The following is a 144,179-nucleotide window of genomic DNA, read 5'->3' as shown; positions in this document are numbered from 1 at the left end:
CTGAATCTCCCCTCCTTTAGTTTAAAACCATTAACCCTTGTCCTATTGTAACAGGCCCTGCTATAATGCCTGTCCCCATGTTTCTTATAAGTTCATTTTAAGTACTGAAAGGTCACAATCCAGTCTCCCTGGAGTCTTGTCTTCTCCAGGCTGAACAACTCCAATCTTCTCAGCCTTTCTTCACAGGAGAGGTGTTCCATCCATTTAAGCATTTTCGTGGCACTTCCTCTGGACCTCCAACAGGTCTGTGTCTTTCCTGTACTGAGGGCTCCAGAGCTGGACACAGTACTCCAGGTGGGGTCTTACCAATGCAAAGTAGAGGGGCAGAATCACCTCCCTCCACCTGCTGGTCATGCTCCTTTTGATGCAGCCCAAGATACAATTGGCCTTCTGGGCTGCAAGTGTGCATTGCCAGCTCATGTTCAGTCTTACATCCACCAGTACCCCCAAGTCCTTCTCCACAGGGCTGCTCTCAGTCCCATCATTCTCCAGCCTGTATTGATATTGGGGGTTACCCTGACCCAGGTGCACGACCTTGTACTTGGCCTCATTGAACCTTATGAGGTTCACATGGGCTTAGTGTCATCTGCAAACTTGCTGAGGATGCACTCAGTCCCACTGTCTATGTCACTGATGAAGATGTTAAACAGTAGTCTCCAAGTACAAATCCCTGAGGGAAACCACTTGTTACTAGTGTTCATCCACACATTATGCCATTGACCACTACTCTCTGGGTGTGACCATCCAGCCAGTTCTTCATTCACCAAACAGTCGACCCTTCAAATTCACATCTCTCCCATGTAGAGAGAAGGATATTGTAGGGGACTGTGTCAAAGGCTTTGCAAAAGTCCAGATAGGCAACATCCATAGCCACTGATGTAATTACTCCATTGTAGAAGGCCACTAGTTTGGTCAGGCAGGACTTGCTCTCTGGTGAACGATGCTGACTGTCTCAAATCCCCTCGTTTTCCTCCATGTGCTTTAGCAGAGCTTCTAGGAGGATCTGTTCCATGATCTTCCAGTCACAGAGGTGAGGCTGAGAGGTCAGCAGTTCTCAGGATCCTCCTGTCTACCCTTGAATCCTCTTTTCTAGGAGTGTAGAAATGTAGTGAAATACATGAAGTTTAACATAAGTAATTTTTGTTCCTATCTGCTTGTAACTTTGCTTTCCTACCTACTTTTCTTGTAATACCTGCTTAATATAGGATCATTTGAATCATAATAATAGAGTGCTATAAGCTTCTCCATAACAATTTCTTAGTTCGGTCTGAAATGATTATGTAAAACACTTCCTCCCTAGAGAATTGCATTTCATTCTGTTCTACAATTACGTAGAATTTGATTACTTTGACAGTCAAAATATAATTGTTTTAGAGGCTTCCTGATTAAAATATTAGTTTTGTAACTTTAATTATTGTGAATTTTCAGTGTATTTCTATTAACTTGTTCTTTCCTGTAGCTTTCAAAAACTGATCATTTAACTGCATCTTTTCATACTTTTGTTATGCTATATTACAAAGCCTTATTCTGTGAGATAAATCTGTCAGAGACAAATTTTTTTCTAAATGTTTATATGTTTATCTGATCTTGAAAGTATTCTCTGAATTGTCGTATTTTCTCTTCTACTAATTTTTTAAATTGCTTCTCTTGGGCAGACTACCTGGCTGGTGGAAACTTAACAGCTCAGTTGGGATTTATTAAACCCATAAAACCTTTTATCACCATGCTGTTAACCAGCATACTGTTATATTATCCACAACAATATTTTAATCTTCTCTATTTCATTACAGTTTTGTGATTTTTTTTCCCCTTATTTTTGACATTTTTGCAGAGCTAATTTTGCTTACTCTTTATTTACTTCCTTTCTCTTAGCTCTTCTTGTGTGGCCTCCTTTATCTAAACTTCTGACTTCATTCAAGGGAAAACAGTCATAGTTGTTGTGATATTTAACACTATCATATAACAAAAAAGTTAATGGATCTTACTTGATTTTCTGTGGATTGAGAATGCTGCTAAGATGTGTTTGTTGTAGTCTTCTGTCATCAACTTCTTCATACTTTTCGAACTGTGTTATTTTTACTGATTTGTTCTCAACAAACTTCAACCTCTTCTAAGTTTGATTCCTTTTTATACTCTGATATCCCAAAGACCTGATCTAAGCGTCCCTTTCAGTACTTAGTTCAAATGTCTTTATGTGGAGAATTATAAGTTAATTTAGAAATCTTTCCCTGGGGGCAGTGTTAGCAGATTTTGTACTTTTTTGGTTGTCGGAAATACATCACATTGACTGTTGCTTTGTCTAACCTGATACTGACAGCCCCAGCCTCATTACTGACATCTTCTATGTAGGTAATGCTAGGAAATGTTTATGACTGAACTGAAAGTTAGAATTATAGTATTTTATTTATTTGATAGGAATTTATTTATAGGTGTTGCTGTGAAAGCAATATTTTACAATTGGCTTCCAGTTTTGTATCAGCTTTCTGTTTTACAGGTCTATAGTTCATATGAATTGTGGCTATGGTGAGAAAGTTTGGAGTTTTCTCTTTCATTTCAACTCTTTTGTAAAATTATTTATGATTAATTTTGACTAATACTAGAGACTTTAAGGTAGTGGCTATATCAGACGTCAAAGCGAGTGTTTGCATACTTACAAAATGTTCTTTTTTTCTGCAGAAGTGTCATAACTCTGCATCCACTATCTCTTGTGAGGGAAAGAGATGTTAGTAGAATAAAATTCTAAATAGAAACATAGAATGTGCTTTGGCTTTTTAATCCACTTTCTCAAATGTCTAACTGATGTTGAACTTTAAAAAATAATGTTTTGATCCTGCCATTACATATAATGAGTATCAAAAGAGGAAGAGTAGCTTCAGGTACTGGAAAAAAATACAACTATAGACAGATGTAATGCAAGAGAATCATTTAATTAGTTTGGAACCTCGAAACTGTGCTTTCTAATGAAATTTATTGCTATGAATTATCTACATCATCATAGAAACTGGATGAGTACGTGACAATGCAATCATGAAGAGTGAAATAACAGTTCTGGCTGCATAATAAATTTGTCTAAAGATATGCTGATGCATCTGTTGTGTTGTATATCAATTTTTGGAGGTTTTGAGAGGTATTTGCAGATGAAATGTTGGCAGTGGGTATGAAAGATAACAAAAATAACTAAAATCTGTGTACGGTATGTGATAAGACCTGAAATCTGTTTTCATGTGCAACTGCTTTATAAATTATACTTAGCCATATTTAAAGTAGCTCATACATCTCTTGCCAGGGTAGTCATAAGTCACTTGGAGTGTCAAAATTCTGAATTGAAATGTTTGTAGAAATAAGATATTCAGGCCTGAGGAAGATTTCAAATGTACAGTACATACTCACTTTGATAGAAACATTTTTATCTCCAAACAGAAGAGTTCATTTTTAAAACTTATTCTTGACTTTTTCCTCCTGAAGTCATGAAAACACTTCTATTTCTATTTATTTCTTTCTTTATTTCCAAAACATTTTACAGTGTTTAGATAAGAGTAATGCCACAGTGCAACTAACTATGAACTGTGAAGTGTACTTAACCTGCAACTCGGTACCGTAATATTTTGATCCCTGCTGAGGGCAAGATATTTTGGTTTCTGTCAATATATGTATATACATTATTAAGAGCTGCTGGCATGAGGACAACAGACATAATTTGAAACCCATTATTTTAACATATTCTTAAAAACAGTAAAACAGAGCCAGAAAGCTAAAGCATGTCCCCATTTTATAATATTCAAGCTAACAACTGTAACAAACCAAAACAAATAGTCCTTTAATACTGTATGGGGAACTATTACCTTTGATTCTTATCCAAATATCTGATTCTCATATAAATATCCATAATCTTAGAAAGAATTAGCAAATAAAAATACCCAAGGATATGTATCTGAAGCTTTTAAAGAATTTGAATATGCTAATTTAATGCTTTTGCTGTTCTATTAAGCTAAACAATTCTGTTAGTTACACAATTCTTTGTAGGCCAATTTTTTATATTAAATGCATTTAACCTGTTTGCAATAAAATACGAATTTTCTATGCTGTAGCTAGAATTCCAGAATTGTGTTATGAGATACATAAGTAAAAGCAATTATGTATATACTAAAAAAGCTCCGAATAAAACGGAAGTTCTACTGTGATGGAAGGAAACATAGGGGCTAATATGAGTGATCAGTTGTGGTAGATTGGGTAGCTGAATCATTGTTCTTTACAGAAATTAATCAAGTTCATACCTTGAATTTTCAGTCATATGCAGATAAAAAAGTTGCTATTCCAAAGCAGATATTTGCTTTGTCTATTGAAATAAGCCATGTACATGAATTTGATTCTTCTGCAGTCTTTATTTCTATCTCCAACCTGTCTTAATTCTTATTTCTGAAAAGAATTTATCTGTGGGAAACTGCAGCGGGTCTGTGGAATCCTTGACAGAAAATATGGGAGTAGAGATCAGCCTTGAGATATTAAGATTTACCCTTGAGAAGGATGGGAGTAAAGGATTATCCGGAGAGAGGAGAGATGTACCCGTGAGAGAGAAGGGGATAGAAGAATAACATGGATGATAGAAAAATTAACCAATGAGATGTTAGTGCTGTAACTTGGAATCAATAGTGAAAAGACACATAAACTGGTAGAATTGTATAAAAATGCACTTGTAGCAATAAATGGCATCTATTACTTTCATCTTGAAAGAATTTGGTCCATGTCGTTTGTCCGTCTCAACCATGACATTTATCCAATATTTTTAACCACATATCAGCATTGATTTAAATAGTAGTTTCGTTTCCGAGCTTGTAGAATTCTGTCACCAGTGTGTTTTTCATTTTATGGATGAGGACGTGTTCAAAATAAGTAGTCATAACTGGATGAAGGCAGGCAGTTTTGGGGAAAAAAAAAAAAAAAAAAAAAAAAAAAAAAAAAGAGCTCTTATGACAATGGATTTCCAGCTAGCCATCGAAATATTCCAACAAGGTAGTTTGTGTAGAATGTTGGCTGAATTACTTCTTGCTGGGTGGAAAGAGGAAAATATAGATCTCAAGTATGCTTAGTAAAGATCTGCAAAAAGTATAGAATGATAATAGAGTGGTGTCATCCAGAGGGATTTTGTCACTGTGTTAAGGATATCACTTGGTAATTGAAGGAGGGGAGAAAAAAAAAAAAAAGAGACCAAACAAATACATTGTTCCAAAAATGGCTTTCCATGGAGTAACATCAGTGTAACACTCCACTCATATGTAATCCTTAAAGAGGAAGCAACAATGATTCCATTAACCTCTGTGTAATAAAACCGCTTCTCTCTTCTCAGACTTCTAATAACAAAATAACAATTGCCTACTCACAGCAGTGAAGGCTCTGATATCGTCAGAGGCAATAAATGCTATTGCATATTATAAACCAAACTATTTTTTTGTGCATTACAAAGTTTATCCTGGTATCAGTGTAATGACAGAACATCACTAGAAAGAAAACTCATTATTGGGAATGTCACATTACATCTGTTTTACTAACAATATCTGGTTGCCCTTTGTATCCTGAGAACAAGATACTGTCTGTCTCAAAACAAAAACAAAAACAAAACAAAACAAAACAAAACAAACAAAAAAAGTGAGTTGATGTCCTACTCTTAAAAACACCATTCAGGAAGGATAAAAGATTGACATGGGGAAGCAGAATTCAAGCTATAGTACAAAGACAATGGAAAGATCAGAAGTAAGGTTAAGTATAAATTACTGTCACTGTGAAATTTAATCTATTTGTGATAGAAGCTCTATTGTGACAGTAGCAAAAATGCAGCAACTCTCAGTGTGAGGTCTTCTAGGAGAGGAAGGTGACCCATTTAAAACAAAACTAATCTTATTGTCTTAAAGTAACTTACCTACAAACTCATAAAACTTGTTACAGCAGTTTGTCCAGCGTTCAGGCACCAAAAGGCTTGTATCGAAGAGATCTGCCCAAGATTTCATTCAATGAGATTTTGGACAAAAAAATCAGCTGGTGAGACCACCTCATGCCTCCTGCATGGTTCTTATATTGGCCAGAGTGTTTGCTTTAGACAGAGGCTTTCTTAGTTCTCTCTTAGATCTGATGGTGATTACAGCCCTTCATCTCCATTTTTCTCACCTCTGATTATTAGGATTTACTCACTGACTTTTGTTTTCTTATCTAGATGTTTCAGGGTACCAAACCAGTGCTCTCTATCTCTTTCCCATAATTTCTTCACCCCTTAAGTCTCTATTTTATTGTGAATGTAGGCTATCCTCTGCTTTCCTTAGCTCAATGGAGATGTGCTTTGACTCTGATGACACGCTGTCCTCATAACTGGTCTTCTCATTTCTCCAGGGTTCCCACATTTGGGCAATCTTCATTCTCTCAAAAAACAAGTTTTACCATTTCTATTACGCATTTACTTACATGTAACAAATTTGTTAACATTATGCAGCAAAGAAGATGTAGCCCCAGTGTTTCATTCTGCGGACGCTTGATAAAATGGGTAACCATTTTGCTCTAAGTGTAGATTTGTCTTTCATCTCAGGTTGAATTATGATCCAGTTTAATTCATAATAGATTTCAAACAAAAGCTGGTTTTTCTTAGGCAGTATCTTTTTTCAAAGCATCTTGTTTTGGTATTTGGTTGTAATATGTATCTTCTCTGTATAATTTGGGTATTATTTTTCCAAGTTACATTTTCTGAGACTTGTAAGGGGGAGAAAGTAGTATATAATTCACCAGACAAAAAGGCAATCTGTGGTGTGTTCCTGGTTTAACATAAGGTTTGTGTAATCTTGGGTATGTTGGTTTACTTGATGCCTTAGTTCCCCATCTCCATGAGGTGAGTCACTAATTTTAGCCCCCAAATAATATGGTGGTAAGCTGTAGGCTTATACAGAGGTATTCCTAATAATATATATTTTTTTAACTCCTCCAAAAGAATAAATGCCTTTTAAAAATTTCTACTCTTAGCAAACTCTTCAATGTCATTTTGCTCTTATTTAGTTAAGTTGTGCTCTCAGTTACAATTCTTATGCAGATCAATTGAAAAAAAAAAAAAAAAAAGAATTATTCATTGCATGTTTCTCTGGTCAGATTATTTTTGTATTAAAGAGAAAGATTATTTTTACAGGTCAGATTTAATCAAAGAGCATTAAAATAAATCTTCATCTTAGTCAGAATTTGCCAAGTGTAAGAGGGAAGTAGAGACTCACTGATGGCAAACTAGACAAAAATGTGTTAGTATTTATAATGCATTCTCATTATATCAGGAAGCATCAGGGTTTAATAGACTTGGAGTGCAACTGAGTCCAAGCAGCTGCCTGGAAAATGTCTGTGTTGTGCATCTGTTCAAATACGATTGTTCTGCCTTTGTACTACCTCCACAATTTCTTTTTTTTCTTTCTATATCTTCACTTGAAAATACCTGAAAACATTTTATTTGACAAATAAAATCAGGAAAATTTATAGGAAGTACACAGAAAGAGAAAGGAAAGGGATAATCAGCTCCATCGAAGTGTTAAGACTTGGAACCATGTCAATTGTAATGGGCAAACTAATGGGTAGTGTGTTGTGGCAAACACGTACAGACAGCGGAAAGACCTATGTGAGTCCCTTATGTTTTCTTTATTATTAGTTACTATGAATATACTGACAACATTAGTAAAAAAATTGACTGAATGAAATAGGTCAAAATGTGGAGAAAACTGCATATTGGTGGGAGAAAGTAGTATATATCCTTAAAATACTTGTGTTCTTTTTATTAGCTCCTTACCAAAAGAGATACATAGATGAAATGTTTAAATTATATTTCAATAAGTTTCAATAAGAAAATAAATTTATTTCAAGATTTGGCTCAGCTAATGTGTCTAATTTCTTGTATTAGTGCTAAATTGCAATGATTATGTTGTAATTGATATATCTGCTAAGTTGAAAAGCCACTTCAGAAATTCATTTACGTGCTAGTTACCATTTATCTTTGATGATTTAACTGTTACTTCTTATTCTGACTAGAGCTACTGAAAGATACCCACATTATATTTCAAACCAAGAAGTCTGTGAACTGCTGAGAATTGTATTTGTTTTGAAGTATGTACTCTCAGAATAATTAAAACTGTTTACCCCGATTTGTTTTTGTGCAGTTGCACTTGTTATCTTTACTATAAATTTTCCCAGTTATATTTTCTATCCTGCAAAAGAACATTAGCACTATGATGCTGAAATAATATTTACCAGTTTGGTGTGGGGTTTTTTGTTTCTTTGGGTTTTTTTGTTTCTTTGTTGTTGTTTGTTTTTGGTTTTGGTTTGGATTATGTTGTTTGTTTGAGGGTTTTTTTAAATTTCTCTTTCTGTGGGGGTTTTTGTGTGTCTGTGTGGTGTGAGTTTTCTAATATTTTCATTCTCTGAGCATTTTAGAATCTTTCCAACTAAAATCCTAAGCAGATTCTTTAACCAGGATCTAAATTCTGCCTTATGTTACCATTTAAAAACCAACACATAATATGATAAAAACCAAACAAATAAACCCAACAAAACAAACAAAAACCCACAAAAACAAACAAACAAACAAAACACCTGACTTCTGGACTGCAGAACCCTGGAAAAAATCAAGGTATTTCAGCAGGCCTTTCAGGCAGAAAGGAGAAGATGCCTAAAAGCACTCAAAAATTCTAGTGAAATCAGTGGAGTCCTGATGACCTGTAATGCATCAGAGCCATTTTGCCCAGGTGCCTGGTTCCAGGGACTGGAATACTATGCTGCTGGAGTCCTGGGTCGATGAAAAATACAAGATCAAGCCACAAGGTTTGGAGCTGGGAGATATGCATGATGTTTTTCATCAGGAGTTTGGAAGCCTATTAGAACACCTGAAGCCTATAAAAGCCCTCTTCCAGGATATCTTGCCAACAGATCTACAAGTATCACTCAGCAGTAGCAGAAGCACGGTGTAATTTAGAATAATCAGTCCCAGGCTGCCTTTTTGAACTGAGGGAGAAGAAACTTTAAACAAAGTTTACCTGACACAGCTGGAAAGGGCCAAAGAAGCCCGCTTGAGAACGCTTGATGGAAAAATAAAAAGGGAGGAAAAGTCATTGTGCAGTACAAGGCTTGTATGTAAAATTTATTCAAAGTCTTATAAAACACTGTTTAATCAGATATTAAAAGAGAATTATCAGCATGCTCAGTTCTCAGAAAGGCTGGCTATGAAAAGTCATATACAATTCAGAGCATAACATGCTTAAAAGCCTTATGGTCTCAAATCATACTGGAAACATACCCATAATAATTGATTAATTGATTGAATAATTAATTTCTGAACACCACCCATTTTTACCTCCCAGATATATACTTATAATTAGGAAACTTTTCATAACTCTATAAAGAAAGTTTTGAAATAAGACCTCCTTTAAAATTCAGTAAGAACTAGAGTCTGAGGACTGAAGTCTCTGTTAGTTGCCTCACCTGCTGTGACACTGAGAACTCTTTATTCTGTAATACTGCTCAAACTGGCAGGGGAGTTACTGCTCTAAAGGACTTCACACAGCAAGAGTAACACTGAGGTTGGTGGCAAAATACCCAGGTGTGATGTGCTGCAATACTAGTTCAGTTGGCGAGTTCATCTGAGAGACCAATGTTGTTCTTAAAAAATAGCAGAGTTGGTACTTCATGAAAAAATGTCCAACAATAACATTGATGACTTAACTAGGATTTGCCTCTTCAAAATGTAAATGCTCATAACACAGGCCTCAGAACAAGTTTCTCAGATGTACTCAATGGAAAGAAATTACACTTTCAGAAGAAAAATAATAGTAATACTCCATTCTAAAATAGATAAGATGAAATATATAGTAGGTTCTTCATATTAAGAATAATTCTTTGTTCTCCTAATACTTAAATGTAAATTCTTGTATGGCAAAGAATAATTCTGTATTTATAATCCACTGGGAAGTAAAATGGTACAATGCCTAACAGCAGGTGTCTTTGCTTTAATACACAGTACAGCTAGAAGTCCAGATTTTTTTTTTTTTTTTTTTTTTCAATTAGAAAGCATCTTCCATTAAAGTGGAACCTCCCATGGTAATTCACCTAATCAAGCTATTTTATTTAAAAGGAAAAATGTCCAAATGTGTTAAGATTTCTTAAGACCTTTCCTTCTTCCAGATTATATCTGTTGTTTGATACAGAAATACAAATTATTTTATTATAGAAAGAGTAAGGAACTGGAATAGATTTTTAAGAGACATTGTAGTGTTCTGCTAATGGAGATTTTTAACAATAGGTGAGACACACCTGCCACAAATGGAGTTGATATACCTGATGTTTGGCTACTGGCATGGTGACAGAACAATCTCCTTATCCCTCTTATCTGCCTCATTTTCTAAGGTTTTGGTTTATCTAAACTACAAAAAACATCAAGCATGTGTGATATTTCATTTTGATCCTGAACAAGATAAAGGCTTAAATCATGGAACTTCTTATGGAGTTGAAATTCTGCTGCCCACACAGTGCTGGGTTGACCAGAAGCAACATACATGTTACTCTTAGTAATTTCTTCAGGCTCCTGGATCTGCCTGCCTGACTACTTCAGTGCAGTAAGTGACCTATCCAATTCTGCTCTTCTTTAAAGCCACACTAAAGATCACAGGATCCTGGGAGCCTAGTGGGTTGAAGGGGAGGATTTTGTCATCTGTTTTTCCCCTCATGATTAAGTCTAATTTCTGCTAAGAATAGTTTGTATATAGGGAAAAAAAAAAAAAAAAAAAAAAAAAAAAGAAAAAAAAAAAAGCTTCTTTAAAGGAACACCAGGAATCAACACAGCTACAGAAGAGTACCTTTGTAATGTACCTTTTAGGATAAGCTATAGATATTTTATATATATGTGCATATACTTTTATATATTTGCCCTTGTGATTTTGATAATACTCTTCAAGGAGAATTTATCCATATCACTAGATTGTGTTATATTCACATTTTTATTTGTTTGTGGTTTTATTGCATAAAGCGTCTTTCTTCAGTTTTGTATATTCTGTGCAACAGAATCACGGAATCACAGAATGTTAGGGATTGGAAGGGACCTCGAAAGATCATCTCATCCAGTCCCCCTGCCGCAGGACATAAAATGTAGATTTTTTTGAGTATGCATTTACAATTAAGCAAAAGTTCCATTTCTGAGGAAATTTTTCCTCCTGAATAGATATTTCATTGGTTATTTTTTTAACAGTTCTCTGAAATAAAATATTAATCACATAATTGTAAAATAGGATCTTAAAATCCTAAACCTGTTAACATTTATGACAATCCAGATAATATTACATACCATATCTCCCCCCAGCACACAGACGCAGCACACAGACGTTTCCACCCTTGTGCTTGTAACATGAGATTCACACTGAGGAGAGTTAATAGTATATTTCAACATGATTCTCACAGACATCAGAGCTGTATGAATCATTAGTTTATGCTTTATGTACTGCTATACCAGATAACACCAAGTACGAAAGTGTGTCAAAACATATGAGATTCAAAATATGGTGTCCTTGCCAAAGAGAACAAACCAGGCACGGTAATACAGTGAATCTCTTAAAAGTAATTAATTTATCTCTCTATGGAAATGTGGATTGCTCCCAATGCGTAGTTGTTAGGGCATCCTTTCACTGCTGCACAGGTGTTGCTATGAGTATGATTTTTTACACTGGGGGAAGGCAGAAAATTCACTAGCACATGGAGCATTATTTCAAACAACATGAGCTGCAATAAAAAACAGGTAGAAAATACTCCCTGGGTTGACTTATCCTCTGTGTTTTCCCTCCTGACCAGTTTTGCTGCTTTGTGCCTATGCCTTTTTCTATCTTTCTTTTTTTTCTTCTTTTTTTTTTTTTTTCTTTTTTTTTTTTTTTCAGTATTTGGTTTGGGTTTCTCTTTTTTGTTTGTTTTCTGTGGTTTTGGTTTGGTTTTAATAAATAACGTGTGTCTATAGCTACACTTTAACTAAAATAATCTTAAGAAAATGATGGAGGAGAACTATGTAACAGATTTTAGAACAGCTTATTAGTTAATAACTGTGAGATATATATATGACTTTGTACAAAGTTCAGAATACTTTTAAGCTGTTAGAATTATTTAGTGAACAAAATATCAGGATTTGAGGATGCTGAATACTGATGCTTTCAGGTACCCTGATATTCCTCAGAATGTCTTTAAACATGGCTGGTCCAGGCCCCCCAATATCTTTGTAAGTAACTCAGACAGCTAGTATTTAATCCCTTCAGAACAAACATAACTTGTGACATGTGGTACATGTGAATAAACAGGATGCATGCCAAATGCTGGTTGGTTCTTTTATACTTCGTTGACTTCTGTGCTCTGAAGGGACTGCTTGGCTTACCCGTGTATTGATCAATTTGCAATGGCCTGCAGTGTATCTGAAAATGGTTATTAGCATGTGATGAAATACCTGATTTTACTAAAACAGCTGCCATATTCCATGACTATGAGACAACTAGGATAAAGACCCAGTGATAATGTCGTAACTAAAAAGGTAATCCTACGAAACAAGTACAAGGTGACTGTTACGTATTTGTCTCACCAAAACCGATCAACAGAAATCCTCTTAAAGAACAATCTATACTATTACCTATTTTTCTTTTGTGGACCCTAATAAAGACATTTTGCTTTTGTGAGTGAACCAAATTATGGGAAGTTTGTTTTTAAATCCAGTCCTTTCACTAAGTGTAGCTCTGCTTGTGTGAGAATGTCTTTTGACTGTCTGTGTGTATAATTTCTCCACCTTCTGTGTTGGATCAGCCAGAGACATCACAATAGGTGAGCAGAGGTCTATTCTTTCATCAATCTGACCCTGGGGAGGAAGGAGAGAAAGACAAAAAGGACTAAGATTCTCTGCTCTTTGTACAAAGACTCTTCCTCAGAAAAGGTTTTTCTCTGGTTACCCACTGCACCATACCCATTTTAACTTGTAGATGCTTAGTTAAGTCTCAACTGTCATCACTGAAAAGCTGTAGGTACATGTCTACCAGCAGCAAAATAAAATTTGAAATTCAGTTTAACTGAAATTGCAATGTGCCAGTATTGTGGTGAGCTCGGATCATGAGCTTGATTATTCTCTAAATAAAATTTAAAAACATTCAAAATAAATCAATGTTTTCCATATTTAGCTTGTTTATATATGTTAAAATTAGTTCAATTTGTGAACTTTCACTTTGCCCAGGTTATAGGTTTTAGTCATTATAACTTGTTATTGCCACTTATTTGCTGGAGTTAAAAAATACGTATATAGAAGGGCAGATTCTTTAAGCAGAGGAATTACACCATTCTTCCTCTGATGATTTTTATAGCAAACAGCATTGTTTCACAACACCTGTCAAAGTAAACTAAGCAATTGAGGATGTATTTTAGGCAAAAGACTGAACTGCGAACATCATATAAAGTGGTCAATATTAGTCATTTACAGAGATACTTGCAGCAGTGCAGGGCATCTTGCTCCACGGCTCTTGTAGAAACTCAGCAGAAAATAGGGTTCCATGTCCTCATTAGAAACAGGGAGTTAAACTTGATGCTTAACAGCTATTCCCACCTCTGTTACTTAAAAAAATTATCCAATTCTGAAGACCTTCATACCTCCTCTCCATGCCTTTTGAACACTGCTGAATGCTTTTGCTGCTTTCTTTGGTGGCAGTTGTTGAGTAAGGGAAGAGCTGTAATTAACTCTTCAGTTGAGACCACAAAACACAGCCATTGTGGCATAAAATAGAAAATTAAAATGCATAGAGCATACGTGCTTTTGTGCTGCTTTATTTTTGAAGTTCTAATTGTATGCTGCCAAGTCACAGACATCTTTACAATATGTCTAAGCTCAATATGTCATTAGATTCTATTCCTTTCCAGAATTCAGGTTCTTGGTCATAGAACTGAAAATAAAAGAGTTGAGTGAGAATTTGCACATGGGGAATTCAAAATATGGTAACATGCCTTTTCAGACCTTCAGTGAAATATTGAATCAAATAATAACTTCCATTTCTATATATTCAGACTGAAATATTTCTCATGTTTATTATATATGTACCTTCCTACTGTTCACTTTATCTACGCAAGAACATTCCATGCAAGTTAATAGAGAAATAGTGGATCATAGCACTTGCGAAAGCATTTTAAAAATCCACAGACTTTCCATTGCTGGACTTCATTTACTCTGTGATGTCTTCCTGTCTATAGTTCTGGGTATCTTGCTGGAAGCCAGGGAACTTACAGCACAGACTCCCCTTGGAAGACTTTTTCTCTCTGGCAGGTAAAACTGAAACTTGGAAACAATTCATTGTACTGAATCTTACATACAAACTGTTACTTTTATTTTTCTTCAGTGTTCATAGCCAGTGAGATGTATGGATAATTATTTGTCGAGGGTTTTGATTGCAGGGTGACAATAAAACCATGGCAGATGTATTGTTAACCCTCTCTCCCCCCCACCTTCCCCTTTCAGCACCTCCCTCTTCCCCCTTCCCACTCAGGACAGGCGATCGGGAGGGAAAGAAGGACAGACAGAAGAGAGTTGGGAAAATTAAAAATGTTTTACTAATGCTACTGATAAGAATAGAGAAAATAATACAAAATATACAAAACCAATCTTGGAAGTCCCACCAACTGCAGAGCCAGCACCCAAAGTCCTAGATTGGACTCTGCAGCTAACTGGATCTGGATTCACTCTGTCACTAGGCCTCAGTTCGCAGGGATGACTAGCAAGGTCCTCTCCTAATGTCAACCATAAGGAAAAAGGGACAAGATCTTCACGATCTCCCACTTTTATATGAAGTATTCACGTGAATGGAATGTTGTACTCGGTCAGTTTCTTGGTCACCTGTTTTCTCGTTGCCCCTCTTGCGAGAGGTGTATCCATGCTTATCAATAACTTCGCATTCCATTGCTATGTTTACCAAAATGTGTATCTGGTATTCCAGGAAAATGCAGCTAATATGAAGGCTTTAGCTGACAGGCAAATTCACTAAAAGAGAAACATGTTTTTTAACAAAACAATGACATTACTGCTCTGAAGTAACTTCTTTTATTGGTTGTTTTTATTGGCTAGTTTTTGTACTACATTTTGTAAGACTAGCAATGAGTAAGAATGATGACATCAGGGAGTTACTGTGTTCTGCTAGGTTACTGTCATGTAGTGTGGAGTGAAAAAAATGTGGAAATAATACATGTGTTGATAACTAAATATGGACTTTGACACTTGGAAATTGTTTGTCACATTAATTTTGTTTAAAGATATGGCATAATATAGATTTACACATAAATGTGTTGTAGAAGTCTGACTCAAAGCACAGGCATTTTAACAAAAAAGTTTTTAATAAGGTTAGTAGATTCCATGATTTTTTTCATGTAGTGACTTTCAGCATTAAAGACAAAATACATTTTTTTTATTCTTTTCCTCCTCCTTGTCTTCCTCCCGCATCCTCCAACTGCTAGCTTTTCAAACAGCCTAATATATAAATGCTAAAACACATTCATTTTGCCCATTATGTCTTGACCTGTAGGAAGGATGAGTGTGATCAGAAGTTAGTGAGCAATCTTTCCAGTGGTGAAACAACGTCTTACTCTCTCTTTCATAGTTATTTGGACTGGTGGTCACAGAAACAAACTTGTAGGCAGTGTGGTGTTTTGTATTGTTCTGTTTTGTTCTGTTTTGTTTTTTCTTTCCATAAATTAAGTGGCTTCAACATAGTCTCAGCTTCATCCTGTTCCAGCTGAACTCCAGCTGTCTTCTGAACAAACCAGATGGGTAGTATAGATATACACACCCAGATTACATCTGCAAAAAACTTCAGAGTGGGGGACTATAATGCAAATTGTGGAAATAGTGGCAGAGGGGTTATGCACATTGGATGAAGGAAGGGCACAGTTAACTTCATTTCTCTAGTCTGTTTCCGTACATACGTTTTTCCCAAGAAATTACTTGGCCTGCTGTGTAATATCCTCTGGACATGCCTCTTCACACGGCCAGAATGCTCCAAACTCCAGTCCATGCAAGCTACTGTCAGCTCTGGTTTCAGAGCTTACGGGTGTATATGAAGCATTCCTTCAACCCTCAAGCACACCTGCTAGCTCTGACTGTAATCGAGGTAGAAACTGCTACCTTTAGAATTTCTTTCAAAACCACAGCCTAAATTGCTATTTTCATCCCTCAAGAAAATATGTACCAAATAACTTTTTACCAAATAAAACCTGTGTAATGTGCTTGGTCAAAATGGTGCTTTGTTTGAAAATATGGAAATATTTTGAAATTTATCATTGCTTTTAGGACATAAAATAGATTTTTTCTTATATATTTGCAAATATGTATTATCAACTTGTGATTCACATTCTAGAAGAGAGAATTTACTCAGTGCTTTATAAACTGATTAAATTCTATACTGACAAATTAGGTTGTATATAAGTGGTTCACAGACCTTCTATACTGAGGCAGAGATCTGTTTCCTAAACCACTAAGCCTATTTCAAACCTTCTGATGTTTTTTGTGTTCTTATTTTTTGAGAGTAGGTTTAAACTATGAGGGTTGCTGGGTTATATTTATTTATCCCACCATATCATCACAGCATCTCCATCAAAGTAATGATTTTTCATCATCAGGAAACTGCAGCAACTTCTAGAGCTTGGTTTTATTTTTTGAGGAGTTTGTAAGATTAATTTTATTGGCAAACATAATAATTTAAGTATTTCCGTGGGCTTATTGCTAAGATTGCTGACATTCTCAGTATAATAAAACTTAAATTATGCATCAAAATATAAATAATTTCCATTAGTGTGAGGATATATTGCTTACATTAAAAGTGATAGACCAAATTTTTCTGTCTAAAGCCATGGTCTCTCTTTGGCTGTTTGCTATGGTAGTGATGAACAACCTTGGCTTTCAAAGAGGATGCTTCTAGCTTTTCACTCTTATTTTGGCCTTACTCAGAACCTATTTTTTTTTTTCTGTTTTAATCTGGAAAAGTAATTGTGCCTCGTAAATTTTAGTCAAGTTTCAGTGTGTAATTTTCATTGTAATCAGTGTTGAGTTTACATTTTTTAAAAATCACCCTGGGCAGTTCTAAGGGAATAAAACTGTGCTAAATTTCCCATTAATATTTTATCACATAGCCTGCTGATATTTTTTTTCTTTCACATGAAATATATGATTGTAATATAGTATCAGAATGAAGCCCTTAAGAAAAGATCTGATTGGAGCTTCCTTTCTATGAAGGACTAAATATGTGATTGTGGTTCAGAATATCTGTAGAAATGCATAGAGTCCCCACTTAATTTTATTGAACGGGAAATAATTTTGCAGTAAAATGTATAAAGAAAGAAAGTCCAGACATAGTCAACCCTTTATCCTTGATGCATCTGTGTTCCCCCATTGCATAATAGAAGGGGGTTAGTGGCTTACCACAGCTGCATCTTTTTTTACCAACACATTGCAGAAGATGATAACAAGCCTGACTCTTTCTTCCTTGGTATGGATTTCTAGCCTTATTGGAATTTGAACATTATGCTCACAAAGACTAAGATAATTGATTTGCTTGCAAAAGAGATCATATGAGCAGCAGCACTGTAAGGTTTTCAGAATGTAAAAGTGCTTCTTCTTCGGTCTGCCAGACTACCTGGCGAGTTACCACATTAAGAATAAATAAATAAACGGGCAGTCACCACCACTGTCAAATTACTGTTCTATATGCAGAGCTAAAATCACAATAATGTTCGTAACTTAGATGGTAAATGGCACTAAAATGAGGCTAAGATGTGGAAATCAGTATTGATCTTCGGTCTCTAAGCAGACCTGGACTTTTATTGTCTGTTGAGATAGAGGTTATAGGCAGATCTTATTGTCTTTTCATTTCTATCTCAAGTTGCTCATTGCTCCTTATCAGCTGAAGATTACCGTTCCAATGTTTTTGTCTTAGTGAGCTGCATAAGTTGTCCCCACTCTGTTCCAGAAAAAATCAACCAAATTGACTCAGTCCACCTGAATGAACTAAAATGTAGCTTGTTTGTTTATTTCTCTGAATATTTGCATTGACTGTCTTAATTGAACAACTGAGGAAGAGTAGGTTTGTGAGGACTTGCAATAGAGGGATGGTAACAGGTGATGAGGGAGAAGGAAAAAATGGTTAATCAAAAAGCTGTTTTGCAAGTAGAATATTGACCCATAGCTTGTGTATAGGGGTGCTATTATGCTACCCCTATATATATGTGTGGTGCATTTGTGTTAAAGAAGAAACAGTTGTTAGAAAATGGACCAGAATCACCAGGTTCATTTAAACTACTGCTCATTAGTAACAATCTCTTATTTTTGCTCTTGAAAAGTAAAGTAGTTTTAACTCATAAATCAACTGTTGGTAAATTGGGTTATCGCAGCAGGGTGTTTTGTATTTTTTTTTTTTTAAACTTCTGTGTTTATTTCAGTAAATATACAACATATAATAAATGCATAAAAAGGTATATACTAAATATGTATTAAATTATATGACTTTTGTCTGCCTCTGGACATCCTATTGCTCAGATTTTCTGATTGTTGTTGTTTTAATGGAAGTAACAGAAATGCAACACTATAATGTGTGCTTAAGGAGGTTTACCTAGGTTTTTCTTTAAAATATGTATACTTCTTTCTTTACTACTTCGTCGGAAGCTTATATTCAGTTTGTTTTCACTTTATTATGTACTACAAATTATTATTGAACTAAAGGAGCTCTAGAGTTAGGAAACCAACATACTAAACCCTTAAAAAGTATAAGCACATTAAAAAAGGCAATAGAAATGAGTATAGAGAATCATAACTTCTCCACTGAAAGCTGATCTGCTGGTCATTTGGATTTTTTTTGGTTTTGGCTATAGGATGACTTCTTCAGTCTGGTGTGCCAACACAAGCGGACTACAGACATTTTCTTACTGTTAGCTCAAGAAGTCCTTTCTGTTATCTAATGATTTAGGATATGTCTTCTTATTGGGTTGTTCCAGTTTTACTGATGCTGTCACCATGTACAACTTGTAGTCTACTGAGAGCTGATTGTACGATCCTCTTACAAACCTTAACAGGTATCATCATCAAAGCACTTATTGCTGACATATTGCCACCCCCTCTGAATAAGAGGGTTTTTTAAAAGCTCACTCTAAATAATATTGTAATGCTAATGATATCTCTACTCCATAGCTGTAGCTGGCACTAGGGTTGAGCTCTGTGTAACTGAATGAAAGGTGACTGCAGAGCATTCCGCATTAAACAGCAGACTGTGCTACACAAAACTGTGACTAGTCTCAGATATTGCCATGTATTTGGCATTGACAGTTATGAAAATACTCCTACATTTATTGTTGATGTACCTGAGCACCTAAGAAACACTGCTAAAGCTGGAGATGTAATAATTTAAAAAAAAAAATGCAATCACCATTGACGAATGTTGATCTCGTGTACATGAATGAAGTTTCCCACCTGGGGCAGGAATAAGTAGAAACAGTGGTCTTCAGCCTCACTGCCATCTTTATTTCAGTGATTATAAAAAAGTTACATTTGTATGTCAATCTCATATTGGACCATGCTATTTTCAATAGCTTTAATTATAATACATAGTAATAATACTTGCCCTCACATTTGCTGGAAGTCTTATGGAGACTGGAAGACTAGAAGCTGATTCGTAGGAGAAAGAAGAACCCTGGCATCTAGTTTCAGGTGAAACCATTCACAAAAATGATGACCTGAAACCAAAACCAAAGAAACATCTCTTCTCATTTGATCAAAGAATGGACTTAAACAATGTCTTGGTACAGTGAAACAAGACACACTGAATGATTTAGAGTTTCTACAATACAATATTAACTGGAATAAGCAGGGGATCCATTACTTCTCTTCACTGATATTCTGTTGGAATGAAACAATTTTTCTTGAAATATTGAGCAAAAATGAATTTGTGTCAATGGTTCTTGCCATTCAGAATCTTCCATTGGCCTGTGTTGTTCTATGTTGTCTTCAAACAAACAGTGACACTAAAATTTAGCAGTGTAAAGTTTGTTGTGTGTATCTCAGGGGACTTGTCCTAATTTAATATGGGAACATGGTATAAATTATAAGTTGTCTATCAGGGTGAAATGAAACTGTAAGAAGAGGATGCTCTGTTCTAAATCTTTCAACTTTCGTGAAATAGTAATATTACATCTTCAAAGGAGAAACATAAAAAAGTAACTTTCTACAGCTTTTGTGTGCTGATAAACATTTATAGAAGTTTCTCATAAGAATGTCCTTATCCTGATTTGTTAAGTACAAAATAAGGAATGTCAGTGAGAATGCAAACAAAACCAAAATTCTGAGCCTTTGAAAATTTTAAAGTATTTTGTTGCATTTTGGCTTTAATCATAGACTGAGGTAATTGTATTCAAATGATGTTTATAACTTCTGTCATGTAGGTGTGAAAAAAATTCTAAAGCATTGCCAGACTTGCTTGTTTTAAGTTTACAGGTTAACTGGATTTTGAAATACAATTCTGTAAAATAGCTTGAACCGTAAGTGTCTCAGGTTGAACTACTCATTATAAACATGTTTACATATTTTAACCACTTGATTCAGTGGTTTTCAGTATGAACCTGCTCAAGAACAATGAAGACATTTTTATTTTTAGTTTTGTTAAGAAAAAAATTCTGTTACAGTTTAACAACCTTGGCTAAAAAACTAATAATAATAATAATAATAATAATAATAATTTAAAAAATATTCTCTTTGTGCAGTTTATGGAATGATCATAAAAGTATTTGTTCCGTGGCATAATTATCGTTCCTAACTTAATACTTTCTAAAATGTACATCGCCTAAAGAAATCATTAAATCCTTCAAGGACATGATACAAGGGCCCTGACATCTTCATCCTGAAGTCAAGGAAATATCACTATTTCATTCAGTGGAGTGGCATGTTTAAAATTCTGTCATGAGTAAGAGTATAATCTTGGGCTGGAATAAGCTGGTAAGTCCATTATTTCATAGCTGATTTGAAAGAAAGAATGGGATTAAGTGTGGACATTGTGTTATGCATGCTCAAGCTTTTGCTTGCCATCAGGAGTGTTGTTTCCTACCTGATCTTTAAAAAAACTGTAGATTTCTTGATGAACAAAGGGAAGAGGAATATAACACGTTTAGCAGCAGCTTAGCACAACATTCAGTTTTATCTGATCACTTTCATACTGAATGATTAAACATAAATTTTATACGCACGTTGTCTGATTTGTAAAAATTGTGGTATCTTATTTACTAATGAGAACTGAGTTGTGTGCTTCTTTCTTCCATAAATCAGTGGAATGATACCACAAGTCTATTGACTGACAAAGCCATATCACATGGCAATATATGCTTTTTGAAGCAATCCAAAAACTTAAAAAAATCTCGAGAAAGTGAATTTTTAGCTTTGACTATTAAAGACCAAGATCAAACCCTTTATAGATTAAAGACTTGAATAGCAGTGAAATGTGAATGCTAGCTTGAGAAATAATTTCAGTCCAACTTGTGACAGTGTTTTAAAGTTTGTGAGCTCCCCTGCCTTCCCTGCATCATCCCCTCCAATTTCTCATTTCCCCACTTTTAATTCTGATGGTTTCCATTGTGGAGCTGGTCAGAGAAAATATGTATAACCTAAATTCCTAGCTGAATGAAGCACACAGGGTCTCAGTTTCTGTTCATCTCATTAAATTTGGCAAACAGGCTTGGGGAGACTGACAGTATTTGCTGCGTTACCCTGGAGACATGGGGATTGACAGCACAGAGTGGGAGAATGGGATGGTGGTTCAAGTAAAACTCTTAGTACCTCTTCTCTGCTTTATAGCAATGCTTGCACCCCAGTAATTAGGTCTGGCATGATGACAGACCAATAAGGCTAGTGAAAGCAATAGTTGCACACTGCTACTGACCTGAAGTACCCCTTTGGCAAAGTTGTGATAGAACGGTTTCGACACAGTGATTGCAGTGGCAGTCATTAGCTGCTCACATGACTTGTTTTCAAAGAACTGAGAAAAGGAAATTTCCATAATGTTGCAGCTGTAAAGGGTGAATCTGGGTAATTTTGAATTTTATCCATCATGTGAAGGAAAATTCCTCTATTTCAGGTTGAGACCTCATTAGTGGCTTCCTAGAAAGTGTAATAGACTCTTCACTGACTATTAGTGGAGTCTAATTCATATTTGCACGAAACAGATATAGTTTTATTTGGAAGCTCCCACTACTATCATGCCATTTGTTTTCTGTTATCTTTGTGTCAAAGGCTTCTAAATCCTGCCATGGCAAAAGAGAAATGTCAAGTTTTCTTCTAGAATGACTGCATATTTTGAGCACATGTGGTGCTAAGAGTTTTATACATCAGTATCATGTTGCATTTGTTACCTTTTGGTGTCAGCATAGGTGATAAGCATACCACAGAATTCTGAAATACATTTTAGGGCATTTACACTAATAACGGATAGACAGCTCCTAGTCTGCAAATGTCCTGAAAGATGCTTAAGAATTCTATGACATGCTTGGGTATACATTTTTCTTATCACTATATTAGTAAAGGTTTGAAAGAGAAAGGTGTAAAAATTTATTAAAAAAAAAAAAAAAAAGAGAAAAAGGCGTGTTCCTAAACCACCACTTAGAAATGAAGCCCTAAGTGGTCCATTCATAAAATTCCTTTCTATTTTAGATGCATAAATAGGCAATTGAACAGCTCAAACTATCTCTTTTTTTTTTTTTTTTTTTTTTTTGAAGTAAGAGTAAACTGAGTTTACATAACAACATCCAGATCAGAAAAATGGCAATATGTGGTTACTGACAGCAAGACTGGTCTTGATTATAATTCACATCAAACATACAGTTTAACAGGCACACAAGAGGTAACACCTTGCATATCCAGTGGGGGTAAAAAAAAGAAAAACTTCTGTATGACAAAATAGAAAAGAAATATAAAATTATCAGTTACTGGCTCAGAGAGGTCTCAAAAATGTTCAAATCCATTTTCAATACACTCATTCTTGAGAAAGAAAAATCAACACTATTTTCCACACTTAAGCAGTAGGTATTTGAGTGTCAAAATAGTTTACATTATTTTTATATTGTGTTAAATTCAGAGTGACTAATTCACAGCTTCTTGACAGCATACTAAGAAACCTGAATCCTTTTCCAAATATCTCCCAGTAGCAAGTATCTACCCATGTATTGTGCATGTAATAGACACTGATACCAAAGGGAGACACAGTCTCTGATCATAGGGTAAAGTAAGATTGTACATTTGCAGTCATAGCTGTAGTCTGACAGTGTGCAGCTTGTTACGGCTTTGTTCATTTTATGTTGCTTACAAAACAGCTTATTTGTTGTCAGGACTGGTTTGTCCTGTTCACAGATGTATGCATACCCTATCTTATGAGCAGTGGTTCTATATTTCCTTATTGTTTTTCTTAATTGAAAAATGAGTCCTACAACCAAAACTACATTTAGCTGCTGTGTATTAAAAGATAGCAAAATTATAAAGTTCATCTGGAATGGTTTCTTCAGTCATAGTAGTCCATTAAGGTAGATCTGTGATGTAGGTATTTAATAACTTCCCAGAAAGTTTAAATCACTTGATTTTGTGCATATAGTCAATGCTACAGAAACACAAAATAAGGCACCTATTAAGTTGTCTTACTGTCATTTGTTAGTATTTTGAACATTAATAGGTTCATGATAATTCTTCAGTATATTTCCTGGGGAGGGGAAAGAAGGAAGTTCTATGTCAGGACATGCTTCAAAGCCCACATTATAGAATAGATCCTAATTATTTATTTGATACTAAGCCCAAATATTATTTCTGAAGTGGTACCAGAACTTGTCAAGCCCAGTTAAAGTAAGAATAGTCTGTCGCACGTGTTTGTAAGGAAATGGCTTTTTTTTTTTCCAATAAGTGATTTGATAGCACTCTTTCCTTTTTTCTTTTTTTTTTTTTTTCTTTTCCCCCAGATGTTTACTCTCTGTATCCATTCATTACACACTGAAAGGAGAGATTGCATTCTGACGTGCACACTTCACATTGGATGTTGCAGTCTCTCCTTCCAAAGAAAGCTGATAAAAATTCATTCATTACAGTGGCTGCAATAGAAATTTCTGTTTCAGCTAAGGTGTGTATATTTTGCTAGCTTACTTCAAATGGCTTTCCAGAAAACATAAGTTTAACCTATTCGGTTAGTTATCACTTCTTATTTTTTCTGTCAGTTAAGTCAACACTGGAATGACAAATGAAATCTTAGTTGGTTGTTTACAATATCTGAAAAGCAAGTGCTACATTTTCTGCCAGATGAAAAATGCTATGGGTTGCTGTTACACTGAAATATTTTTCTCATTTTAGAATAGGAATAAAATTTTAGTTTTTTAGTCTTCTCAAGTAACTAATACTGAGTAATATGCTTGCACACATACTAGGAATGTATATGTAAGTAAATTGTAACTTTCTTTTCCAACTGAGGTTTGGCTATGCTAGAACCTGCAGACTTTCAGAAATAATATACCTAATGGAACACCTGGAGAAGCTGTTGGACCCAAATGATCTTTGTGAATGCTAAAGAAAACCTTATTCTGTGTGTATGTGGTAGAATAAAAGAATAATTGAATGAAAACCATCAGCAATTCTAATTCATGCAGAAGATCTGGCCCATTGCCTTTCCTTCAAATATTGCTGAAGTCAGTTGATATCACATGGTGTTTGAGAATAGTGATGCTACTTGTGCTATCTGCTCCTTATCACAAAAGTCCTGGGGTTAAAGTTTTAATGACAAATGGTTACACTGAAAAGTTGTACTTGTTTATTCTATGTATTTTTCAAGCACTGAAGTACCACTGAAGTTGATGGTTGTCTTTAAAGGCTTTTTTTATTCACATTATCCCAAATGTATTCTGCCTCTACTCAGGGACAGTTTTCCCCAGTGTTGGTTGCCTTTGGATGAAAACATTTACCAAACCTTATGCACATACACACATTTTGGCATGAGTCATCCACTGCTTCATGAAGGGAGTAGGAGTTCTTTTTCAGCGAAAAGTGTAATCAGATATATTCCTATCTCTTTAATCTCTATTCTTTTGAGGTATTTATATTGTCTGTCCCCTTTTAAAACATAAACAAAGTTTAGTTTAGGCAGTTAATGACTGACAAAGAACAGACCTAATCATTGTTTTTAGAAGTACTGTGGCAATAAATACAGCAAAAATAACGATACTTAGAAGTCTGACGTTTAAAAACAATTATAAATAAGATCAGTTTCTTTGTTGCTGTAGAAGGTTTGCTGCTATTTTAGATTTCAGCACTTCTGGAAGAAAACAGCAGAAGGGAAGAAAAAACAGAGAAGAATGCCAAGCACCACTGCCTGTATTGAAAGTTTTAAGAAGTGAAAACAGCAAGCGACAACTACGGAGCTATACTCATGTGGTAAGCTAAGTTCTATGGGAAGTTGCACATTGTTGTAGTTGAAACTAGAAATAACCAAATTCAGCACTGAGCATTAGAAATTCAACTCTGCTTGTAACAAAATGGGATGTTTCCTGAGCTGTGGGACTGAATTTGGTATGAAATGTCACTAGATTGCAATACTATCAGCTGATTCTGGAGAGCACTTTACTTGGGTTTACAAATAGTGGTCCTGTTTCCAGATAGGATGTAATGCACTGACAGGAAGGAGCAGAACTCTGGGTGATTCAGCTCCCTGTCTGAGGGGAATGAAAGGGTGAAAAGCACAAAGCATCAAATGCACTTTTTTTGTCTGATACATGGGTAAATTTGATTCAGTGGAGAAAGTAGAAGACAAAAATATAGTCACAGCTTTAAGCATTGCCTTCATTTGTTTATTATATTTACTGTGTCTTTCCTTAATGAGTTTTTATGAAGTGTTCATTTAGAAAACTAGGAAAGTGCAAGTTGGAGGGTGTCAGACACATGACTCCCAAGAAACAGTAAAAAACTTTAAATTTTTTTTATTATTATTATTTTTTTTCAGCAAAACTAGCTACAATGGAAGTTGAAGAAAAGCTGCATTTTTTAAAGTCAGGCATAATTTCTATGGTGTATGTTCTCCTATATTCTTTTTGTGTGTCTGAAGGCTCTTTGTTACTTTAGTCCATCCATCACTAAAAATGGTGTTAACATCAGTACACCTAAAGAATTCACCACAGAATGAAAACCTGTCCTCTTAACTGTATAATAAAATTATAAGATGCGTAAGTAGAAAACACTCAGTAACTGATATTCTAGTAAATTTTTACTTGATATTTTTAAAGTAGAAATTTCTTCAAAAAGTGAAGGTGATAGAGAAGATGCAATAATACCTTCCGGTTTTAGTTATCCTAGATTACATCATTGATTTCTATGTCAGAATGTGCAGTGAAAGGGGAAAGTGAGACTTTAGAAAACACAGAAATTCAATCATTTGGTTGTTGGTGTTTTTTTCAGTTGTGAAGCATCTATATATATGTTGCAAAAAAGGGGTTTGCTGGAGAAGCAAATTCACTCATACAGGCTACCAGCTTCTCCAGGAGAATGCTGCAGGAATGAGTGTCAAAGGCTTTACTGAATTCTAGGTAAACAACATCCACAGACTTTCCCTTATCTACTGAGCAGGTCACCTTGTCATAGAAAGAGATCAGGTTGGTCAAACAGGACCTGCTTTTCATAAACCCACACTGACTGGGCCTGATTGCTTTGTTGTCTTGTATGTGCCATGTGACGGCACTCAAGATGATCTGCTCCATGACGTCCCCTGGCACCAAGGTCAGACTGACAGGCCTGTAATTCCCCAGATCCTCCTTCTGGTACTGCTTGTAGATGGGTGTCATGTTTGCTACCTTCCAGTCAACTGGGACCTCCCCGGTTAGCCAGGATTGCTGATAATGGAAAGTGGCTTGGTGATCACAAAGTGGCTTAGTGATCACGAAGTATCATAGATAGCATCGTGTACATTTGTATGAAAAAAGGCAGTTAAGGTTCCCTGCTCAGAAGCTGTCTGTGGAAAGATCACTTGCTTATTGCAACACCCAATTTACTCAAGACTAAGACAAAAAGGTGGGAAAATAAACAGCTGTCAAAATATAGAGTATACCCAGCGTAAGAAAGGATCTGCCCACCTTCCTGGCTGTCAAGTAACATTTTTCTGCTTTAGTGTCATAAATTATGTAATCCAGGGAAAACTGACAAAACTTGCCCCCCCACAATATAGTGAGGCTTATCTCTTTAATCATCGCTTCATGTATTTTCTCTTGCTTAATAGCTTGCAAGATTTTTCCAAAGTAGTGATGTCCTGGATTCTCGCCAAATTAATACTTTGAAGAAATGGGAAAAAAAAAAAAAAAAAAAAAAAAAGAAGAAAGCGGCATTTTTAGGAAATTAAATATCTGAATTATTTCACAATGAAGTAGACACAATATGAAATATGCCCTACACTCCACTGACTACTAAAAGTATTTAAAATAAAAGCCTGTGTTAACTGGCTTAGATGTTAAGATTTATTATCTAAAAGCTTATAACAAAGTTGATTTCTTCTAGTTTTTCTACTCCCACATATAGAAATGGCTTATGCCTTCACTGTTTCTCCCTACAGAGTCAGGCCTGTAGTTAGGCACTATGTGCTGTTTCTTAGGATGTTGCTTTGTTATCAGCTTTTATATATAAAGAAATGCATGTGCTTATGTTTACATATATGTATATACATGGTCTGTAAAGGAAAAATATTATGGCAAAATCAAGATGTGTGTATATAATGTGAGAATGTCAAGTTGGCAATAGTGAGTCAGATTAAACACTCGTTTAGCTTATGACCTCTCTGAGAATGGTAGGGTAGTGATGGAGTGCAAGAACTGTGTAACAGTATAATGAAACTGTCCCAGGATATCCTTCACTTTAAATCATTATGTGGCACGGGAGTCTGTTGTCCCATGGACAGTGTCTCTGTATATAATAGGAAGATTTCCTTTTGATTGGTTTGAACTTGCTACCTAGGGTGAACCTAAGGGACATCCAAATTCTTGTCTTGAAAGAGATAGTGAATAAGCAATCTTTTGTTACTCCCTTTGTCATTCATGTTTTTGTAGATCTCTGTTATAAATTCTAATCACCTTATTTTATGCTGAAGGGTTTTAGCTTTGTTGCCTTTGTGAAAACAGCTCCATAACTTTAATCATCCTTGGTGCCCTGCTCTGAACCTTTTCCAGTTCCACTGAGTTTTCTGGCAGAGCATTGTTTCTCAGTTCCCAAAAGGTAAAGCAAGTAATTAAATATGATTTTTCTCTCCTCCCCTGTTTTATTTCTGAAGTTTTATTCCTTTATTAGGAAAGTATCTAAGTACATAAACATGGATCTTCTGGGTGCCTTGTCAAAGTATTGAATTTCATAATTTCCTCTGGCAGTGTCGCAAGGTGACAGCATGAATCTATTAATAGTAGTGCTTATACATGTCCTTTAATACCAGTTGAAGTCAACATATAAAATTGAGGTCAAAGGGATATGAATCAGATTCATAATTGTGAATTAATGTATTTCCAAATATAGCTTTGAAATTTATGAATTGATTTTAGCTCTTCTGAAAATACTTAGTATGTCATTCTCATATTTTATTAATTGTTTTAGTTCTTTTAAATTTTGTCACACCAAATTGAATTCTCTTAGCTTGATAATCATAGGTTAAAAATATTTTATTCTGTCACTTGGAAAAAGTTCCTTTTTCTAGTTACTTGTGTGACCTATGTCATTAATATAAACATTTATACAAAACTCTCTTTTAATGACAGATCATTTAGGTTTCAGAAATTTAAGCAACAAAACCATAATAGATTAATTAGGAACTTTGGAGTGTTGATATGAACTATGAGCAAAAGGCTTAACTTCCTTCTTCGGTTAATAATTTGAAGTGCAACCATGTATAGGAAAAATATTGGAAAATATACATGACTGCCTGTGATTTGCTTATGTTCACACATTCCTTAATCACTTTGTATGAAGTGCAGACAGGAGAAAGAGGGAGACGTTTCTTATTTTCTTCCACTTACCACTCTGAAGTCCTGATTTCTGCCCTTATATGGAGCAGAAAACTATTTTAAATTTTCCAGCATGTTGAGGAAGTTACAAACAAACAAACAAGCAAGAAAACCTATTTCCTACAGAACTTTTCCTAAGCAGAAAGAAGACAAGTACAGGAATGTTCACTAATTCCTATATTTGCTTAGAAATTAATGCAAGTTTTAAAGAAGAAGATAACATGACATCATGGTGCTTTATGAGGAATAACACCCAAAGTTCACTCTTGATCATAAGTTATTTGAAAATTTTCATGAAGTTTGTGAAAAGGGAAAATACTAATTTTGACAAGGCAGAAATTTTTTTGTCTGAGATTGTTGAGGGAGGCGGGAAAGATGTTATGACCAAAAGGTCAAGACGCATTACTAACTGTTACCTCCGTGTTACAGGAGAGCAATAATTTACTTGGGCAAAAGTATACAGGAATATTTGGGGTTTTTTTCTATTTCTGCTCACATGGTTGAAAACATGACATAACTGTGGAAACACTTTTAATCTCACAGCATTTGACTCATCAGCTCAAGCACCAGTATTCAGATGCATTTACTAATTCTGTTTGTGGCAGGATTATGTTTCCACACTTACTTGAACAAAAGCATTTCATATTTAAGTCATCTTTCCATACATTTTCTGCTCAGAAGCAGAGTCAAAAGTCAGCAGAATTTTTTAACACTTAAAAATCTCATCCAACCATGAAATACAAAGACTGGAGTGTATCTTATGTGTTTTTAATACTTAACTTCTTATTTTAGCACGTCTCACTGTTTTTCTATAGTTACGCTTTGGGTATCTTTCAATTAAAAACAAACAAACAAACAAACAACACCCCCCCCCCCCAACAAAACAAAAACCAAACCAAACCAAACCAAAACTAAACTAAACTAAACTAAACACAAAACTAACTCTATCTTCATCAAAAACATTATTTTCTTCACATCTTCATCTTAATGAATAAGCATAAATTTGTAAATGCTCATATATTCATAACTGTATCACAGTTTAAATATGACTTTCAATTTTAACATCTATTGCAGTGTTTTTCCACTATGTATGTACTTTGTCAATGGATTATAGGTTTATATCATTCTTATGTCAGCAGAAGGACTCTTCCACATTTTTAAAAAAGTCTTGTAATTGCATAGAGCCAATAAAATATCATGTACACCATATCTCAGTTCTGTGATTGATACAGAGAACTTCACAATTCAGCTTATAAATATATCAAACACCATAATAGTCCCAACATTTTGTAAAAAACCTGCAGACTGAAATACATGTCCAGCATAGTAACCATGGAATAATGTGAAATGACTTTTTTTTTGAGATTGTAGGAATTTCAGAAAACAGAAACATAGAGCTAAATTTCTAGGTATTGTAAAATACGTGAGTGGCTTTACTATATCAGAATCATAGAATATCTCAAGTTGGAAGAGACCCAAAACAAACATCGAGTCCAACTCCCTGCAACTTGCAAGACTGACTAAACCTAGATCATATGACAAAGAGAATTGTTCAGATGCTCCTTGAACTCTGACAGGCTTAGTGCTGTGACCAGTTCTTTGGGGGACCTATTCCAGTGACTGATCATCCTCTCCATGAAGAACCATTTCCTAATGTCCAATCTGAACTTCTCCTGATGTGTTGGAACGATAAAGGACTCAGCATTCTGATTCAATGTGAATCATGCAAAGCCATTTATTACAGAAACAAGTTTCCTTATATATGTAACTATATTCTAATCACGCGTCCACGCTCCAAGCATGAATTCGCTAAATGAGTATCATGGGCTGTGCCTGTGCTGGAGTCTCACTGATGATACGTCCGATGATTCACGCCATGTTGGGACCCCGCTGATTGAGGAACGCCCCTCTTTCTCACAGCAGATTCTGTTCTCAGCTTCTGGAAGCGGCCTTGAGATTCCTTTGAGCCAGACTAAGTCAGCAGCAAATCTTTATCTATCAGAACCTCTCCACACTGATGTAGCTTCATTTCATTCACTTGTATCCTACTGATGGTCACCACAGAGAGATCAGCACCTCTGCTTCCCCTGCCCTTTTTGAGGAAGTTGTAGACAGCAACGAGGTCACCCCTTAGCCTCCTCTTCTCCAAGCTGAGCAAACCACGTGACCTCAACTACTTCTCCTAAGTCTTGCCCTTGAGACATTTCACCATCTTGGTTGGCCTCCTCTGGACACACTCTAATAGTTTGATGTCCTTCTTACACCAAGGCATCCAAAATTACACACAGTACTCAAGGTGGGGCTGCACCAGTGCAGAGTAGGACAATCACCTCCCTCAACCAGGTAGCGATGCCATGCTTGATGCACCCCAGGACAGGGTTGGTCCTTTTGACTGCCAGGGCATGCTGTTGGCTCATGTTTAACTTGCCATCAACTCACACCCCCAGGTCTCTCTCTGTGGTGCTGCTCTCCAGCCTCTCATTCCCCAATTTGTACCTAAGCAGGTTTACCCTATCCCCAGTGGAGAATTTGGCACTCGCTCTCATTAAATTTCATGCACTTGGTAATCGCCTAGCTCTCTAGTCTATCCAGCTCTCCCTGTACGGCCTCTCCACCCTTCAAAGAGCCTACAGCTCCTTCTAATTTAGTATCATTGGCAACTTACTTAATGTACATTCAATTCTTGTGTCCAGATCATTTATAAAAACATTAAAAAGCATTGGCCCTAAAACTGGACCCTGAGGACCAACACTGTCGACTGGGAGCCAGCCTGATATAAACCCATTTACTACAATTCTCTCAGCCTGACCTGTCAGCCAATTGTTCACCCAACGTATTATAGACTTGTCTAGCTGTATGTTGTTGCCAGTAATTTATTGGAGTCTCCATCACAGAAGAAATGGCTAATGTTTCTCAGTGTGAATATTTGCATTAGTTCAAGAGTGTTCACTACTTCCAAGTTTCAATAAGAATGTAGTGGGATCTGCAAAGAAACTCCCCTGTCTTTTATCAGGCATTAAAAAAAAAAGTAATTTTTAGTGTTTTTAGAACCTGTAAAATTTGTATGCAAATTACAAAATTAGTTACTTTTGTTAAATTTTAGAACCGCTGTTTTTCAAATGTTCTTGTTTTGGTGTTTTTTTTTTTTTTTAATTTTGGTTTTGTGGGTTTTTTTATTTGCCTGCTTGTTTTTTCATTTTAGAAGCTGAACACAGTTGTCTAGAAAACCATGTTTTGGCCTCTTGCTTTTCGATTTGTAAACCACCTTATGTTTTCTAGAGTTCTCTAGGTATATTAATACGCTGTACTATATCTGCTTTATCTGTTGACCACACCATAAGTTAATGGTATTTAACTATTGATCTACAATCACCTTATGGCTGTAAAATAGATCATTCAAAATTTAACTATTTAAGGTTAGCACTTTTGAACAGAAATACCTCTGAAGTTTTTAGGGTATGTTTTATTTTGTTTCAGTTGAGTCTGCGTCATGAATGAGGAGCACATTAGTACCTTCTCATTCAGGTTGCTTCCTTCAAGCAAGAAAAAAAATTGAAGAAAAAATTTTCATATTTTGAAGGACAACTTTTTCACTCTACTATTACTTATTTTATGAATAAGCAGGTTTGTATTTCCTTAAGCACTTAGCGTGTCCCCTGAAGGTTTTATTGAGAAAAGGATTAGAAAAAAGTAAATACTTTCACAAATGATTTGCTTGTATCATTGTAGACACAATTGCTAACCCATAATAAAGTAGAAAGAATTAAATTGGCAATGATTATTTGGAAATCATTATCACAGATATCAGTTATCCACTGTAAGTAAAACTCTGGATATTTTACATACTGCTGTGTGAAAACATTTGGCAAATAACCTTTTAATAGCAACCCACTGTATTTTGTGATTAGCGTTTCTCCCTTTCTGACCACTGTTGGCTGCTCTTATGTCTCGTTTTGTTTTTCTCCATACATGATACAGCATAAAGCAGAATTAAATTTGTTTCTCATTTCATATTCTCCCACCCCTATGTGGATATTGTCTGTGAGAAGAAGCTCTTCTCATCCCAATATAATAACTACTTTGGTGACTAGAGGAATAACACATAACATTGCTTTAGCATTGTCTTAGCATTGTTAGATTATCTCGAAGTTAAGTTGATGAGGTCCTGACAGATCTGCTGACTTTTCTCAATGCCATTTACAAGGATGATTCGATTACATCTATTGTATAAGTGTTTCCTCTGGAGAGAGTAGAAAAGAGATAAAAATAGCTTTCCAGGTTTCTGACCAGATCTTTCTAAATGAAGATTGTTCATCCTAGCATACAATCAAGCAACTGAATGTGAAGATTTTCGTAGCCTAGATGATGATTTTGTCTTTTAAACTTTTATTCACTAATTAATTTTGGGATTAAATCGATCAGCATTCAATTCATGATGCACCTTACAGGCACCTTGTTAATTTCTTTTTTTTTGCAGATAATGTCAATTCGTTGTTAGACTGATTGCAGATTTCCAAAGTATGCAAGCAGTTATTCAAGACAAAATTTAATTCATTTCAATATTGGAGAATGTAGTCCACTTTTTAAACCTAATGGCATTCAGAGGGATCTCAAGACATTGAAGAAATGGACTAACATGAATCTCATGAAGTTCAATGAAGGGAAATGCCAAGTCCTGAGCTGGGGAGGAATAACCCCACTAGTACATACTGGAGGCTGACTGACCAGGAAGCTGCAGGAAAGCAGCTTTATTGAGAAGGACCTTAGGGTACTGGTAGACAACAAGCTGAATCATCAGCCAGAGATGTGCCCTTGTGCCAAAGAAGGCCAATAGCATCCTGGACTGTGTTAGAAAGATGGTCATGAGTAGGTCAAGGGAAGTGATCTGTCCTCTCTGTTCAGCACTGGTGAAGCTGCATCTGGAGTTCATTGTCCATCTTTGGGCTCTTCAGTACAACAGAGACATGGATGTAGTGGAGCAAGTCCAGTACAAGGCCACAAAGATGTTTGAGGAACTGGACCATATTTCATATGTGTGAGTCTGAGAGACCTAGAATCATTTAGCTTGGAGAAGAGAAGGCTTGGGCAGATCTTATCAGAGTATATAAATATCTGTGTAAATATCAGACTCTTCTTGGTGTTATCCAGGGGCAGAACAACAGGCAATGGGCACAAAATAAAAGACAAGACATTCTATTTAAACACTTTTACTTTCAGAATGGCCAAATACTGAAATAGGTTGAGTAAGAGAGGTGGTGGAATCTCAGCCCTCGAAGATACTCAACACACAGCTGGACACAGCCCTAGCTGACCATCCTTTGAACTGGTGGGGGTAAAAGCAAGAAGAGAAGAACTGGACTATTTCCAGAGGTGCTTTCTTACTTCAACTGTTCTCTGATACTGTAGCTGAGTAACATCAAAGACCTCTACCTTTAGCTAGATGCTTTTGCTCTAAGGACAGAGTATATGAAAGGTAAACTGAAACCACAGAGGTACATTAATATAATTCATCTCTGTTCATCACCTGTTATCATCGGAGAGAAACAGAAACATCAGTGTGGATGGGGCCTTGTGAGATTAACAAATCTGAAGCATGAACAGAAAACTGTGTATGGAATTTGTAGATTTTAAGCATCTAGCAGATTTGTCAGTAGGGAGCTAAGGGAACTTAAGGGAAGAAAAAGGAAACTGTCAATGAAATTAAGGGTAGAAAAAGAAAACTGTCAATGAAATTTTCCACAACAAAAAAAAATAGAGGAGGGAAAGCAGTATCATAATGAAAAGACAAAAGTCGAATCCAAAAAGAACCATTAAAGGAGTGGCATCATCAAACTAATGGATCAGAAAGATGAATACAGTAGCTATATGTATCTCTATTGAAGAGAAAATAACTTCTAATAACCTTTTAAATCTTTCTCAGCAACTTTCTTTACCTATAATTCTATCTTTCTCCTTCCATCTCTTTTGCATTTGTTTCTTCTGTTTTCTTTTTATTTATTTATTTTTTTTTTAACCTAGGACTAATGACACTGCTGAATTCCTGCCTGCAGACATGTTACTTTTCTCCCTAATTTTCTCTTGCAGAATTGAGGTGGATATATGAAAATTTGTCTGAATTATTCCTGAAGTCTGCAGTTTTACATGAATTTTTAGCATTCTTAAGTTCTAATATTCACTATTTTTTTTAAACTTAGATTCTAGCTGTTGTTTTAGATTTAAAAGTTATTTTTGCACGCAACAAAAATGTGTTTCCGTATTCAGAGCTTCACTTGAATGTAAATCACTGGAAGTGTTAAAAAGTGTGTCTTCCCTGAATAAATAGGAAATTGTTAACAAAAGTCTTAGGAAGTCAAACAGTGATTATTCCCATAAAAGGAAAACAAGATTGGAGTAGAATTTTAAAATACATTTAGTTAGAGTTATAAATGGTAATGAGTAGAAGAATCTGGATGTACCTCTGTAGAGCTTCATTATTCTTCAGCTGTGCGCTTAATTTGAAATTCTTATGAAAAGCAAGTTAACGTTTATGTACCGTATATGTTTATAGACTATAAGTGTATGACCACTCAGTTCTAAATTTAGTCTTACTAAGACATTCTTGTGGGTGACAGAACAGGAAGTTGAACTTTTTTGAAATATTTCCCATTTTTCAACACCATTTTTGAAATCATAGATGTGGAAACAGGTAGGTTGGTCCAGTATTGGTCTTCCTGAATACCAGTGGAACAGAGATTATTTCTCTTCATGATATCACAGTATCACAGTATCACAGTATGTTTGGGATTGGAAGGGACCTCAAAAGATCATCTAGTCCAATCCCCCTGCCAGAGCAGGAACACCTAGGTGAGGTCGCACAGGAACATGTCCAGGCGGGTTTTGAATGTCTCCAGAGAAGGAGACTCCACCACTTCCCTGGGCAGCCTGTTCCAGTGCTCTGTCACCCTTACTGAGAAGAAGTTTCTTCTCAAATTTAAGTGGAACCTCTTGTGTTCCAGCTTGATCCCATTACCCCTTGTCCTATCATTGTTTGCCACCGAGAAGAGCCTGGCTCCATCCCCATGGCACTCACCCTTTATATATTTATAAACATTAATAAGGTCCCCCCTTAGTCTCCTCTTCTCCAAACTAAAGAGACCCAGCTCCCTCAGCCTTTCTTCATAAGGGAGGTGCTCCACTCCCTTAATCATCTTGGTTGCCCTACGCTGGACCCTCTCCAGCAGTTCCCTGTCCTTCTTGAACTGAGGGGCCCAGAACTGGACACAATATTCCAGATGGGGTCTCACCAGGGCGGAGTAGAGGGGAAGGAGGACCTCTCTCGATCTACTAACCACCCCCCTTCTAATACACCCCAGGATGCCATTGGCCTTCCTGGCCACAAGGGCACAGTGCTGGCTCATGGTCATCCTGTTGTCCACCAGGACCCCCAGGTCCCTTTCCCCTACACTGCTCTCTAATATGTAATCTCCCAACCTATACTGGAACCTGGGGTTGTTCCTGCCCAGGTGCAGGACTCTACACTTGCCCTTGTTAAATTTCATTAGGTTATTCCCCGCCCAACTCTCCAGCCTGTCCAGGTCCTGCTGGATGGCAGCACAGCCCTCCGGCGTGTCAGCCACTCCTCCCAGCTTGGTGTCATCAGCAAACTTGCTGATAGTACACTCAATTCCCTCGTCCATATCGTTAATGAATATATTGAATAATATTGGCCCCAGCACTGACCCCTGAGGCACTCCACTACATACTGGCCTCCAACTAGACTCCGCACCATTGACTACCACTCTCTGGCTTCTCTCCCTAAGCCAGTTTGCAACCCACCTCACTACTCTATTGTCTAGACCACACCTCCTCAACTTAGCTGTGAGGATGCTGTGGGAGACTGTATCAAAGGCTTTACTGAAGTCAAGGTAGACCACATCCACCGCTCTGCCATCATCCATCCACCTTGTTACATTCTCATAAAAGGCTATGAGGTTGGTCAAGCATGACCTACCCTTGGTAAAGCCATGCTGACTGCCCCTAATAACCCTCTTATCCTTGATACGCCTTGAGATGGCACCAAGGACAAGCTGTTCCATTACTTTCCCAGGGACAGAGGTGAGGCTGACCGGTCTATAATTACCCGGGTCCTCCTTCTTGCCCTTTTTGAAGACTGGAGTGACATTTGCTTTCCTCCAATCCTCGGGCACCTCTCCCGTTTCCCAAGACTTGGCAAAGATGATGGAGAGCGGTCCAGCAATGACTTCAGCCAGCTCCCTCAGCACCCGCGGATGCATCCCATCTGGACCCATGGATTTATGAATGTCCAGACTATTTAATTGCTCCCTAACCCAGTCCTCATCAACTAAAGCAAACTCCTCCATTGACCTGGCTTCATCCGGGGTCTCAGGGGTACGGGGCTCCCCAGGACAGCCTCCGGCAGAGTAGACAGAGACAAAGAAGGCATTCAGTAATTCTGCCTTCTCTGTATCTTCTGCCACCAGGGCACCCACCCCATTCATCAGTGGGCCTACATTGCCTCTGGTATTAGTTTTATCTGCTACGTATTTGAAAAAGTTCTTTTTGCTGTCCTTGACCCCTCTCGCCAGCTGTAATTCTAAGGAGGCCTTGGCTATCCTAGCTGCCTTCCTACATCCTCTAACAGCAGCCTTATATTCCTCCCAAGTGGCCAGCCCCTGCTTCCATGACCTGTAAACTCTCCTCTTCTGCTTGAGCATACCCAACAGATCCCTATTCAACCACGCAGGCCTCCTGGCTCCCTTCCTTGACTTCCTACGTGTGGGGATGCTCTGATCCTGAGCATGGAAGAAGCAATCTCTGAATGCCACCCAGCTATCTTGGGCCCCTTTTCCTTCAAGCAGTTTTGCCCATGGGATTTCCCCCAGCAATTGCTTGAAAAGGCCAAAGTTAGCCCTGCTGAAGTCCAGGGTTGCAATTCTACTTGCTATTCTGTTCCTGCCACACGAGATGCTGAACTCCACCATCTCGTGGTCACTGCAACCCAGGCAGCCCTCAACCTTTACTGCTTCGACCAGACCCTCCTTGTTAGTGAGGATGAGATCCAGCAGTGCACCTCTCCTAGTCGGCTCCTCCACCATCTGCATGAGGAAGTTATCATCAATGCACTGGAGGAACCTCCTGGACTGTGGCTGGCTGGCTGAATGGTCCTTCCAGCAAACATCAGGGAAGTTAAAATCACCCACAACAACCAGGGCCTGTGACTGTGAGGCCACTCTCAGCTGCCCATAGAAGGCCTCATCAACTTCCTCAGCCTGATCTGGTGGCCTGTAACAGACACCCACAACAGTGTCAGCCCTGCCAGCCTGCCCCTTGATCCTGACCCATACACTCTCAACTCGCTCGTCATCCGCTCCTGGGCAGAATTTAGTACATTGTAGTTGCTGTCTCACATAGAGAGCAACTCCACCACCACGCCTGGCTGGCCTGTCTTTCCTGAAAAGGGCATAGCCATCCATGACCACATTCCAGTCATGTGAACTGTCCCACCATGTTTCTGTAATTGCCACCAGATCATAATCTCCCGACCGAACATAGGATTCTAGCTCCTCCTGCTTATTCCCCATGCTGCGCGCATTGGTATACAGGCATTTCAGGGAGCGAGCAGAGCACACCAGTTTCTCCCTAGGGGCATAGGAGGCCACCCGGTCCTCATCAGTTTTAGAATGCAGCCCCACTGGGACAAGCCCAGCTACAACCCCATCCCCCTTCGAGCCTAGTTTAAAGCTCTCCAAATGAGCCCAGCTAATTCCTGCCCCAGCATCCTTTTGCCCCTGCGAGATAAACCTTTCCCACGTGACAGTGTCCGGACTGGTGTCTTATAAAACCAACCATTATCAAAAAATCCAAAGCCCTGCCTGTAGCACCAGTCTTGGAGCCAACCATTTAGAGAGTGAATTTTCCTATTCCATCCCACATCATCACTTGAAGATGGAAGGAGTGAAGAGAAGATCACTTGAGCCCCTGAGTCTTTCACCATCCTTCCCAAGACCTTGAAATCATTCTTCATCCCCCTCAGACTACGGGAAGCAGCTTCCTCCCCATCTGTCTGGAAGACCAGCAGCGGGTAGTAGTCCGTCGGGTGCACCAGTTTGGGGAGCTCTCTAGCGATATCCTTGATCCGGGCTCCAGGTAGACTACAAACTTCCCTAAGATGAGGGTCAACTCTGCATATTGGGCCCTCTGTTCCTTTCAGAAGGGAATTTCCTATTACAATCACCCTTCTTTCTTTCTTATCAGAGGCAGTCTTAAGTTGTGAAGTCGACTGCCTCTTCCTACGTGATCTTGTGGGCAGGCTTGGCAGCACCTCCTCACCTACCTCTTCTTCAAGATCCAGGGCCTCAAACCTATTACGGAGGGGCACCTGGGGAGACAAAGCAGGCAGGGAGGGGGGCTGCCCGCGACGCCGAACCGGAATACGCTTCCAACCCTCGTCGTCTTTTCGGTCCCCTAACTCTGCCTGAGAGCAACAAGGGTGGGGCCGTCTCAGGACTTCTGCCTCTGTCCGATATTTCAGGAATATTCCGTTGATGTTCTTCAGTTAGAGAATTATTGTGAAAGCTCTTATAGAACAGATGACTATGACTTCTCAGTGTCAGTGTTGCAAAATATAATCCTTACATTTGCAAGGTTACATTTTGAACACAAGATATACAAATCGTTCTAATGTTTATAACCCTGCATTTGGCTGTATTAAAATGTTAATTTAAAAGAGCTCACATTACTGAGTAGACAAGAAGATCTCTCTCTGAATGGTTCCTTTGCAATTTACTCATTCTTTTCACAACTTTTGCCAACATATTTATCGCCAATAGATATCGAATTTCTTACTTTAAATCCCTCAGATACTGAAGTCTCTTATAAAGCTTCAGTTAACAATTTACTTCATAATTTAAAAATATTGAGTCTGATATATGTAATATTTATTCATTTTTATTGTATGCAGAAATTTGTTTATGTACAACGTCTTATAAGAAATTTGTTATTCCAACATATTTTTATCTTTTTTTTTTTAAATCAAAACCAAAAAAAACTATTCTTATGGCATATTTTCTAATTAATTCTTTTACTTTTTATTAATTTCATTGCAATTGTTTAGCCTTTCCTGATTTTTCCCCATATCAGCTTTTTTTATGGACAGTACTCATATCAAAGTAACCAGTTCATCTATATCTGAATCTATCTGTCTAGTCTTTCTATTACATGTTTAGCTTTCCTCATTAGTCGAGTTATTTATTCTTAGCATCATACATCTTCCTATTTGCTGATAAAAATTCCTTGAAAATAAAGACTGTTACCAGATAAAGAGGGCTTTTTTCAGATGTTTCCAAGGTGAAAGCAATATCGCTTATAATCAGATCACTGGACTTTTTACACTTTAATCCCGTCATCAGAAAAGTTGTGCTTTTACTGGTACATTTTCTTTATGTAGAAAAACTGTCATCAGAAAATGTTGTAACATTTATCAGTGACCTTCAGACTTTGATCTTCTCATCTCTTCTGGATAGGTAAGGATGAACATTATCTCATTGGCTCCTTTTATGTCATTAAATTTACCTGTCATTGTATGTTCTTTCTTAGGAAAATGAATGAAAAGAACTGGTAATATACTCTATACATTTGATCACATACTTCAGCCTTTTGTCTAGTATTAATTTTGGTCATATCATGCTATTTTGTCTCCTTTCCACTTCCCATCATTACTTCAGTGTAGAATAGGAATTGGATGTTCACTCAGTCAAATCAAAACCTGCTAGGTCTTAATACATTATAGTGCATCTATGACTGTAACTGTGCTTTAAATAACATCATTCTCCTCCTACCATGTATTAGGAACTAAAATTTTCGAACCTCATACTTTTGACAAAGAAGATGGTGACATATCATAAAATTATATTTTAATAGGAATAGGCAATGTAATAAATGGCATGTTTTATCCTTGTATGTACTTTATATTTTCATGCTAAACTAGCAGTTCCACTAAAAACAGGAGGAATTCCCTGGAAGAAAAGTAATATTACAGGCACAGGTTCTTGCCTAATTGTTGAGAATGAAGGACAATTGTCCTGTTGTGTTCGTTTTACAAGATCTATATTAAGTACAGTATGGGACTCAAGGCTCTCTTAATGTAACAACCCTTTGAAGGGTGCAATTTCAAAAGTTCTCCAAATCTGAAATTTCACAGCTCAGTTAAATAGAAGATATGCATTAGGAAAATGTTTTATCAAATTGTTTCCTTCAGATTGTCTAGAGGGAAACAATATCTGATAGTTGGCTACAGACTATATTTGTCCATGGCTCCATAACGTATCTATAAATGTAGAACTCTTTTATTAGTCATTGTTTTGCCAATGTTTTTTTCTTTTTTTTTTTTTTTTGAGGGTTTCATCATATATCCAAAATTGTTTTTATTAGTACTGATAAAAAAATTTAAAACTGTTTAATTATAGATATATTTCCATATTCTGAGGATCACACATTGTGGTGTCATTATAGTATAATGTAATGTATCAAATGTTAAGTATCATTTTCTGAGGAACATTTCTCTTACACCTTGTCTTATTGGCAAATGCCACACTTTTTTCAGTAAGATTACACCTGAGAAAAATGTAAAATGCTTTTGTCTATTAAGATGTGAAACAAGGAGTGAAATAGTGAATTTTTCTCTTTGGTGATGCATGAGTTTATTACTGAAATGCATCAGTTTATGTTTAGTCATATAGCTAGCAAAATTATCAGACAGCATCAGCCATCAGATAGTTAAAAGAGACTGATGCTTGTGCTTGCTGTGAAGGAAGAGTAATAACAAAGGAACACATGGAATTTTGGATTTAACTGAGCTGTACTCAGAAGTTACTGCAAAAAAGGAAAAAACAAACAAACAAACGACGTGTCCCTGCTTACCAAGGTATGGAGAACATGTGATTGAGAGAACTAGTGGGTTGCAGGATGTTGGGTTAAATATGGTAAGTGTTGCCAGATGTAATATTTCTGCTATTAAAGAAACTTCTACCTTGGCACATGGGTTGTAGTCTGTTCTCTCTTGAACCTTAATGGTCATTACAGAATTCTTATTTTTTGATAACACAATCCTCCTTAGACAAATAAGGATACCCAAATATGAGTACTGTCTGGTTAGCTTAGGATCTGAGTTTGCAGGGAGGACTGGCCTCCCATACCATGGACACTAACCGTGTTAGCTCAGATGTGTAATAGGTGTGGAAAACACTAGTTTGAACTTCAGTTATTTCTTATGGTCTTACCCATTAGCATCCATAATAAGGATGAGGAAAATTAACTTAGTAGAACATACCTGGCCAAAACAGTATTGAAATAGGTAATGTGTTGTCTTCAATTTTCTCTACATCTCTTCAGTTTTATCCTAAATCTAAACCCTCACTTTTATATTTTTAAACTGTTTTTATCCTGATGCTGAAAGTCATTTTACTTCTCCTGTACAGAAAAGGAAAAGAACCACAATATCTGCTTGGTGAAAATTGTTCTATAAAATGTGTTTCAAATTAACACACTGTTTCATCTCTAGTCAACTGAGAGCAATAGATTTTTGGAGAATGACGTCTTACTGGTCGTACAGCTGTATCCAAGGAATTTTAATTTTATTTAGGTTAGAAAATAATAAGAGACCTTATTACAAAGTGTTCTGCCACATATAGAATTATAGCAACATCTCAGAGCCATTTACAGCTTTCTGTTTGAAAATAATTATATTTTAATTGTTGTCTGAGATCAACTCTTGTTCATAGTGACCTCAGCAAGAGTTTTGCTACTGACTTCTGGGTGGTGAGGTTTTAACAATGCATACAATTTTCAAGATATATTTTTTTATTTTCCCATTTAGGAACCAGATATTTTGGTTGGAATGGTCTTTTTTTCAGCTTTCTGGTATGCGATATTCTTTTATGTATATTTGTTTTACACCTACACATGCTTGAAAAAATATGTAACACACACACTATACTTTATAGAATATTTTTGGTGTGGTTGGATATAATACTCCAGATGTTAGATATTTTAAAGTGGCTGAAAGAACTCATTAAGACAGATCAATTAACAAAAAACTAATGGTAAAATGGAAAATACCCAACTTAACTTTTTCTCTGTTTTGTTTTTGTTCAGATTGCACATAAACCTTTCAGAAAGGTTTGGTATTTGACAGAGAGAAAAACAAAACTTGGACTATAAATGACTTTCTTAGCTCTCAGAAACATTCAGTACTTCCCAGTCATCTGAACAGCCATTCAGAATGTCATGGTCATCAATATAATGTCAAGCCAAACTTAAGCCATTTGTTCAAGGAGATACCTGTTTTATTTGAAATCAAATTCTGTCTAGAAGGCTCCTTGGATTCCTTGAACTTAAAGAAATTAAGTTATTTATATTATATATAGCCCACAATAATTACCTTACTAATAACTTCTTATTGAATCTATCTTTTGTACTCTTTGCCATCTCTTTTTTGCCGATCTTGTAGGCAAGATCTAAGAAAAATGGATGGGAAAACATTTTATACCATAAATTTCAAGTTTGTTTCTTGAGTTAATGAAAAAAAGTGGTAAAACCCATAATTTGCCAGCAAAGGCTCAGCATAATCATATTTGAGTCCTATTTTCTAAAGTGCTGAGGCATTATTGACTACATTGGCTTGGGTTATAGCTAGGACTTGCTGGATCAAGTGGAAATTTAGTTTTGATTCATCTGTGGTTGGTGTTTACTTCTTGCTTCCCATCATGGTAGTGCTGCTCTCCAGGGGGAACTTGCTAAGGTGATGTTAAGTTCACAGAGAGGGTTTTCAAGATGCACAGAGAAGAAATGTCAATGAGGCTTAAGTAGTAAATTAATCATTTAATCCAACAGCTCATGTCCTCATTAGAGAGGACTTATGATACCTCGGTTTGCTTATGACTATCATAATCATTTTATTACAGTGAGGCAATCACTTCTACATGAGAATGGCATTGTATTTTTATTGATACACAGTGTTACATGCTTGCTGCAGAAAATAATAAAAATCAGGTTGTCTGTTTTTTTTTTGTTTTATTTTTTTCCATCCTTACCAATATGTAAGACCTCATAAGGCAAACAGGACATTAGATAACAAATTAACTAGTGTGAATAAGGACTGGTGTCAGCTAACACAGCATGATAATGTCTAGCATATTAAGAAGTTCCTTCAGAGTATGTGAAAGAAAATTTGAAAAAAAAGAAAAGAAGAAAGAAAAGAAAAGAAAAGAAAAGAAAAGAAAAGAAAAGAAAAGAAAAGAAAAGAAAAGAAAAGAAAAGAAAAGAAAAGAAAAGAAAAGAAAAGAAAAGAAAAGAAAAGAAAAGAAAAGAAAAGAAAAGAAAAGAAAAGAAAAGAAAAGAAAAGAAAAGAAAAGAAAAGAAAAGAAAAGAAAAGAAAAGAAAAGAAAAGAAAAGAAAAGAAAAGAAAAGAAAAGAAAAGAAAAGAAAAGAAAAGAAAAGAAAAGAAAAGAAAAGAAAAGAAAAGAAAAGAAAAGAAAAGAAAAGAAAAGAAAAGAAAAGAAAAGAAAAGAAAAGAAAAGAAAAGAAAAGAGACAAGACAAAAGAAAAGGAAGGAAAGGAAAGGAAAGGAAAGGAAAGGAAAGGAAAGGAAAGGAAAGGAAAGGAAAGGAAAGGAAAGGAAAGGAAAGGAAAGGAAAGGAAAGGAAAGGAAAGGAAAGGAAAGGAAAGGAAAGGAAAGGAAAGGAAAGGAAAGGAAAGGAAAGGAAAGGAAAGGAAAGGAAAGGAAAGGAAAGGAAAGGAAAGGAAAGGAAAGGAAAGGAAGAGAAAAGAAGACCCACAAACAAAAAAACCCCACACCTGTAAAAATGCCTCCATTGATACTGTTTTGATGTGTATTCCAAGTGTATGTCGAGAATTCAATTGCATTTTCTTTATGTATTTGTAATCTTAATTATTCAATGTTAAATCAATGAGTATGGGAAAAACAGAAAAAAACACCCTGAATGTATGACAAATGAGGGTATGTTTTAAATGTTTTCTAAAGATGCAGTATAATCCTGAAAAATGACCATTGATTGATCAATATTTTTCCATGGGAAACACATTTCTATTAAAAAAAACCCCAAACTTATCCAGAGAATATTTTGAACTAGTTATTGCAATGCATCAACATCTCTGATACTAAGAACAGTGTGCACATTTCTTAATCAGAGCTAAAAAAAGTAGGTATATTAGCTGCTGATAGTCCTTCCAATTCCTGACTTCACAGAAAATAAAAATAGATATTTTTTTTTATATTCAAACTTAAATTATATTTAAAAGATAAACAAGTTTTAAATTATTTTCTCCTTGGTCAACAGTATGGCTGAGGTGCGCATTTCCTTGGGACAGGAAAGACAGCCTTTATTCTGCAGATAATTTAAATGAATTGTGTTCTAACACTACTCATCATTGGTCTTGCAGGAATTCAGCTGCAAGACAGGATTTTCAATTCATGTGTTCTAAACATTGTTCTAACTCTGTGTGTTTAATTGCCCTATCATTTAAACTGAGGTAGATTTTTAGTGATTCTGAATGATATATTTCTATCAATTCCTTCAATATTACAATATTTGCATCTTCATATTTTAAAATTTTGCCTCTTTTCCTTTGCTAATACTGTAGAATTTATCTCAGTTTCTTTCTGCTCCCTCATGTTTTAATTTTGATTCATTTTGACTATGAATCTTCACAAATTATCATCACATTTTAGTATCCTTCAGTCATGTTCTACCCATAGTTTACATTACATTTGTCTTTGCTGTTTGACACAGGTATCAACAGACATTTTAGACAGTTGTGTCTAAATACCAAAGACACACAAGAATGAGAAATTTCTCTGAAAGCATATACTTTTTCATTAAGATGTTCTGTTGATGTTTTGAAAGGAAAAATGAATCAAGATCCTAGAACATATAAATAAAAAGTTAAGACACGGAAAGTGAAACCTGTTAGATTAAGCTCTTTGATGAGACAATAAACATCCCTTAAAGTAATCTTTGTTTCCATCTTATAACTGTAGTTAAGTTGTTTAGGGTTCTTTTCTGCATTTCTAGAAACTAGAAATTTGCTCAACTCTCTTCTTTTCCTGCACTTAGTTTCGAGATGAACACTAGAAACTTATTCTCTTTTTCTACTTTTATCTGTTTTTCTATCTCTAACTCATTGTTGTTACATGTATTATTTTTACCTCTTTATGTTCCTAGCTCTCTGTCTGTCATCTTCAGAAGTATTCGCAACATCATTAAATGTACTGATTTGGAAATGTACAGCCTGTGTCTTGGGGATGAGGAAAGAAAAAGCCCTCAGATATTTGCTTTTTACTATTCTTAAAGAATTTGTTTCTCTGTTTATGTGCAATGAGACTGCAATCAATAATTTCTGTTTTCTTGGTTTTTAATGATTTAAATTTATTCCAGAACTACTTAGATATTTTCTCTCTCTGGAGAACAACACCTGAGTTTTCTTCCTGAAAAGCTATGTTTGTGCTTTTCTCTTGAGAAAGTGACACAAATATGGATTACAAAAATGCTAATTACTTCAGTATAATTGGAACAACTGATTGTAACCACGCATTTCCAGAGGCCTTGTTTCCTCAGAAAAAAAATGAAAGAATATCTGACAGTGATTGTTTTAAAATTATACAGGCTGCATGTGAGTGTGACTGATATGCCTTTAGTATTGAAATTACCTCAGATTATGCTGTATCTCATAACACTTTCATACCAAATGCAAACTTCTATAACTGATGATGAGAAGTAATCTAAAATTATTTGACTGCTTTAAAAATACACTTTAAAAGTACTTTTAAAATTATTTTTTAAAAATAACCACAGCTAAAAAATCTTCTCCCCCTCACCCCCTGCTCCCTTCTTCCCAGGCTCAGCTTCACTCCTTCATCCCCAACTCCTCTATCTCCTCACCCCGAGTAGAACAGGGAATGGGGAATGGGGCAACTCTGGTCAGTCCATAATAGCTCCTCTCTGGCGCTCCTTCCTTCTCACACTTGTCCCTTGCTCCAGCCTGGGTCTCTCTCACTGATTGCAGCGCATTTTTTTACCCTTTATTAAATACACTTTCCCAGAAGCACCCTACCAGTGGCTGAAGAGCTCAGATGTGTTCTGTAGTGGGTTCATTTTGGAGCAAACTGGAACTGGCTGTGTTTGTGATGGGCATAGCTCCTAGTATCTTCTAACAGAAGACACCCCTACAGCCATACCCATTACCAAAACCTTGCTTTGTAAAGCCAATGCATATTGATAATACATGCTATTGCCTATTTTTAAGGTCATTGCCTGTAGAATAGTCCAGCACCTGGGCTCATGAGTCACTGAATTTTTAACTGTACTAGAGTTTGAGAACTGAGTGTCTTACTCAACCAAGTCCTGACTTGTGATCAACAAACTTCAAAAGGAGGCCTTTAAAGGAAACCATCCTACTGGGGCAGGAATTTATGGTGTGTTCCAAAAGTTTCCATGATGTGAGCAATCTAAAGTAGAGGGTTGGGGGTTGTATTTTGAAGTTAATATATTCTTTAACTTTAAACAGTCACAAAAATCAATTAAACACCATAATACTGAGAAACAAGTTGAAGCACATTATCAAAGTGCCCTGTTGCCACAATAGAGCCACAATTTTTAGCTGGTTTTGTTCTTTCTGAGGAAACTATAGAAGAATCTGCTGGTTTCATGTTTTAAATAGGTACATATAAGTTTCAGGGCAAAGCAAACCAACCAACCAACCAACCAACCAACCAAACTTTGATTTATTTTGAATGGCCAAATGAAAAAATATCATGAAGACCACTCATTTGAGAAACTGAAAAGTACAATGAATGTTACTTAGTAGATTTAGTACTGAAAGTAGAACTATTTCTAAGACGGTTTTAACTTACAATGCAGTGAAAGTTTCCACTGGTTTATACTACTGTTCAGACAAGTTAAGAACTGAATATTCTTGTTTATTTGACTTCTAACTATGCTGTCTGTGAAGTTATGTAGCTATCTTATTATGCTTATAAATTAAATGAAGAAATATATATACATATCAGTACTCATTCAGGAGTACTCAGAGGTACAAAGATGCAACACAGATGATTAAGGGAGTGGAGCATCTCCCTTATGAGGAAAGGCTGAGGGAGCTAGGTCTCTTTAGCTTGGAGGAGACTGAGGGGTGACCTCATTAATGTTTACAAATTTATAAAGGGTAAGTGTCACGAGGATGGAGCCAGGCTCTTCTAGGTGACAACCAATAGGACAAGGGGTAATGGGTTCAAACTGGAACACAAGAGGTTCCACTTAAATTTAAGAAGAAACTTCTTCTCAGGGAGGGTAACAGAACACTAGAACAGGCTGTGGAGTCTCCTTCTCTGGAGACATTCAAGACCTGCCTGGACACATTCCTGTGTAGCCTCATCTAAGTGTTCCTGCTCTGGCAGGGGGATTGGACTAGATGATCTCTTGAGGTCCCTTCCAATCCCTAACGTTCTGTGATCCTGTGTTTCTGTGATACTGTGATGTAAATCACTTAGGAAGCATAATTGACCTAGAACAAAACTGTATCATCAGTGAGCCTGAAAAAACCCTAAAAATCAATTTGCATACCCCTTTCTCCACTCCATATATTAAAAAAAAGTCAATCAAAATTAAAATCAGAAATTTTAAAAAAGATCCCTCCTACTTTACCAAAAATGCTCAGAATTATGTTTAGTCCTCCCGTCCTCAAACTTTCTGAGTGAGAAATAGATTTTGGTTGTACTCCATATATAGTAGTACTATTGTAAATCTGTGCCGCAAAAGGATTGAATATTCCTGGAGGAGAATAATTAAATAGAAAAAGTTAAAATGGCAAGTATTATCACTTACGATCATCAATATACAGAATATTTATTTCCAGTGATATTACAAAAGACTTCCTTATAAGATGGTGTCCATTTAATATAGACAAGCTGTAGTATTAAGAAACTTTTTCTGCAATGCATAACATGATTGGGAGTAACTAAACTTGTCTTATCACTGATTATATTATATGTGAATATGACAGTTGTTTTGTTTTACTGTTGTATGGAAGAAAGGGGAAGGAAGAGTTTTTACTCCCAGCTTGAGTGAGTGAGGTTCTCTTCAGCATGTAAATAGAGGAATCAATTATCTCAGAATCTATATAAAGATAATTTTGCCTTTGCAGATAATTATCTTCTTTCAGTGATGAAACTGAAAATGAATCCATTACTAATAATGAGGCTGAGAATGCAATAGAATTATGTAGCACCTCTTCTGACGAGGGTACTACATAAATCATAGGGTAAAAAATAAGCAGAGAAAATCAAAGATATTAAACCAACAGAAAATATACCCTTGTATAATGTAAATGTGCAATGGATAGTGCTTGAAAGTTTAAATTCATCTTACTAGCCTATGTTTTTGCAAAGAAAATAAATTTCTGTGTTATAGGATTTAATCTATATTGTGAATTACAGTTGCTGAATTTAATATGTTAATAAACCACTATATAAATTAGTAGTCCATATTCATGAACATCTGTTATTAAAATTTCAATGTGGCATGTGATTTCTCACAAAAAAAAATGATTTGTTCAAAAATGGATGCTTAATGTTCTTAATAAAATATGTTAGGAAAACACATGCATATTTTGCCCTTTGTATGTGACCCTACACTGCTTGCTTAAGAATCAAAATATTTTTTCCCTGACTTAACAATTGATTGTCATACACCTTAGGGGCAGTTAAGTGATACAAAGATGTCTGAAAGGAGGAGAGCTAAGACTTACAGCCTCTTCTATGTTAAGACCAGAGGCACAAGTTAGATCACTAGTCTGCTCCTTGTAGTTAACCCTGCCTGAAATATTAAGGACAAAGGCTTGCAGTGAATGTAATGGTTCCATTTTAAAAATTATCTATTCTTTTTTTCAAAACTTCAAGAAATGTGCCAATCTTCACTTCCACTGATACTTTGTTTGTTTGGTCACATAGATGAAAAACTTGTCTTTTATCAAATTTTTGCACTTGTTTGCCTTTTTGCAGCCATTATCTAAGTCTATTAACTTTGTGGTCAGTATTTTCTCCTGCGATCATACTGGTATACTCTAGTTAGATATCGGGTTAACTTTCTCACAGATACTGTTCATCTTATCTCACTGGTGTTTTCATATTTCTGAAGTAATTCTTAAATATTTTTTTCTATACATTCTCTAGACTTTCAGCAGCTTCATAAACAGTGAACAAGTGTCACTCTGACTTCATTCCTCCCATTTTCTTGTGTTTTTATTTTTTTTAGATGGTCATCTTAACTGCTTGCCTCTGAAAAGCTTTCTGATGTACTAGGAAGCATAGGCACCATTTATTATCAATTGTGCCATTCTTTGTGTCTTCCACCATGAGGGAGACATAAACTAGGTGAGATTTAGCATTTTCTGTACTCTACCATATACTTCCCCTATACAGAGCAAAGGACTGAACAGTGGAGGCTGAGTATTAGCTTTCTGAGGTGGTTTTGCTACAGCTACAAATCTTGTAGCTGATCTTCATTAGATCTACGTACTTGAAACATCTTCTGACGGTTTCTGAAAAAATGGCCAAAATATAGATTTTCCTTTGAAAAAGCTTACTCTGAGTTGAAATTAGATGTTGTCTCTAAGTATTTTAAGTATTCAAATACAATGTAATTGAACTACTTCTATGTACAATATCATTTACTTCTACAATGTTTATTAGTTCAGTTTCTCAGACATTACCCAATGGAATAGGATGGGCTTTATTAAGGAATTAAGGAGAAAATGTCATTATTATTGCTGTTTCTAAATGTTTGTCTGTTCTTGAAAGTGTTTGTTGCTAGCTAGGAATAAAAGACCAAAGCAGCTTCAACTCTATGATTTAGAGTGGAGACTGGCAGTTCAAAGAAAGAACAAATAATACTCAGTTTTCTGATTATAATGCAAAGGATTAGGGCAAAAATAAACCAAATTCTCAGTGGTTGTCATGTTGTTGAGTCTGTGTTACCTAAATCCTAAAAAAGGAATAAACAAAAATCGCAAAACAGAAATACTATTGAACGCTGGGTGTCATTGCGAATTATTTTTCTCATATACCTCTTATTAAATATTTTTTAAAACCTTCTCTAAGTTCATGAATCTCAAGTGTTTCAATAAGAATTTCATTTCTAAATAATCCTTTAACTTTGAAAAATACTGTAATAATGTTTAAAAAGGAACCTTTTGAGAGGGTACATACACACGCATTATCATACACACAGAAGCAGTAATCCTTCAGTTGAAGGCCTACTTAAAACAGATAACAAATATGACTTCTTAATAAAACATTGTTTCTAAACCACAGATAGTTGACAAGTAGAAGGTAACTGTCCATGTCACAGCTAACTAAGAGGTATAAGAAGTTCTTATCTCATCAGCACATCTGAGGAAATCTATGAGTAGTAATTGCAAGGAAATTTGCCTGAATCAATTTTTGTGTCAATGTAATTTTTTCCTGCTAGAGTCAGTTGTCCATTCCTCTTAATATCTACAATACATTTGTTTGCTATTGAACGTATATAATCTCACTTTTTGAGGGGTAATGGTGGAAGGTTTTGTTGTGTGTTGTTATTATTATTAATTTGTTTATTTATTTTTTTCTTCAGAAGAGCTAAATAATTACCACCTCAAGATGGAATAATCAGTGCACTGTGGTGTGCTGACTGGAACTGAGAAATCTCTCCACTATCTGGTAGGTTTCTCAAATGTTGCTAGTAGGTAGGTTTTTTGTTATTTTCCTAGAGCTGGCAAAGTTCTTGACTGCTCCTTCTTTCTCCCTGTGGCACACTGAAGCTTTGGTCTTTCAGTTTGGTTAGGTTTATCTTAGTAACTCTTGGTGTCTGGGAGGCACTTTCTGTCTTGTGGGGTCTGTGATATTACGCTGTGAATTTATTAATATCTAAAGTAGGAATACAGCTTCTGCATCACATTATATGAAAAAGATGGGCCTGATCTTTTGGATGGATCTTCCTGCTGCTCAGCTGCTCACTTTAATTGAGATCAGCAAAGTTAATCCAAGTCTGGGAAAAGTTTGCAACAATTAAGATTTTTTTTTTTTTTTTTTTTTTTTTTTTAATTTTCAGATAACAGAAGAAGGAAAAAAACACAAACCCACTGTTCTGGTTTTGTTAAAAACAAGTTTCTCTTTCAGTGAATTTTGCCTGTCAGCTAAAGCCTTCATATTAACTGCATTTAACTGCATTTTCCTGGAGAACCAGACACATGTTTTGGTAAACCTAGCAATGGAATGCAAACTTATTGATAAGTATAGATGGACATCTCACGAGAGGGGTAACGAGAAAGGAGTGACCAAGAAACTGACCAACTGTGTATAACATTCCATTCACGTGAATACTTCATATAAAAGTGGGAGATCACAAGGATCTCGTCCCTTTTCTTTATGGCCGACATTAGGAGAGGACCTTGCGAGTCGTCCCTGTGAACTGAGGCCTAGTGACAGACTGAATCCAGATCCGGTTGGCTGCAGAGTCTAATCCAGGACTTCGGGTGCCGGCTCTGCAGTTGCTGAGACTTTCAAGATTGGTTTTGTATATTTTGTGTTATTTTCTCTATTCTTATTAGTAGCATTAGTAAAACATCTTTAATTTTTCCAACTCTCTTCTCTCTGTTCTTCTTTTCCTCCCGATCGCCTGTCCTGGGTGGGAAGGGGGGAGAGGGAGGGGCAAAAAAGGGGAAGTGGAGGGGGAGAGGGGGTTAACAATACATCTGCCAGGGTTTTATTGTTACCCCGCAATCTTAACCCTCGACACCCACTCAAAATCATGTCAAAGATTTTTTTCCTCCCTCTGTTAACCGGACTCATTCAGTAAAGCCTAAAACTAGCCTGTGGAGAAATCTGGTGTGGTTTTGTTTTGTTTTGTTTTGTTTTGTTTTGTTTTGTTTTGTTTTGTTTTTCAGGATCCAAGGAGTCCTTCCTATATTAGGACAAAAATTTTATTAAAATTTTATCTGAGTTTTGTTCATAGACCGTCTCCTCTCATTGTTGTATCATAGAGTTTCAATGGCCTTTTTTAAATTGATAGTTTTACAGCTTAATTTAATCTCCCTACCTAAACTAACTCTACTATTTTCAAAATAAAAGCCTTCTTACCTCAGTATATGGTATCTGAATTGTTTTTAAAATTAAAAAATGGGGTAGATTTTTGTTTGCTGATGTTTATTTCCAGTTTCTGAAAAGATGTGTGATTTTTTTTTAGACAGAATATATGGAAATAAATTGATTTATTGCATTTCACCGGTATTCCTTCAATTTCCCTCCCTCCTTAGTTTGGCAGCTTTGTCAGATTTAAGAGTTTCACTTCCATCCTGTACCAGATTAAGGACTGCTTAATCATTTGTTCCAGAGCAAGTGTGCTTCTTGTAAGCAACATGAATCTTCATTTTGTCCCATATCAAAATTTGTTGCCATTCACTATCATGAGGTTCAATTGATTCTCTTGTGAACATCCCAATTAAGTTAATTTTCCAAACATACATCTGTTTGGTGAAATGTATCATACATGAAAAATAGAAGGAAAAGCATATGAAATTATTTTTTTTTTTCAATTATGCATTTGTCTGAATCCTACATTGCTGTACACACTCTTTCAACTCCGCATGTGCCACTTTTGTACTACTTTTAGAAGGACAAAATGTAAAGTGTTTTTCCTTAATTTCCTTGCAACCACCTTGGCAGAATGATTCCAACAAGTCTCCAATGTAAGTGTCTCCCTGGATAGGAAAAATTTGTTCATTTTTGACCTACATAAGATGGAATCAAATAACTTTCAAGAAAAATATGTTTTAAGAAATCATTAACTATTTTCCTAGCTATGTCATAGAAACATTTCCAGCACAGCAAACCGTTCATAGGGAAGTCTAAAATTTTGTGGTTTGAGCCTCCTTTTCTGAACTGGGTTGATTCCTTTTAATGAGGAAAGTATGGTGCTTTTCATTGCTTGTTCAATGCTGTGCACCCAATTTCTTATCTCCCAGAAACCGTAAGACTAAACATAGTTGGTATACATACTTAAAAAGTACTATGGTTACAGAGAGAATGTATAAATTGGTATCTGTGCTTGCTGTTTCATATGCTTTTCTGTCTGTTGAATTATTCATTCAAAAGGTGGGGAAAATACTAGAATCAGTGCTGGAGATAGAAAAGCTGACCCTTTCAAGAAGGCTGCAGTTCTTATTAGCAGACATTGACCTAGAATTGTTTATGTTGTGAACAGAACCATATGGCATAGTCGGCTTGGAAGAGACAGCTTGGAAATGAGTGGTTATCTATTTCATGCAGTCTCTAGGTCAAATCTGGGAACTCACAAACAAAGAAGATTTCATCCCAAGAAGACATGAGAGACCCATGTTGGATCTCTAATATATTGGAAATACTTACTTGTACTTTGAAAGAATGCAATACAAATTGTGATGTATGGACTTCAGTGCATTAAGCAAGGAAGGAACTGAATCCTCCTCTTAGCAGTCAATAAATTCTAAATGCAATGCATCAGCCTCTTTGGTAGTGGTAGTAAGTGGACAGATAGTTTGCAGACAATTAGTTGCCTGTTCTAAGTGATTCACATTTATTTCTCTGCTAAGCAATACTGATTCATTGTTAGGAGTTTTATTGTTAGCTTCTGCCTCTTACTTGACATTTTTCCAGGATCAAGAGTCTGTATGCAAGGCACACCCTCTGATGAAGTTCCAGACGTATTTTTGGTGGATTTTTGTAAACACTGAGTAAGATCTCATATTTTGACTTCAGCTAAATGCTATGGAAATTACTGCCTTTTTTATGATATCTATTAGGAGTTGAAATTTGCTGTAATATAATTTCAGATTACGTTATGTTTCAGGAAAATATTGTATTGGGGAGAAATTTCAGAAGAAAAATAATGGAATAAAGAACAGTCACAGCAATCACTATGGCAGCTGAAAATTTGCATTAATTCTTTCTTTTTACTATTTGCCAGATGTAGAATGTTATGCATGTGTAGCATACATACCACACTTTAAATGTATCTGTTCTGTAGATTATGTATAGTACCTTCCAAATAATGAGCATGATTGAAGTTTGTATTATTTTTCTATTCTGTCCATTGAAATTGAACTTAACTGGACAGAGAAAAACAGCAGATTCAGCTTCAGTTTCCCAGACAATTAAGGGCTCACATGCAGGACCATGTAACCAAAAAGTAGCTGTTTACCATGTTTACCACAGTAGTTTTGTGTGCCTCCTTTTCCCCACATCAACTATGAAGTGACAGGATATACGAGGTACATCTGTAGTTGCAGCAGAGGGTTTTATGTGTAACTGTGGATCAGCTGAAATAATATAGCAAGGTACTTCACAGTAGTTTGTTGTTGCATTTGGAAACTTCAGAGTTAAATTGTATAGATACAGAAAAGGGTTTATTTTGGATCTTAATTTGTAAATTTCTGATTATTTTCTTGTCTTTGACATATTTTTCTTTTGTATATTTGCCTTTCCAGTAAACATATTATTATGCTGCAAGATATTTTTTATGCATTATTATTTCACAGCAGCATATGTTCAATTTATTAGTTCCTGTTCCCTGGGTTTATAAAGTCCTTTCCAACCTTATTATTTTTAACATTTTTCTTCTTCCTAGTGAATTGTGCAAATTCGTCCTATTTTTTTATTTTTTTTTTTTTTAATTTGGGAAGAAATCAGTACACAATCTGTCATAGAGAAAAGTTGATTTGAAAGCACTCAGACCTTGACATCATCTGCACAGCTCTAACAGACTAGAAGCGATAGAGAAATCTTGCCACATAACTGCTGCTAACTTCACACACCTCACAGACTTGTGGTAGGAAAACAGAGGGTGATAGAAACCCCATTTAAACCCCCCTAATTTGCTATAGGTATGGTGGGAATCAAGGAGGCTTGGTTGGGGCTGTGTGATTACTGAGGCCATTGGTGTCTTATGCCAGTGGGACTGGGAGGTGTGCAGGTGTTGCAGATGAGACATGGCTTTCCACTGCTCTAGCCATTCTAGCTAGTAATTAAAAAAAAAAAAAAAAAGAAAAAAAAAAGAAAAAAAAAGAAAAAAAAAAGACAGCATATATCACTAAGTGATGTGGTTCTCTTTTTGTATCCAGCTGACTCAAATTCCTTTATTATGCAAACAAATGGATAAAACAAAGCAAAGCAAAAGAATTTATTTTTCCTGAATCAGGACTACCAGAAAATGTGAATGTTAGTAACATAGAAACACGAATTTTAACTTATTCTAGATGAAGAACAACTGCTTAACTTTTTGCTGGACTTCAGAATTTAATAGCTTAATAGAGCAAGATTATTATAGGGGTGAAAAGGGCAAAAATATGGTGTTTTATAATCCTTTTGAGTGGCTTGCTGTAATTTTTTGTACTACTCTGTTTTCATGTTTCTCTTACAAATCTGTAGAGTATGAACACCTACCAATCAATGGTGAGGGAACTTGTCCTAAATTAGATCATGCACATTAGATTATTTTAAAGCAGTTATTTTGTTGCAATTCATTTTTATGGGTTTTATGGCTACTTACAATGCTCTAGTGCTTCAACTTGGATGACAGATGTTTTCTGCAATAAGTATTTTATTTTGAGGAAATGTATTTTTCAGAAAGTTTTCTGAGACTGTGGTGTGAATAAAAAGTTTATATGATTATCCACGACCTTGCCAGCCAGGCCCTGTGCCTCAGGTTTTTCTGCCTATAAATGTTAAGCTCTAATACTTAGATTTAAAATTTGCTTGTTGTCTTAGTAATGATGCAGTCGGTCTTCTAGTGCAGATTCCTGCATCATGCTAAGTACCTGTAAAAATGAGTCTCCAGGAGTCTGTGTGCACTACGCACAGCTGGCAGCATTGTACCTGGGGTTGCAGAGGTCTGAGAGCTGCCCCAGCTGGTCACAGCTGGTTCTGTCCAGCTCAGGCACTGCTGTGGACCACCTGCCAAAGCCACAGCTGGGACACATGGCACCTCTGCACAGGCACATTTGAGAGAGAGGGCCATTAGGGAGGGTGGGAGGAGATGGAGAAGAGGCAGAAGAGATCATTGCTGGAGCTGCAGCTGGTAGCACACTCAGGGAGGAGGTGCTTGCTGGAGTGAGTTCGAAGAAAGGCAATGAAGCTGGTAAAGGGTCTGGAGCACAAGTCTCATGAGGAGAAGCTGAGGGAACTGTGTCTGTTTAGCCTTAAAAAAAAGGAGGTTGACCTTATCTCTCTCTACAACTATCTGCAAGGAGGTTGTAGAGAAGTGGGTGCTGATCTCTTCCCAAGTAACAAGCGATGAGAGGAAATAGCCTCAAGTTACACCATATCAAGTTGGATATTAGGAAAAACTTCTTCATGGAAAGGGTTGTCAGGCATTGGTACAGGCTGTCCAGGGAAGTGGTTGAGTCCCTGTCCCTGACATATTTAAAAGACATATAGATGAGGTTTTTAGGGACATGGTTTAGTGGTGGTAGTGCTACATTAACAGTAGGACTCAATGATCTTAAAGGTCTTTTCCAACAAAAACAACTCTGTGATTCTGTGACACAGGAGCTGCTGCTCGGAGGGACTGCGGCCATGGGCTACCCATGCTACAACATAGGAAAAGGAGTGAGAGGCAAGTAGTGGCACACAGAAGCTGTGACGTCCAGGAGCCCAGCCCCTGTCACTACCCATCACCTCTCTGAAGGAGCTAGGAGGGGCTGAGCATAATGCACAACGACAGTGAAGCGAAGCTGAGACTTATAAAGGAGAAGGAGAGGTTCTCACCTGAAGTTGTACCTAGTAAAGGAGTAGGAAAGGTGTTTCCCAAACTGTTCATTTAACTGTTTGATTTCTTTTTCCTAATAGCTGAATGGATGATTGATATTTTTGTCTTAATTGGAAGCGATTAAACAAAGTAAAATTCGTCAAGTTAAGGTTCTTTTGCCTCCAACAATCTATACATTGTGTAACTCTGAGTTTTAGTATGTCCATAGTATGTCCACTCAGATGCCATTCAGTAAAATGCATTGAATATCATGACCCTTTTTCTTCAGAAAACCTCCAAGTAAATCTATGAATGATTTGCAAGACACATAGCTTGTGGATTAAGTACTGCCAAAAAACCTTCTTGAAGAAATGAGTAATTCTGTTGTGCTTTTTAAAGAAAAAAGGGGCAGAGAACAGGTAGTAAGCAAACCCAAGGCAGACAGATTATTATTTTGTGATAAGAAAGGGGTAGACACACTGGTAAAGGAGGTCAAATGATAGCTGATCTTTGATATATATGTAGTCTGGACTATTTTCTTTGTTGGAAGAAGGAAAACATGTATCTTTTCCTTCATAGGTTCTTCGCATGAAAGGAAGCACTGACCTCTTTCCTGCAGACTGTATTTCCATTATTAAAACTTACGTTTATATTGTTAGTAATCCTGACACATTTTTGAGTATGCACATGTACTCTCTTGCTTTCTAAGTGGAGCTCGCAGCTAGCCCTCCAGCTACTCAAAATAGCTCTTACTTTTTAGTTGGTGGAGAGTGAGTTAAACATGATAATTTCACTTCAGAACTTAGCCTGTAGGAATATATTAAATTCACAGACCATACACAATCATTTTCTTGCTGATGTTCTGCTCTGTTAAGGGGCCTGCAGCAATGTCAAATTTGATGGTGTTCCACTCTCCAAAGCATGGGCAGAGTGATTGGGATAAGAAAAGACAAGGTACTGCTCTGAATGAGCTGTGGAGACAGAGTAGAAATGGCTTTGTTTCAGTACAGCCGGGTGCTTTGTTCTGTGGTTCTGACATGGATTGTGAATTGAAAATGGGATGCAATGGCACTTTGTCAGGGATTATTTTGTTTTGCTGTTCTAAGACTATTTGTTAATGAAGATCTTGGTAACTCGAAAGCGAAGCTAATGACATATATATTTTTTCCATTTATAACCTATAATGAAAAAAACATTTTTCATTTAATGAACAGATGTTTAACAATAACTGCTAAATTTTCACATCCTTAGAAAATAGACTACATTGTAACTGAAAATGTAATTCAACGTTTGTGACACAGCAATGTTCTGTGTGCAGAGAAAATCAGTGCCATGTTGGTAGAAATATAAAAAATTGTTAATTAGCATTAGGGACTTTTACCACAATTCAAGTGAGGATAAATAGGAAATGTTTGCTGCCATATGAAAGTACAATGGCAGTAACTATATTTTTGCTGAATCTTGCATATTATTTCTTCATTGTGTACTACTTACACTGAGTATATGCACATGTGTGAAATATTGTAATAACTACATCCTTTTCTATTTTTCTTAGCCTAATAACAGGAGAATTTAATGAATTATGTTTCTTTCAGATATTTAAACTATTTCTTGATGTCACTGATAATTCACCTAACATCAATGAGTGTGAGTACCACCGTTCATGTGGAGTAGATAGTATTTTTTTTCTTTATTTTATTCCATAAAGTTTGGCTAAGTATAAGGATGCTTTTGACATATTTAAGAGTAGATAGGAGGGACTGATTGTCTGTGCAGGTTCTGGAATGACAATGTACAGAGACAGAGTCTTGTAGTACTGTGTATTTGGTTTGAGAAACATTGCAAGAGTTAACTGATTACAGGAAAAACTAAAACACTAAATTTGGTGTGCAGAAGAGAACAGAAATGAGAAAGAGTGCCTTGACATTTAGACAGAAAAAAAAATATGGATGAATTGCCCTCGTATAATATCTCAGAACAGAAATAAAGGATGAATGTATTTGCTTTTAGCAGTGTGAGTGCTAAAATATATTCCTAAATATGTACTGACCTTATGAAATCAAAATGTGAAAGTTTACAATTGGGCTGTGTTCTGGGACATGCTATACAGCCTTGAGCTTGCTTTACAGCTTAACACATGTTAAATTTGTGCTTCCAGTGTGTTGTTTTTGTTCTGAGCCTATTTACGTGGCAGGTCACTTCTATAGCACTAACTACTTCTCAACTAGTGAATATGCATAGTTTCATATGCATGTACATCATACAGAACCCAGCCTCTAAGTGTGATTTTGGTTAAGTAAGGAAAGAATCTTCTCTGACAGCAAAAGTCCTTTGCTGTCATTTCAAGGAATTAGTTCTGTGAGTTTTCTACTCAATTATTTTTCAAACTACATAGTTATAGGTCCTCAACTATGTACATATGTTGGAGGGTATGCTAATCTCCAGTAGACACTCTGTAAAGCTTGTGGGCAGCAACTTCTCAGTTTCCAGTCACTTTGTGGATGTACATGCTGGGGTAATGAGATCATATAATGAGCTATCCATCATCAGAGACCTTTGAGTCTGTTCATATAATGAAGGTTTTAGAAGTGGGTAACCTTTTCATTTTTCACTTTGTGGAGTTTTTTTCCTAAATAAAGAGAAAAAAAAATCTTGTCCATCTTGTTTTACATCTATTGGCACACTGTAAAAGAAATTTCTGGAAACAGTGTTGGCAGGTAGGTTATTGATAAGGTTGCACTAGTACTTTGGTAACATCAATAGACTATTTTGTTTACATATGCTTAACCTCTAGATTGGTTTTCCTATGAATCACAGAATGAGAGGGTATTTCTGCATAGAAATTGAGCTGTAAATGTCTGGGTGCTGTCATAGAGACTATAGCAGAGGTTTTCTTTCTAATGGTGAAATATTCTCAAAGCTCAATCTCCTGGATTCAAAATTATTGCAAGTTATAGGTTTTAGAAATGAATGGAAGGCAAAGTGAGGTGTTTAGGAAGTTCAGGAGTGTACTAATCTAGCTGCATATCCATCAACATACAAAACTACATATGATAAATTCAGTTTAAGCACTGCTTTGATTCTGTGGAAAAATAGTGGAAAAGGCATTTATATTCCATAAGAATCTTTACTAAATGGTAATTTTAGCTGCTTTTGTAGATTTATGGTGACAGTATATATTAAAGGAATGTTGCATCTGGAACTTTCTAGTCTTTGCAGAATGAGGTTTATTGAACAAAAGCCCCACAATGAGAGAAAGAGCAACATAACAGAAAATAGCCTGGGACCAAATACTATGCCCTCTTCTGTGCCAGTTGTGTAGAGGTTACGTACAACTAGACTGACAAAGACTTGGCAATTTGGAGGTGGAATTGGAAGTCCTGAATATGGTACCTAGTCTCTATGCACATAATGAAGACTAGAAGTTGACTGCCTTGCTGTAAATGCTCAAAAGGAATAGGTGTGAAAGGAATACTTTCTGTGAAGCTATCAGGAAACATCTACGCAAGGTCACTGGTTACAAAGCTCTGCTGTTTGGGTACTTGCATTTATTCGGATCCTATAACCTTTGAAGAAAGGAGAAGTGTCATTTTTTTCCCCTTATTAAACAAGATATAGGGCAATATTGATGTCTACTTGTCTGGTAGGTCAGCAGTTAGTTTTTGCCAGGAAGTGCAAGATCAGGGTTAAATACTCACTTCCTTTACACCGCAGTTTTTCAAACTGCATGTCTAACTGCAAAAGATATTGTCTTAGTTTTGTCAGATGTCTGGTTCTTCTTGCAGCTGTGTTATTGTGGAAAAGATCACTGAGTCAGAGGGAAGATACCACAGTGATCAAGATACTTGTAGGTTTCTGAGAGTTGCTTCAGGGACTGATTGTTAATTTGAAGTTAAGCAGTCATTGGATAAAATGCAAAGCCACTCCTTAGAAATATGTACATCCATTTCCACTGTTTGGCTATTTTATTGAAAGGATCTGTGAATCTTTTTATTGAGGATGTCAGGTGCTTGCTTTATATGCATCAAAGATGGATGAAACTTAACAAAATCAGTGTATTTTGAAAGCCACAATGCTAAAAATCAGAGATAAAATAGTTTGTATTATGTATATGTTGCATGAAGGTTGCAATATGCCAGTCTGTTTTGAAAGAGTATAATTTCAGGGCAAATTTCAGCAGAGGTAAGGATACAATGGAATCAAAAAGAAAGTTGTTAAGAAGAAGAAATTGTCCTTGGTGGATCCACTTTTGTGAGTTTCCCATAAGCAGTTTCATCACACTGTCTTTTCATCAAAATGTTCATGAGGCTTTCTCATCTGCAAATTTAAATGATTTGTTGGGTGTTTTGAAATTTTATTTTATTTCCTGCAGCAATATGTAATAAAGTGCATTTTTTTACAGTTTTAAAGAAAAATGTTGTGGTTTTTTTTTTTTTTTGTTTGTTTGTTTGTTTGTTTTTTTAGGTTGATTTCAGGGTAAAAAGGCAACCATGAGGTTTGCAGTTTAAATCTCGAGAGTCACAGATTAATCAGTACTGGCTACATACACAAATTGCGAGCACAAATGTCTATGTGTTAAAATACACTGACTGTAATACAAAGACAGGAAACCTCATTATTGACTGACTGAAAATCTCTTTCCCTAAATTTTCCCCAAATACCAGTGAAGTGTCATAATGTTGAAATGAGTGAAGCCACCTGCATCTAGTCCCTACCCACAGTAGAGGCCTATGTAAATAGTGCTCTTCATGTACTACTGAAATTGTTTATTCTGAACTCACTGATAATTACTTTAATATATATTATAAATTAATCAGTTATGATGTCTTGTTCTTGAAACTTTCACTGTGTTTTTGTGGTTTAGCTTTCATTCTAGAGACAGAAGAGAATTAGGATTTCATACAGCATTGAACTTTTCCTTAATTATAGATGCTCCACTACTTCCTATAACACATTAAGTATTCACACATCCTGGGTAGATAAGATGACTTCCATATCCTCAGAAGTTATTATTATAGATTCATTTATATTGATAAAAATATTGATTTTAAAGACTAACAACCAGGTTTTTACAGCCCAGTACCTTTATAATTGCTTAAAAGTGTACACAGTGAATGCAAAGTAGGTGCAAAATGCTACTACTTTCTTTTCATTAATTTCACCAAGATTTATATGGTTGTGTAGCACTGAAGAGAAAATCAACCAAGTCGTGTATTTAGCTATTGTTGGAAAGCACAATACTCTCTAAAATACAATTTGATTTTCTGCATTGGTCAAACAAAGCATACTGGGAAGACTGAAAGTTCAGATCATGAACTTGTAGTGACTAAGATAAGAAAAAAGTTTCTGCTTCACAGTGTGATATATAATTTTTATGTCTTATTAAGATGCTTACAGGAACATGCAGCATATTTACTAAAGAACTGTGTGTGTGAAGTGTTTTGAAGGATTTTCATTCATATTTACCTTTATGCAAATCCAGTTTATTTGATAAAAATTAATATTAACCTCTGGAGGTATACTACATACATTCACAGTGTTGGTATTCTAACTCCTAAATTTTGAGCAAGAAAATATGATAAAAGATAAGCCACTGAAATACATTTTTTATTATATATCCCACTGATTTTTTTAGAGTACAGATTTTCTTACAATAATGGTTAGAGTTACATCATGACAATAAAAATGTATGATGCTATGTATTTGTGATCTGAGTGGAAAGTTATACATTTCTGATCAATATGAAACTGAGACTTGGTTTTTGTTTGTTTGTTTGTTTGTTTTTTACATAGGTGTAATATTTTAATTCAGGAAACAGTTTGAGAATGAAATTTTCAAAATATGTGCATCCTGCCTGTTGAGGGGCAGCACTTATGCATGTATATCAAGACACAAGCTGTGTCTTACACATTAAAATTATCCAACTGTGATTTCCTGAATCAGCCATGAATCTGATCTTCATTAGATCAGTATCTTACACAAAAAGATACAGTGATAATGAGATTTTTCCCATCACTTTTTTATTCTTGATGGCCACCATTTGAAGAAAACTTGTTGGAGATTACAAAAGTAATTTACTGAATTAATAAAGTAACAGCTCTTCCTTTATTCATGTAAAAGGTCATGCTCAAAAATGTTTGGCTTCCTGATAATAATTTTGAAGGATCATTATTTGGAAATGGCAATTTTCAAAGATATTTTCCAGGCTATTCACAAAACCGCTGTTGTTCCAAAGCCAAGCTTACTTCTAATTTTTCATAAATCAATAAAAAAATATCTGTATCCTGAAACATTTTAGATTGTGGTTTATGAGACCCTTGAAAATACCAATATTTCAGTGTAAACAAATGCTTCCTGTTAATTTTTTTTTCTCGTGTGGATGAGTGACAGGGAGGTGGACAAAAGAGATTTATTTTCTGTGTTTTTGTCATCTCTCTCTTGGATCCTCGACCTATGAGCAACCTAGAGACGGTCATTCCAATTTAAGTGGCTTCTTATTCCTAAGAAGTACAAAGCATATGCCAAGCAAAAGAACCTTTGCTCCTCACAGGCAGGATTTTTACAGCTGTGAGTGGGTGTGTTTGTGTTCTTTAGTCTTTCCTTTCTTTGTTCGTTGTCTCATGGAAAAAAAAACACTGAACACAAAATACTTTCATTAATAAAAATGATTTGAGAATTAAAGGTAAAGTTTCCAAAAGAGCTGCAGAGCTAGTGGTATATTTACTAAAACTATTAACATAACTAAAAAAATATTATTATAACCATATTGACTTGCTTAGGATGAAGAATTATATAAGGATATTAATAGAATATTAGAAACTTGATTCTTAGATGGACATCCATTAAAAAAAAAAGTATCAGTAAGCTTTAAATAAACCTCTTTTGTGTTTACAACTGGAGATGATAATTGTTGTTTAATAACAGTAATATCACTGTTGTAGATGAAAGAAGAAACAGGATGAACAGAAACAATTACTTTAAATTTATATTTCTCTAATGAGTACCTATTGACTCTTGTAAGAAACATTTTACTGTTAAAGGTGTTTGTAAAAACGTTGCCAGACTGCCTAATGGCAAAAATGAGGGGTTTAATATACTGTAGTAGAGAAATTTTTACTGAACTGTATTTGTTTATTACCTGTCTATCCTTCTACACAATAATTTGAAATGGCTGATTTCTGTAACACAGGATAAACAGTTAGTTTGTTTGGAGTATGATAGCTTAATAACATTGTCCAAGATATTTCAAGTTTATTTTGGATTACATTTAATATGAAGTTATATTGCCGGGGTCTGCATTTGATGGTCTGTTTGAGATATCTAATAAAAAATAAACGTATTTTTAGTATATATAGAAAAACAACTTAAAAAAAAAAAGCTATAATGTAATGAAGAACTCATATATCTCTGTGCAGAATTAGGCTGTTTAGATGTATTAGTCTTGAAATGTGAGTGTGTCATACAATTCAGTGAACAGAGGAAGTAATGAGCCCTGAAGTTGCATAGCTTTGAGTCTCACAGACCAACACAAACATCTAAACTTCTCAACCGCCCCTCAATAACTATTATTCCTCGCCATGTACCCGCCTAACAGAGTATTCTGGTCTTCAGACCCTGTGACAACCTTGAAGCGCTTCCCCCCCGCCCATCATTAGCAGAACAAAGGACCTTGTTATGCCTTAAACGACTGTTTTTTGTTACTTTGGGAGGACAAGTCAGGTGGTTGTGCAGGCAGCCATCTCCCTTATCTTTCCCAAGGTATTGTGTTTGTTATGGTGTCAAGCACCTTGCCAATTGCCCTTGTCAATTGCTGTGAAGGCTTCATGGCCTAATTGGAATGAGATGATGTCATCTGTCAGACAGCCAACTACCCGAAGAAACCACGAACCAACAGCTACCCGTGACAGGCAAGACCACTCACTTCTGGTCAACACCGTAAACTTTCCCCTAGTTTGCAGACCGCAGATCCATTTCCAGAAGAGTCGTCCTAATTAACATGAAGAGCGAGCAGAGGGAGGAGATAAACTGCACAGATGCAGATGAACTGGGTTATAAAATGACCTCGTGTGTGGCATCAGTGTGGCGTGTATATGCTGCTCAGCGTGCAGAGCAGCAACCTATCCACCCTCCCTTCACTGGACATTGCTGGATCGATAACCTGTGGAGTGATGATATCTTACTCTCTTTCTCTCTCTCTCATATATTAGTTTATATCTTATTCTCTTTCTCTCTCTCATATCTTAGTTTTCCTTCCCTCTCTCTTACTCTCTCTTTTTTTTTTTTTTTTTTTTCCTTGAACATATAAAAGTAACATCATTTTAAGCTCTGTTGTTAAAGTTTGGTTAAGTTTTTGTATCACAGTTACTAAATGTTGCCAATCCACCATTTGTAGAAGGACTTTTGGTGTTATACTTTTGCCAAGCCACTAATTGCTGTAATTAGTATTCCACCACGTACTTTTACTAAACTCATAATTGAATTGGACCCCTGGAGTGATTGTCTGTCATTCATTTTGCATAACGACGCAGAATTACCCAGGGTTAACGCACACCTGGTCTCATCTGTTGAGTCAGGGTGCGTGTCATTGTTCAGAGTTAACTCATCCCTCATCCCATCTGTTGGGATGGGACAGACCCTGAGAAAGCGCATCAAAGAGGGCAGATTTAGAAACAGCATGGCAACCTAACTAAATCCCCAGTGTGACCACCACTGGGGAGTACTTTTCACTGTCTTAATAGTATTATTTATAAGACAAAGCTCCATTTCTCAATTCATGAGCAGTTACAGATATTTTCTTAGACTAACCTGAGATATGTGCATGGTATTACATTTGTTTTAATTGACTACAACAGATCATTCAGACTGATGTGGTTATGAAACTGTCTTGGTACAGTCAACTCAAGGAAAGGGTCATAATATTCCATTTATCATCTGTACTGTCCTGGGAGGTTGCTTTTTGCTGGTTCTTTCTTTCAGGATAATTCAAAAGATAATGAAGATCATTCAAAATAGTCAGCCAGCTTCCTAATATAGACCAGCTTCAAGTAATCTGAATGAAAAAATGAAAAACAAAGGTTTTGAAATTACAGCTGTTCTGCATACAAACCTAAGTTGCCTACAGGCATTTTGTCCCTTTGTGGTAGTATGGACAGAACTAACTTCCTTAGACATCAAATTTAGTTTATCTGCAACAAATGCTTCAAATTGTCCAAAAACATTGCCTCATTTATTCAGTTCTTCTCTCTTTGTAGTGAGCTGTTCCCATATTAGACAGCTTTTTTTCAGACAGATCATCTACTTCATATTTTTTCCTAAGAAACTACATTTAGGAAAATGCCCATTGAAATAAATGGCTACTGATATTCCCTCTGATGGGTGGATGAGTAGCTCTGACTTAGAAGTCAAGTTCTGGGGCAGCCCCATTTGTGATTTTTCTACAGGACAAAAACTGAAGAACATGCAGGATCAGTGAAACCTGGTTAACTGTCCTGCAAGAATTCCATTAGCCTGACTGTGGCTGTAATCATTAGACCTATGAGTACTTATAGGAGACTTTCATTCAACAAGAGGAGTCTAGTGGGGAAGGACAGGAAGATGTCTTGACATGGTGGGACACACCTTGATTTTTTATTTATTTTTTTTATTTTTTTCCCCAAGATCCAAGGTTATATTATTATTGTTTTGTTTCATTTTCTGGGGTGGGGAGAGATGTGAAAAATTCAGATACACAGCAGACATTCTCTTAGAATTTAGGATCTGCTTGTAAAAAACATTCTGAACTTCCTCTAGTTCTTCTTATCAATCAAGGTCTCAGCAGTGTATCCAAACATGTTTTTCCTTTCTAATTGGTTATATTTATATTCATTTACTAAATTAAAGCAGAGCAATCTTAATTGCACCACAATCACCTGCTCAGTGTAGTGCTAACATGTTATAGAACACATACACCATCTCCAGTCATGGTACATTTATTACTTATTAGTAACTAGTAAATAATAGAGGTCTTTTTTTTTTTTTTTTTTTTTTTTTTTTAAGGGGGAATTTAGAGAATAGGGACATGTATTGGAGGAATTTTGGAGGCTTCATCTGAAAACATCAATAGAACGACATCAAGAAAACAGACTATAAAGGACAAAAGTAGGAGAGGAGTTTCACTTAAAAAAGAATTTGAAGTTATCCTGGATGAATTGTCATGGGGAAGAAAAGTAGTAATCATAGGAAAGATGAGCAGAAAAAGCAATCCAATAGAATTTGCCGTTTTTTCATATAATCTTAGTCTTTCTTCACTTGCTAGGAAATACTGACCACAAAACATACTGTGTGGAGCAGTTTATTTTTTCTTCCCTGCCACTGGGTATAGTAAACTCCAGTCATCTGATTAATTTCAGACATCTTAATGGGAAGGCAGAACATTGTGTGTAACATCTAAAATCTGTAAATTCATCATACCACATCTGATTGTGGTATTTATTTAGGAAACACACAGAGAAGCAGTGCAAAGTAGCTTTTTAAAAATTGATTATTGAGAAAATAGTACAGTAGTCACTATTCAATCTTCTAAGAGTTTTGTCTGATCACGGCTACTGTGAATTGGCTGATTTGTTTACCTGGTTCAGTTTCTCTGCTTAGCATGAATACAAAGTTGCTCTGAGTGTTTTGAAAAATGCTTCAGTGTAATTACTATGCACATCATTGATCTACTAGCCTCCTGGTGCTTCTTGTATTTCACTGGCTTTCCGGTATGTCATACTTGAATGACAGATGTTTTTGACACTGAAATTTTAGGTTTTGTCCTGAAATACATTATTAATAAAAAGTGAATCAAATTATTGATTTATCCTTATAGCTGTCTGTATAGTTGTGAGTTTTTTAACAACTAAAAGCTTCTTGTAACACCTGAAGAAAATAATCTGAAATGTTTTCTATTTTATTCTAAATTTTCCTTTTTGTCTACAGCCAGAGTTTTTTACCACCTTGTTAGCTGTACCTCCTTCTGGTAGTTTTGCAAGTTTACTTCTCTTATCTGTGGATGAACTGGAAAGAAGTTCAAATTAGTTACTTTCTGTTGAAATTGCTTAAGTCATTTTTTGTCTTAACTGCTGTGCTCTAAGGAGGGAGAAGAGTTCAGCCAGGCAAAGATTTTTACAAACCAGGGGTCTAGTGACCTTCAGGAGTTTCTGAAAAGAGGGGAAGCATACAGATGCTTTCAGAACAGGAATGAGTAATCCCAGTATTGTGTGGGCCATGTCTCCTGTTCAAAATTCCTTGGTGTTCAGCTGTTTCAGACATGCACAAAGAAGTATCTCAGCTATGGATAACAGTCCATGGTCTGAGATGAGTTTGGGAAGCCTGTAGTTCAAATGTCCACTTCTTTCATTCTGTGGACACTTTAAACTTCTAGAGAACTATTTTGGCAGACTGGAGAGAGAGAGAGGCAAAAGTGTTCTTTAATATATATTAAGAGGACATTTCCAAGAATGAGCATCAATAACAGAAGAACTGTCCACCCCAAATGGATGAAGTTGTTTTCTTTGGAGTTAGACTAAGTCATACAATAACACTTTCAGTAGTTACTTTTGATTCTGAGAGTAGATTTCCGTTTTCAACACTAAGATATATTCAGACTCTGCTGGTGGAAGAGGAAGAGCCACTTTTTTACCCATATTCAGCAAACTTCACCAAACTTGAGCTTCATAGCTTTATCATCCAAGATGAAAAAAACAGTTCAATCACATAGTTCCTCCTGAAGGCGATAGTAAGTTATCATCCAAAAAAACCTTGATATCATAGTGAAGACGCTGTTTCCAAAAAAGCTTGATTCAAATACATTACTCAAATATTCCAAAAGTTAATCTTCCCACCCCCCCCCAAAAAAAAAAAAAAACTGTTGGATTTTTTTATATTAGCACAGTAACAATGCTGTCAGCATGAAATTGTCTATCTAATTATTAACTATCTGTCAGCAATACACATCATTGATAAAATGGAAGAAAGAATGCAGAAAATAGTGGATGAATCCATAAAGATGATTTTATGTAAATAGAATGAGAGAAAATTGGTGAGATAACTCAGATGACTGAAGCATTATTTAAAATTACATAAGCAGGACTGGCACAGTTAAGGAGAGGTTCAGCTTCCTTGTAGATATAAGGTATCCATAGCAGAAATGTACCCAAAAATTGAGCAGTCCTTCTTTAGGTTCATTTATACACTTCAAATTTTTAATCTAAATTTACTTTACATAGACATGGATTTCTTTCTCTGATATTGAGACAGCACAATAATTTAGTGTCGACTGCTTTTTTAAAGGTACTTACACTAGATGTAAACTTCACTTTTTTTTTTTTTAAAGTGATTTTCTTTTTTTTATTATGTTGTACAAGAGGAGGTATTAATCATTAAGAAAAAGAGCAACAATGAAAACTAAATAAAGTATATAAACTTGGCCTCTATGCTAGTGAGAGTAGAAAGGTGCAAGAACAATATCCCAAGTCTCCTGTAAGCCATGTGTTATAGTAAAGCACTGCATGGATTTTTTTTTTTTCTCCAAGATCTTAATTTTATCTATGACACTTCTAATTCCACAATAACTAATGGCATCTCCTAATGGCATGGTCCAAATGTCTTAGAACATCCTGAAGATTTCTCACATTCCACAATGAAAATGGAAAGGAAATCTCAGATAATATTGAGTGGTAACTCCTGATAAGTAGCATTACCATTTAATTCTTTTTATAAATTGGACATGAAAATAAGGAAATTAGTATCTTCCTTCAAAGCAGTGACAAAGTTTAAGACCAAATGCCTGTGCAGAGGCTAAATTGACTCAGACACCAAAACACTTTAACCACAGAAGTATGCAGTTTTATTAATTGCTTGACTTCCTACAAGAGAGATGGCATGGTTCAGGAAGAAAATTAGGTGGATGGGCATACTAGTTTGAGCCGTGCAGGGGGCTAGGGCCTGTGGGGTCCCTAGGATGTCTCTTGGTTCTCCCTCTCCACTCCGGACATTGTTAGTTATGAGATTGGGTAGAGAATATAGAATTCCTGACTGACCTGTTCAAATTAATTTGGCTCCTAACAGCTGGCTGTTGCTGTTGCTGTTGCTGGAGGTCAAATACTACCCCTGTTGAAGGTTATCCTCTCCATCACAAATCTCACAGTGATTGACTGACAGGTTCTTTATGCTCAAAGAGCTCTTTTGTTCTTATAATTAAGCTACTCCTTTATCAGATAGCTAATTAATATGCTAATACTATTGTCACCCAGGCCCAACATGTATCAACTGTCACAAGAAATTAGTACCTTTTGAGTGAATTGAGAAAGAAGCTCAAAAATTTGCCATAATAGGTGTACTCCATGTAATTCCAATATTTGGCTCAATATGGTTGATAACAACATCTAGACTTTGTCTACTTACTCAAAATACTGTTTATTTGATGAGGGTGATCTTGTAAGATTTTCTGATCCCATACAAGTATTAGTACAAAGAACATACCCTTCAGTAACATCCTGAAAGTTCTTCTTTAAAACAAAACTAAATATGGTCCTGCAAAAATAAACATATTTATATAAGTACAAACATATAGATAAATATATAGATAATATTATATGAAAAGTGTGGCCCAGGTTTTATTTAACAGAAGGAGAAATCTGACTTATTTTATTCTTTAGTATATTGGAGAAATTAAAGAAAATAGAGAAAATATCTTCCAGTTTCTGTAAGACAGAGAAGAAAATCAGTTTGTTTGTTTGTTTGTTTGTTTGTTTGTTTTTTCAGGACTATGACATGCTTAGAATGAATGATCTAGTATTGAACTATGCAGGCAAAGATACAGGAGGTATCATCTCCCTAATTTGTTTCATTTCACTCCTGTGACAAAACAAATCTAACCCTACCGTGTGAGATGATAACCAATACACAGCTTGGCTAACTATTAAGTCTTTTCAGTAAGAGTTCATACAGAGAAAGCGTTACTGTTGTCTGACCATAAATAACAGATAGAAACTTTTCATTGAAAAAACCTACCCAATTTATTTTGTGTGCTATTTGACTGTTTCTAACTTTTAATACTCTGTGCACTAATCCATTAATACACTTTCTTTGTAGAGCAAATTATTATTATTTATCTATGTTTTACCCACTAATAAACATACATATTTATTTATTTATTCATTTATTCATTTGTTTGGTTTTGTGGACATATTTAATATGACATTCTGCACAATAATGCACTTGCTCAACTTCTGATCTAAGGTCCTGTCTAGCTCTGGTAACTAGCGCTTCTCTAGCTAACATCTTGAAGTTGTGACACAGTTTCCATTATCTTTGGAAGATGGTTCTGTGTACCAGAAACATTTGCATTAGTTCTTTTGTTTCAGAATTTCTCAACTCCTACGTGCAGTAATCCCACCCTTAATACACACAGGCTGGAGCAAAGCTCGGTGGCGCCTTAAAATATGGATGTCGTTAAGCTGTTAATTAAACAAATTAATAAATTATTTCGGATCACATTAGTGTTTCCATACACACCTCAGGAAAATTCAGGTTGGAAGTGACCTCCTGTTCAAGGCTGGGTCATCTGTGAGGTCAAACAAGGTTATTTACGTCTTCTAACAGTCTGGACATGTCTCTGGAAAATACTTTCCTGACTTATGCAACTTACAAGGCTTTGGTTCATATTGTGTATAAACCTTAGACTTCACCATCTGGATTCCTTTCAAATTAAATTCAGCCAGAATGTGTATTTTGTAAGTGTGTGCAGAAGGAGAGTGGTTTCTTCTTTAGGGATATTTGCTTAAGGACTTTTAAAGTGAAAAAAATAGAATAAGTGAAGGAGGAAGCCACAAACAAGAATATACAGGGACATGAACCTGACCAACAAATGATAAAGGAAGCAGTGAGGAGAACCAGACCTGGTCAATCACATTAGTTTACTAGGATATATGAGAAAGTGAGAACATCTATTCCTGTAAGCTTATCTGATCAAGGCCATTGTAAATAGGGATTATCAGAAAGGTAAGGGAAAAAAAAAAAAAAAGGAGAAGTCACCAGCCACAGTAATTGATGGGTCATCAAGAAACTACAGGTATCACTTCCAGCAAGATCAATTTGGGCTTTGTGACTAGCAAGACTGTAAACCAGAGCTGACCCCAGACATGCAGCTGAGACAGCAGAGAGGAAATCAGTAGAATTGTACAAATCCATGGGCAGTGTGCAGGAGTAGGGGCAACAAGGAGGAATTACAGGTAGTAAATAGAAACAGGTATGAAAGAGGCTGGTCACATGAAAACATTTTTCTGGCTGGGCCCTACATCTGATCACTGCAGCCTGTCCTATCTTCTAATTATTTTTTTTCTCAAGTCTCTCAATAATCTCATGCTCTATCCCGTGTGTGTAAGTGCTGCAAGGATATGTGCTCAGCTTCACTGCTAGCTGAACCTACAAACTAGAAAGCAGCACCTGTTTCTCAGCCTGAGCAAAGACCCCAGTCTGCAGCGCACTGGGCTGGGCTCCAGTGAAAGGCACAAGGAGTCCTGGGCCAGAGCTGCTGGAGGAGGTGGCCCAGCCCTTAACATTCTTAACACGTTTGATGTTTTCTAGCTGCTAATTGGTGTTTGGTGCATGGAACAACATGAGCGCTGGCCTGATATGAATCTGTCAGCATCTGTATAGCATGAATGTCAGGTCCTTGCACTGAAGATTTCTCTTTATAGGTCTGTTCCTATTGAACTGCATACTTTCTAGTGTTAAAAAAAGCCTTAATTGTACAGCTTTTTCAATTACATATACATTAATATTTGAGTCATATATCAGGCAGAACTTTCTCTTGTCTAGGCTGCTAAGTCTGTATATTTTTACAAAATAGAAAGTCTTACATTATAATATAATTTCCTTTAGTTATTTACAACAGATCCACATTGCGATTGATAATATCATTCTGTTTCAGTGTGGTATTTGTTTGCTATGATCAGAAAATACAGACAAACATATTGAAAGTCTAACCTAGGGTCAGGCAAAAGTTCTTGACCATTTACCATCCTTCAGCCAATTATTTTCTCCTTTTTTTTTCGTAAACTGTTGTCCTTAGGTCCAGCACCTTTCTGTAGAAAAGTTTCAAATAACCAATTGATTCAAAGGTTTGATTCAGTGTGGCTAAATCTAGAATCTAAATGCAAAACGTTATAAAAATAACTGTTTCCTGTACTAGATTGAATTGTACAAAAATTATATTCTTATTAGGAGATCTTACACATAAACTTTGCTAAATAATTCTGTTATTTGTATATGGAATGTGTGACAAGTAGTATGCAGAACAAGATACATGTGCTCTTTTTTTACAGAAGAAAACATATATGACAATAGCACAATTTGCACTGGGCTGGAGATACGCCTGCAGTGATAGGTCAAGCAGTCAGATATAAAGATGCCTGTACTTACTGACAAGTATTTAAGCTTGTCAAGAGTAATAAAAATATATACTTCAATGCACAGGAAAAAAAAAAAAAAGATTTTGTTAAGAAAAGAAGAACTAGTAGAGTACAGTGGGAAAAAATCTATGTGAAAGAAGAGCAAGGAAAAAAGAAAAGAGGATAGATACAAAGGGAGGATTTGAAGAAAGAAAAATAATGGTAAAATAACTTGAAGAAACTATTGAACTCTAGAAAATCATGACAGAGGAATGGAAGGTGGGGACTAACAGATAAGGCACACAACTATTACCTTATCTAGACTCTACTAAAAGTGGTATGAAGAACAAAAGCGAATAAAAAGCAGACGTTTATTACACTTCTGTTGGATGCTGTAGGGATCCAATCTTCCACTGTTCTGCAATGAAAGAAAGTTAGTATTATTTTTTAGGTGATTTATACGTATGTAAAGACAGAAATGATGGATCAAGACACTTGAACAGATAATATTCCAGTAGTAAATTACGATTAGATATATATTAAAATGTTTTAAATCTATTTTTATTTGTAGTATTATGCAGGTGAATTTACTCCTGTTTGTGTGTTGCTTAGCCAGCATGATTAGGAGACTTTCTGTGATTTTTTTAAATTTTGCTTTAGTTAAAATTTTAAGTATACCAGGTTTATAGGAGTCTCTTGTGGAAACCTTGTGAATATCTTGTTAATTTGATGCTTTCAGAACTTTAGTTAACCTGGAAGCTAGCAGGTTTTGTTTTTATTTGTACAGTTTGTTTTCATGACGTCTGGCAATTTTTTTTTTATGCTGCCAAGTTTTGCAGAGAAACACCACTTTGCTTCTTCATTTCTAATTGCAGTGAAAGCTATTCTGCCTTTTTATGTAGGAAGCTCCTTGGAACAATTATGTGATTAGAGGCTCAGTGTAGCCTACTCCATAAAAGTTAAGACTTTGATGACAGTCAGATTCTCTGGAAAAACAAGTAGTGATTAGGGCAGAGTGGGAGAGAACTCAAGAAAATGTATTACAAATTTGGCCATTGTTTTTTGCTAAAGATGCTGATAATTTCTTCAGGGAATCATAACACTCAGAAAAGATGAATTTGTCTGGGAGAGCAAAGTGTTTTACAGAGCTCTTTACCTACTTGAATATCATGACTGAAGAAGTTTTAAACAAAAAAGTTCATCTTTTATAAATAGCATGAAGAATGAAGAAAGAAAAGGGTAATGAAAAATAATTTTAGTAAAAAAATGAAATGAAATATAAGTAGGGAGACAATGAAAAACTAAAAAAAGAAAGCAAGGAATTATTGCACTGGAAAGTAAGCATATGTTTCAAAGATTAAGGCATTACTGGGCTATTGTGTATATTTTTTATTTGTGTTATCTCTAGTAATATATTAATTGATATAATGATTTATTGATTCTTATTTTGTTCATTAAATATCTTAATTTAAGATTTCACTATCCTTCAGATATCTTGCTGAGATATTCTCATCATTATTTCTCCTCCCATTTAAAATGCACAACTTATTTTCCCAGGGTTTCTGACTAGGACTAGTGCTGTATTAACTTTAACAGAAGAGATCTTATAGACTTGTAACCTGTTTTGTATGTCCGTACTTATTTCTGCAAAACTGCATATCCTTTTATAATACATGTTTTATATTCGTAGGTTTTTTCCACATTTTCTTTCTCTCTCTCAGAGCTAGAACAATGCATCTAAATGAGTTTAATACACCAATAGAAATGTTTTATTTTCCAAGATGTAACATTTCACAGAATACTTGAGGTTGGAAGGGACTTCTGAGGGTCATCTAGTTCAATTCCTCTTCTCAAGTAGGGCCACCTAGAACCTAAAGCAATATCTAAACAGCTTTTGAGTATCTCTGAGGATGGAGACTCCACAGCGTCTTTGGGCAACTTGTGCCAATAGCCAGTCACACTCACACTAAAAAAGTGTGTCCTCCTATGTTTGTGCCCAGACCTCTTACCTTGTTACTGGGCACCACTGAAAAGACCCTTGAATTTAGTGAATGCTCGGTATAACACAATGATGAAGTTTTGATTCTGAAAGTATTTTTTTAAAGTAAAAGAGAAAGATACTCCTTCCTTCTGCCTCTAACATCAATAATCACAGTAGTAAAATACTGGAAATTAAAGGTATCAATTTAGGAAACAATTTCCATTCAGAAAAGCACTGAAACATAGATTATGTCTCATTGATATAAATGAGGGTTATGTGAACATCTAAACTTAAACAAAAATCTAAGAGCTTTTTTGAAAAAGACATGAATGTAAACCTATGCTAATTTTTTCCTGAACTCTAGGAATGAGTACAGCCATTGTAACTATTAAATTAGTGCTTAAGAATTTGTACATAACTTTCACAGTCAAGAGAGTTGTTTTAGAAAGCAAACAAAAATAGCTATTGGATACACTGCACAACAGTAGCTTATATAAATGCTACCAGAGGTTTAAATTAAAGAGAAAAAGATTCCCAGTTTCTGTGGAACACCAATTAACAGCAGTTGCTGTTGCTTCCGCTCTGTGTTCAGCTATAGCTCCTATATTCTACTGCCTGTACTGATTCATTACTAGGAACAAATAAGAGGGTTATTTCAATAAAAATGCAATATAAAAAACCCCAAATCACACTTACATAACCGCCTATTTACAAGTACCCCACAGTGCAGCACAATACTCATCAAATTAAGTTCCATTTAATTAGAAACTCAGTCAAACAGATCAGTATTAAGTTCAGTCAAAAACGTTCACTGTGTGTCAATGCATTTGATATTAGGATATAATGAAGATGAGGTGCATAACTTGTAAATGGCTTAACATTTAAGAACTCAATAAGAACTTTTGTGTCACTAAAAACTGTTCTCTGGCCTACAACAGTCAAAAAGGAGAACATACTACTCAGATAATAAGAGCTGAACTGGGAATTATAATATGTCATAGTTTTTCTGCCTCAAAATGGCTTCCAGCTCCTCCTATTTTTGTTGCTCATACTGCATGCATTCGTGTAGATGCACTTCAGCTGGGCTATTGATCCCACCACCTTTTTGCAATAAAAAGCCCTAATTCCTATGTGACTATTCTCAGGCACTTCTGCCATTTCTAACACATCTATAACCCTTGTATCTTTGCTACACATAGCTCTCCATCCCCTGTCTCCACTGAGACGGCAGACCAAAGGGCCTCACTAGCACCCTATCCCTCAAATGTTGACATGACACTCCTGGGTTTGCCTCTGCTGTGACTGTTTTTTTCCCCCTTCAAATCTAGTTTAAAGCTCTTTCAATGAGCCCTGCTAACTTCTGTGCAAGGATCCTTGGACACTATTATCTTACTAGTCCATTGTATTGCAAGACAGGAAGAAGATAAACTAGGGTCTCAATGAAAAATAGGGGAAGAACTGTAAATCAGTTAAATTACCTTGAGCTCTCAGAGGAATACTGAAGCAAATTAAGCCATTTGCATGTATTTGCAAAAGAAAAGAACAACTGCTATGAACTGAAAGGAACAAGTTGCATATATTTTTTTTTTCCTTTCTCTGTAATGTGATAACATGCATTGTGAACAGAAGAGAACAAAAGCAACAGCTAAAATATCTGGGATGTAATAAAGAGTTTACATTCCCTTGCATTCTGTTTTCCTAGCCAAGCTAGGAAAACAATCTATAGAATATTTCACTAAGAAGTAGCCACAGAGGTGGATAGAGTGAAATCACCTCTTGTTCACTGCCCAAAGAAAAAGATACAAAGAACAGGGTTTCACTGACATCAGTAATGCTCTTAAAATGACATAATCAAAATAAACAGAAACTATATTTAGGAAGGCCAAACAGAATTCAGTGGTATTCCAAGGGTAGATTTGAGTTTGCCAAGTCAGAGGTTGTAAGTTGACATGGATACTTTCATAAGGACACAAAGAGAGAGAGCAGTTCTTCAGAAAAAAAATCTGTGGATATAACAGATCACTAGATGAATACAAGTCAACATTTTCATCATGTTATTAAATACATGTGCATGTATGCGTATATATATATATTTATGAATGCATAAACAGAAAATACAGAAAATAATTAGTAAATAGTTTTGGTGGAAATACTGTTACCATTTTTGTACACTGCAGGTCAAGAAATTAGCAATCTTATGAGTGTGAAAAGAAAAGATAGAGAGAGATCCAGAAATAATGGTCTACAAGGAAAGAAGGAAAAATATTCCAGGGTTTAGTCTAAAATGGGGAAGACAAACATTAAGGATACAATAGCTGTTCTCAGATACATAAGCGACTTCAAAGGGTGAATGTGGATAAGTAAAAATACAATGGGTCTGAGTTGCAAAAAGAGGGCCTTAGGTCATACATTAGAAGAAGCTTTATAGTCACAGCAACAGTAAAATATTGGAATAAGTTGCCTAGGGAGTCTCTATAACTTAAGATCTTGCAAGAGTATATCTGTTAAAATTAAGTATAATTCATCCTTCTTTGATGTAAGCAGAAGGATACAGATGATTTCTTGAGGCATCTTTACAGAGGTTTATTCTAAAATAGTGACAAACATATGAAGTTCATAATGATAGTATAAGGGATAGAATCATCCTCACTGCCAGAGCCCTTTCTCTCTAATTTCCATCAAAGTTTCTGTCACAATATTTGTTCTCACAATTTCACATAAAGTCACCAAAGTGAAAAATATCACTGTCATAAATTAGGTAGCTTGGTAGTCATTTTAAAGGGGAAACAAGAAAAACATCAAAAATAAATAGATAATCAGGTAAGCATCAAGGAGAATGATAGTATTCATTTTTTTTATAACTGTAGTATGAGTTAAAACCAAATCTAAATATCAGGTTAGTGCGTTCAGGGCTAACACAAGCTTGGCTTAGCCTTTATACAGGAAAAGCAAAAGAGACACCAGCATAATCCTGAACTAAGAAGATCTTCCTCTCTGGCTAGCTGCTAAATCAGGTGCCTGTGAATGGCATCACTATACATGAAACCTTAAAACTGAAGCTATTGCTTCAATCCTATCAAATTTAGAAGGGTAATTAGCTGAAATGCAGCTCTAGGAGTATAAGAGTATATCTTTTGAACTGGAGAAGCCTTCACTGGAGAGCCTGAACATGCAAATAATGTGGAACACCTTGCATTACTTGGCAGAGTGACTGGGAGACTGGGAAAAAGTCACTTTGATCTGCAGAGTGATTTCTCAGCCCTGCTTTACTAATTCCAGAGAAGACACAACTAAATCCACTAGAGGACAACAAACATTTCCCTTTTCTTTTGTGATGGCCACATTGTTGCAACGGTCACCTTCAGATAGAAGTAAAAGTTATTTCTCTCAATAAAAGAAACAACATTTTGATCAAATGAATACCTTAGATCTTTTTCCAGGATTTGTAAGAAACAATGCATGAGTCTGAAAAAACTCCTGAAAAACACCAAGCACATTCCTGTGTATCATGGGAGCACCTTGCAATGAGTTTCCAGCAGCAAGATGCACAGGTTTGGTCACTCAGTGTTCAAAGCAGGGCTCCTAGCAAGAGTGGTACCTGATTTCAAATGCCTTGGTAATAAACTAGAAATATACCTGCTGACTAGGCAGAGACTAGTGAAGCCATTTAAAGCTTTTTAACTCTTAATCAAAGACACTCAGCACTTTGTGCAGATTTTGAAAACAGACTTACTGGACTTGCTCAGCTAGCTTGTCTGGGCATGTTTGTCACTTGACTCTGTGTCAGATCTAAATGGAGGAAAAGGTGCATCCACTAACGGTGTACAGCAGTCTGGAGGCCTGTCATTAAGATTTGTATCAGGAAAAACCGTTCATGCATATCGACGTTGCAGAGTTCTTAACTTAAATTTCAGCATAATGGTTTTAGAAAAAAAGCTACAGCTCTGCCCACCAGCAGAAAGCATAAACTTCAATAAAACAAGGCTAGGAAAAGTCTTCTGCACAATAATTTTCTTGTTCATCCATGGACAGCATTACTGGGGGTTAGAAGCTGGTCTTTGTCATAAACTGTAGAAAACGTATTTTTCTTCCCTCTTCGTCTCATATGGAAATGCTACAATTTCATCTGTATGATCTCTCAGTAATTAGTGCATAATATGTAACTGACTATTTCAAAGTACTGTGATACTGTGATACTGTGAAAGTAATTGATCACAAAATACATTTTGTCTAGAACATCATCTGGGTGAGATGGTATTACATGTAATGAATAATAATCTCTTTTGTTTATCATATTAGTAAAGATAGCTGCCTCTCAGAACTGGAAAGGAAGTTTCTCTTCGTGTCAAACCGAAAATGAATTGAATCAATCATGTTGGAGAGAATAAGGCATAACATTGCTTTAAATCTTACTTTCTACAGTATTCCATTGCATATAGACATCACAATAAGCTTTATTTCAAATGGGACTGATTCCTTTTTAAATAAACACTAATGTGACAGTGTAATATATAGGCCTATAGTATATATAAGCGTACATTGACTATCTATCAGAAGTCTACTTCCAGAAATAAAGTGCAGCTGCCCTTTCTAGGTGATGACAAATAAAATATCAAACCTTTTCCCATAAATTTATACTAGATTTCCAAAAGGTTGCTTTTGGGATAGAAACTTTAAAAAAAAAAAAAAAAAAAAAAAACAAACCAAAAACCAAAAACCAAAAAACGTTAGTAGAGTGAGAACATTTTTTTTCCTAGTAAGTTATTTAGTAATAAAAAATAACGTAAAAATTTGAGAGTTGTAACTGCGGACAGAGCTTGGCTTTATTTAATCACTGAAAACAAACCAAAACAAAACTACTTGCAAGAAGGAATTTTAAAAAGATTAAATATGTAGCATGTAGATTTCACTCACATCTGTTTATTCATTTTCATCTTACGCTCTAAACTCCATTATACGTTGAAGATAAAATTCACCCATCTATTTTAATATGAATGATTCAGTTCTTTGTAACAATTGCATGCAAACTGAAACACATAAATTACTAAGCATATTGAGAATTAAAGGACTATATTATAAGCAGTCAAAACTATTTTGAGCTTCTAATTCTGCTATTGACTCTTCCAGAAATGTGCATTATTCATCAAGTAAAAATTAAATAATCAATTGAATAGAGCTGCCAAAATCACTGTCTATGTTATATGTTGGTCTAATACCATATGCAGACAAAACTGCAAAACTGAATTAATTTCAGATAGAAACAGAAAATCAACTTCTACCATCACATTCCTACCTAAGAATACAGGTAACAGTTTACAGTCTCATATGATTTTTAAGCGGACCTACTGAGAAACTGTTTTGTATTTTTTGTCTTCCTTTTTGGCTGTTCATAAATTAATTTCCACTTTAATTCCTTAATCACTGGCCCTTGGTATTGTCATGCTAAAAACAGATCATGTCAAGCTGAGGATCTAACAATTACTGACTGTGAAAGAGCTTTGATTTAAATTAATTTAGTATCAAATACCAGGCATCTTGTCTGAATGATAGCAGATTTTAAACTGATATTGTTTGATTATACACATCTTTTTTCCTTTCTAAAGCAGATCTCTAATTGCTGCTGCTGCACATGTCCAATATACAAAGTAATGTTGTTTCATGATACTGACATTGATATGACAATCACAGTGATTCCACAGCACTCTGATGATGTGAGTTGCTATTTAGAAATTAACTCCCACACAATAAAAATCAGACAAAGATGACAGACTTTCTGAAAATTGCCCACCAAACCTTCTCTGAATACTTTGTGTCCTTTTACAACACACAGCAGATAACTTGAGAACCTTCTAGGAGGAGACGTCGTTTTCTAATGCTAAAGCATTTAACAAAAATAAAAAAAAAAAGCTGATAAACGAAGTGGTCCTGTTAAAGAGATATGACATGGTGTTTAGAAGTTGATGTTTATAAGAAGTAGATACGGAGCAGGCGATCTGCAGAGGACAATTCAAGTTGGAAAAAAATTCTAACCAGAAAAGGAAATACTGATAGAATGTCCCCTACAGCTTTTCATTTCATGTAGTTTCTGGACTTCATAATCATAGTTTGGGCATTCAAAAAGATGAACTATTTCAAATCATTTTGTTATGAGAATTGTTCTTTGAAATTCTCAGTTCCTAATGAAAGTTTTCTTTTTATAGAAGGAACATTCAACCAGGGAAGTTTATCCAGTTGTATCTGCTACCTGGTGGAGAATAACATCTTCCTTCTGTTTTTTAACATAACTTGAGACACCTGCATTAATAAAGTACTCCCTCCCCAAACATTATTTTGCTGGAAGCCAAAACTGCAAAATGTCTATTAAATGGTTAGGGAGGAAATAGCTGTTGAGGCCCTGTTGTAGAGCTCCTAGCTCACATATTCTCACTTTCGGTCTCTATCTCTCCACATACAAATAGATCAACATAACTATATCTATGTATATGTATACATGTACTTGTATGTGTGTATGTATGAGTATATATGCAAGAATCTGCTGATATACCTACATTATAGTGATAAAATATATATATATTGTTTAAGAAGTTATCAAGTCACCTGATTATCATTAAGAATTTCACAATAATTATGAACATATAGCAATTAATCTAAGCTGCTTTTACTGAAACATGTTAAGGAAATAGAGATAACCTTAAGTTTTTCTCTCTAAGCATAGGTGGAGAAAATCAACATTGTGAGAAAGCTAAGACAGAAATTGATTAATGACTGCATATTTTATGGTTTATGCCTTGTGAACATTCTTAGCATGTCTTAAATTTAAGCATCATTTACAAACAACAACAACAAAGTTATTGCCATGCTAAATAAAATTCTATGCTCATCTAATTCAATGCTTAGTTTCCGACAAGTAAGTCTGTTCATAAACAGACTCCTACTCTAGTTTCTTTTCATAGTAAAACAAAACTAAAAAAAAAAAAAAAAAAGACATATTAAAAGTTTGTCAATATCTCTTCCAAGAATACAATTAATTATTCTGAATAGCAAACTGGCAAAAAAAGTAAAATATTTGTCTGTGTTTTATATTTCAACAGCTTCTTATAGATATGAGTTCTACATTTACTTGCACAGTTGTGTGGGCAAGTATATTTTCTATCAGTTTAGTATTTGAGCCTTTTTAATTACATTGAAGTTATTTTTCTGTCTCAGATATGCAAAAAAAAGAAGGTGTCTCTTTTACTCTCATTGTTAAAGTATTTGGAATTTCCCATAAAATTTATAGGAAAACACCACATGCTCTGAAAATGAATAGAAGGATAAAAGTCTACAAAACCCTGAAATTAACAGCGAGCTAAAGTAGGCTCACTTCCTAAAAAGGATGAGGGTTTTCTTGTTTGCTGTTTTTGTTTGTTTGTTTGTTTGTTTCTTTGTTGGTTTGGTTTTGGCTTTGTTTTTTAACGGTCCCCCAACATTTCTCAATCTAAATTGTTGATAATAGTTTTTTCTATCAAAGTTGAGATCTTATGATTTGTCTCTAATATGTGTTAATGCCCTTTTTTCTCTGACATTAATTTCATTTAATGTTTGATTTAAACTGACCTTTATATTTAAGACTGATTAAGATTTGCATTGCAAAGAAGCATTCAACACTTTGGCCCTTCTCAGTCTCATTTTTGCTAGCTTTACTAGTCTATTAAGAAACAATCCATTACTAACATTAGTCATTGTCCTATAGAATATAGAACATCAATTTTTTAATCTTGACTTCTCCTTATATTTGTGCCTTGGGTTTTTTTAGTGTTTGACCTTATGTGTTGTAAAATTTAAGTTCAGTATGCATAGGCAGATTCCATTTTTTTCTCTTCTATCTTATGTAAAAGAGCAGATCTCATTTCATTCCCACACTGAAGGAAGCCTGTATTTTTTCAAATATAGCACAATACATATACTTTATACTGTCACCCTACACTGTTGTATGCATGTACAAAATAGATAAATCTAGACTATCAATGCTTATGCTAATGCAAAACATTAAAAACCTAATTGGTATTTATCAGAAGCTTGGCACATGATCTCAAGGTAAAATCTTTGAAGATAATTACTTATTTTCTAGTTAACTACTTTCAGATTTTAATAATAAATGTAAAGTCTCCTTACAGAAATGTAAAAAAATGAAGACTATAGACTATAGTACCATAATTTGGTTTACTATACAACCTGTCTAATTATACTGCATATCTATTAATACATCTATATTTGTACCATTTATTATATACTTCTTTGGTCAAGAAATTACACCCTTCTTAGAAGTGAATTCATATTCTTATATTCAAATTGAGCTTGAATTAAGAGTATTTTTCATGAAAGAGTGAAAGAGGGTATCTCAGTGATCTAGAACATAGTTATTAATTCCATCTGACTGATCTCCAAGATACATAAACAAACTGAAAAAGGAAAAGAACAATTGACTGTTGTAACAATGTACAATTGCAGCAGGTTTTGGAAAAGAAAAATGACTCTTAAAAATGTTCCACTTTGCTCAAATTTTAGGGGAGAAATTTTTGGTATTTTGTTTTGGTTTGGCTTGGTTGTTTGTGGGTTTTTCGTTGTTATTTTTTTCCTCTATACAAAAATGTATAGAAATTAAACACACTCTTCTGTTTCTCCTTTAATTCCTTGTATGCTCTTTTTCACTCCTTTCCATTTGAAAATATTACAGAAATGGTGAAAATCTGTTTGAAAAGTAGTTACTGGTTTTTAAAATTTAGTATCTATTCACTCATTTCTCATATCTGTATTTTCCATCCATTAGCTAAGTTATCAAGGAAGTTTGGTTTCTCTGTTGCTCTAAGTTATTACATCTAAGTTCCCTTTTTATGTTCTATAGCTTGTACTGTGTTAGGAATTACACACTTTTTAATAGCAAGTTTACTTTTAAAATCTTGAATAATATCTATGTGTTCTTTGTCAGATTTTTCTAATAGGGCCAAGTTTTACTAAATCTCTGAAATTTCTATAGAGTGCTGCAGAAGAGCATAGGAATAGCTGTCTATAATTTTACAATATATATATATTTGTATATTTTAAACATGTTTTACATGTATAAATCCAACCTAAAACTGTGCTACACTGTAAATAGTTTGCTTGATAGACAAGATCAAAATTAGATTAATTTGGTATGGATTAATGCATTTGTTTTCCAGTAATGCTGAAGAGCACTAAGCATTAGAGATACATTTTGCCAGTCATGCTAAAAAACATTTGTCTTATTTGTTCTTCAGTGGTGACACTTTGCTCTGACAATCAAGATGGAACAGTAAATCAAGAAGCCAACACAGGACATTAAATCAACTAAAAGGAAAGAGAAATCATTCTTACTATGGATGGCATTCGGCATAGACAGAATACAAAAAACTATAAACATCTATTCTGAAATTGAGTTTTGGAATAAGATACTTCTAATTGGAAGGCTTCCTGTTGCATTCTGCAGCTACAGATTATCTGGATAAATGCTGATTAAACGGAAGAGGATTTGTTCATTTCGCACACACGGGAGAATGTGCAAATAATTCTTTACATAATGAAACAACTGCAGATGGGAAATATATTATTATAAATTATCTCCTTTTTCACCCATTAGGTGGGAAACACATTACTTTAATATCTTTCAAACTGAGAAGCATAATTATTAGATGAGATCAATCTTTCTTACTTATCCTCTAATTATAATGTATTAGTTTTACAAGTGATTATAGGGAAGTTGGTTAATCTAAGTGAGGAAATAATAATTCAAAGCAATAGTTAAATTTCACGAGCTGGTTCCATATTGATGTGGACACACACAGTTACCGGATTGTTTCTTTATTTAATACCATGTACAACACAAAATATATTATTTTAAAGTATACACATCCCCTGAAATAACGTTAGGGCACATGAACATTTGTATGAGTAGAAGACTGGATGAATACAGAAGGAAATGGATTATTCAGGAAAGCATAATGTAGCATTTAGCAGACCTAGAGCAAACTCCTCTCCCTGATGGTTTAGAACCACAAGTGTTTTGGCTTAAAGCTCCCAGCAGTTTTCTTTCCTCTCAACAGTCTTGCTCTTCACAGTAAGTCTGTACATGAGAATCACTTTGAACAGTGAATCTATTGTAAAAATGAAATTTGAACCTCAAGGCTAGCAGGAAGTATTTGCAAACGTGAGATCACACAAGCAGCTAAAAAAAAAAAAAAAAAAAAAAAAAAAAAGAGTGAAATAAAAAAGAAATGCAGTCTGTTGAGTTGTTGTCTTTTTCCCCTAGTTTTATCTTAAATGTATTTATTTTAAAGGAAGGCAGACAATATCAATGTTATCTAGATTAAGAAAAAATGTTGGAGATTTTGCTTCTATTTCTGCAAAAGTCAACTGTTATACAATCTGATCTTCTGTAACTGAGCCAGAATGCTGTATACTTTGCCCGGGGGGATTAAGCATTTTCTTAGCTCTGCCTTTCATTCAAAGGAATAGGAGTTGGGTTCTGACTCTTGCTGATTACCTACAAAATACAGCTAGTCTTTTTTGATGCAACCTTTTTATAAGCAATTAAGAAACATTTTAACAAAATCCAGAAATGAAATAAACTTTGAAAAATTTTCTTTCTATTGACAAATCAACAGATGACTCTATGCTATCCACAGGGACACAGCATGCTATCTGCTGTAACCTTTTTTCATTACTTTCAGTAGACAATGAAGTAGTACTAACATGTGGAAATATTATAGAGTTTCTTCAGTATTTGTTTATCTGTTATCTTTTCAGATATAAAGTGGATTATGTGTAAGGGTATGCAGTGAATGATGTCCCATTTACTCTCTTTTCGAGGCCTCTCACCCTCTGTAGAAACAAATGCTGCCCTAATACAAACACTCAACAGTTCAGTGCTTTCCAAGTGTGACAAAAGATATTGGTATTGGTGATCAACATTTATTATATGGCATCCTACACTAAATATAGTTCTTTGTTGGGGGAATCTACTTGAAGAAAGATGTTTGTATGTTCATATAGCACCTAACATTTCTAAATAATTCATTTTAATTGTCTTTTATGTATGGTAAATTGCAGGTGATCTGATGACATGGTGTGATTAGATGATTTAAGAGAAACACACTATTTCCAAATGGATTAAGTGTATATATATATATATATATACATATATATATATATTTTTTTTTTTTTACCTTAATGAAACTGTATTGAATATGCAAATACATTTCAGCATTCTATTAAAATGTTGTCACAGAACGATCTCTAAGAAGTCTTGTGTTCCAACTCAGATTCCTTCTCATGTAATTGCCCCAATGTTAGGCCAAAGATTTGAATTCCAGGGAATATAGGACTTTTGGGAGAGGACTAACCCCCATCTGCACTAGGTAGCACAAAGTCTTTTACTTAAAGTATCATGCCATTACTTCAGAATCTTCTCTTCTGTAGAAAAGAGATATAGATTAATATTGGTCTAATGGAAACAAAAATATTATTGTAAAACTTTTTTTAAACGGAAATTTAAAATTGAATAGTTCATTGAATATTTAAAATATGAACTGTGTTTTTTTTATACAGTTTCTTTTTTACTTTTAAAAAGGTTTGTTGAAGTGAAATGTATGACATGATTATCTTCTTTACTTTTAAGTTGTATATGTATTTGTATAGTGATGTTTGTCCATAATTGTTCTTTCCATTCAATCAGTTTGAGAACTTAGACATAACAGACCCTGTCCAAAGCCCCTTGAGGTTTATGGTACCTCTAATGCTGATTTATTTGAAATCTAGTTTAGAATCAAATACACAAATGATTAAGAACAGGTTGAAAAAACAATTATGAATAACAGTATTACAATAATAATTCAAAAGAAAATGGTTAGGAAAACACAACAACACTATACTGAAAAGATATTGTTCTTTTCCTTTTGTTGAATCAGACTTAGATTGGAAAGCAAATGTCATCCAGAAAAATACTGGACATTTGGGTATGTTTTTCACCACAGATCTCTTTGTGGCCAATTATTTTTTTCCTCCATATCTCATTTATGGCAAACAGCGGCATGCTAATTTGATGGGACAGTGAGGACTAGATCTTAAGTTTCTTTCAGTTCAGTGGGAAAATGAAAGTACCGAAAGTGGAAGAATTTTATTTTCAGATTCTGCTCAACATATTATTTCATCTATGAGTTTATTATTTTGCAAAAACCTTTCCTTTGTCCTTCCTCTCTGCAAATCTTTAAAATAGATGTTGTCATCTGACAATTTACAGCTCAGTGCATTCTCAGTGTAATTCAATATTTACCATAATATGCCAGTCTGCTTCCATGTATCTATGGAAACCATCTACAATTATAATATCAGAATCCTTTAGCATAACATGTTGATATAAAGATTAAATCTTATGTATAAAATTAATCTGCAGTGTTATTGACATCAGCAAGGAAGTGATTTTAGATTTCAATAAAATTATTTCACATTAGCTTGTTAAAGGACAATTTCCATCTCTAAAATTTTTGGGAAAAAAATTGTATCCTGCTCCTGGTTTTGATCAAGTAATAAGGTCCCTTAGTAATGAGCAGCACACCTACTGTGCTGCACTTTTGTCGTATTCTGCATGTTACTTTTTGCAATTCCTAGCTAAAATTTGCAAAGCACAATATTGAAAATGCATTTGAAAGTCCTTTTTCTCACCTTTTATGAACTTTCCAGAATTTTCCCAATTTTATAATCATGGCACACAGTATCCATTTGTTTGCTTGGTCTAAGTCTGTGTTATGCTTCCTTCAGAAGAAGTCACACTGACAGCATGGAAATGAGAAAAAAAAATAGAGTGTTCCTCTTTTGGAGAGCTAGTGATCATGGACAAAATGTTCCAGAGAAGCTGGAGTTGGGAGAATCTAATGATTAGATTTATTTCAAGATTAAAACATCTAATTTTTTAATGTCTACATATAAGTGTCCACATATTAACATATATCTAAGCTCCCTTTGTAGTCAATGAAGAGATAACCCATACAATCAGTGGAACTTAGATATCTATAAAGTTGACTTATTGGTCAACTGGCCATACTTATTGATCACACTTGCAGTTTACTTCAGTGTGAATTATCAGTCTTTAAGCTCCCAAGGGTTTAACATTAATATTTTCCAAATTCAACAGTTCCAAACTGGACTGAGAAGAAAGACAGAAGTAAGGTTTCAATGCTTGGCAGAAAGGTAATATAAAGAGGAATGTATCAGCTTCATAAGAAGCTGGGGAATTCTCAGCAAAGAAGCAGCTTGTTTAAGCAATTGCTAGTAAAGTTCTACACAGAGGATTGCACATTCAGACAACACACACCTGAGGAGGATATCCCAAAGGGGAAGTCATAATAATTCTGTATCTTCAGGTGAAAGGTAGGTCAGAGAATAGAAATAATCAAATAGACAAGTGGAAAATAAGTGCCATTTGAAAATATTTTTGAGACAAGAAGTGTGGTACGCCTGCTTTTATGCAAATGTTAGAAGCTTAAGACCTAAGCTAAGAAAACTGGTATGTTATGCCCTAAATGAAGGCAATACTGAAATCAGAAACTTGACAGAAGGAAAATTATAATAATAGAACAGTATAAAATCAGGCTACAAAATATATACGAATTATAGCACAAACCACACTGGTGGTGAAGTAGAAGTATAGATTTAAGAGTTCTTAGAATTACACCAAAATAAGAAACTTACCTCTCCAAGTACCAGAATCTAAATTAATTGAAATCTCAGTCATAAACAAGAAGAAAATCATAGTCTGTCTGTATGGCCACCCAAACAACTGGAGAGGTGAGACCGACTGCTGTTTCCTGAGAGAGGTCAGAGAGAGTAAGAAATAAATAGGACACCTCAACGACTCTATGGACAAACACCAAATCACAACATGAACCACAGATAATATTTTTAGATGATATCAGTAATTATTTAGTAGAATAACTGGATTTTTAGTCCACAGGAAGAAAGCAACCCCTTATTTGGCTCAGTAAAATGCAGGTTCAAAATCTCGCTGTGGAAGCACCATCTGTAAGAGCAACCATAAGGTACTCATACTCAGCATCCCTACAGGAGTAACAACAACCAAAGATTTCACTGCTAAACTTTAGTGAGAACTAGGTGAATATGAGAACTCTTGTTAAAAGGAAGCTAAAGGCACAGCTGCTTCAGAGGGTTGCACGCTTGCAGTCAGTGCATAAACTATTGAATACTATAGTGGTAACACAGTTAGTTCACACTGCCTATTATGAAATTCCTGAGAAAGTATAAAAGGAGGTCAGAATGGATTAAGACAAGAGGGAAAGGTTAGTACCAAGTATAAGCACCTGAAAAAGAAAAGGAGTATGAAATCTGATAGATAAAAATGTAAACATAGGCCAAAAAAAAGAGTTTAACAAAAAGCTAAGTTAGCAAATCAAAACTAGTATTAACTTCCCGAGACATGAGGAAAAATAATCGCCCTGGAATCTGTAAAGTCTATGGACAGAGAGCATAAGAGGAGCTCCTGGAAAGGATGAAGACACTGCAGAAAAGGTAAAGTAATTCTTTATATGAGTATTCAACGTGAAAAAGATGGAGAGACTGCCATACCAGAACCTTTTCATGAAGAGGACTCACCAGGGAATCTGAAATGGAAGTAATGGAAGAGTTACAAATAAGTAGAATTACCACTATCAAGGCACTAATACTGCTTGGATGTGGTGGGTTGACCCTCGCTGGACACCACCAGATGCCCACAAAGCTGCTCTATTATTTCTCCTCCTCAGCTGGACAGGGAAGAGAAAATATCATGAAAGGCTTGTCTGTCAAGAAAAGGACAAGGAGAGATCACTCACCAATTACCATCACGGGCAAAACAGGCTTGACCCAGGGAAATTAATTTAATTTCTTAACAATCAAATCAGAATAGGGTAATAAGAAATAAAACTAAACCTTCCCCTCACCCCTCCCTTCTTCCCAGGCTCAACTTCACTCCTAATTTCCCTTCTTGCTCCTTCCCAAAGGCACAGAGAATGGTGAATGAGGGTTGCAGTCAGTTCATCACATGTTGTCTCTGCTGTTCCTTCCTCCTCAGGGGGAGGACTCCTCACACTCTTCCCTTGCTCCAGCACGGGGTCCCTCCCATGAAAGACCATCCTCTGTGAACTTATCCAAAGTGGGTCCTCCCCACAGGGTGCGGTTCTTCATTAACTGTTCCAATGTGGGTCCTTTCTATGGGGGGCAGTCCTTCAGGAACCTACTGCTCCAGTGTGGGTCCCCCATGGGGTCACAAATCCTGCCAGCAAACCTGCTCCAGTGTGTGCTCCTCCCTCCATGGGACAACAGGTCTTCCCAGGAGCCTTCTCCAGCATGAGTTTCCCATGGGATTTCAGCCTCCTTCAGGCATCCACCTGCTCTGGTGTGGGGTCCTCCGTGATCTGCGGGTGGATACCTGCTCCACCATGAACCTCCATGGGCTACAGGAGGACAGCCAGCCTCACCATGGTCTGTGTCATGGGCTGCAGGGGAACCTCTGCTGCAGTGCCTGGAGCACCTCTTTCCCCTCCTGCTTTGCTGACTTCGATATCTGCAGAATTGTTTCTCTCAATGTTCTCACACCTTGCTCGTGGCTGCTGTTCCACTGTAGGTTTGGGGTTTTTTTCCCCTTCTCAAATGTGTTTTCACAGAGGTGCTACCACCATCACTGCTTGGCTCAGCCTTGGCCAGCAGCGTGTCCATCTTGGACTTGGCTGTCATTGGCTCTAATGGAGACAGGTGAAGCTTCCAGCAGCTTCTCACAGAAACCACCCCTATAGCCACCCGCTACCAAAACATTGCCATGCAAATCCAATACAGTGCCGTTCACCTGGACAACACAACACGCTTTACAAGTGAATAGCTAACAGTTCTATAGAATCTTTGACTATACTGTTGGTGATTGTCCTTGTGTTCTTCATATATGGCAGGGGGTGTACATGACATCAAACTTTAGAAAAAGGTTCCATGGACTCTGTATGCCTCGTATCTTCCTTTTGTTTGTGCAGCCCTCTCCAGAAGCAGTATAAACTTCTTGCATCCACCACCTTCTCTTAGCAAGGGGTTCCACAGATCTGTTGCCTGTTGTATGGGAAAAAAAACAACAAAACACAAACTAAACAAAATGCCGTTTATTTTGCCTGTTTTAAACATTAGTGGAATTAAGTATCAGTCCCACCACTATAAAATATTTCCAGATATAGATACAAACTCTGCTTTTTTTAAATTCCAATGAAGCCAGCTCCCCATGACACACATACTATGTATTTATTTTAGTATTTATTTGTTTTGATTATTAATTTGAGAAAAATTCTGAGTAAAATACTGGTTGCGAAGGACACTTTTATTGAAATAGATTCTAATTCAGATGTATATATTTAATGAAAATGGGAAAGATAGGCCTGCAGGAGAAAAGTTTATGAGAAGTATGTTCTCTTTTCAAAGGATGATAAAGACTTTGATGTACAAATAATGTAACGCTTTCATCTTTTTCTTTTTATTTTCTTTAATTAGACATTCACTTTTTTGAGAGCTATATATTGCTGCTTGCCAATCTTTTAAAGAATCTAGCCTGATTAAGGGCAACATGCAAAGTTCTACTTGTAAGTGTCATTAATGAGACTGCCTTCCTTTAAGTGTAATCTTTGTGTTCAGTGAGATGTACAAAACAAGAAAAAATGTCACATAAACAGAATTCATTGTTTGCTTTGGCACTTGCTTTTATGCATATTACAGAACTAGGGTAATAATCTAATTTTAATGTAAATTTTGGAAACAGTAGCTGGATACATGCATAATCTATGTGTGGTTACACAGCAAAGAAAGTTTATGGCATGCATACCTGTGCACAGAGCACATTTGTTGAAAAGGATTCATACAGAGACCTGTACTATACCAATACTTGGAATACTAGACTAACACTAGTTCTTTGGATACATCTGGAGAACAAATATGTTTGATATTGTAGTTCCATTTCAAATTAGGGTGTGTATATATATAAAACTATATAAAAATAAATGTTTTGCAGGAGCTCTTTGTTTACTTATAGCTAAAGGCTGCAGCATTTCTGTGTTCATATGATATAATAAAAAGATTAGTTGCTCAAAGGCTTATAATGTTGTGGGAAATGGCAAATAATAACACCCCCTGAAGATGCTTTTAAAATATGTATATTGACACTATATGATCTACAGACTCACCCTTCACATGTGAATCCCTCCACTAAAGAAGCCCAAACTACTCTAGAAATACTTTTTCACTTCCGTTCATTCCAATATCATCTTTGTATAATTTATTTGGATGGTATCTAAGTTTTCTACACATAAAAATATTTATTTCCCATTGACAAAATTACCTGAAAGTAATTTAATGGTCATGGCTCATGCTTAGGCACCTTTGACATTGAAGCCTCACCTAAACTGAGTTTTTTATTCTGATAATTTGTTTCTCCTGGATTTACTATAGTTTTGGCCTTGAAAGTTACTAAATATGATGTCATCAAGTTTCTGTCTTATTTTAATTTCTTCTGAAACACGCGGATATGGATCGTACAGTGTCTTCTGCAGAGCTATAGGGTATGTCCAGTCAATGTAGGCAGGGAAATTATTATAGTAAATGCTTTGTTAATCTACATAAAAAAATATATTTTCTGCAAATGTACTTATATGACTATGTTTTTTGTTCCAATTTCTTCATAAATATTAGCTCAAATAATTACCCCTATCATATTTGGTGACAATGAAATTGCTACGTATTTCTTTTCCAACTTGATCAAATCCTTTTTGTACTTTAGAGGCCGGATTTTAGCGATCCTCAAAATTTGAAGTGATTGTCAGAAAGTAGTTTTCAGAGCAATTTATGTATTTGTAATGTAGTATGTGACCAATGATTAATAAAAAATATAAAATTTCAGCAGTGCTTGAAACAGTAAGTGGGTTTCACAACTTATGAGTTACAGATGTTCATTTCAGCAAAAATTTTTAGGGCAACATTTTTTTACCTGTGCTTTTTGAAGAAAGTAAATATGGAAGTTGTGATGATTAAAATATATTCTTTATCTTTCTTTTGAAAATCATCAAAGAAATGTTACATATGCATATTTTAAGTTATCTTGTATTCTAATATTAGTAAATACTGAATTTTTCATATTTTCATACAATTTATTTTTGAGACAACATTCATGATTGATCCTAGTCTCTTAAGTTAATTTAACCCTGTGCAAGAGGGTGTTTTTTCCACCACAGATTAAATGGGTACCTCCACATTTTCAATTAGCTTTGATCATACCACCTTTTATATCTTTGATTAACTTTGGAAGTAATGACCATCTATTTGATGATCACGCTTTATCAGCTCTGAAATGCAGGAGAGAATTATTTTACTTTGCAGTAGAAAGTCTGTATGTTTATTGAAAGTACAGCATTTGCTCTCTGTCAGGTGGATTTTTTAAGGTGTAAAAACTTAATTATTTGAAAAATATTTGGCTATGATAGCCCCTCAAAGGAAACTCAAGATGCTTTTAATCTGTTCTGAAGGAGTAACTAAGCTTCAAATTACATTCTTCATGTACTGTATTCACTGTTGTACATATCAAACAAGCTGAGATATCACAAATTGTAATCTGTATTGCACTGTCATTTTTTCCATAGAACTTTGTGGCATATGACACATTTTGAAGCTTTCTGTTATTCTCTGAAATAGTAGTCAGCAACAGCATTCTTATCATGCTCACTGGTTTTAGCACTTCAGTTCATCTGTTTACTTTCTATCTCCAGATCAGCGCTTTGACAGATGCTGCAATCTGTGTATGTCAGTTCAGGAACAAGAAGGGGAATCACTAAGGGGGTTATTTCCACCTCTGACAGATAAATCTGTGGATGTGAAGAATCAGACTCTGATTGGCTAAGTTTTTAATTTTCTTTTAATGAATTTTCCCTAAAAAACAAGTACTGATGGATGTCAAGTGAAATACAAGGGTTGCTTCCATTAACTAACCCTTATAGTACAGTAAAATCAACCAGACAGCATCTTGTCATGCTTTATTCTGCTCTCACCTACATTTGAAGACCAGAAAGAGAAGGAAAAGTGAACAAAGGTTCTTTTATAGAACTTTGAACTTAATTCAGGGTGGATTCTTGGTTTGCCATGCATAATTATATCCTAAAAAAAAAAAAAAAAAAAGTCTATTCAAATTTTTATTTTACAATGAATCTGCAGTTTCAGAGACGAAAAGAGCTTTGAGTCTGAATGTCTGCTGAGTAACTGGTGTTAACTAAGTTTACATGAAGCAAATACGTACTATGCGTTTTCTTTTTGTGAATCTGTCTCTGTTAACATAATGCTTTAGTATCCTGCAAGGATTTCTCTTGCAACTAAGGTTCATATACTTAGTCCAACAAGGTTTGGCACTCAACTAAATGATACCTTCAGAAGTGTCATAAATACATTATATAAAGATGTTATTTTTCCCAGTGCTGATTTGATTTTTAGTAGAAGTTATGTATAAACTCAAAATGGTATTGGCCCACATTTCCCACCTTCTGATACTTTACAAATGGTGCTTGTTATTTCATGAATTATTATTATTTTTAATTGCTATACCTTAAATTATTTTCTTTACATATTCCTTTCATTTCAGAGGTTGGAAATTATCTTGTCTAGGTAAACCAACACAGAGTATATACTGATAATGAGGACTGCAAAAGAAATAATTACTCACCATTAAGGTGTATTGAGAACTAATTCTAAGCAGCACAAATTCAGATACCAGCTTGGTTTATACTTGGTAAATTGTCTTGCCTCATAATCTAAAGCATTCATTTGATACTGAAAAGTCAGCAAAAAGTCTCCTTAGCAATGTTTTGAAAGTGTCAAAAAGCAGGCACTTTTATTACAGTGCACTGGACTCTGTAATTGAGCGTGTTCCTCTAATCAAGCGTGTGCATGATTCCCACTTCTTGGTATTTATTACATATACCTGTTGCATATTCATTTGTTTCTACCACTTAGTTAATGCATTAAACATATATTATTTACACAACCTGGCCCTTTCCCCCAAAGTCCATCTTTGGTATTCTAGAGTCTTCATCAGGGGTCTCCAGTGGTCCCCAGTGGTCTTCACAACCTGGTGACCCCTGGTGTTGGCTTCTTGACCTAATATTTTGAGCATGCATATTGTCATTTTGTGCTACTACTCAGCAAAAATCACGTAGTTCTTTCTTCATTTAGTGGAACATTCCACTTTCCCAGCTTGCAAGCCAAGGACATGCCACTTTGCCTCATGTCCAGTCTCTATAGAGCTACTGTTTCTCTGTTAAGTTTCTGTTACATTATGCCTAGTCTTGCTACATTAGGCCTAGGGGTTTCTAAAAGATTTTTGTTCCTCTTATCACCTTTAAGCAATAATGAGCTGAGGAAGAAAGGTTGAATAGACTACAGTGAGAAGTCATAGTTCGAGATAGCAACATTGAATATTTTCAGTCTTTCAGTCTATCTTTGAGAAACACTTGTTGATAAAATTGTTTTTGTTCTCAATATACGTGCATTCATAACGATGTGTTCTTTGGAGGAGTGTTGCAAGGAGTGATACTTTATTTGTTTATTTATTTATTTTTAGAGGGTGACCTTGCAGAATTAGGAACTTCCTGTGAAGAAAAATGACCTCATTTCCAATCATGTATTGGAGTTTGTTTACTTTGTCATCTCTAATGAAAAGAACAAACAAGCAACAACAACAAACCTAACTTTTATTTTCATTTTTTTCTATTTTGCAGACCATGCATTATCATTTATGACAATCACGTATTTTTTATTACTCAGTATATCTGATATAATAGTCATAGGCAACCTTAAGAAGAATATGCAAAGTAATAAAAACTTAGATTTGAATTAAAACTACCTACCTTCCTTTAACTTTTCTCAGGCTCCAGTGCTTTAACATATAGAGCTTTCACAGATTTGATGCCCCAGTGGCTTAACGGATGAGGCACTGGCCTCCTAAACCTGGATTGCAGGTTCAAGTCCCAGTCTGCGGTGACTTACCACCCTCCTAGCAGGTGTCTCTGATCAACAAGTATGAGGCCATGGATAGGGAATGCAGTGACTTCAGGAAATAAAGTACAATAGCAGTACCTTGCTGCCCAGCCTAGGACAGACTGAGCCGAACCTGCTGAAATAGGTATGAACGAGGCTTTGCAAGCGGAACCAAACATTGAGGGAAGTGGTAAGAGGTTATAGTCACCCTGCATCCTCCATCAAAGCAGCTCCCACAAAGCAAAAAAGGCAGGAGAATCCTTTCTAAAGGGAACAGAAGGCTCAACATGCAGGCCACTGACTTCTGATGGAAGTGCTGCCACGCTTGGGACCAAGGTTGAAGGTGTAAAAAACTTAAAAAAAAACCATAACAAACCAAACCAAAAAAGCCTCAAACCTCATGGTTTATTGCTAGAATTAGGTTGTGGTTGGACTCGATGATCATGAGGGTTTGTTCCAGCTGAAATGATTTTATGTTCACCTTCGCCTCTGAAGAAGTCAAGGCTGCCAACAACATGATTTAAACAAACTTTCTCTGCCTCCTTCTTACTTGACAGGTAATACCTCTTTTTTTTTCACTGTACTGTCTAGAAGCTTCTGCCAGGTATTTAAACAATTTGGAAGGCAGGTGCAGGTGCCCTAAGGCATTCATTATCTATCGGGTTCTGTGCTCTCTAAACTCATACATTCTTAGAAATCCCTCATCTTTCAGTTCCTGATGTGTTTTCCACATTCCACCTGTGTGCCATATAAGTATTAGTAAAATTCACTTGAAAGATAATACTTTCTCAAATTGAGAGTAATTTATTTCAGAATGGTTAACACTCAGAATATCTTTTTTTCTTTCTCTTGTCCTGTGTGAAAGTTCAGCTGCAAACTCTATGGAGGAAGGCTGATTTGTTCGTAATAAGGAAGGTTTTGGTTTAGAAGATGCAAGTGATTAGGAATATCACACTTTCCTCCTCTTTACAACTCTTTTCAATCAAAAATTATTTTGTATTGGGTGCAGGTGTGGCAGAGTGCTGCCGGGTTGGCCCCTATGAGGAGTGGCCGGCACTGCCCCATGAGGGACACAACTGGTTCCATCGGCTCTAGCGCAGGGCACAGCTCAGCCCCTCAGCCACGGGTGGACGCCTCTGGGAAAGGCTGGGGAAAAAAGGGCAAAACGCTGCCCAGCAGCCAGGGCTGAGGGAAACCGTGTGAGAAACAGCCCTGCCAGCCCTGAGGGGAGAGCAGGAGGAGGGCAGGAGCTGCTCCCAGCGCCCCCGCAGAGATTCTCCTGTGGCCCCGAGAGAGAGCCCGGTGGGACAGGTGTTTCCCTGCAGCCCCTGGGAAGGGCCCAGGCTAGAGCAAGGAAAAGTGTGAGGGAGGGAGGAGCAGCAGAGAGGAGCTGGTGTGGTCTGACTGCAGCCCCCATTCGTCATCCCCCTGTGCCATTCAGGGAAGAGATAGAGGAGTTGGGAATGGAGGATTTAACTTGAGCCTGGGCAGAATGAGGGATGGACGGAAGGAAGGTGTTTTAAGTGGTTTTTGTCTTTGTTTCTCACCACCAAAATACTTTTTTTTTTCTTTTTTTTAATGTTATTTATATAGAACTATTTAATAAATGAATTATTTTTCCCAAGTCAAGGCTGTTTTTACTGTTACAGTAACTGATCAGTGATCTCCCTGATTTTATGTCAACCCCTGACTTTTTCCATCTTATTATCTCCCCCTGCCCTGTTAATGAGCGGGAGTGCCACTGCATATTTTACTTTTCTCTGGAACTCCGAAACCACAAGGCTTCTTTCTGTAGATGTATTTGTATTGCTTATTGTTTGTCTCTTCAACATGGCAGGGGATAGTCATTTTCCTATCAGTAATGGCTTGCTTGGAGAAGAACACTTAATCATTTAGTTCCTCATCAAGACAGTTTCCAGGATGCCATACTCGATTCTCTAGCAAGGCTTCTGTGTTAAGCAGGCTCATTTCTCTGCTGCTTTAGTTTGAGAGAGATTAAAACTAGTTTATCTATTAGTTACACTGCAAGCTTTCTATCTTTTCCCAGCCATTATCTCTCTCTGCATTGAGAGTGTTCCTGTTTCTGAGCCCCTGGACAGAAATGAAGAAACAATTTCTTTTGACTCTTTGTGTGGTCGGATTCCCCCAAACCACAGAGAGTATCCCCATCAGGAAACTGCTGGCAAGATGTGCTGCCTTCATGCCAACTCAAATTCAAATTAATTGTATGGCTCAGAAGCAGCTATAAAAGTTACCGGGAAAAACAACTTAACGTTATAATAAAAAGTGTCAGATGGAAAACTCAGCCCCTTTGAAAACAAAAAACTGACTAATTATGACAATGCTTAGTGATATGAATGGTTTGTGTAGTATAGAGCACTTGGCTTCTGGTTTAGTATAAATATTGCAACTACTCTCTTAAAATGACCATAAATGGTTTTAAAAACACTTTTCGGATAACTTCTGCTGTCAGCTAACTCCCTAAACACACTATTTTGGCACAAAGATTATTAGTTGTAGAAGGGGAAAAAAATAAGATTGATGCAATTAAATGAGGCATTTAGTATGCTTTTATCTAAACATTTGTATAGAATGATCAAGACATTGGTACTGCCATTACACAAAGCATTAAATCTCATACCTTCCTATTTAACCTAAAGAATTGTTGAGTAATTCTACAGTGTATGAATGGAGAGATAAAAGTGTGATTTTGTTAGACAATCAATGTGTACATTTCACATTACAGTCAACGGGACTTCAGCTTATGTTGAAATGCTTTCCCAATGTTAACGTTACTTTCAAAAATTATGTAGAGCAACGAGTGCTCATTTGTCGTGATTTCCCTCCCTTTCTAAATTTAATAGAAGAAACAGTACATATTTTAATATATGAGAGAGTTAGGGAGGAGACTATAGATTTTTAAAATGACAGGATTTTACTATGACACTGATCTGCTAATGGATACTCTATCTTTTACAAAAATCTAAAAATAAATATCACATATTCTAGGCTTGCATTTGACTAAAGCTCATTGGACAATAGCAACCACAGTTAATGTCAGCTGTATTCATTTTTAAATAAATGTTGCTTTGTTTTGTTTCAATATAAAATATCTGCTGCATTTATTTCCATCATAAGTAAATTATTCAGAGACAAAATATGTCCACATTTGCATCCAGATAAATTCTAACAGGAGTTTTTCAGTTTATTTTATCAATCTGGAAAAGAGACAAAGGGTTTGAGTTTTATGGTGAATTCAATACTGTGGTTGAAGCTAATTGTGGAGAGCAGTCAGAATCAAGGCCTATTATAACTCAATTAACAGCTTAAGGTATCATGTTTATGGGTTTTTCTATTGGACTTAAAGGAGTATTATTGATGCATGAGGTTCAAGCAGTCAGAGGTTCTCAGAAGTATAACCCGGGCTACATACACAGCATTGCAAGGAGAGGATCTCGATATCTTGAAGGATATTGATGAAACTGACAGAATCCTGGAACACAATGACCAAAAAAGAAATTGTCGTACTGGCAATAGCCTCCAACCAATGCCCGCCACGTTCCCTTGTAGTATTGTAAATGAAAGATTATTCTTCATACACGAAGAAATATCCTTCTGAAGTGGTGGATAAAGAGAAATAAAGCAGCAGTCAAGAAGGAAAAGAAAGCTCCACCTGTGGAACACAATGCTGCTATGGTCGGAGTCATCCCGAGTCTGTCTTTGTGGGTTTTCTTGGGCAATGCTGAGAGGCTCAGCTCCTGCCTTCCTGCACAGAAACATGCTACTGTCCTGCTGAGTAGCTAGGAGATCTACTTGTTCAAGAAATGACAGACACATTTAGAAGAAATAGAAGAAAATATAGTCTTCCAGAAGAACTTACTGAAATAGTATCTCTTAGGATATGATCGAGTTTATTTGCTCTTGTGGAGATAAAAATATTATTAAATACGATGACTACAAGTTTAGTATTCAAAACTTTAGACAAAGTTTCTTCAGGAAGAGTTAAAAGTGTGTTATTGACAAGATCTGTTATTTTCATCTCCTGTCCTTTAGTAGAAGTGTCAAATTGGACCAGTTGAGGCCCTGATTTGGGAAAGCGTTTCAACATAAGCTGAAGTCCTGTTGACTGTAATGTGAAATGTACACATTGACTGTCTAACAAAACCAAATGTAAATTCTGGTGAGACTTAACATGCTCTTGAGTACTTTTCTGAACAGAGGTAAAATATTCAACAATCAAAATACTACTTGATAAGCTACTTTAAAGACCTGCTGCAGTCTTGCTGCTATTTTAAAAATAAAAATGTTTAGTGGGCCCTAAAATAGAATAAATCCGTATATCAAAGAGAAGGAAGCATATAAATATCAGTAATGAAAATTATATGGTTATGTAATTTGCAGTACTCATCAAACTGTAAATATAAGAAGTTAGTTTATGGATTAATCTGTTAATGTCCATTGTCATCTATTCCATGTATAGAAAACTCACCTTGAAGAAACATTTCTCTTTTATTATCATGTAAGACAAAATGAGGAAATGGCATGAAGATTATTAAACAAAAGCTCTAGAAAATAAAAGACATAAATATGGAGATTCAGTGTTCCACTCTGGAACATTATGACATCAAAGCTCCTCTCACTGCCTACCTGCACCAAGCTTTAGAGATTTTTGTACTCAAAAAAGAGAGTGCATGGGTCTATGACAGATCATATATCAGCAATGATCAAATGAACCCTAAGGTGAAAGGAGATTTTTTGCATCCTACTCTGGCACTACAAAATGGTGAAAGTGAATGGACACACTCCTTGTCTACTCATGGTATTCACTGATGTAATGATGTTTTCTGAAAGCTGCAAATGAAGTTGGATCAAACCTTTAAAGACTGCTAGCTAAGTCATAAACCATGATTGCATTTTGGTGGTTAGGAACCAATTAAGTGTATTGCACTTGAGGCAAAGAATGAAATAATAAGTTACTATCAAATTTCAGTGCATAAAGCAACCTCACAGTTCAGCACATTTAGTTTCCAATCTTAGGGTAAAACATACCCAAGACAATTAAAACCATCCGGAATGCAACCAGGTGTAAATACACTTCAAAGCAATTACCAAAGGAAATTATTGTATATCAGCAAAAGTATGAACAGTCACTTAATCTGAGCCATGCAATCAACCTTTAGGGCTGCTTATTGTTAATAGAGTTTGTAGTCAAATGTCTTTCTTGAAGTAAAAACTTGAGTGCTCAAGGTGTAATCTTAATATCCTTCAAGCACATGAACATTTAGGCACTTGGGTCAAAACAACCCCCCCCATGCAACACTCGAGACCTGGGGAAGAGTGGCTGGAAAGCTGCCTAGAGGAGGAGGACCTGGGGTTGTTGATTGATAGCTGGCTAAATATGAGCCAGCAGTGTGCCCAGGTGGCCAAAAAGGCCAACAGCATCCTGGCATACATCAAGAATAGTGTGGCCAGTGGAACTAGGGAGTTGACTTTCCCCCTGTACTCAGCACTGCTGAGGCCCCACATAAAATACTGTGTTCATTTTTGGGCCCCTCATTGCAGGAAAGATATTGAACTGGATCTGCATTATTAATCCCAAGCATTTAAATATGGAAACTATTGAGTATTTTCTTCTCAAATTTCAGGTTTTCCTTCATATCAATAGGAAGAGAAAAGATATTTTTTAATTCCACTGCTAATAAAAATCAATATTTTTATGTAAGAATGTGAGTCTAGGCATTATGGCTCTGCTAAACCAGGAAAAAAAAGAAGTATTAACTATTGTGAAGATAAAATCAAGGGAACAGGAAATAGTGAATTTTTCAAACTTATAGGAGATATTTTCTGAACATGTAATTTAGACTTAAATAGGTACTAAGCATCTGCTAATGACTTTTCAGATTTGAGGCATGCTGGAGGCATTTCAAAGAATCTTCAAGCACAGCTTGAGAGAACAGACAGTACAAAGAGAAGGCTGTGCATAGATCTGGTGCTCTGTTTTCTTTTTTTTTTTTTTTTTTTTTTTTCTTTTGTATAAAGCAGCAATAAAAGCTCTAACATTCCTCTGCAGAAAATTCTTGATGTATAAGAAAGAATGAGCAAATGTAGGAGGTTGTTTCTTGCATAAACTATCACTAAGTGATTGTGGAAATTCAGCATTTAAAGCAACCTATTTCTTCAAGCAGGAATATAGGATTATCTTCTAGGACAGGAACTGTCGATTGTGTTTATTATGACTGTAGAATTATATATGTATGTGTGCATGCATGTTTATATACGTATATATACAGAAAATAAATGAACAGAAACAATGGAGTTGATCAAAGACAAAAACTAAAAATTAATTTGCTCAAGTACAGTATTTTTCAGATGCTTTGCATTAGCTATTCTGATAAAACATTTCATCATTTCAATAATTTAGGCATTGTCAACTATGAAGCATTTGATAAATGCTAATTATCCTCTGGACACACTTTTTTTTGGTGAAACCACTGTTGATTAATAGATTTCTTAAAACATAAATGGTGATGGATGCTTATGCTCTTTACCCTGTCAGAATCACTGTTTAGTCCCTCACTCAGTAATAAACTATCAAATGAAATCTAATCCCAAGAAAAAAACACTTGAAGATCACCTGAGTAGATGAACAGAACCAAGGTGAGATGTGTAAGACTTTGTTCATTCCCCTCCCATAGGCAGGGATGCTTCTACTCTATACTCTCCACTGTTAAATTGGCTTCTGCTTAGATATCTTGCGTAATATGGTTTGAGCCTTTTTATTTTTTTTCCACGAATCTCAAAGTCTCTTCATATTTTCAAGACTCCACATTTCTCAGCTGTCATAGCAAATCAAATAATAAATATTTATTCTTGTGTATCAAGAACTGACAGAATTTGAAACATTCTTAATTTTTAACAGTTAATGACAATATAATCTAGATATGAGTCTATATTATTGTTTCACGTTACTATGTTGTGATTGTACTAGGGTGGTAAGTAAAAGTTCTGCATGCTGCCTCTTGATGACTGAAAATGGAAGGTGTGGAACTGAAATGCAATCAGGCAGGAAAGATTAATTACAAAAACTTACTCAAATAATTCTCAAAAATTATGAAGTTTTATTGCTTCCGTGATATGAATAATAAGTAATAGCATCTGCAGCATTGCAATTCTGTATTATATCATTACATTTTGTAAAACACCAAGTAAAAGAGCTCTGTTTAGCATATTTTTTCTGTGAACTGCAGCTGAACACATTTGTGCTCCTCTTTTTTCTTTATTTTTTTTTGATATGGTAACAAAAATAACATCAATTAATGGAAAACACATAACTCCTCTACAGAGAGTTGGCATGTGGTAGGCAGACTCGGGATATATAACCTATATATACATATATACAAACACATGGTTGCACACTTATAAATTTTATATATATTATTATTGTAATATATATAGTTATTAAAATAGTAGTAATGACTTATGCTTCTGCACTCTTTCTTAAAGGAATTATTATGTGCTATCTACCAAGCAACCTATATGACTCTTGAACAAAGACGTGGCTTTAAGATTTTTTATAGAAACATCAATATCTATGTTTACCAGGATATAAAACAGGATGGATGTTAGCTGGCTTTGTGTGAATACACAGAAAGATTATGAGTTCACTGGAAAGCTGGATGCCCTACATAAATGCCTTACAAACCCTTTGAAAGGATCTGCTACAACTGCACAGGAATGAAGTCCACATTTTGGATACCAGCAACATATACAGAACAGTTCAGATTCCCTGTAGAAAGGGAGTAGGTCGTATCACGTCCCAGTGTAGGTCTGCTAAATCAGTCCCAAGTGTACAGTATTTTTTGGAGAAAATTAAACACTATTGAGGAAAAATAGTAGGTGAAAGAAGTATGGTTTCTTAGATTCTGTCTGTCATGGAAACTAAAAACTAGTATCATATTCTGTTGTAAGAAAGGTCATGTAGCATTTATTAAATTATGGAAGCATATTGCACATCAGCTGTGGAACAGTTTATTGGTGTCCCTGCAATGCAACAATCCTGTTGTGTTTTGTTTGTTGCTTTCCACTGGAGAAAATTATGATAGACATCTAAGCTCATATTCAGACAAGAATCTTTTCAAGTTCATAATGTTACAGAAACACTCACTGATGTAAACAAAGGTTGAGTATAAACCAAGTAATGACAAGTCTGAAAGTAAAGTAACACAGATTATTGTTGTAACTGACTAGTATGTGCTCTAGTGGAGCATACACAAATTAATTCAACAGCAGCAGTGGATATCAGCTTTATTAACCTCCCCCCAAAACTCATTTACCATACTGACACAGGATATAAGTTCAGGAGGAAATTATAAAGGTGTTGCTTTGTAGGTAAAACCCAAATATAATAGAGAACACATTAAGAAATCTTCCCTGAACTGAAAAAGTGGGAGTATGTTGGGAATGCAAAATAAAAGCATGAGTTAATAATAAATTCCTTGAATTCGGGTTTTAACAGAAAACTGCTACAAAATATATGCAGCTGCAATAGTTGAAATACATTTACAATTCACAGCTTTTGTATTCCATATGTATGTGCAGGGAACAAATTGTGTAATACCAATAAAAACGGAGTAAAATGCTAAAAACCAAAGGTAAATGCTTATGTAACCACAGTGTTATAGGAAGGATCCAGATAGAAAAGAGTAAATATATATGTAAAGAGATAGTGGGGGAAATCATCCTCTTTGTTTCTCTAGGTTTTAGCATTTTTTTTTTTTTTTTCAGACTTCTCAAGTAGGATTTTGATAAGCTTTTCCTACTATAGATACTTTGGAATAATATAGACATTTGAATTGGCCAAATGTATAAGGGTGCAAATATTTTAATAAGGTAAAAGCACTGATAAAGTAGACAGCTTAAATTGATTCAAGAGTGCATGGAAAGGCTAATAAGGAAGAAATAAAGAAACTGTGAATGTCAGCTAGGTAGTTGCCTGAAAGTAAGTTCACCCAATGTATTTTATGTTTCAAGAGTACAAAAAACTTCATGGGTGAATTTTGACTTTACTGGTCTAAAGATAATTTCTTTTTTATTTCTGTGTTCCTGCAAGTATGTGATATTATATCCTTCCCCTCTCTCTACTTTCTTTTATCTCAAATGTTATGCAAAATCTATGTATTACATACCCATTGTAGCTCTTAGTTATCAAAAGTCAAGTTAAATGGGGAATTGTCAGCCAGAGGAGGTTTGCTCTTAGCCCAGTACAGTTTAACACCTTTATCAGTATCTTGTGGCAGGGAGGAAGGGCATAGGAAATGGAAAAACATTGCTAATAAAGTTTTCATATGACTTACAATTGTTCCAATGGCATAGAGTAACAGAACATCAGAAAAAATCGAGGCCTTGCTATAGGAAAAGGTAACATTTGTCATAATTACATTGTTATAAGCTATATAGCTGGATGTAATGATGCTGAAATTAATAATGATGAATAACGACTTGAATTTAACCTTCCAGTTATGTGTTGTTTCTGAGGTAAGTCTGTCTTAGCCAGCTATGCAAAGGAGCGACAGTTCCTATACATACTGGTAAGAGAAACTGGTTTCTCACAGAAGCACCATATGAAGTTTTTAAAGCTGCATTTTAAGTTAATTAAGCTGAAAATAATGAAGAAGCAGCTGTACAATTGATGCAATTGAATTAATATCTCAATAAAGAGATCTCAATCAAGTTTATTAAAAACAAAGTTTAGTAGATTTTATCATGTTTTACAAGTATATAAATGTGAAGGTGGTTTCTGATGATAGGGAACTGTCTAATCTGGAAGACAAATACAATTACAGGATGAAACAATTTAAGCATTGAAAAAAGTGTATGTCTAACTGCAGGGGCAATTAAGCTTTGAAATATCTTATCAGAAGAAAGGACTGACAATTATCTGGAAATATTTTGACCAGCAGTAGGGATTTTTTTGAAGGGGAAATTCCACTATGATAGTGTATGAGATCCTCATGGAGAAATTCTACGTCTTGTGTAAGGAAGAACTCAGTCTTGCAAACCTAACTCAGCCTCATGGGTCTATCACCTAAATAAACAGCTTTAATTTGGCTACTACATCTATCTTTAAGTAGCTAGGTTTTCAGTCTAATGTGTGTCATTTATAGACCTAACATTCCTGCTGTTTTCTCCGGGAAGTTTCTGTGATTGTGCTATTTTTATTTCCGTTAAGTGATGCTCTGCAAAACCCGCTGTAAATTCTGTTAGGCTGATTCTGTAGCAGAACCAGAAGAGCATAAACAGAGGTTTCTAAAATCTCAAAGGTCTAAATGGCTGCTCGTCCCAGTGCCCTCTCTGTCTGTAACAGACTGTGTCTGTTTTACTTGTTTCAGTATCTTGTGTTCTGTTAAAAGTTTGTCACTTGACGGCAGGGAGGAATTTGCTTGCTTTGCCCTTTCCTGTCCCTTGAAATGTGGACTGAGTGGAAGCCTTTGCACGGAGAAGAGATGGTTTCCTCTCTGACCACTGAACATGCAGTTTAGGCAGGCAGAGGAGGACTGATGTAGCAAACATGGGAGCCTGCAGCTGAGGAAGTCAGGAGTGGAAAGATAGGATTCACAACTTACAAAATCCTGTTTCTTAGAAGGGGCTATGAAGGTTTCCTTGCTGGTGAAGGAGAGACTGAATGTTGCTACACTACAATTGAGACTGAAGGAAAAGGCCCATGTTACAGTGATAAAGTGATAGAAAGTGTGAAAGAAGACTTGTTTTCTGACAATTTTGTTCTGTTCAAATGCGATTTTACCTTTTAAAAAGGATTGTATTTTTTTTTTTTTCACATGTTTTGCACCTTTTTTGTTATCCTTGGTTGAAGAAGATTGCAGGTCTACCTCAAAAATCAGGCTGTGTGACCCTGGGATTGTTGGGTGTTACTGCAAAAGTACAACAGTGGCTGGTTGTTCTATCAAATTTGTTCAGGAAATAGAATGTATATAGCCAATCAATCAGTGTTTAGAGGACCAAAAGTGGCATGGTTTATGGTTGCATTGGGGAAGTAGTTTCTTGAGCTTTTGCTGCTGCAGGCAAGCTTTGAACTGAAAATAGAGATTTGCCTTCCAGTTAGATGTCAACATGGAGGAAGAGTCATCACCATCTCCTTAAATTGTAAAAAACATTGGGACTCAGCTCTGTTTTCATCTCTCTGATACACGAATAGTGAGAAAGAAAAGGAGATGTCTTTTTGTTTGTCAATATCTTTTTTTCAACTTTTATTTTCAGTGTGATGTTTAATTCAGGCATAACTCTGTCATTAAATGATTTTTAATGGCTACATATAGCCAAGGCCTTGAAAGAATCACAAATATAACTGAGAAGATTATGTTATGCTCAGGGTAAGCGGTGGCTCTTCTTTTACACCAAAAAATGGAAAAATCAACAGAGATGAAGGATCAGCAAACAGCTTTATAGACAATAATGCTATTCCCCCTTCCTGGGATATATCTGACACTCACTTTTCTCATCTGGGATACAAATATGTACAGTATGAAAATGTGTCATTTACTCAACTATTCACTTAAAAACGAAACAGCTTGGCAATGTTTGCAGTGGATAATATAAAATAAAGGGTATAGCTGTAAGTGCAAGGCCCCATTGCAGCTCATTAGCAGATCTGCATCCTCAGTAGGCTTGCAAGGATTTGGAAAGAATGACTACTGGCAAGTGAAGCCTTATTGTCAAATGAGCAGCCACTCTAATGAATCCAGAAAGGCTATGCTTAGCACAGACTCTAGTGTGGCTCACATTTATTAAATTGTAAATTAAGCTGGTGTAAAACTGCAATGCATACATGCAATGATGTATTATATATGATTTTTTTTTTTTTAATGTGACCTGAAAATAACAATGGAAGAAAAAAACTTGAAGAATTTTAGTATTAACTCTAGTGAATTAATTTGTTGACACAAAACAGAAGAGCTTGCTGAAGTCTTAAAGTTTTACAGTTTCTTTTTAATATCTTCTAAAAGTTTTTAAAAATCAATATTGTAATGATATATATTGAGACAGTTTATAGATATTTGAACTGCAGCAGTTTTGAAAATCACAAGATGATTTATAAAAGGTCTCTAATGAGTCACTGGAATGAGTATATTCTGGATTTGATCCCAGGTATGTAAATGTATGTAGGATTCTAACTCTCATAAGTTTTTAAATAGGGATCTAAAATCAGAAGAAGACTGGTCTGCTTTTTTATTTTGCACAGGTGAATTTGGCTGATGAATTATTCATGTGCTGTGAAAGTGAAGGAGTGTTTCCCTTAGGCTGTGCAATAATCGCAGAACAAGGTCTGATCTTACAGTAGTCATTGTTGTAACTGTAAATCCTCTTCCTCTGTCAGACAACAACATTGGAAGAAACAGATGGGCCCAGTCTATTAACACATGGCTCCATGACTGGTGTCACCACCATAGTTCTAGGTTTTTCTATAATGGGATGGTCTACACAGCACCAGGCCTGCTGGTGTCAGATGGGATTCACCTTTCTCAAAGGGGGAAGAGTGTCTTTGCTCATGAGCTAGTGGCATTCATAGACAGCTTTAGATTAGATTTGAAGGGAGAGAGGGATGATATCAGGCTTGCCTGTGACAAGATGTGAGGGACGGCTTGCTAGTGAGAGCCCTCAGCTTATTGCTCTGAGACATGCTGGGTACACTGGAGCACATTTGAAGTCATATAGAGATGAGCCAGGGCCTCTTGAAATAATAGAGGACAACAGAAAAACACTTGTAAAATACTTCAAAGGAATTAGGATATGTTTCTCTAAGAAGGTGACACATGCGGCAGCCCATCTGAAGTAGCTTCACACCAGTGTACACAGCCGGGGCAACAAACAAGCTGTTCAGAAGGGACATGTGAGGATGGAGGTGCGAAGGTGTTGCCCTCTACATCAAGAGATGGATAGAGTCTGAAGAGATGTCTCTGAAGAATAGCCAATAGCAGTTTGAGAGATTTGGGGTAAGAATTAGAGAACAAGGCAACAAAAAGAACTTTGTGGTTGATGTTTACTATAGACCACCCAATCAAGGGGTCTTCTTACTCCAGCTACAGGAGGCATCATACTCACAGGCTCTTGTCCTGCTGAGGGTCTTCAACTGCCCCAACATGTGCTGGAAAAGCAGCATGACAAGCTGTAGGCAATCCAAGACACTCCTGGAATGCATTGTGGAAAACTTCTTAAGTCAGGTAGTAGACAGCTCTACCAGAGGAAATGAAATACTGGACCTGATGGTCACCAACACAAGTGACCTGATTGATTACATCAATATTGGAGGCAGCCTGGAATGCAGTGATCATACACAGGTGGTGTTCGCTGTCCTGAGGGATATGGGTCAGACAAAGAGTAAAGTCAGAACCCTGAATTTTAGGAAAGCAAACTTCCAGCTCTTCAAGGAGTTAGTCAACAGGATCCCCTGGGAAACTGCCCTCAAGGACAAGGGAGCAGAAAAGAGTTGGCAGAACTTTAAGGGCACTTTCTACAAAGCACGAGAACCCTCAATCCCCAGCTGTAAGAAATGAGGCAAGGAAGGCAAGAGACCAGCACAGATTAATGGAGACCTGCTGGTCAAACTGAAAGGCAAGAAAGAAATGCACAGGCATTAGAAGCCGGGATGCGTATCCTGGGAAGAGAATAGGGAAACTGCTTGATTGTGTAGGGATGGGGTCAAGAAGGCAAAGGTGTAGATGGAGCTGAACTTGGCAAAGGACAAGGACAAAGGACAAAGTACAAAAGAATAAAAAGAAGGGCTTCTACAGGTATGTCAGCCAGAAAAGGAAGGTCAAAGAAAGTGTATGGCCCCTGATGAGAAGACTGGTAGATTTAACAACAGATTAGGGCAAGGCTGAGGTACTAAGAACTTTTTTTGCCTCAGTCTTCACTGATAAGCTCTCTACTCACACCTCTTGAGTGGATGAATGGCAAGACAGACTGGAGGAACAAAGTTCCTCTCACTGTAAGTGAAGATCAGGTTCATGACTAGACAAGGGACCTGAACATACATAAGTCTATGGAAACTGATGAGTCATATCCCAGAGTCCTGAGGAAATTGGCTGGTACAGTTCCAGGACAGTTTCCATGATATCTGAAAAGTTATGGTAGTCATGTGAAGTCCCTGGTGGCTGGAAAAAGGGAAAAAATTGCACTTATTTTTTTAAACAGTAGAAAGGAAGACCCTGGGAATCAATGACCTGTCAGCCTCACATCTGTGCCATGAAAGATCATGGAGCAGATCCTCCTAGGAGCTATGCTAAGGCACATGGAGGAAAGGGAGGGGATTTGAAACAGCCGGCATGGTTTCACCAAGGGCAAGACTTGCCTGACATGACCTAATGACCCTCTATGATGGAGTTACTACATCAGTGGACAAGGGAAGAGCTGTGGATGTTGGCTGTCTAGAGTTCTGTAAGGTCTTTGACATGGTCCACCACAATATTGTTCTCTCTAAATTGGAGGGATATGGATGTGATGAGTGGACTGTTTGGTGCATGAGGAATTGGTTGGATGATCACATCGAGTGGTCAACAGCTCAATGTCCAGATGGAGATCAGTGACAAATGGCGTCCCTCAGGGGTCTGTATTGGGACCAGTACTGCTTAATATCTTTATCAATTACATAGGCAGAATAATCAAGTGCACTCTCAGTAAGTTTGCAAATGACACCAAGTTGGGCAGGAGCGTTGATCTGCTTGAGGGTAGGAAGGGTCTACAGAGGGACTTGGACCAACTGGATCGATGGGCTGAAGCCAATTGTATTGGGTTCAACAAAGCCATCTGGCAGGTCCTGCACCTGGGTCACAATGACCCCATGCAATGCTACAGGCCAGTTGTATCCTGGGCTGCATAAAAAAATTGTGGCCAGCAGGTCGAGGGAGCTTATTCTGCCCCTCTGCTTTGCTGAGACCCACGTGTAGAACTGCATCCAGCTCTGGAGCCCTTCGTACAGGAAAGACATACACCTGTTCAAGCAGGTCCAGAGGAGGGCCACCAAAATGATCAGAGGGATGGAACACCTCTCCTGTTAGGACAGGCTGAGAGAGTTGGGGTTGTTCAGCCTGGAGAAGTCTGTGAGGACACCTTATTGTGGCCTTTCAATACTTAAAGGGGGCCTATAAGAAAAATGGGCACAGACTTTTTAGCAGGGCCTGTTGAGACAGGAAAAGGCATAATGCTTTAAAACTAAATGAGAGTACATTTAGACTAGACATAAGGAAGGAATTTCTTACGATGAGGGTGGTGAAACACTGGAACAGGTTGCCCAGAAATGGTAGGTGCTCCATCATTAGAAACATTCAAGGCCAGGTTGGATGGGGCTCTGAGCAACCTGATTTATTTCAAAATGCCCCTGCTTATTGCAGGGGGGTTGGATTAGACCTTTGAAGTTCCTTCTAATCCCACCTATTTTCTGATTCTATGATTCTAAGAGAAAAGCTCCCTGATTTGCAGAGATGCTTGTGGAGTCACAGTTTCTACACTGAACATCACTTGCTTTTGGCTGACCAAATCTTGCAACAATGTAGGTCTGAGAGTTACTTTTTTTTTTTTTACTGTTTATGGATGTTTCTTGAGCATTATATAAGAAATTATTACACAAAAGAGAATAAGCAATTTTGATCATGCGTGACCTTTCTGTGCTGGGTACTATAAAATGCTATTAAGTTACAATCAAATTAAAATTAACAGCAAACATAGGAGAATACAAGACACAAGTGCAAAATCAATATCCTTTAGATGTATCTGCATAATACTTTAGTTTTGAAAATTCAACTAACGTAAAAAAAAAAAAAAAAAAAAAGTTAAATTAGGACTAGCGTTCACTGATATCCTGAGGTAACATACAGCAATAGAGTTTTCCTGATACAGGAATACATCAAATTGAATCCAAATGGAGATACACACAGTTTGTTCAGTGTTTACATGCAAAACCATCTGTCAGCTAACTATTGCTGCTAGTGGTAAACCAGAAGGACTGCTCTATAAGCATACAACAGATTTTATATGGTCAATCTACATTGCAATGTCACTGCCTTTTGGTCTGAAGTCTCAATTCTTACACAGCATTCAAATTTCAACAGATGTCAAGTGAGTCACATTTCATACCTGAAGTGTGCTGCTGCATAAGACATAGTGCAAATCAACATTAACTGTCTTTATGCCTGCCCTGCCTAATCGGAGTTTGTTTGGAAAGTGAAGCCCTACTGTGATCTACGAATGGATTCTTTAGAAAGAAAGGTTGCAGCTCTTCTATTCAAACATATCAGTGCAGATGACTAAATGAACTACTCCAGTGTTATCTCTGTGACCACTGCCCCCCAACAATTGCTATACTGGAACCCATTTTTCTGCCCTCTCATCACTCTCCTATCTGTCTTTCCAACCTCCATGAAATCCATTCCATCCCTTCGCAGTGTCTTGTGAGCTGGGAGTCTAGAAGACAACAACCCAACTGTTGTGTCTATTAACCAGACAAAAAGGATCCCAGTGCTTTCCTCAAAACTGAAGATCATGCAGGAAAACAAGTGCAGGAACTGCAAGCCCCATTCCCATACCTCTGAAATAACAGGTAACTGATATTGAGTACCCACAGTGGGTGGCCTCAGAGACATTGCTTTGGTATACTGTCAGCTACTTAGCAGGAAGAGCCCACAGGAGCATCAAAGAGTATGTGAACCCAAACGATCACCTGGAACTCATTCTTGGTACCATCTGCTGAGATTTTACACTGTGGTTTTCAGCTCCTGAGGGATACAAAGCAAGCTTGTAAATCTCATAGTGAAGCAATGAGAATGTTCAGCTTTACTTGCCCTGAGGGAGCAATATTACAATGAAAATGGGAACATCTAAATATTATACACTTACCCACCCTAAATGCAGCATGGACACCATTGTTGCACAAATGTAAAGAGAAATCACTGGTTTTCAATTTAACATGACAGCTAATGAGTGCAGTTTCTGGGGCTATTCTTACAATTAATTAGCTTTTTGAAATATATACAGCAGAAGACAACATGTGAAAGCCTAAAATTGAAAGATAAGTTCTTCAACTGTTCAGTGATCATGATATACAGATATATGTACATAAGTCATATCAAATGAATTAAGACTATAATATTACATAATTAAATAAGGGACTAATCTTTAGATTATTGCAGAGAAGGATCTTTCAGGAAAGATCTGGACTACTAATAGCAACCATTGGTATCATTTGCACCATGTTCTTTCACCACAGAATGTGATAGCATTAGTGAAACCATGGATAATTCATATGATGTATTTTAGAAGCTGTGACTTAGAAGGAACTACTAATTAGCTAAAGACTGATAACTAATATTTTAAATCCAAAAGTCTGTATTAAGGTTCTGAGGCTTTTAGGTCAGATGAGACTCTAACAGTCATTTAGTCTGAACATATACATTGAATAACTTCTATGTCAAGTTTAGCTGTAGTTCAAATAAGAAAACTAGTCTTGATGGATTATCGACTATCTTAGAAGTTTCTTATAGGAATGATGCAGGTCTTCTTGAAACTCACTGAGACCAAATTACATCCCATGCAGTCTGTTCAACTGTGAATTTTATGTCATATGCCTGTAAAAGCCACTGGTTTTCTTCTTGTCTTATACATGTCATTATCTCTTGCTGAAAGCTTTGGGTTTTTTGTGTGTTTTTTTGTTTGTTTGTTTTTAAACCAGAGAAGGGCAAAAAGCACAGATTCTCAGCTTTATACTATCCAATTGGTTTCTTATGTATAGTGTGTGTTCAGGGCAAGAGAAGAAGCAAATATGAAGAACAATGAGATTTTAGTTTTGCTCCCGTAGCCATTATTTCTGTCTTATGTAGAAAACTGGTAAGACTCACTCCTTGTCTAACTCATTTAATCATTCCTGGTGAAATGTTGTTACTCACGAAAAATTTCCCTTCAAAATCCCAAATAGAGATATGATGCTATTGTTTTATTTATTCTATTAACTTTTACATATGAATAAACCTTTTTTTTTTTTTTTTTTTCCTGAGAAAATCAATTTGAGGCAAGAGCTGAACTATGCCAAATGAGTTGAAGAGCATCTGTGTGAAAATGTGCCGTAAGATCAGATGTTTGAAGTTGACAGTCCTGGTGAAGTAAATAAAAAAAAAAAAAAGCAAAAAAAAAAAGCTCCTGGAAACTACTGAGAGCAAACACAAAACCAGTATGTTTTGTTTTCTTGTTCCTCCTAAATTGCTGCTGTTATCCAGTTTCATACACATATCTGTCAGATAAGCTATCAGATGTCAATTCAAAACTTCACGCAGACATCTCTGAGGTTGTTATGATTTTTGACAAGTATGTAAACCCTGTGATTTACTATAAGAAGAATTGTACTAAACAACCTCTTTTCCAGGCAGTTTTTTTAAAAAAACATTTCCCTAAGGGAATACTTTATACATGGTCTGGGTGTCCTGGAATAACTTGTTTAAAGCAGTTGATTTGATGTGCATGGCACTTTTATGGTGATGGTCACCCATTTGTAGCAAGAAGTTATAACACTGTAACGTTTATGCAACTGTAGACTAAAAACCATCTGCTGCATTTGAACCAAAAAAGCACAGTGATGTCTTTTAATTAACTAACTGTATTAGAATTGTCATAGCTGAAGGACAACAGCTTTTCTAACACTTTTGACTTAATATTTTAAAAGCAAATGTCAACTTGTGAATGGTGGCAGATGGACTTCGGAGATATTTATCACATACATTTTATATTTCATTTTTTTCTGAAAAGTCTAAATTCGAACTTGCTTTTCTTTAAAAGCAGTTACACCTTTCATTGAAATTACAAAAGTATATATCTAGCATCCTGTTTCCTAACTACGATTGCTCCCTAGCAACTAAAGCTTCCTAAATAACAGGTTTGTTAGACCTAGAGTGGAGGGATCTCTTCTACTAGAATACAAGCAGTAGTAAGAGGAAGAGGCAAACTCCAATGTGGAGAGAAGGAACCATCACTTTAAGGATGCAGAGCTATTTCAAATTGTCAAATTGGCAATAATTTTATTCTCCCTGGGTTATCTCAAATGTCTAGCCATCTACGTTAGAACAGCAGTTCTCAACCAGAATAATACTCCCTTCATTGTTTTAATACAATATAATTTGCAGAGCTTTTGCTCGCGTCTTTTGTGTCTGAGATGCAATTTCACCGTCATCTTATGCCTGTTAGAAGATGAGCTGCCTTTGAGACCAGTGGTTGCACTCCATCCTCAGCCACATTCCTAGTAATTCACTGGAGTAATTTCTAGCAATTGTGTGACCACTGGTTGAGAAATGCTGTGTCACTGACCTGACTGAGAATTACGCAGAATAAATTATTGGTCCTTGGTCTGATCAGGAAACTGATTTAACTGCCATGTGGCCACATATTTCCTAGACCTGACACAGAGGAGAGAAAGGGAGACAGGAACAGTGAGAGTGGAGGAGAACCATCTTTTTTTAGTACAGTTTCAAATCAGCTTCTGTTAACTCTACCTGCAGTCACTCCATTCAATTAGCTGTAGCCTTTTAATATATCTGTATATATTTGTATGATGTATATCTCTGTGTATATATATATATACACACATATGTGTGTGTACATGTATAATATTGTAGTTTTTGGACACAAAATTTTTGGTTTATAGACAAAATTTTCCAAAAATTTATAATGATCCATAGTCAGTGGATTCAGCAGTATTTTACTTCGGAAAACCAAAATGAGTTCTTATTCCTGTCATTAGATTATTCTGCATCTGGCTTATTCTGAATTTTTATGAGAAAGAAGATATTTCATAGCTCCTGAATCAAAGTATTTTCCTGAAAGATGAGCTCTCTTTAGACTTCACAGAAGCTAAGTAGCTAGAGAATTTTAGTCCAAAACTCTTATGATTCCTTACTGAAGGAACTCCTCTACTGGAGTTATTCCAAAGCTGAAGTAAACTTCTTAAGGCTCTGAATGATTTTTCACTGGCAGGTAAAAATTATTTTACGTCATGGAACACACTTTGTGTCAGCAAATTGAAATCAGGAATTCAAGTTTGAGAATGTCAAAAAATATATTGTTTGTAAAAAATGCTGGTACAAAAATGTCTTGCATTTATCTGTAACTCAATCAAATTTATCTAGAGCTTTTAATTTCATAAATTTTGATATTCTTTTTTATTTTCTCCAAATTTATGATAAAAACAAGTATGAAATATTGTAATAAGTTGTGAGATGGAAGATTTAGATTTGTCTTTCAGTTAGCACTACTCTCAGTATTCTGAATTGCTTTTTTACATCTTTTAATCATAGTTGAAAGCTTTGTCAACACAACTTTATCTGTCTTGCAGTTTCATCATTTTGAAACTATGCTTCTTTATTTCCTTGTTTAGTCTTTTCATTTTTATTTCAACAACTGACTACTACCAAATTTTTTCCATTCAGTGAAGGTCAGTTCTTCAACTAATGTAAATTGACTTTGGTCCACTGATAAATGACCTTAGGAACTGCCCCATATAGCTAGAAAATAAATACAGTGTATGTACAGAGCTACAAGAACAACTGAGCAGAGGCATGCAATTTTCCTCACAAAATTGCAGCAGTGTTTAAACTGTGGTCTTTCAATATTGTTTAATTCTGTAAATAACTTGAATATACAGTTCTTAGAAATAGGCTGTCCTAGCTAAAATACAGATTGAAGTATTTTCATTTAAAGTGCTATAAATCAAACAGAAATAAAATTGAAAAATAACTCTTCTTCTTGTCAACTTATGTCCGATTGTACATTTCCAATTAGAATACTAACACCGACAAGTGAAGGGATGACTTTGACTTTTGAGCTATGTACTTCTGGGTAAGATTCCTCTTTGACTATTAAAAAGCTGTCAGTATTATTTCTATTACTTTCCTAGACAAATGAAGGAAGCTCAGTTGATTTTGTGTAGAAAATACACTGTGTTTGTTAGCTATTGCAAAAGTGAGTTGGACAAATCAAGAATAGCCACCATTAAGAATAGCCGTAGCTTTGTAATAAATTTAAATACAAAGATGTATCTTATTTAATTTTTTAATTTCCTTTTTTTTTTTCTTTCCTTGCCTTTTACCCTCCTGCTCTTTTTATCATGAAGGTTGTATTACTTGTTCAATTTTTTTTCACCAGAACAGTTTGCATTATCTTAATTTGACACATAAAGGAAAAGATGACAGATATTTTATTTGTTGGAAGAAAAAAAAAAAATAAAGACGCTTTACAAATTCTAGTAAAGCAGCATTTTATTCTGGTAATCTAATACATACAGAAGTAGGTTTTTTAGACCAAGTAACTTTTCTGACACTGGTATGTGAGGACAAAACACAAATTTACTTATAGCGTGACTTCATAGTGAGCTAGGTAATCACTTTCAAATATTCAGTTTATAAGAAGCTCTGCATTGGCCATCTGGCAAAAATCATAACACTTGTTTTTCCTTGCTTCAGTATTCATGTCTCAAGGTGTCATGTCTCAATATTTATGTTGTGTAATATGGCAGGTAGGGGAAAAGGACTTAGTAGTTGTTCTTTGTATATTACTTGTAGCAAAGATGACTGCATGTACTAACAGGGGAATGATATGTATTGTGTTGCCCCTTTAGGCTGTTCTACTGTTTCCTGTAGTAAGAATTTCCAGTTTCTCTTTGGTAAGAACCAGCTGAGGCTGTGTTTTGTTAAGGTTTTTTTGTCTTCTTAGAGGAAAATGGTGTTACTACTTTGACTGACAAAGAATGGCACTGTGGCAAATGTCAGCTGTCCTGAGCACTGTTTTTTGGGGAATTTATTCCAGTAATGTCATAACGATCCTTTGATATGTGAACCATGATGGAATTCTTTCTCAACGTTACAATGATCATTGTTTTTTCAATATAAATACATCTTAAGGCTTTTGTGTTCCACTCAGGTTGTGCAACACACTTAAGATTTATTGCAAAAAAATACACTGCTCAGTACTTCAACCTCTACCTCTAGCTTTAATCTTCATATAAGGAAGTAAAAGAAAACAGCAGAATAATCTGGCATTTCATTTTGTTCTTATTTTTCTTATGTTTCAACAACATTATATACAATGTAAGATGTGGATTACCCAGCAAAAATAAATGCAGAAAAGCAGATGCAGCATCATCCCTTATTAACTGTTCCACTCTCCTGGCATTGTTTCTGTCAATACTTTAATTTCAACTGGGCTGAGTAAGAAAAAAAAAAAAAGGGTTTTTTTTTGGCAACATGGTAACTGCATCTGGGATTTGGTCTATAAATGTTATGCTCTATAGTTTCTTTTGCATAAAGTACTTGGATCATGATAAGAATTTTTTTCAGGTTTTATGTTTCTAAGCTAACAATGTTGAGCTATACAAGTACTTGGGAACTTTAAAGCAGAAGTGTGAAAAGAACAAATATGATGCCATATGACTCCTTCAGGCATTGCTTTTGAGACTAACACAGCAGGACAGATTTGTTCCTAGTTATGTGTGAGAAAGGGGAGGCACATGTTGAATTTTATTATTTTATATGAAACATATCTTAATACCAAAACCAACATTCTGATATTTTAAAAAATAACACTTAAGTATATCAGAGTTGGCTTTTAATCACAGTGAGATTGTTTAGATACAGAGAAGAAGAAAGGCAGGGAACACAAGACTAGCATAAACCATAAAACCAGGTGTTTTTCATGAAACTTGGCTGACACAGTTGCAAGCAAGGAGAGGGGCAACACCTCCCTTACCAAAGAATCAGAGAAATCGGGGATTTTGTTTTTCACATACTTCAGCCAGGAGAGAAGCAGTGTGTGGATGCCTGACGGTTACTGACACTTGCAGTCACTTGGCTACTGCTTGCAGTGAAGGTGGGAGACAGTCCTTGTGTTTCTTTGTGTTTGCATGGCAAGTGGTCTGTAAAATAGGCTACAGGAAAAACACTTTGTGTTGGAGAAACATTAAAACAGAGCCTTTTCCTTGTAGGACCCTGTGAGGGCGTTCCCAAATGGAAATAAATACAATAAAGTTGCTGTAACCTTTTCTTCAATCAGTTTATTCCTCAGAAGATGAGAACTTCCATTAGACTGGAGATTCTTGGTCTGCAGAAAATGAGGTGTCTGCTGGATACTGGAACCAAATTAGTCAACATTATCAGGTGGTTTGCCTAACATTTCCACTTATTACTGTAGTCAGTGGGTTTTTTTTTGTTGCTGTGGCTGCAAGGAATTTATCTTTATCTCCTTCTAAAACAATTTTTTTTCAGTCTATCTATACATTTACAAAGAAACTAAGGCTTAAAGAGCTAATTTATTTGTTTTGCCTTATACAGGTATTTTGAGATGGTCTAAAGGTACAAGGACTTTGTCACCTTTGTTTTTCAACTAAGATAGCTGCTTGGCATCATTGCAGACCTTTACTGAGTTACCAGACTAGTCTGAAGAGGCTAGCTTATGTCATACTTGAAAGACCATGCTGTCCTTTAATTCAGAAATAGTTAAGGTATCCAAACATTGAAAAATCTCTGGGTTTCCTCTCTGCTATGGGATATTCCTGACAAACTCTTCCCTCCCCACACTGAATTTTGATACCTGAGGTCACTGACATTTTTATACAGCAAGGTTTATCAAGGATTCTTTGAAGAGTAAACTTTGAGGACTATTTGGAAGCTTGTTTTGTTTTGTTTTAAGTGTGGTAGGTTGGTTTTGTTCCCTTCCTGCCCTTTGATTTCTAATTGACATTCTATTAGTAATCTTGAGATATAATCTTTGTTGTACATCATCTATAATTAAATCAGCTAATACAGTAAGTGGAGGTATCTATGTTTCATTAAACAGTGTTATCTTACAAGTATTCCTTTATCAGTTATATATTCATTCTGTAATAAGTCACAGATATTTAAAAATTGAGTTACATGACCAAAGAGATTGGAAATCTTCAGAGACACTTAATAAAGATTTTTTTTTTAACTTTGAGAGACAGTCTTGACTTGATTAAAGTTTCTCAGTATCATCCAGAGAGTATAATCAAAGGAAAACTGTCCCTGTCCAAGTGGATTACTTCAGTGATCTATCCTACTACTAATTTTCTCACTGTTTGGTGGCACTGCTAAAGGTGACAAGAACAGCCCTCATCATGGAAATAACCTATTTGCTATTATTTATTAACTTATGTTTCTCATACAGATTTAATTACAACAATGTAAGATCAACAAATCAGAGAAAAATCATGGTAACTTTTGATCACGTGACATGGAACTAATCTACAATAGATTCACTACCTGGTAGGAGTATAGACTAAACTTATGATTCTATGTGTGCAGTTAGATGAACTGATAGAGTGTACATGAAGTGCTACTAAATAAATATGACAGCATGTTGAAGTAATTGTAGTCTAATTGTTTACTTAAGGCAGAATATCATTATGGTAAAAGAATAAATTATTTCTATTTTATTTTAGTATATATGACTTAGATGCAGTCACATGGAAAAAATTACACTTCTGATGGAAAAAAGCCTCCCTATTATGTTTGAGTGGAGCTGCAGATACGTGCTTAGTACCAGTAACTGAAATAATAACAGATTTAGAACTGCACACACATACCACTTAATTTATGTTTTGCCTTAATGTAGCATGCTTGCTTTATACTTCGAGGTTGAATTTGACTGGTACTGAGAAATGCAGTTTCTCACTCAGGGTGGTAGGAACAGAATCTGAACAGCATGTTCTTGGAGCTCTGTTGAGTATTTTTCACATTTAAGTTGTTCATGACTTAAAAAATGTGTTCAGCACCCTATGACTAACATTAAGAGAAAACCTAAAATGTTGAATATGAAATAAGTTGTTGTGGACTTTTTCATATGCATCTGAGTAACTTCCAGAACCTTTTTCAGCACTCTGAGGTGAAGTTCCTCTACTTTCACTTCTGTCAATAAAGTATATCTATATCCCACCTTTAACACAAACTTGATGTTTACATTCTGAACTACTGCAATACTGTACTCATCTTGTTCCTTATTATTGCTGTGTTCTTATGACACACATTTCCGAACTTAGATAGCTTTACAAATGAGATCTTTGTGTCATCCACAATAAACCCAGAACAATGCTGTTAAAATAAATAAATAAATAAATAAATAAATAAATAAATAAATAAATAAGTTCCTTCCATTTATTCATCAAGTCAGGGATTAAGTAAACACTACTACTTTTACATTTAGAAGATGAAGGAGAACATAAAATTATTTTCTGTTTTCCCCCACTCCATGCAGCATGATACAGACACAATAGAAATAAGAAAAATAGGTAAATAACTAAAAACAAACAAACAAAAACAAGAAAAGAGACAGCAATTGCAGCACTACAAATGAAAATTCAATTTATAAAAAAACTCATATGACATTATTTTCAGAAAGAATGCGATCCCTTACAATAGATAATCATGAAACCGAACTTGCCATATACAACAGTTAAACAGAAATTTTCCCTATTGAAGAGGTCATAACAGGTCCTGAAAATGTGCATCCTTCTTTTTTATGAAATTATCAAAATGCTATATGAACTTCATTCTTCATCTGACTGTTATATTTGATTTATCAACATGATATTCCAGGTCGAGGAAATTTCTGTGCTTTGACAGATAAGAACAACAGAGCTCTTTAAATAGATGAACCCTATTACTATCCTTAGATATACTAACACAATTTGATTCTGATTTGCCAATACAATTAGTGTGTGATGCATTCTTCCTATGAGGTGTGAGCAGTCATGTCCCACAGTATGCTCATAGGAGAATAAAAAACCAATTACCTTTGCTTCAAGGACACTAAGCAAAGCATAAAGTGACTATGCACAACTGAACAGGTGCATAACCATTATCTTCAGAGTATGCAAGTTTCATCAGTACTTGTATGGATGATATTTCACATTTCATAGAATCACAGAATTATTTTGGTTGGAAAAGATCTTTAAAATCATTGAGTCCAACCATTAACCTTACATTGAGTCCAATCATTAACCTTACATTGACAAGTCCACACTCTAAAGTGTGTCCCTAAGTGCCACATCTACACATCTTTTAAACATTTCCAATACATAAGCAATACATAAGGTCTCCCCTCAGCCTCCTTTTTTCCTAACTAAACAATTCCAGTTCCCTGAGCCGCTTTTCATAAGACTTGTGCTCCGGACCCTTCACCACCTCCATTGCTCTTCCTTCGACACACTCCCATACTTCATTGTCTTTCTTGTAGAGAGGGGTTCAAAACTGAACACAGTATTCGAGGTGGGGCTTCACCAGTGCCGAGTACAGGGGGACAATCACTTCACTGGTCCTGCTGGCCACACTATTTCTGATACAAGCCAGGATGCTGTTGGCCTTCTTGGCCACCTGGGCACACTGCTGGCTCATATTCAGCTTGCTGTTGACCAACAATCCCAGGTCCTTTCCTGCTGGGCAGCTTTCCAGACACTCTTCCCCAAGCCTGTAGTGTTGCATGGGGTTATTGTGACTCAAGTGCAGGACCCAGCACTTGGCCTTGTTGAACCTCATACAACTGGCCTCAACCCATCGACCCAGCTGCTCCCGATCCCTCTCTAGAACCTTTGTACCCTCCAGCAGATCAGCACTCGTGCCAATTTGGTGTTGTCTGCCAGCTTACTGAGAGTACACTTGATTTCCTCATCCAGATCATGAATAAAGATATCTGGCAGAACTGGCCCAAATACTGAGTCCTGGGGAGCACCATTCATGACCGACTGCCAACTGGATTTGACTCCATTCACCACAGCTCTTTGGGCCCAGCCGCCCAGCCAGCTCTTTACCCAGCAAAGTGTACACCCGACCAATGCATGATCATCCAGTTTCTAACAGATCTTCTTCTCGTATCACGTATTTGAACCAGACTTGGATTTCCATTTCTAGCTATCAAGAAAATTCAGAACTGGGCTCTTATGTTATATCTGCCCACACTTGTTGTCAATCAATGAATTTCTTCATTAGTTGATTATTCATATGGCTTGTCAAGATTTGCTTTGTCATTCAATCACTAAAAACCTACCCATTTTGGAGAATTAGATCATATGCAAAAGGTTTACCAGCAATGAAAATGCACAGGTAAGCCAAATAATATCCTAAATTCTGATCAAAGTGCTGATAGAGAAAAGCCTGAAAAGAGAGTACATATGCCTGATTTTTCTGAATTAATACATCTGTATGATCACTAATAAATATTTTTCATCTATATTCAGGCTAATAATTATTGAATAAAGTTACCTATAAAGGCATTGTTCTGTTCTCGGTAATGCTGTCTCTACAGGTGCATGATTAACCTTTCCCCAAATTTGAAGCAGTGCTCAGGTATTTCTGTCCATTTTAATCCATTGTGAGGCATACAGTAAGTCAACAGAAGAACTGGAGTTTTGTAGCCTCTGGGACAAGAATATGTAAAAGCAGTGCTGTAAGCCGTTAGCATCAGACACTTCTTATCAATAAAACTTTATTCCAGTAATTAAATGATGTAAAAGATAATTTTTCATTCAAACAACTGATTTCTTATATAGATCTAATGTTTTAGAAATTTTTGCAAGAGCTGAGCAACAGCTATCTAACTGCATGTTTTGCATGTATGTCAATGGGAGTTATAGTTGAAAGCAATTGAAACATATCACCCCATCCCCAAAAGCATATTTTCAACTTGTATATGTTGGGAAAGAAAAGACAGGGTAAGTGTTTTAATGCTGCAAATATCTCCAAGACAGAAATGGCATATTATGTAGTAGACAAATAATTCAGTGTCAGGTGGAAGAAGCTTTTTGACCCATCATACCATGAAGCCTGCAGAATAAAACACTGTATTTTGTTCCAAAGCAGCCTCCTCTACTGTACCTATACAGTTTCCTGATTCTATGTCGTTAGAAACAGAATAGTTTATGGAAATGTCTGATTCACCCATCTTGTAGTTTAATGCACAGTATTATGAACATAACGTTATTACATTATTAACAAGCTGGAATGTGCCTTTTTTTTTTTTTTGCCTTTTTTTTTTTTTTTTAAATATATCCTCTAGAATTTCTTTGTTACACATATGCTAGTTATGTGGGGAGAAGGTGACCCAGGAGTCAAGGGTGTAATGTAGACATCTCAAGTAAGAATTTCAAGCTTGTTACTGTTCTGTACCCTTTCTCTCATTGCTATCTACTACCAATATTTTACCTTGCTTCTTTTAGTTGATTTGCAGAAAAATTGTATCTGTGTTTCTTCTGGAATATCAAGGTTCCTACTTCTATCTGTTAATAACAACTGTCCCCTGACTTCACCTTCTTGAAGACAGATATGGTTATTCCTTCTACACACTGGAGAGAGAGAAACTACCCAGCAGGACTGGCTAGGTATTCTATCTGAAATTTCCATATTTCAAAGTAAATTTTTTTTTGTCTTCAGCCTTGTAACTACATTTTAAATGACTTTCATACTTTTGTTATGATGATTTTATGTAGAATATAGTTGGTAGTATGCAATATAGCATGCATTTTGATTACTAATAATAGTTTTATGCAAACCTGACTTGAAAATGTACTTGTGATGTCTGTTTATGAAGTTCTGTAGTGTGACAGTGTGAATTTAGCATAAAATATCCATGTTACATATTGTACACAATAACATTTATTGTATGAATATAACAAAACATGCTTTAATGGTAAACGGGGTGAGAAACTTAGATATATTTTGAAATTTCTGGAGGTAAGAGATATTCTTAATGGTACTTTATAACACAGTCTAGGAACAAAATGTATGTTTTAGCTGGTTTTGTACATAATTAGAAACAGTTCCAGAATGCTGAAAATCAGGATAGGAATTACATTGACTCTCTACAGTCATACCAGTTTCAACAAGGTTAACATTAGATTTAGAAGAGGTTTTTCTTTAAGTTTGTAAAATTTCAAATTCTAAACAGTTTTAACAGGAACTTAAATTCCGCAGAGTATTCAGAGAGATTCATCATTATTGTTCAGTATGTAGTTTACAATCGAATCGCCTAAACCATGGAAAGTTTTATGTTGTTTCTGCAAGTATTAATTTTAAATATAGGTTTCCGATAGCCTGTGGTTATCAGAACATATGCCACTACTTAAAACAAGCATAATTTATACATAGCACAGAACACTAACAGCTTGCTAAAGCAAATTTTTCACACTGTGACTTGCTCTTTGTTAGTTCCTGAGGACAGTGTTGAAGTGTGAAAGCTAATACTTTTGCAATGTTGAAGAAGTTGTGCTTTCACATCCTTACTGATTGCAATAATCTGGAGAAGAAGATATTCCCTACTTTGGAGATATTTTAATTTTCTCCTGCACTGACAAACAGTTGTTTTTTTTTTTAAAATTGTTTTAGATGGTGATCTCTTGTTTTACTGTGAACATTTTATGTCTGAACCTAATTTTCCAGACTCCTGATGTGTGTCTGATGTCAAAGCAGTTATAGTATATCAGGATGTTTCCAGAAGAATATGTTAAATTTCTGCCTTGGGAATCTTATAACAGACTTCTGGAAGTTAGCCCTGAGGTATGTGGTTTTTGGAGTTAGGGAGTCAGAGCTGGAAATCATTTTCTTGTGTTCAGTCAGTTGAAAAATTATACTGTTGCTGTGGTTGCAGGTCGTTCCTGAACGGTTTTCATTTTGTTTTGATTATCTTTGTTAACAGAGGTATTACAGAAATTTCCAGTTATATTGTCCATGTTTGTGAAAGACTAAAATGCCTCTTATTTTGGACAATAGGTTTTATAGTCATGTTAATTTAAATACTTAGTGTAATGCATCTTATAACATGACCAGCTTCACTGTGACATTTTTGCCTTAACTGAGAGCATTTTCCCTGCTCTTCTGTATGTCTGATCAAATCCTGAATGGAACCATAAGCATAGTGATAAAGAATACAAATGGAATATTTTGTTAAGGATAACTCCCTAGAGTGTAGAAGTATTATAAGTTTTTATGAGCCTGCACATCCTCGCTGTAATCATGCACAAAGGACATGAAGGGAGGGAAAAGAATTCTGTCTTCTGTTGCTCATGCTGCAATTGAACTGACTCATTATTCCAGTAACATCTAAAGAACTTCTACGTAAGTTGAGGCCACAGTTCTGTTCAATTTGCCACATTTCAACATACGCATTGCTTATAGTACATGCATTTAGATTTTCAAGGATTTCCAATCTGTTAAATGCTGATTGTAAATCTGATCTTCAAACGGTTACCTACTTCTGTTATACCTAAAACTTCATATCAGGCTTCTGTTTGGGGAGACTACAATAAACATAGAGGTGTTCTGGGCAGGATGGTGGCAAGGGTCATCTACCTTAGCATTTCATAGGCCAAATAGGACACCAATGAAGGACAAGCAAATGCCATTTTCTTTCATACATTTTTTCCACTGATCACTTATCCATATTTTTCTATATATGTCAGTTTCATAAAATTCAGATATAGGGATATGACCATTCAGTTATTCAGTCCAGATTTCATTGGGTGCCTTTAGGTAAAAAAAGTGTAAGTATTTATTTTGTGGTTTTTAATTGCAGCTGTTGTTACTGAAATCACTGCTACCAAAAAAACCCCTCATAATACTTAAGCATGATAAAAACATTTTGTATTTCACTGATCACAGCCAATATGGCTGACCACTGCTGCCAATGATATGCCTAAGACTCTTTAAACTGAAACAATTAAGTCAATTCAAACCTGTAACTGAGTCTGAGGTTCTCTGGACCAAACGAAAATGTATATTTGCACTGTACTATAGGACTGATCTGGCATAAAGGAGTTGTACCTTTTTTTTTGGGCAGGGTATATATAGAGCAATACATCAACCATGCTTAAAGATATTTCACATTAATTTTTTAGTTCCTATCTACCCCTTCTGAATGGAACTGGACCAAGGGAGACTGAGATTCTATAAATGGAAGAGATTTTTTTTCATTTGTTACATGAAATACCAGGGAAAAAATCCCAAGGATTTCCCAGGCATTTCAGGCTGCAGCCATAATGAAAATGTTTGTGACAAGCAAGTTTGCAAGCTTTTATAGTACATCTGAGGCCAAGGGTCACATTGATCCTGGCTTGTATCAGGAATAGTGTGGCCAGCAGGACTAGAGAAGTTATCGTTCCACTGTACTCGGTGCTGGTGAGGCCCCACCTTGAATACTGTGTTTAGTTTTGGGCCTCTTATTACAAGAAAGACATAGTGAAAGTTCAGACAAGGGTAAAGAAGCTGGTGAGGGGTCTGGAGCACAAGTCTGATTAGGAGCCATTGAGGGAACTGGGGCTCTTTAGCCGTGAGAAAGGGAAGGTGAGGGGAGACATTACTGCTGTCTACAACTATCTGAAAGGAGGTCATAGCATGGAGAGTGTTGGTCTCTCCTCCCAAGTAGCAAGTGATAGGACAAGAAGAAATGGCCTCAAGTTGCTCCAGGTTAGGTTCAGATTGGATATTAGGAAAAAAATTCTTCATGGAAAGGTTTGTGAAGCACTGGAACAGGCTGCCTAGGGAAGTAGTTGAGTCACCATCCGTGGAGGTGTTTAAAAGGCATATAGATGAGCTTCTTAGTGCCACGGTTTAGTGCCAAAGTTAGTTTATGGTTGGACTCAATGATCTCGAGGGTCTCTTCCAACTGAAATGATTCTATGAATCTGTAAGTGTGTCTGTGAAAAATCTGCAGAATTTATTGCCAGTAGCTGAAATGAAGGACCACATCTAGTCCATGTTATCAACACAGATTATTGAAATATTGACATTTCCAAGTGTGAGAGAACTTGCAGTGACTTAATTAGGGGAAAGCATATATTCTTCTGACTCTGAGGTAAGGTGACACTGGCTCTCAGACAACAACAGGCACTCTACTGGATGCTATTTGCTTCAACTCTCTAGAGGTTATCCGTGTTAGACAGCTACAGATCAGTCAGGAAGCCCACATCTGAAATGCCTTCCTTTGGTATTTACACATTCTCAAAGTCAAACTTCTGCAAAAACAAAAATCTTCTTATTGATATCTCATACAACAGATCCTCTAACACTGCTGGCCTTTTTTTCCATTTGCTCTCTGGTGCAAATAATGACCCATTCTGGCACATTTGGATCAACTGTGTGATCCCATGGACTTATTGCTGTCTGACCTCTGGTAAGCACTGACCTTTGGTCAGAAAGAACCTAACAAGGAACTGGCTGAAACAGAGCTTCCTTAGACCCCTGTTGGTGGTGCCTTCCTGGCACTTCAGGTGTCGAAACTTGCAGCTGGGAGATGATATCCTAGGAACAGAGTCATGGGGCACCTGCCATCCAAGATGTTCCTGCAGAAGAGATGTATCAGCTATAAGCAGGTTAAGCTGTTACTTTTTCATTCAAAGCTGCCCACTCTTTTCTAAGAGCACATGTATTTTACAAACCTACATGTGGTATTTTCTCTGTGCTTTCCTTAGGATATGCTGTGAACAATGCCTGAATCACTTTCATCAGCTGCATCTGATTAAATAGAAGGTCTGGACTTCTTCCTCTTTCTCCAAGGAAACACTTTATAATTAATTTCCTCATCTCTAATGAAGCTTAAACTGTTGTGAGAGAAGGCCACAGAGTAACCAAACACCTCCACAAACATCCATTATTAAGGTGTACTACAAGTATTCCTCTTTAACAAAGAATGCTAAAGTAAGGCTGGTATAGGGTGCTGGAACTGCAAGGGATAGATGATGCAGGTTTCCAGCTTGTATTAATAAATATTGTATATTGTACACTCTAATTGAAAAGGTTATGATGGATTAAAAGGAAAGGAAGTTGTCTGCCACATTGCTGTCTTACCCTTGGTACTTTGGGTTGGGCAGCATCTTCTGGTGGATGGGGAGCCTGCGTGTTCTCAGAGATTAGCTGGCTACGTTCAGTCTGCAGACCTTCAGAGAGGAGTTTCTGTAAGGAGCAAGTAGCTTCTTGATGATATAAAGTCCCAAAGGAAAGGAGAAAGCTTTTCATCAGCATCTAGGGGAGACTGCAGAGTCTGATTTAAGAGACAGCTGCATAAGAAGTTACCACACTATGAAGGAGTATTAGTGGATAGGACCTATTCTGTCAGAATACAGTAAGAGTAGAATATTGGTTTTTTACTTTTTTTTTTTTGGCTGCTCACAAATTAAAACTGGAATTCTGTAAACAGTTATGATTTTCTAGCTATTTAATTTTAAATTTTTGTAAAATCTAATTTTAAGGACTGGAAGTATTTGCATCATTCATGTGCTTTCGCAGAAAAAGTAGGGAAATGTTAATTTGTGCTTCATGTGATATCTATGCTTCTGCGTAAGACACTTGTCAATTTATCCAGCTTCCCCTTGTGGAGATCAATGGACTCTATGCATGAGCATGACCTCACATTTAGTCTTGCCAAATGGCCAACCTTCTGAAATACTCTTTGGAGCGAATGTTGGTCAGTCAGAACTGGTTTTGAAACCTACTGCAGGGACCTGCAAAAATACTATCATATGGCTTAATATAGTTATTTTTGTGCATCTTGAAATCAACATGTAGCCAGCCTAACAGAATCCCAAACCATTCAGACACTTACAAAGCTCAAAAATATTGGTTCTTCATGTATGACCCTAAAGGTCATAGTTCTATACTATTCTCTATAAAAGTCAACCCTGAATATAGGAGTGGGTGAATCAAACTCTTTCCAAAGCTTATCTTAATAATTTGAGATTTACCTGAATTTTTCTAAACTGTAAATTCTGGGAGCTCTTCAAGGTAAAACTGGGAAAACTACCTTTATTTTCATGCTTTTTTCTTTTTTTTTTTCTTTTATTTCCTTGCTTATACTTTTAAGTGCTAGCTTGGACCACTATTTTCTACACTGTCTGTAATCCTTTTTTATGGGGTATCTGACCTTTACAGAATTTAGATGTAGACAGAATACAAATGTATAATTAGATTATTTTTTTTTTCTACTGATTTGAGGCAATGAGGGAGGAAGATAAACAGATTTTAAAAGAAGCCTCAGGAAAAGAACACAAGTTATACAGTTAATATACGTCATGCTGACCAGTAGTATTATTGAAATAGACTATTATATTACTGAGGTTTTTGAATTTTTATTATAGAATGAAGAGAGAAGAAAAATGTTACCCCAAAGGCAGCAACGGCCTTTGAAATCACAGTTTATTGTTCAGAAGACTTGTATAAAAGACTAGGAGAAGAATAACATCCTCTTTCGCAAATTAAATATGAAAACCTTTCAAGCTTACAAACGTTAATTTATAATATCATAAAGTCTCATGTCCTCCAATTGGCAAGTACAATATTTAATATCATACCTACCTTTCCTTAACAGAAAAGACATTCAGTACACACTTTTACAAAATTCACACTGGTATGCTGAAAAGAATGAATTTTCACACTGCAATGGATCTACCTTGTGAAGTCTTGTGATAGGCTTTTCAAGGACTGAAATTTGCTTTTATTTCTTAAGACAGTGAAATTTAGAAGTAAAAATGTCTCATAAAATTGTGGGGATTTTTTTCTTGCTTGTTTTCTTGGGCAATGACAAGATTTTTGTGAATAGTAGAACAGAAAATAATAATTACCTTGAAAAGGAAATACCTCATAGCATTGGGGTTTTATTTTAAGAAATATTATTTTTATTCTGTTTGACACTTCAAAGACTTCAAAGGATACTTTTCTTTTTTTTTTTTTTAAGGACACAAATATCTGAATAATAGGCCAAATGTATTGCTGTCTTTATATATTTATGACATTTGATATACTTTTATTTTGTCAATGATGTGCCTGTTGTACTGTAGACATGGACAGATTCCTTCATAATTTATTTACACTCAAAAACCTATTTCTTGAAACTGCTGTTCTTGAAACTGCTGTGTAAATACTTAATGCTATGTATAAGAAAAAATTGCATTGATAGCATTACATATTAACAATTACATACTTTGTAATATATTTGTTGCATATTTTACAAGTGGAACACAAGTAAGAAACAGTAAGGAAGAAATTTATTCTAGTTCTACGTACCTTTCCTGCAACTATGAAAATGGTCAGGATGGTGATGTTACTGAGACTAACAGACAGGGAAAGAAGGGAGAGGAAGGATTTCAAAGGCAGATAAGGATTTTTTTTTTTTTTTTTTAATTTTGGCATAGTTGGTGAAGGTGAATTTATTTCCAGAAATGTTAGCAAATACATTAATTTCCCTTTTTTTCATAAGCACAACTGTTAATTGAGAGGGGAGTTAAACTTAGGCACTGGAAAGACAACTGAATACAATTCCCACTTAACTAATTTTTCTTTTGAGCTTTGCTTTCTACTTGTGTTTTTGATGCCAGACAGCACTGACTTCTGAAGAATAGAATAAGGAAATCCATCCAGCTATGACACAACACTTTCATACTTCATGGTATATTTAACTGATATTTGTGAAGTTTCTTGTGTACAAACTCAAAAGAGAAGTTCTTCCTTTGTAAATGTTTTAAAACCCCATTATTCCTCCTGTAAAAGAATTCACAAGTTTGTGCTTATCTCCTCCAATTCTCTTTTCCAAATTGTGCTGTACACCAGCTCTTTGCAGAGTACTCTAGTACTTTGCTTGTAGCTGTAGTTTAGTGCTGAAATTTAGAATTTAATTTCCATTCTCTCTTCTTCCTCACTATAATGAAAAGTTTGAAAACAAATGAGAAAGTAGGGTATTGTCTATAACATTTAAGTCTGTTTCTATTATTAATCTTTCCCTGTCCATTAGAGAAGTTCACACTATAAACAGAAATATAATCTGCAAGTAAGTCCTTCTTTTTTTAAGCATGACAGGAAGCATGGTTATAGTTTTTAAATGTGCTGTATACCTTACTTTCTATAAGTCTTTTTATATCACAAATAGTTTTGTTGATTTAATTGATATAAGTACCAGTAGTTCCACTATACTAATGAAGTAAAAAAATAATGGCATCAAATAGTGAAATGAGCATTCTTTATTAGGCCCATAACAAATCTAAGGATAAATTCTAGTTTTCTTCTATCCTATTATAAGTGCTTCATTCGCTTGCCTGTTGCATTTAGTTTGATTAAATCAAATGATAATACTTCATTGTCAAATATACATTTTTTAATAATCAAATAGGTTTGATTTGAACCTGATAACCAGCTTATTGTCTTTAACATAATCACCATCTCTTAGTGACAAATGCTATGCCCTAGAAGGGCTTAGTTTTTCCTATTTATATTAAAATATATGCAAAACTGATTCAAATACAATTTAATAAATATTTCTATATCCAGAATTTTTTTAGCCAATGTGCCTAGGAAAATACTGTAAGCATCATGTCTTGATAAGAAGTCAGTGTTTAAAACAATGGCTTTTAAATCTGAAGGAGTTCAGTTAGACTTTGGCCCTTTCCTCTTCTGAAATCAGTAGAGATTCCTAGCTATTTATTTTGAGTACTGTAGGATCCTTAATAGTTTCCTTCATTTCCTAAATCTACAGCGGTTCAGTTTCACAAAAGGTTCAGTGGATGAGCCTGTCACTAGGAAGCTCTTTTAATTCAGAGTTATGTTCTAACTACAAAAGTTCTTTGAAACTCTAAAAATATATGTCATTTACATAGCATACTGCATATTCAAAGCACTGTGTAGGCATCACGACATAAGCATTCTCTGTCCCAGAAACAGCAATGGGAAAATGTCATGCATATTTTACAACAGCAAAAACTTAAGGCAGAAGGGTGAAAAAAGCTCAGCCAAGACCATGAGATGAGTAACTGGTAGATGTAATTAGGATCTAGGCACAGCTAATTTTGGCTTTTAATTCACTTCTCCAATTTATGCTGCTTCTTAAGGATGCAGCTCCTTGAATAGGATCCTAGATAACTTTGTGAGTGTTCTTTTCACCATGTTGAAAGAAAAACAAAGCAGAGGGGGAAAAAACATCTTCAATTAGCTGTAAAAATAGCCAATAGGGCTTTACAAATCCCTTGAAGGCTCTGATAATTAAGGGAGTGTCAACACTGATTCTTCACTTTCTGAAAGAGGTGTCTATTATTCAGCAAAAACAAAAATGTAACTCTCTGCATTGTCCTTAGATGTTGCGAGTTTTGAAGTAAGTCTAAGAAAGTATTAAAATGCTAAAGCTTTTAAGAACTTAGTCTAATTACAATTAATAAGTTTGTTGTTGAGAGAGTGATGATTTTAAAATGCAATTCTCCATTATTTTTTAGAAAATATGCAAGGGACTAGTTATTTTTCCAAGTCAGTCTGCATATCATGAGAGGAAAACATAGTTCTTTCAAATGTCACATAAAACTGGGTATTTTCTGAATAGTGGTGCCTTAATACTTTGACTGGAGAGTGAAGAAAATGTGTTTCTTAGCATGAAAGTATTTGATAACAGTTCAGGAGAGGCTTTGCATAAAATGTTGCAGAGGAACAGATTTTTATTTGTTTTATTCTTGAAATAAGGTAAATTAATGGAATTTCTAAATACCCTTTTAATTTAAGTCCATCTGTAATTTTGATTGAAAAAGGATTAATTATAGCTTGTTAACTGGCTTTCCTTCATTTTGTCCCAAATGACAGTTAAATATATCTACAGTCACAGGAGCAGCTTAAAACTGTGTTCCATAGCATTGGTCCATCCATAAGCAATGCTTTCCAAATACATAGACAAAAAGTATTTTTACTGTTTTCAGTTCAACAAGATACTTTCTAATGTGGTTCCTTCTGTGCTGTCAGACATGGATGAAATAGTTGGAACTCTTAACAGTTTTTCTAGTAGGCTATGTTTTACCACTTTATATGGTCCTGAACACCATGCTGTAGATTACCCACCTTGAGCAGAGGGCTTGGAAAGGATGTACTCCAGAGGTCCCTTCCAACCTCACAGAATCACAGAATGTTAGGGATTGGAAGGGACCTCAAAAGATCATCTAGTCCAATCCCCCTGCCATAGCAGGAACACTTAGATGAGACTACACAGGAATGTGTCCAGGCAGGTTTTGAATGTCTCCAGAGTAGGAGACTCCACAACCCCCCTGGGCAGCCTGTTCCAGTGCTCTGTCACCCCCACTGAGAAGAAGTTTCTTCTCAAATTTAAGTAGAACCTCTTGTGTTCCAGTTTGAACCCATTATCCCTTGTCCTACTGTTGGTTGTCACCAAGAAGAGCCTGGCTCCATCCTTGTGACACTCACCCTTTATATATTTGTAAACATTAATGAGGTCACACCTCAGTCTCCTCCAAGCTAATGAGCCCCAGCTCCCTCAGCCTTTCCTCATAAGGGAGATGCTCCACTCCCTTCACCATCTTTGTTGCCCTGGCTGGACTCTCTCCAGCAGTTCCCTGTCGTTCTTGAACTGAACCTCAACCATTCTCTGACTCCTAGGGTCCTTATTAATGAACTAATTTCTTTCAACAACAAGTAGTTCTTTCCTCACAATGGTAAATTTTCCCTAAGTATTTCTATAATCAGAACTTTGGGAAGTACCAATCTAGTAGTTTGCCTTTCATGATCTTTAGCATACTGTTAAATTTCAATTCATTAAAGTTATTGCAAATTACAATAATAAAATTAATGTAATTTGTGTAATAAACACAGAGAGAACCTGCTAATGACATATTGACCTGGAGTCACAAAGACCTTTAAAAACTTTATCTTGATTTCAATAAGAGTGGAACTTTAAAGATCTTTGTGACTCCAAGACAGAATTTAGGGGAGGATTATTTTGGGATTTAGTATTATTTTTTAGATAAAGCAGGAAACCAGGAATAGACTTTGAATCTGGAGATAGTAACTTTGAGTTCCGCTTCTGTAACTGTGACACGTCCTTCAGTTCTCCTGGTTTTTCCCTGAAATTATTCAACTTCATTGGGTGAATTAAATTAGAACCGATTTACCATTTTGTTACTACAGGAAGAACCAAGCTAATTATTTTCTAAAAGGACCATTTGATGTCCATTCAACGTCCTTCTCAAACTTGAAGAATGTATTTGAAGTGGTTTTACTAGGTTATAGAACAGAGAAAGAAAATTCAAAAGAGTGTTCTTCCTGGTTGCTTGCAAATGTACTTTCATTACTCTGTTATATGGTAAAATACCTCCAGTTCATGAAACAACCAGGTAAGGGAAACTGAATTAACGGTGTCTGAAGATCTTTTTCAGTATTATATCATTTTGAGAATCTTTCCAAGATGTCAACACTTACATTGTTTTAGAACTTTTCCTAATACAAAAGAAAAAGGAATTTTCCTAAAGATTTTATTTACAAAAATGAAAATGTTATTATATATTGTATATTTTATAAGTTTTGGCAACAGGAATTATATCGACTAATGGCTATTTAGTTGTTACCCCATTGGTTTCCACTGGCAAATTATAGGAAGACTGAATACACTATTTTGCTGTGTATTGTCAGTCTGAAACTTTGCAGCCATTTTTGTAGAGCTGAATGAAAATAGGTAGAGCTGGGTGATTTCTTGCATTTACATCTTTTGCTATCAGAACATATTTGCATGTCGTATTTGGAGCAGGGAGTTGGACGAAAAAGGAAATTGATCTGAAAGGAACCAATTTCTGGATTGCTGTGTTGACCAGTTCAGATATCTGTAAGAAAATTTGAAAACAAATACTTCAGGTGTATTGTCTTGCAAAAAAACCCAAACAAACAAACAAACAAACAAAAAAAAACAAACCAAAACAAAAACCCCCAAACAAACACTACAAGTTGCATAATCTGCAAATTTATTTGTTTTTAAGAAATATTTTTATTTAATACAATGTACAAGTAGAGATGCTGAGTATGCCACTGTCATGATTTATTCATGATACACAGTGGTTATGCCGATAATTATGGTATGCAAGTATGCACTTATGAAATCTTCAGAAAAAGCTCAGGGCCTAAAAGAGTCACAAAAGTACTGACAATCTTCATTAAAATGTATACAAGGACATTCCCAAGTCACTCATTGACATGATATTATCTGAATATTCTCAAGTAACACTTAGGATTGCGTACACTTTGTATATATTTTTTTTACTCTGATTGGATAGAAAATGAATGCATCTCCTTTAAAATATCATGTTTAGAAAAGCTGCCAGTATTCAGGATAAAAAAGCAAAGCAAGCCTCAAGATCTGTTGATATTGCCCATCATTATTCTGCATAATCACAAGTAAATATAAAATATAAAATGTAAAATTTGCTTTTAGGTGTCCTAAAAGAAATATATTAACACATTTGTAGAGATTTTCTTTATTATATTGCAATGAGGATTTATGTATTCAATGCTAACGTGTGTCAAACAGACTGGTTAAAGACAGAAAGAGAGAGAGAGAGAGAGAGAGAGAGAGAAAGAGAAAGAGAAAGAGAAAGAGAGAGAAAGAGAAAGAGAAAGAGAAAGAGAAAGAGAAAGAGAAAGAGAAAGAGAAAGAGAAAGAGAAAGAGAAAGAGAAAGAGAAAGAGAAAGAGAGAGAAAAGAAGGAGAGAAAGAGCCCAGAATAAAAATTATTGCAGGAAAAAAAGGCAAAATAACAACAACAAAAAAGATATGTGTTTGAATTTCTAATCTTTATTTTCATTATAAATGTATAAAATCAAAGTTAACATCTCAGCTCCCTTTCATTGTATTGCAATGCTTATGAATAGCCCTTGATTATACCTTCACATCCAGTTTTCTTCACGTGGAACTTACCACCAATCTCCTTATGGACAGAACTCTCCTAGAGAACCCTACACTGTTGATTAAGCAGATTAAGCAGGTATTCTAGAGTCCTGTGGAAATCATCTGTACCATGGGGATCCTCTAAGGAACCATGTTCTCTCCAGAATACAGAAAGCTTTACCTCCCTGCAGACTTTTTAATCACTTCTGAATTAAAAAAAATCACAGTACTTTATCTTACAAGAGGGAGTACAAGTACAAGGGTTTAAATTCCTAACCATCCAGGTATTTTGGGAGATACTTGAATTCCTTAGGCATTCTTGACATATCTGTAGCACTTTCTGTGTTAAAAATGTAGGTTTCATTTTGGCCACATTTTCAAGTTTTATGTGCATGGACTCAATGCCTTCAGCTGCAGGTGGTAACTGCTTCCCAACTCATTTAGAGAGCTCCAGCTAGAGGTGTGATAGAGCAACTTTATTTTTCCCTTTCCCCTTCCAGTTCCACTTCTCCCTCACAAAATGATCCTGCTTTGCAGCCATATTTTCCCTTGCTCATTTTTGCCTTTCACATTTCTTTTCAAAATCTGAATTTAATAAAACCTCCCTCATTTCGTACTATGTCACTTTTCTACAGTATTTTTCACTAACTCATTTTCCCCTCTTTGTAAATCACTTTTGAGCATAAAAATTACAACATATCATCTACATCTGATAAAATACTTAGATCACATGTAGTATGATTTGTTCTAGTTTGTTTATTGTTGTTGTTCTTGGGATTTTTTGTTTGTGGGTTTGTACGTTTTTCTTAAAAAAAAAACCTAAGACTCAGAGTAGTAATTTGAGCATTTAAATTCCTGGTTTTTTGGTTCTGTCATCGCATCATGTGATACTGTGCAATGTAGCTGTTCCAGGAAAGAATAATTTATCGATATCCAGCTACTTATTTGATTAAATCAGTTCTTAACTTCCCTACCTTGCCTTGGTGCTGACTTAATTATTATGAAGCTTAATGCTTGAAACATTTTCATTCTTTAATATAAAGCATTCTGAGAGTGGAATTAGTGATATCTTGTCCATTACAAAGGGATTACTCACATGAGATATACCTCTCTTCTGAGTATGGCAATAGTAAACTTAGCCTTTGACCCTAGCTACTGAACTGTACTGTCTGAAGTTACGTTGCTATTGAAGACAGCTATACAGATATATTTCTGATCTCTCTCATTCCATAGTCCACTGTGATATGACTTAAGACTGATTTTCTAGTTTTCTTTCGCTTTCTGAATTACCTGTATAATAGGTACTGGAGCATTTCACATAGCAGTAAACATTACCTTGTGCAGCTTCTGTGGTTATGAGCCCAGGTGACATTATTGCCTCTCACATGTTCCACGAATGGGGAGGTTATCCTTTAATTAACCCTGATAATGTCAAAAGGAAATGCATAAATGTCAAGCTTTTTTCAACATTTTTTCACAAGTGAGCCTAGAAGCACTAGTAATAGCTCATATTAAGGTGGCACACGATAAGAAAATAATGAAAGTAAAAAAAACAGAAACAACCACCAAAACTGTTTTTAGTGTAGGCTTTTATTGTTATCTTTTCTTTAATGTAACAAGTGATAAAACCCACATTTCATTCAGCAATACGACTGAGGAATTGACAAATGTGAATACTGAAAAAGAAAAGAAATCTTAAAAATTTATGTTAGCATTTGGTCTTGTAGTTGTAAATACAGTTAGACTTCCTTATTTCAATTTATTGCGTCAATCCTACATCCTACAGGGTTTTTTTGTTGATGTTGAATAGCTCTAGTAGGTCAATTGCAGAATATGTTATAATGCACTATTTGAATGTAGATGGTGCAATCTAAATCCATGATGGGTGTTAAAGAAAATAATTTGTATTAAAAATGTTTGAAAATAGGACATTATTAACATATATACAGCTCTCTTCATATAGGCATAACTTCTAGGTTTTTGAACAACATCATTATATCTGTATATTAAATTCCACAGCACTCACCACAGCCACTGTTCAACATAAAGCAGCATTTTACCATCTAGTTACTAATGTGGGTGATAGAGGTAGCATCAACATCTAAAAAGAAACTGACACCCACCACGTCTTCAAGGTTTCTCCAAAGCCCCTACTTTTTGTTTGATGAACTGACAACTCACACAGTGACAGGTTATAAACCTGAAAATTTGTTATGTCCATCATTTTCAAGAATGACACATGTTGTGACCTAAGAAGCTATTTTAGCTTCAGAGACTCACCATGTTAACAAATTATTTTTTTGTGCATTTCATTTTAATAATAAATTTATTAAAATGTTACCTTAAATTTTCTAAATTATCTTTTGTTTTTAAGAAATAAAATAGCGGTATATATGTAGATACTGCCTTATTCTCTGCAGGAATATGTTTTCTTAAATATTCCTATTAAGAGGATTTAGGTGCATGCTAGGATTTTTAATATACTCATAGAGTTTGGAGTTTGTTAGAACAGTTATAAAAATTAAATAGTCACATATGCACTAGGCAGAATAAATATAAATGCAGTGGAAAGTTGTTTTTTCTCCTCTAAGACAGACTTTAAAAAAATGCTGTTACAGAATGGCTTTTCCCTGCCTGTAGCAAACTGAAAAATCTTAATGCCATATTAAATTAGCATTGTCTGAGCATTTTTTATTCCCATAGGACTCAGCAGCTCTAACTGTCTGTTGTGGGATAGAGAAGCTAGCCCTTCTTTTCCTACAGACATTGGTTTATTCTGAACTGATTTGGATAAAAGATGTTTTTACTCCCTCTGTCAGGATAAACGGTACAAATAGCTTCAACATAAGTTTTCTTAATAGCCAACAGCTCTCTCTGATTTCATCCAGTTTCAATCTCATAAAGACTTGAGAGAAGAAGCCAATATGAACCCAAGTGAATACAAACTTTTTTATTATTATTTTGGTAAGTGGTCTCTTTGTGATGGTAGCTGTTTTGAAATATTTGTTTCGTATAAAAAGTCATGCTAAAATGTCTATAGATCATTACCAGTTAATTAAGAAATTTAAAAATAACCAGCAGTATATTTGATCATTTCACATGTCATTTTCTACATGAGCATATTAGCAAATCTGATTTAAAAGTTTCCTCTGCTGGATTTCTGCATAACATTTCCACATATATTCCTGTGAAGATTAGTTTCATGAATGCTGTAAGCAAAACTCCCGGTATATGGAGTAAAATTAATACTGTGCTCATAATTGTAAACATAATGATCCTGAAATTGCATGATGAGGATGATTCTAATGTACCTGGGGCACAAAAACATATCACATGTAATAAATGTCTGATCAAAATAGATTATCACTAACATATTCCGCAAGAGGTACCAGTCAAACAAATTACAAACAAATTAAAATATATTTGAAGACCAAAAGATTCAGAAGGATGCTATAATATGATATTTGAGTAAGAAAAGGTAGAAAACAGAAAAATAAAAACAAAAATTATCCTCTTCTCAATTATGTTAAAACATTTATGTACAAGTGTAATACTGTGCTAGTGATAAGTGATTTTTGAGTGGTACATGATAAATACATTGCAGTACCCTGTGCTAAATAAAGTATCATCTTTTCTCTAAACTGCAGAAGTTAGACCTTTTGTTCCTTATGAGTTCTAAACCCTTCATTTAGAGTATGAGTATTCCTCTCTCACCTCAAAATATTATAGGGAAGTTCTTAACCTACACACTTTATTTACTTCACAGTAATAGCACTTCTTTACTGTGATATCATTCCTACAAAGCACTGGTTTTCTGAAAGTGACAATTTTTATCTTACTGCCTAAAAATATCCAAAACAAATCTGAAGAAGTGGAAAATACTACTATTTTTGTCCGGTTTTGCAGTTCTGCTTTTGAAAAACACACACTGTATTTCTGAATAGATTCCAGGCCCTGCTTTTACAATGTTGCCCTGAGCTAAAAGAGGAATAAATATCAACTAGACCAACAGATAATTGTATTTTGACTTTCTTTGTCTTGGATCCTAAGTCTAACAAACAAACATGATATTCACAGATGATGCCTGTACATGAGCTCAAGTATCACAGTGTCATTTCAATGCTTGTTGTAGCTGCCAGAACAATATAGGAGGTTAGAAGTTCAGCCTCCATTCTGTTACTTGAAAAATATGAAAGTCAATGTTCTCACATATGTGCCTAAAATTAGGCATCAACGCATATGAGTTCTGTAAATGTTGGCACTGACTCATTTCAGAGGAAGAAGCGAATGCTCAGGACCCATAAAAATGAGGCCCCTGTGTTTACAGCTTGCCTACATGGTGAGGTTTTGTTTGTTTGCTTTTATAAAGCCCTGCCTTTGTATGGCAAATGATCCTGCATATGTGGACCTGTTGACACTTCCATTATATGATTAAAGAAAAATATTTATCCATGGCAAAGCAGTTCTCTAGAGATTGTCTCTGTGCTTGTAAGCTTGTCATTCTTCCTTTCTGTATTTATTGTAATGAGATCAAAATGTATCAGACACTATCTATGTCTGTCAAATATAACTTGAAAAAAAGTCTTTATTTTATTTCCAAATGATTGACTGAGTAATATGAAAAAAAAAAAACATTAGTGTATGTGAAATTATTTTATGGTTTGTTTGTTCATTTGTTTTTGGTTTTGGGAAAATACAGGACACCCTATACTTATCTGTAGTTTTTCATAACAAATCAGAGAACAAAAAGCTAAAATTTTGAGCTGGAGGCCTAGAAGTTCCAGTAACCTATTGTAATTCCTCAGAAGTATCATAAGACTAAGGCCTTCTCATACTATAATGTAAATTTATTCTGCATAGGACCCACAGATTTTTATTAATATATACTATGGCTATTTTCTTTTTGTCTTTATTTGTACTGGGGGAAATGCTACTTCACCTTTTGTAAGACTGATACATATAAAAATGAAATAATAGCATTTTCCAGTTCAAGAGACTTAAGAAAACAATCAAGATATGGACATGAAATTCTCTACATCTTTAAAGTAGTTCTTAATATTTACTATTTTAATGTAATTATGAGGCAAATAGTAAAAAGCATTTGTTAATAAACAAGATAAAAATTTTATTTTGAAAGACGTATAGGACATTATGAAATAAGTTACCACACTTATTTGAGTATGAGTGGTTTAACTAACGCTTCTGAAGGGGTATATAAAATTAGATGTTAAAGACAGAAAAATTGGATCATTAAACCTGAAATAGTTATACTAGTAGTTTACAAGGAAAATCTGGCTCAGTGGTTTCATTGCTGACAGAGTTATAATCAGCTGGATAAGGGAGAGAGTCCAAATAGGACTGAGTCCAAGCAGGAATTAAGATATTATGAAGTGAGCAGTAAACTTGCATATATTTTTCCTGGTTACCTATGTATATATGTATAATTCATTATTATCTATTGCTCTGTTACAGTACTATCTGAGTAAACACCTCCTCCTTACTTTATGGTAACACAGAATTCAAGTAAAATTTGAAATATATTACCTTATGCTCTGTCAGTGCTTGATTTTACAATATGAAAAAATAGCCACCAGTGGCTCTTGGGTGCACTAGGGTGAATGTCTCAGGAGCTGTTCTTTTTCAATCAGAACTACAAATTGCAGCTGCCCTAAAGGGTCAGGAGCTAGCAGATGAAGGGATGTCGAGACAACTGTTATTTTACCTTCTTGTTTTGCCCTTACTACTGCAAGACTGGATGAAGAACTGTAAGTTCCATAAAGTCCAACATTTTTTTCCAGCCTATGGAAACATTACAATTATTTTCCTCTGATTTTTAACTTTGGCAGAGGAGGCTTCTGCTATTGATCCAGCCTGCCATACTTTTCAATATATCACTTTCTTCCCTGCAGGTCATATAACCAGGCAGCTCAAATTTCATATTTAAGTTGAAAGCAGAATCAGACATGAGGACTGTTCATCTAAAACAGCAGCATCTTCACTGCTCTTATTGGCAGAAAACCCTAAAGATTTGAAGATATAATGGCAAAGGGCCTAAAATTTAACA

This window comes from Streptopelia decaocto, assembly GCF_964273445.1.
Source record: "Streptopelia decaocto genome assembly, chromosome: 2".
Lineage (NCBI taxonomy): Eukaryota > Metazoa > Chordata > Aves > Columbiformes > Columbidae > Streptopelia > Streptopelia decaocto.
This window is presented reverse-complemented; position numbering follows the sequence as displayed.